Source organism: Bidens hawaiensis, unplaced genomic scaffold (assembly GCF_021521415.1).
Source record: "Bidens hawaiensis isolate Kalapana, Puna unplaced genomic scaffold, B.hawaiensis_p1.1 tig00034269_1, whole genome shotgun sequence".
Lineage (NCBI taxonomy): Eukaryota > Viridiplantae > Streptophyta > Magnoliopsida > Asterales > Asteraceae > Bidens > Bidens hawaiensis.
Genome location: NW_027495925.1, coordinates 1,515 through 145,693, shown reverse-complemented (window position 1 = coordinate 145,693; position 144,179 = coordinate 1,515). Strand labels below are relative to the sequence as shown.

At 36.0% G+C, this 144,179-nt stretch overlaps 11 protein-coding genes and 3 pseudogenes across 13 annotated transcripts; 6 read left to right on the top strand and 8 right to left on the bottom strand.

The window, feature by feature from the left end:
* Window positions 1-7,910: 7,910 nt before the first annotated feature.
* LOC143585986 (uncharacterized) lies at window positions 7,911-8,303 on the bottom strand. Its single transcript, XM_077067638.1, has one exon. It carries the CDS (start codon window positions 8,301-8,303, stop codon window positions 7,911-7,913), a length of 393 nt encoding a protein of 130 aa, XP_076923753.1.
* A 20,026-nt stretch (window positions 8,304-28,329) lies between these two features.
* LOC143585985 (uncharacterized) lies at window positions 28,330-31,171 on the bottom strand. The gene is made up of 2 exons (XM_077067637.1): window positions 30,732-31,171; window positions 28,330-28,597 (listed from the first exon to the last, which is right to left on the bottom strand). The coding sequence occupies exons 1-2, from the start codon at window positions 31,169-31,171 to the stop codon at window positions 28,330-28,332; spliced, it is 708 nt and encodes a 235-aa protein (XP_076923752.1).
* A 3,086-nt stretch (window positions 31,172-34,257) lies between these two features.
* On the top strand, window positions 34,258-38,616 carry LOC143585997 (putative glutathione peroxidase 2). Its single transcript, XM_077067649.1, has 6 exons — window positions 34,258-34,389; window positions 35,542-35,618; window positions 37,345-37,406; window positions 37,498-37,616; window positions 38,318-38,485; window positions 38,570-38,616. The coding sequence occupies exons 1-6, from the start codon at window positions 34,258-34,260 to the stop codon at window positions 38,606-38,608; spliced, it is 597 nt and encodes a 198-aa protein (XP_076923764.1). The 3' UTR covers window positions 38,609-38,616.
* Window positions 38,617-41,501: 2,885 nt separating this feature from the next.
* LOC143585996 (protein farnesyltransferase/geranylgeranyltransferase type-1 subunit alpha-like) lies at window positions 41,502-46,576 on the top strand. The gene is made up of 5 exons (XM_077067648.1): window positions 41,502-41,729; window positions 44,317-44,426; window positions 44,999-45,119; window positions 45,229-45,324; window positions 46,121-46,576. The coding sequence occupies exons 1-5, from the start codon at window positions 41,502-41,504 to the stop codon at window positions 46,574-46,576; spliced, it is 1,011 nt and encodes a 336-aa protein (XP_076923763.1).
* Window positions 46,577-48,097: 1,521 nt separating this feature from the next.
* LOC143585984 (GTP-binding nuclear protein Ran-A1-like) lies at window positions 48,098-53,836 on the bottom strand (annotated as a pseudogene).
* Window positions 53,837-53,934: 98 nt separating this feature from the next.
* LOC143585983 (uncharacterized) lies at window positions 53,935-68,348 on the bottom strand. Its single transcript, XM_077067635.1, has 4 exons — window positions 68,232-68,348; window positions 68,133-68,189; window positions 54,498-54,867; window positions 53,935-54,043 (listed from the first exon to the last, which is right to left on the bottom strand). The coding sequence occupies exons 1-4, from the start codon at window positions 68,346-68,348 to the stop codon at window positions 53,964-53,966; spliced, it is 624 nt and encodes a 207-aa protein (XP_076923750.1). The 3' UTR covers window positions 53,935-53,963.
* Window positions 68,349-73,586: 5,238 nt separating this feature from the next.
* Window positions 73,587-76,566, top strand: LOC143585995 (uncharacterized). The gene is made up of 7 exons (XM_077067647.1): window positions 73,587-73,962; window positions 74,062-74,124; window positions 74,441-74,498; window positions 74,599-74,699; window positions 74,851-74,895; window positions 74,979-75,440; window positions 76,311-76,566. The coding sequence occupies exons 1-7, from the start codon at window positions 73,831-73,833 to the stop codon at window positions 76,479-76,481; spliced, it is 1,032 nt and encodes a 343-aa protein (XP_076923762.1). The 5' UTR covers window positions 73,587-73,830; the 3' UTR covers window positions 76,482-76,566.
* Window positions 76,567-80,511: 3,945 nt separating this feature from the next.
* LOC143585994 (putative WD repeat-containing protein C2A9.03) lies at window positions 80,512-86,549 on the bottom strand. Its single transcript, XM_077067646.1, has 10 exons — window positions 86,463-86,549; window positions 84,693-84,828; window positions 84,274-84,435; window positions 84,048-84,134; window positions 83,418-83,552; window positions 83,205-83,315; window positions 83,022-83,110; window positions 82,150-82,255; window positions 81,512-81,598; window positions 80,512-81,078 (listed from the first exon to the last, which is right to left on the bottom strand). Coding segments are annotated over exons 1-10 (1,329 nt in total). The 5' UTR covers window positions 86,465-86,549; the 3' UTR covers window positions 80,512-80,664.
* An 11,635-nt stretch (window positions 86,550-98,184) lies between these two features.
* Window positions 98,185-105,311, bottom strand: LOC143585993 (aspartic proteinase 36-like). Its single transcript, XM_077067645.1, has 10 exons — window positions 105,038-105,311; window positions 104,167-104,296; window positions 103,816-104,063; window positions 102,352-102,576; window positions 101,711-101,873; window positions 101,534-101,607; window positions 100,892-100,979; window positions 100,686-100,761; window positions 99,669-99,740; window positions 98,185-98,579 (listed from the first exon to the last, which is right to left on the bottom strand). Exons 1-10 carry the CDS (start codon window positions 105,283-105,285, stop codon window positions 98,431-98,433), a joined length of 1,473 nt encoding a protein of 490 aa, XP_076923760.1. The 5' UTR covers window positions 105,286-105,311; the 3' UTR covers window positions 98,185-98,430.
* A 7,032-nt stretch (window positions 105,312-112,343) lies between these two features.
* On the top strand, window positions 112,344-112,943 carry LOC143585982 (F-box protein CPR1-like). The gene has a single exon (XM_077067634.1). It carries the CDS (start codon window positions 112,344-112,346, stop codon window positions 112,941-112,943), a length of 600 nt encoding a protein of 199 aa, XP_076923749.1.
* Window positions 112,944-114,626: 1,683 nt separating this feature from the next.
* LOC143585981 (F-box/FBD/LRR-repeat protein At1g13570-like) lies at window positions 114,627-120,412 on the bottom strand (annotated as a pseudogene).
* On the bottom strand, window positions 116,429-128,911 carry LOC143585992 (CMP-sialic acid transporter 3-like). Of its 2 annotated transcripts, none has more exons than XM_077067642.1 (15): window positions 128,564-128,911; window positions 127,945-128,061; window positions 127,708-127,764; window positions 126,965-127,042; window positions 126,282-126,326; window positions 126,071-126,130; window positions 125,815-125,937; window positions 125,633-125,710; window positions 125,103-125,172; window positions 124,541-124,648; window positions 124,302-124,435; window positions 124,131-124,213; window positions 123,983-124,022; window positions 123,852-123,912; window positions 116,429-116,582 (listed from the first exon to the last, which is right to left on the bottom strand). In XM_077067642.1, the coding sequence occupies exons 1-14, from the start codon at window positions 128,732-128,734 to the stop codon at window positions 123,862-123,864; spliced, it is 1,215 nt and encodes a 404-aa protein (XP_076923757.1). In that variant the 5' UTR covers window positions 128,735-128,911; the 3' UTR covers window positions 116,429-116,582; window positions 123,852-123,861. The 2 variants fall into 2 exon arrangements, with proteins under 2 accessions (XP_076923757.1, XP_076923759.1); XM_077067644.1 differs by lacking the exon at window positions 116,429-116,582 and adding an exon at window positions 122,988-123,068.
* Window positions 128,912-133,723: 4,812 nt separating this feature from the next.
* On the top strand, window positions 133,724-135,272 carry LOC143585991 (F-box/FBD/LRR-repeat protein At1g13570-like; annotated as a pseudogene). The gene is made up of 4 exons (XR_013144633.1): window positions 133,724-134,399; window positions 134,488-134,595; window positions 134,682-134,840; window positions 134,928-135,272. The product of XR_013144633.1 is annotated as an F-box/FBD/LRR-repeat protein At1g13570-like (transcript).
* Window positions 135,273-141,836: 6,564 nt separating this feature from the next.
* On the top strand, window positions 141,837-143,800 carry LOC143585990 (chitinase-like protein 1). The gene is made up of 3 exons (XM_077067641.1): window positions 141,837-142,246; window positions 142,698-142,857; window positions 143,287-143,800. The coding sequence occupies exons 1-3, from the start codon at window positions 141,868-141,870 to the stop codon at window positions 143,702-143,704; spliced, it is 957 nt and encodes a 318-aa protein (XP_076923756.1). The 5' UTR covers window positions 141,837-141,867; the 3' UTR covers window positions 143,705-143,800.
* Window positions 143,801-144,179: the final 379 nt, after the last annotated feature.

Sequence of the window (144,179 nt, the reverse complement as noted above, 5' to 3'; positions counted from 1 at the left end):
AAATTGTAAATATTTTTCAAATATATCACAATTTTAGAGGGAGAAAATGAGTTAACTTTAACTCATCAAAAAGATTTTAAATTTACTTTTAGTAAAACAAAAAACGAGTCATTTGACTTAACAAAAATATTTTACTCCTATTAAAGAAAAATTTCAAAAATTCAAAAAGTATTATCCCGCTTAGAGGGAGCTCCTTCGTAGAGAGAGTCGGATATTTAAAATTTTCAATTAAGAATTGATTCGACCATGTGAAAAATGATAGTACATTGGTATGCAATGATCTTAGTGCATGAAAAGTGTAGATCAAAAGTCCACAAAATCATTCACAGATGTGTAGGTAGGCTTGACAAACAAGTAAGTGTCGGGTGATATAAACCTAAATTCCTGCCGGTACTAGTGGATATACGATTGTGAAGCGGTTGCATGATTCCGTGAAGTCATATTCATGAAAGCATAAATGTAATTATACATGTCATACCCAAGCCTCTCTTTACCTGATCATAGTTGTCTTATGAAATAAGTGTCAATTTTTAATCTTTATTTGAGTCAAGAAAAGCCTCATAGAAAGGCAAGAAAAAGAAAAACAAAAGAGTCAAGTTGAGGTGATATGTCAACACAAAGTAAGCCCGAGATATGATGGAATAAGTAACATGTCTGATTAAGTGGGGACCACACACCGTGCCTAATTGTACTTTAAACGTATCACTTTGGCATCAAAACACTTTTCAAGTTAAACAAACGGACAATATCTACAGTCGGTGATGAAATTGTGACATGATAATATCAAAATGGAAATGCGATCTAGGGCTTTGCAAATCAATATGATTCCATATTGTGATCTTTCTCGCAAAAATATTAAAATCATTAGAAAATTCTGTAAATATTATTGATATAAAATATTAATTTCATCTTTACTCCTATCTTTTATTGTTTATTTTAATTTTGTTTTATTTTAGTTTCAACTTCAAAATTTTATGTATATATTTTCGTTATATTTAAAATATATGAAAATGCCAAAAAGAATTTTTATATGTTCGTACATATTTTGTTAAACTTTGTTTCATTCAAAATCATGTGTTTTGTTGTCAAGGTCGTTCATGCAAAGTTCGTTGGAAATCTGGGACTTAAACAAATCATTTACAAGTTGAGGGATTGAAATTCGGAGGGCCTATGAACGATTTCTTCTTGACCCTCGAGAGGGTCTATGAGCGAATCTTATCGTTCTAAGTTTTGTGCAGCTATACATGGACAGGTAGATCAAGATCAAGTCTGCTTGGAGTTGCAGATATTAAAGCGCTTAAAAGAAAACGAGAATGTGAAAGTTGGTGGTTGAACTTAAAAAGGAACTGATTGTATCTGAAAACAAGGAAGAAACCAGTCGGCTCAAGAAAGTCAACAAAAGAAAATTAAATGTCGAGCCTCTCGCATCTGATGTTTCTAAAATTTGCTGTTGCCGATCATTCCCATAAATAAGATGGAAATTCAAGTCTACAAGACCGGAAAATAAAGAACTGTTTAAGATCCAATCTGGTTCAAGATCCTGGATCAAGACAAGTACTAAGTTTCAAGAAATAAAAACGAAGCAAAGAACTTGACGAAGGTTCCTCGACATACTCAATCCTAGAGGGAGATTGTAGGGCCAATATTATATATTTTTTTAGGATTGTATATGTCGTTTTAGTTTGCTTTTAGTTGGTGTAGTGCGTACTCGGTATGTTTATTTTGTAAGTATTGGAGAAATGTGGACCCTATAAGAGGGTCACTTTACCCATTTCTCCAACTCGCCAACTCTTTCACAACTCTTGGAAATAAAAAGAAGTTCTCTCTCTACTTCTCCTTTTTCTCTTTTTTACATAAACAAACTAAGATCCGAGATACGAGTGTCGTTGGTGATTTCCGTTAACCAATAACACGGATTGATCCGAGTCAAGTCTTGAGATCCATCTAGAGGACCTACATGATTTGTGAAGATGCGAGACACGGTTCGATAAAGTTTTGATATCATAAGTCAAGGGGGTGATTGTAAGGCCAAAAAGTTGTGACTTGCGATATCAAATTACGAAACTCATTATATATTTACGGTCAAGTTAATAATTAAAGTGGGCGATAAATCCGAACACGAGATGAAAGCTTCGACACGCGTTTAACTTCAATGGGGAAAAGTTCTTCTAGTATGTTAAGTTGTTTGGCTATAAATAGAGCCTTATGTTGTTAGTTTTAGTGTGTGTTTTGAGTGTGTAAACAACCATCCAAGGGGAGCTCACCTTGGGTGGGATCGGTCCGTTTAATATTATAAATCTTTTGTACCGGTTACGAGATCATTCCTTTATTTTATCGTTATATTATTTATGTTCGGTCGTTTGTTTCACCGCACCCGTCTCGAGTGTTTATCAAGAACAAAGTCGTTCGTTGTCGGATCCGGTTTCGGGACCTACAGAACTATGAGACTCTTGAATTAGATAGAATACTTGATTGAAATATAACAAATAAGATAGTTGTTAACCTTTTACTTATTCATTTTTTCACAAATCTAGATCTTTGTATACATCAAGCAGATGGCATTTCAATCAAGTTTTAAAAATCTACATAAATGTTGCTGCTGCATAGTTGTTTCATGTCCTACATAATCTTCATCAAATAATGTTGTGGTTGTTCTGCTTTATAACTGCTATTCATACGTGTTGGTTGGATACTTGGATCAATAGCTGAAGAGGTATGTACCCGCCTCAACATCGAGCGGGGCGGGTCAACCCACAAGATATATACAAGACATTAGAAATCAAAGATATTATCAAGGCACAAAGCCAAAACTTATGCGCACAGCGCATATCGCATATGCTCAAGCATCACATGCTTGCACATATCACATATGCTCATGCATCACATATGCTCGCGCGTATCACATGCTCACGCATCATATATGCTTATGCATATCACATCGTGCGTGGCGCATCAGCGCGCGGCGCATATCACATACTCGCGCATCATACATGCCCACCCATATCACAGTTGCGCATGGCGCAGCTGCGCGTGGGGCATCCGCGCGTGACGTGTATTACATGCTTGTGCGTATCACATCTACGCATGAAATATCTGCGCGTGAGAATAAAGAGAAGACCTCGCGCATCCTCAGGATGGGCGCATATCACACATGCACATAATCAACCTCGTCCTTATCCAAATCAGGATTAGGGCAACCTTGATTGTGCACGTCAGACAACCTTCCAGAAGGCATCTTTTTAAGGAATAAGGATATGCTGTTTGTTGACAGCCGCTAAATGAAAGGTGGACAGCTCAGCATGACTCATGGGTTACCACGTGATTATAACCAATGAAAAAGCACCAGGTGTCTCCAAGGACACGTGGCGCAAATCGATTGAAGGAGGCCAACAAAACCCTAATTTGGTCCCAGCTCAATCAGTGGAAACCCTAGCACTATAAATACAGCATCAACTCCACAAACAAAAAGACAGTCACACAATCATACAATATTCAGCTATTAAGCAATACTCTCCAGATTCCCTTACTCTCACATTATTATCTTCTCCTACATATACTTATTCTCACGCCGGAGGGTTACCCCAAAGAGGACCCCTCTGTCCCTTTCTGAGGGGTAAGTTAACGGCGTTGTTCATTTTGTAGGTGGAAGAACACAGATCCAGAAGAACTATCGGTGAAATAGTACAATCAAAACCCGAGGAAAGTAGATCTGCTACCAGTGAGTAGATCCACGTTTCTTCATTGGCGCCATCCACAGGCAACATGCAGCCAAACACAGGGAGAAAACCCTGTGACGAGATGAGGCTGTCGAGATCGGCCTGCCTCAGTTTGCAGGGGATTTCATTCCACCTTTTCGTGGCCTTGGTCCTCCCTACTTCCTCCGATGTGGTCTCAACAACCCTCTTCCCCTTGCCCTTTTGCTTCAATGTCGACATCACCACAGATTTCACACGGCGTCTTCGAGAGGCAATAGAGGTGATTGAGGGGTTAGAGGAGTCTGAGCTATCAGACATACAATAACAACAGCAACAGATAACAGGGTATCTGGAAGCAATAACCAGAAAATCGGAAAGATAGAAGCTTTGGAGTACACAACAATGAAGATGAAGATAACAAATTTTTTTTTTCCTAAGGGCCTGCTTTTATAGGCCCAGGAGAGAGAAAATTGGCAACTGATCGGATTTCACGCGCCCCCACTCGCAGGTGTAAGCCAACGCGGGCGCGGCACGTGTCCCTAACACTGTTGAGGGGACATAAAAACGTAACGGAACTGCCACGGAGCAGAGACGCGCCCCCACTCGCAGGTGCAAACCAATGCGAGCGCGACACGTGTTCCAGACAGCTGTGCGAGGGGACATGAAAGGCAACTGTAGCACCTCGAGCACACGAAACGTCTGACACGTTTCCGGCGCACGTCACCACCAACCAACCACGTGTTTGGACCCTTCGTTTCAACCAAATGGATAGAACTTCGCGCAACGATGGAAACAACCAAGAAAACGACAAAACCCCATTAAAAAGACCAAATCAGTAAGTCTAATATCTATCTTACCGCGCTAGCGCGAGATAAGACACACATTAGACTGGGGGGGCTTGAAGAGGTATGTACCCGCCTCAACATCGAGCGGGGCGGGTCAACCCACAAGATATATACAAGACATTAGAAATCAAAGATATTATCAAGGCACAAAGCCAAAACTTATGCGCACAGCGCATATCGCATATGCTCAAGCATCACATGCTTGCACATATCACATATACTCATGCATCACATATGCTCGCGCGTATCACATGCTCACACATCATATATGCTTATGCATATCACATCGTGCGTGGCGCATCAGCGCGCGGCGCATATCACATACTCGCGCATCATACATGCCCACCCATATCACAGTTGCGCATGGCGCAGCTGCGCGTGGGGCATCCGCGCGTGACGTGTATTACATGCTTGTGCGTATCAAATCTGCGCACGAAATATCTGCGCGTGAGAATAAAGAGAAGACCTCGCGCATCCTCAGGATGGGCGCATATCACACATGCACATAATCAACCTCGTCCTTATCCAAATCAGGATTAGAGCAACCTTGATTGTGCACGTCAGACAACCTTCCAGAAGGCATCTTTTTAAGGAATAAGGATATGCTGTTTGTTGACAGCCGCTAAATGAAAGGTGGACAGCTCAGCATGACTCATGGGTTACCACATGATTATAACCAATGAAAAAGCACCAGGTGTCTCCAAGGACACGTGGCGCAAATCGATTGAAGGAGGCCAACAAAACCCTAATTTGGTCCCAGCTCAACCAGTGGAAACCCTAGCACTATAAATACAGCATCAACTCCACAAACAAAAAGACAGTCACACAATCATACAGTATTCAGCTATTAAGCAATACTCTCCAGATTCCCTTACTCTCACATTATTATCTTCTCCTACATATACTTATTCTCACGCCGGAGGGTTACCCCAAAGAGGACCCCTCTGTCCCTTTCTGAGGGGTAAGTTAACGGCGTTGTTCATTTTGTAGGTGGAAGAACACAGATCCAGAAGAACCATCGGTGAAATAGTACAATCAAAACCCGAGGAAAGTAGATCTGCTACCAGTGAGTAGATCCACGTTTCTTCAATAGCCAAATTTAATTAGACATATAAACCAAGCAGATAATAAAATGTAATAAGAAATCTTAAATTCAAGTCTGATGAAAGCTAATACTAAAAGCTATAAATGCTAGTTTCTATGGTGAAACAGAGACTTCATTGCTTTAAATATTATGTTTTTCTAAAAGACGGAAATAGAACATGACAAAAAAAATAAAAAAAAAATGCATGATGCATGATGAAATAGGGCCATCATCGTCTATGGCAAAATGGTAGAATCAAAGTACGGATGAGCTCGGTACCGGACCGAAAATACCGATCCTGAAAATCACAAATTTTTGATACCGGTATTGAAGGTAAAAATTTGGGAAATAACGGTATCATACTGTATCGATCCCGAAACTCAAAACTTTGGTACCGATTCGGTACTGACGGTACCAATTTCAATACCGGTACCGAATTTGCCCATTCCTAGACTACGCTTGACCCAGCAGTATCCTTGTCTTAATTCAGAGATGCACAACATATACTATAAAACTAACTTACCTTTTTTTTATTAAATTATTGTTATCATTAGATAATTTTGCAACAAGTTAACCACTTGAAAAAGTAATAACAAAAATTGACCCGTTGACTACGTATGGGGGAATGTGACATGCCTAGAAAATATTGTTTTGCCCGTGGAGATTTCTAAGCATCGATAGCCACTATAATTAGCCGGGTAACCGAGGAAAATGCATAATGAGGATCGAAGCTCAAGTTTGTTGGTTCGGGTTGCGAAAGTATTTGGGTTGCAAGCACAACAGAACACACGAAGGTGCTCGTATGAAGGTTGACGAAGATATAGAGCAGAAGTTGGGGTTCGATTTTGGAGAAGTGGAGTTGGAAGAATGTTATGAAGGTAAGAAGCCGTGTGTAGAGCTTCAACCCAAAATGCAGATGGGAGATAAGCATGAGTTAATAATGTAAACATAATATCGTTTAAACGTCGAATCATCCGTTCGGATTTACCGTTTTGTTGAGATGTGTGTGGACATGAGAAACGGAATTGAATGCCATTTTGGTTGGCAAAGTTTGTAAACGAGTGATTGTTAAATTCACCACCCATATCGCATTGAAAAGATTGTATTTTCATTTTAAATTTATCAAACGTTTCAGATTTAAACTTTAGGAGATAAACCCATGTATATTGTGTAAAGTCATCCACCAAAACCATATAATATTTATATCCTGCATGACTTAAAATTGGAGAAGTCCACAAATCACAATGTAAAATAGGAAAAGGCACTAAAGTGTTAGAAACCGAATCCGAAAACGGTAATCGTTTATGTTTCGACAACTGACATGAATGACAAATAAAAGGAAATGACTGTTTATTGCAAGCAATAAATTTATTTAAACGAAGAAACTCCATGACGGGTTGACCCGGGTGTCCAAGTCGGTTGTGCCATGAAGGAGACTCTTGAGCGGAAGCAAAACAAGCGGTAGCGGTGGAACCATGGTTGGTGAACGGGTACAGGTGACCTGAACTATTGTGACGAGTCAGGATCGTCCCATCCTTGAAATCCTTCACAAAAAATCCAAACGGTCAAATTCAATAGATGTCCAATTATCAATATTAAATTGTCGGACAGAAATCAGATTCTTAATAATGTTAGGATTAAAAAGAACCGATTTAAAGTATACGGTTTGGATGATGTTTGAAGGGTGGCATCACCCGATCCAAGTACTGGAATTTTGTTGCCATTTCCTACAAATATTGACAATATTGGAGAATACGAGGAAAACTAATCGAGTTTACCTGGATCATAGGTCACGTGAGAAGTGGCTCCGGAGTCCAAGCGCCATGGATCATCTGGTTGCTCCATAGTCATGGCTTGAAATGCAACAGCAATCTGTGTGGGTTCCATGGGGTCACACTCGGTCAGATTCACTTATGCCGAAGATGAACCGGCTCGGTTTTGACTGGTGTTTCGAGGCTGCTATCTGGGCTGCCATGGTTGGGCCCATCCTTGGGTTGGAAAGGGACATGGGGGTGGGACCTAATAAGGGGTTGTAGGCCAATATGGGTATGGAGGTGGCTGGACAGTGGGTTGAGCCGAAGGCTGAATTGTTTGTGGACCTAGTCCACGAGTATTGTTGGGCTTACCAGATCTGGGTTGTTCACGTTTGTTTGCGTTGTTATTGGGGTGGCGATGTGAAGAGGTAGGCCCACGGTGGTTGTCCCGTGAAGCTGGAACCTGGGAATTGTCGGTGAGTGCAGCTGCTACAACGGGTGTTGGAAGGTGCGTTTCTCGAGCATGTTGACGTTACATCTCGAGTTGCAACATGCTACATGCATTTTCCCATGACGGGAGAGACTGATTAAGAAAAGAGGCGACGGTGTCATGCTCCGGTGGGAGACCACGGACCAATTGAAGAACCCGTCGTTGTTCACTAACGAGTGAATCAACATCAGCAAGTTGATCTGCAAGTTCCTTAAGGCACTGGCAGTAGGCTTCAAGTGAGGACATGGCTTTGAGAGACAGGTTCGTGAACTCGTGTTCCAAAGCAGCAGCTCGCGCCCCCTTGTTGTTAAGGAATATTCCTTGGACACGATTCCAGGCCTCGAAAGCAGTGGATTCGCTGTCGAGGACCCGAACAAGAAGGTCATCAGAGAGGGTTCCATAAATCCATTGAAGAACCACCGCATCTATCTTCATCCAGGAGGGGTAGTCAGCATTTGTCTATCTGGGGCTAGCGAACCGTCGATGTGATTGAGCACATCGTACCCTTGGGCATGGAGTTGGAAAAGCTTTACCCAAGAGGAGTAAGAGACCTTCACTCCATCAAGAACGCGGACCTTATTTTGGATGTTAGTGACAGTGTAAACGGGGTGTAAAGCTTGAGGTTTTGGATCTCCCATGATCGGAAATTAGAGAAAACCTATTGGGAAGGAACAAGGATGGCGGCAGTAGGTTTGAAAGCTTCAAACTATGGCCAGCTCTGATACCATGTGAAAGGATAGAAAACTAGATGGTTTGTTATTCACATAATAATCTTCTAATATACACAAAGTCAATGAGATAAACTTGGAAGATCTAACAAACTATTAAATACAAAATAATACAAATAATGCAAACCAATAATATTCAAATATATTATCGGTTAACAAGATTGTCACCTATGCGATTAGCAGTAGAGGAAACGTATAGATGATTCCCAGTATAGGTAGAAGAAAGAAACCCTTTAAAAGCATACTCCACTAATAAAATGCCCGTGTTTCAAATAAAACTTTATAGAATAGTAATTAAGTTTCAAGTTTGTCCAATTAAGTCACTTATATTTTATTTTGTCTCAATTAGGTCACTCAACTTTCAATGTGTCTCAATTAGGTCATTCAACTTTCAATTTTAGCTCAATTAGGTCACTCAACTTTCAATAAATGTTCTAATACTATATTTTTTTTACCTTCATATTATGTGTTTATAAATAACTTAAATGTTATTAAAGCCAAATTTTTTTATTTTTTATCAGTAAATGCATCACTTACGATAATATAGTAGTCGTCCCTCTCGTTTTACAACACAAATTGAAATTTAAGTTACCTAATTGAGACAAACTGAAAGTTGAGTGACCTGATTGGGACAAAACAAAATATGAGTGACTTAATTGGTACAAACTTGAAACTTGGTTACTATTCTATAGTGTTTCCCTTCAAATAATTGCGGAAAAATATTAAAGGTGTATTAATAATAATAATAATAATAATAATATCTATACGTTATTTAGTAATGAAATTTCTGTCCCCTATGATAATAATAATAATAATAATATCGATACTAGAAGAGTACAAGTCTAATAAAAATACAAATATTCTTTCGATTCGTATTGTGTTATCTTTCGATTCGTGTTATAATAATAATAATAACAACAACAACATAGACCAGAACAAGAAAAAATTGAAAAATAGGATTAACAATAAAAAAGTAGACAGAATCATACAAATAGGATTGTTATGACGCGTGATGAAATACGTCGACCATCATGGCATCATCTATGACTGAATCGTAGATCGGGGTGATTAAGGAGGAATGGCGGCTCTGAGTAGGAGGTCATCTAGAAAGGCGAAACATAAGAGCGATCAACCCAAGATTATTGATGCGTTTTGAGGAGGGATCATAAACTTTCAGTGTTGATGATACACAACCATCATTGGTATATACGTTCTGTTATCGCCTCTGAATTCTTCCTAAATCCAACTATTTCAAAATATACTAAGCCATCTGATTCTTTGATACTAATTGTATAGTTCTGTAAGCGCCAATCGCCTTGCCGCCGAGTGAGGCTGATTTACCTCTCACGTGATAGACCTGGGACGGTATGGTGTGGGCCGGTTTGCAAGTCCGGAACAATACGTTTTGGAACAATAGATCACCGACGAGTCCATATATTGGATTGCCCTGTTACAGGGCCGGCCCAATAAGCTTAATGGGTCAAGCTAAGGCTTGAGGCCTCCAAACAACAAATGCCCCCATTTAGTTAAAATTGTTTTGAATGTAAGTAGATATTAGGGGTTTTTTTTTATATATTCATGCGATAGAAAGTTTCAACAAGCCAAAGGCCCATAAGTAATAAATGGAAATTGAAACTAGAGAAAATTATTGTTTGCATTCTTGTGGTTTTAAGGCGGAGACACAATGAGTCCCTGAAAATTTTTTTGAACTGGTTGAGTCCCCATGGTTTCAGAATGAACAATTTGAGTCCCTGTGGTTTCAGTAAAATGAAAGTTTACCCTGAAAGTTAAGTAGCGTCAGTGACTCAAATGATTCGTTTTTGAAACCACAAGGACTCAACCAGTTCAAAAAAATTTTCAGAGACTCATTGTGCCTCCGCTTTAAAATCACATGGACACAAACAATAATTTTCTCTTGAAACTAATCATCCATCAACTTAAATTGTAATTAATGAAAATGACAATTAATTGAAATGGGAATTTGCAACAGTCACTTTGAATGCCAATTTCCCTCAAATTAAATTTATTGTGGGTCAAACTTCCAGTTGCCAATTGTCAAGGTGTTCACAACCCTCAAATTGATTATGCCAAACTTTCATGGTTAGTGTATCTACATCTAATTATCTATTTAATTATGTGCTTGTTATTTGCTACTTGGTGATTAGAACAACCTTAATTTGCTCTTTGCTTTTTAGTTGGACACTTGAACACTACACATTAGAACTTGTTGAATAACTAATATTATTACTATTCTATAATTGGTACCAAACTCGGGGGAAAGGGCCTCAATGTTGTAGTCCGATTGAAGCCTCCGAAAATCTTGGACCGCTACTGCCCTATTATAAGATAAGACTGTTTAAAAATTGTGTAAGGTTTAAACTTTCTACTAGTCCGTTTAAGTAGAGAAAACTTTAGATAATGTGAAGTTAGAAAATTTTTTTTTAATAGACCATTAAGGCATTATATGTAGTCTATCTTTTATTTCGAACCTAGGAAATAATATTCAATCCTTTTAAAAAATGCTAGTCATGGTTAACCTGTTAACACCAATCAAGGAGCGAATCTTCCGAAAGAAAAACAAATAATATATGGATTCATCAAGAAGTTTTCCCTGCCTATGTTGCGTTCTGTTGATAATTCGCATTGGTTCATTTTGAGCCCAAAACCGACTAATGATTGGGTTAACTGATTGAGGTTTTAGTTTAAAAATTCGACTTCTAGGTATAGGGCAATTAATCAAATATGTTGTTCTCTCATTTTTAATGGGTTAACTTTTTAATGTCAAAAATGACTGGTTAACGGCGTTTTGGGTTTGAATTAGTTATCGGTATAATTTGGATCTAATGGTCAATGGGTTTAGATTAAAATGGGCTCGAATGTTTAATTTATATAAAATGATTATAGATGTTTAATAATTGCTAATTATTATATCATATAATTTATAACTTTGGTGACGCCAAGCCTCTCATTGGGCCAATTGGTGGCACCAAATTAGGCAAGGTATTTTGTTTTTCTTTTCCCGTTTTACTTCCGGCACTGTAACGAAAAGACCGATCGAATGTCAATTTGTTATATTGAATATCAATTTGTTATAGTTTTGGTATCGTAATGAACGTGATGGAAGCCGACCGAATTCACGTAGTCATCGCGTTTTGTTTTGGTACCAAAACTATAACAAATTGATATTCATTACGATATGATACCAAAACTAAAACAAAAAGTAACAAATTGGAGGTGGATCCACCTCCTCCTCAACGCTTTGGTTTTTGTTACATGCGATATGATACCAAAACTAAAACAAAAAATAACAAAATGGTTCACGTAGTTATCGCGTTTTGTTTTAGTTTTGGTACTGTAACTAATGTAACGAAACCGACCGAATGTGAATTTTATTTGTTTTTTTTTTATTTTAGTTCTGGTACAATACGAAACCGACCGAATTTGCGTAAACTCACGGCCTCAACGCTCGGGTGTAATCAACGCCTGAGTTTTACCGACAACGACAACCCATTGATCCACCTCCATTTTTATATACTTTTTGGTTTTATTTTTTGTTTTAGTTTTTGTATCATATCGCATGTAACAAAAACCAATCGAATTCACGTCAAATTAACGCCTCAACGCTCTAGATCAACAACGCTTGTGTTTTATCATCGCGCAGGTTTTACCAACCTGCCCGATGCAATGCGTCAGGTTAACACTAGTTAAATTATATAATATATTGTTCCCCCTATTCAAACTAATTTTTGGCTTCATCTTGACCATTCAAAGTCCACATGATTAAATCTCAGCCCTTCAAACCCTTTAAAAAGCTTCTAGAAGGGGTAGTTCAGGGAAGTTCCATTGTCTTTCTCTTCAGCTCCACAAATTCAGCAAAAAAAATAAATAAATAAATGGTTACATGTCCACATATTCAGCAACATATTCACAGGCATTTTAAGCCACAAACAAACAACATATTTATCATTTTTTTTATCATACCATTATACCAATTATCTTACAAAAACATTGATAAATAACATTACACACTGTAACAAAAATAAATACCTGGAACTACTGAAACAAATTAGATGTTATATAATCATTTGAACTTTGCATTGTGGAGCTAATTATCATATCAGAAAAAAACTTCACCTACAATGTAAGCTACCATACAAATAACATATTAATCAACATCTTTAATGTATCATTTAAAGAATTAATTTAAAGACACGCTAAAAATTCTAAGCAATGTAGGTCATGTTTTTATTTTTTCAAAAAATCGATTGCCAAAAATTAAAGACCTAATTATTTATAAAACCAATTATTTAAAGAGTTATTTTTATTTAAAAGTTTTAAAAATTTTCATTTGCCTCCATACAAAAATGGCGCAAATAAACAGCTACTCCTAAATATAATTCAAATTTAAAGAAAGATGTGGGTTAGTGGTTTGACACATGTCAATACTTTATTTGTTATAGATCACTATTTAAGAACAATATCACTCATCAAAAACACATACATGAAATGTCTGAATCTACAGCTAAGAAAATTATTCTGAAAATCATACAAACAAATCCCATGATAATACTCTATCCAACTTAAGTTTGCTTACTTAATTTTACATATTACACATGTAGCTAACTAAGGTTTTTTTTGTTTATGTTCTATATTTGGGGAAGCCAATTAACACTGCTACAAAGTATGAAGAACAAAAAAAAACACGGAACACATTACATAAGGAAATCAAAGCAGGCCTGTTTCACCTGCTGTAAGCATAAAACCATTAGTTTTTTTATAAGGTCTTTGTTATTATTGAATATAACATTTGTATAACCAATTTTTGTGCAGGCTAACTCATATAGCATTGAAATCAATTCTCGTGGCCTTAATTTCAGTCCCTGCAAGTCTCATTTGCAACGAGAATTTAGTTTTGAGGTATCTATATATGTTATATTATTTCTGTCTCCATTTGCTGATTTCATAAATTGCTGCAATTTTAGGATCGAGAGTTTGAGAAAAAAAGCCAAAAGAGTGAAAAGCCTTTCAAAATGGTGTTTGAGTGACGTTATTGATGTCGATGCCAATAATGATGAGGTGGCAGATACAATTAACTTGGGTTTAAATCTACAGTCTAATACCCCGTGTCTCTGTCAAAAAACGCCTTAGATCTTCTATGTTTTGATTTTATTTTTCTTTTATTGAGCCTTAAATATGGTTAGTCATGTTAGACTTTATATACTTTGTTAATTTGTTTATGTTAACTTAAAGACCAAGGTGTGTTGCCTTTATCTAATGAAGTTTCAGTTTATTATTTTACAATATTTGCTACTCTGCAAATTATAAGGTTGAGGTTATTTGTGTTACCTGAGTTATTTGTTAACTAAAAAAATATATATATATATTACATGGGGATGAACATTTCTTATGTTCGATTCTAAAGTTTAGAACTCATAAGTACCTCCTCATATGAAGTTTAAAACATATTTTTTCGTCTATTTCCAAGGAAATGGGGTAGGAGTTATCACATCATGGTTTTGCTTGGACTACCTTCAATTTACTTATCGGGTATGTTTTATTTTACATAAAAAAACATTTTTTTGCCTTTCAAGCTTCTTAAATTATATAATCTTAAAAGTAATTATCATTTTTAAAGGTTTTCATTTCGAAGGGAAAAAAATTGGAATTTCTGTCACCCCCTACTACTAGCACTTTATTTGTTTTTATGGGTATAATTTTAAAAAAGTACATTTAAACCATTTAAAGTTAAGAAATTTTAAAAATTCCCGCAAATAACTCAACTAATAATTAACCCTTTAAAACATATATTAGCATAACTTTACCTTTATTAACTGTTAGAGCGTCTTCAATCTCCTCACCACTGCATGACACAATTTTAGGGATTTGTGTTGAATAAACCCTAATAATACATTGATAGAACATACCAACAAACATACAACTAGGGTTTGAGAAGGGAAACCCTAACCGACTTACAAATCAAACACACCCGATTGTTTATTGATATTTCAAACACTATGGATTGGATAATTCAGTGAGGGTGGGCGTGTAGAAAGGGACCTGTTAATAGACTGAATCTTTATCTTTAGGGTTCGGTCAAAGCCACCCATGTAATATATGGACCCGGTTAACTCAGACTAGGCCATATTGGGCCGTTTTCTCTTTCTGCTAAAGTAATTAATCCAATGGGCCAAGGCTCAATATAAGGGGGGAATAATAGTATAGAAAGTGGTATTTATGACGGTCATTTGGTGGGCAACAACAACAAAAAAAAAATGACAAATCTTGGTTATGATGACCAACGCAAAATTTGGAAACATATGATGCAAATCAAACTTATTGTAAATTTTGGAAGCATGTGAAAGCTGAGGACAACACTAACATTTAGTGGTAATAGTTTTTTATTGATCAAAAATACAAAAACTATTACTATTGCTATCTAGTGGTATAAGTGGACCTATTACTATAACGGTTTTAATCTTTTTGTAATCCATTAAAGTAACACTTTATATTAACGCGTACCTCGTTCACCGGACGAGTATAAAACTAGTTATAATTGGTTGACATAATTATATTTGTACAGTTTTAAAGTTTAAATAAATCTTTCTTGAATAGTCGGTGTAAAATATATCATGGGGCCGGTTTTAAAACTAAACCGAACGGTGTTAAAATTTGTTGGAGATTGTCACGAATTGGGGCATAGAAATCTCCTCGTACATATTTAGCCACTACAAGAGACTCCTTAAACTTGGAGATTGTCAGATACTTAGAGCTTTGGAAACTATCTGGAAGCTGCACTTCTCCAAATTCTTCACTCGTCAAATCAAATGTAATAATCCTAAAGTCATATTGTGTAATCTTTTCATAAGCACGCCAATGAATAACCCCATCGATGACTACCTGATCAGAATAATATATATAAATTAATAGACGGGGGCAGATTCACTGGTATACTTCTCCAAGCCCCGGAGCTTAATGCCAATCCATGGAAGACGTGTAATATTGACAATCTTAGGGTCACTAGATTGAGGACAAACCCCAAAACCAACAGCACTTGATCCCAATACCAACAGATTGATGGATTCCAAAGAACAACCAGTTTATCCTCTAGATCTCCATACAAGCACACCAATCCATGAGAGGAATCAAACAATAAAAACTTGTGCTGTGGGAAACTATCATCGTCAACACAACACTTGAAAGAAAGTGGCACTCAGAATCTACTTTGCTCATTATCAGCAGATGCGGCTTAGTCTGTTTGACGCTGTGGTTGGTGATAAATTCAGAGCTATGAATCACAGACTTCCACTGTTTTGAAACAGATGTGAATTGAATCAAAGATTTGACAGGAAGAACACGTCTGATGACTTCCACTTGGATTTCGAAAGGAATGTTGTCAGACATTTTGATTTTGATTTTGATTTTGATTTTGATTTTGGGGGATTTAACTTTTAACTTTGATGGCAACTAGGGTTTACAAAGATGAAATATGGGCTTCATAATTTACAATTTGTTTAAGTTGTGCCTTGGGATTTTAATGTCCGAAAGTTTAAACTAGTCTCATAGGTTAACTTGACTAGTTGAATTTTGAGAGAGCTCAAATTATCTACTATTGTATGTTAAAACGTTATAAAAGAATAAATAATTTGTTGGGAGTTAAGTGAGTATAATCTAGACCATTTATCTTGACTACTTTAATTTTTAGATATCTCTTATTTAAGTTCTATTTGATATATTTGAACCCGATTCGTTTAAAGATAAACTGAAGGGTGGCAAGGTCGATCTCAAGAGAAGGATAAGGAGGAGATCAAATCAATCTTTTTGTTTTATGTTTATCTTTATTTAAGTTTCCTAGTTCTAGTATGTTAAGGATGTTTAGTCTATATAAGGTTCATTATTTGGTATATTGCATGGACAACACACTTTGGCATATGGTATGACAAAGTGGCCAACATTCAGTTGCATGGCTTCACTTTTAGTGATTCGGCAAGTTGTGTAGACGATCGCAAAAGTGTTTCTGCTTATGCCAATCAGTTGGTAGTGGTGATAAGTTGGAGTTCAAATAAGCAAACCAAAGTTGCATTGCCAAGCACTGAAGTTGAGTATATCTCAGCAACAACAGCTTGAAGATTTAGGTCAATCACGGGTGGATGCACATGAGCTGGTTGCTCTAGCGTATTGCGACATTAACCACCAATTAACTTTCAGAGATACTATGCAAAGCATTAAACCTGAACATCAATCAATCAATCAAACATACCCAGTATTTCCCATCACAAATAGCCTAGGCTATCATAGGTAGGGTCTGGGGAGGGTGGGATGTAGGCACACCTTACCTCTATCCCTAAAGATAGAGAGGTTCCTTCCGGCGAGACCCACAATTCAAAAGAAATATAAATTAATAATTCCTTATATATAGCATATTACAATGATTTATGAAGGTTTCTTGAAAAATGACTCAATTGTCTTTTGTTTTTTGTTGAAATCAATTTCCCCTTGAATCTCGTCTCTAATTTTCCTTAGCATGGTAAGAACTTCTGGTGTTGTTTTCTCATAGCTCAACAAGAAATTGTTCAATGTGATTGCCGCTTTAATAGCTTCATTTCGAATCTCGTCTGTCATTGTTGTTTTTTTCATACCTTTAAGATGGGAAGCCATGTTGTGTGTATGATTTGTTTGTGTTAACCTATTTTGATCTTGTATTTATATAGAAAATATTTTTAATGTCCATAAAGTGATACATTGAATACAAGAAGCATAATAAGGTGGGAGATTGAAGGTTTCTTTCAAATTGGGCCGTTCATTTGATATACATGCATTGTATACAATAATTAAGTGGAAGCTTGAAATGTGTTTGTAAACTAAGTATTCTACTATAAATTAATAAAATATTAATTAATATATAAATTAATAATTATTAATTTATCGATTAATTAATAACTCTTTTAATTAATAAATTTTGGTGGTCCCAAGTGTATTATTTTATAGAGTTTCTACTGTAGTAACTTGCAAGCAATAAGAAATTCTGTCATCACCAGTAATCGATTAATAGCAGTTAAACGCTTAGTAGTAACTCGAACTAACAACAGCGTGCCATCAAATCACCACATTATGCCCATCTCCCATGATCACAACGCGCATTTACATGTCTACACCTTTTAGGGTCTCACTTATTCCTTAGGGCCAAGAACAAAAATTTCCCTGGAAGCTCCCACTTATAAGCCCTTATAACGTTGAGTATGCATATCTCGGTTATCTTAACTCTTTTATCATCCGCTTTGGTTCGTTGTTGTAGGTCCTGAAACCGGATTCGACAATGAACGACTTTGTTCTTGATAAGCGCTCAAGACGGGTGCGGTGAAATCAAACGACCGAACATAAATAATATAAAGATAATATAAAGTATAGGAACGATCTCGTTATCGGTTGAAAGATTTAATATATTAAACACGAACCAACCCACCCATGGTGAGCTCCCCTTGGGTGGATGATTTACACCATAAAAACACACACACAAACATGACATACAAGTCCTATTTATAGACTAAAAAGATAATCTAGAAGCTTTCCCCATTGAAGCTAAACGCACGCCCGAAGCTCTCGTTTCGTGTCCGGTTTTGCTCGCCGACATTAAATATTATCTTGACCATAAATATATAACGGGTTTCGTCATTTGATATCGCAAGTCACTTAAATTGGCCTTACAATCACCCCCTTGACTTATGATATCAAAAACTTTGTTGACCCATGTCTCGCATCTTCATAATCACCCGATAAACCAAAGCCTTTTCGTTTCAATTCATCTTCTCAAGGTATGATCCACCTATATTTAATGTTGAAGCAGTTCTCGCTTCTTTGTCCGCTCTCTCGGATCTTAAGTTGTATATAGGCATGAGATGAGCTCGAATATCCACAAATCAATCTCGAATTACCGGCATCATCGATCAAATGAACAAAACTCATTATTTCTTCTTTAAATCCAAATCCATATTCAATTTGTTCAAAGTTCACCGCACGGTTCCAACTTCTCGAACGCCTTGAAAATAATATAAAAATGACAAGCTTTGAACACGGTCAACAATGGCAAAAACCCGAACAAGTTTGACTTTCTTCAATTTGGTCAACTCGAATAACAACCAATTCTCGGCCCAAAATTATCTTTCAAACACAAACATGTGGTCTAGTGGTTGTTGTGTGAGCATGCCCAATCACCCCATCTTTTCTTTTAATCAGGCCCAAGGCAACAGGCCCAAGCAGTACAAGCCCACTTCTTTTTATCAATTTTAGGGCACAAGAGAAGTAACGAAACTTACCTCATCAATAACAGCCACCACCATATTATGATCCCGCCGGAAAATAGATCGCCGGCGTCCAGCTCCGGTGACTGCTCTCCAGCCACTCACCAGTCACCACCATAACCTCCACTTCTTCTTAGAGATTTGACGGTCACCGACACCATCTTCATCCAAACCATCCATTAACATTCTACTTTCTTCTAGGATTTCACACATCATGAGATTCATGGTTCCATGTCTTTTCTTGGTGGGATTTACATACAAGGTGAAAACAAACACAGAGATTTGATCTTCACTTACAACCAACATGCTGAATCTAGTTGAAAATGTTAACCGTTGATGAATAATAAAATCAAGAAAAAGGGTTGTGAAACTTTTCTTGAAACATGATGGAGAGAGAGAGAGATGAGATGAAGAGGAAACTGGGTAACGGCTAACCATTACCGGAAAACCGAGCTCCGGGTTCCGACCAGACCGTCTTCAAATGCCATTGCCGGACAAAGAGCTCCCACCGATAGCCACCGAAAACCGCTGCCACAATCCAGCCCTGGCCACTTTCACCACAGCCACAGATCTCGCCGGGAAACCGAATGGCTGGAAAAACACAATTACCATCACTACCGCCAGCAGTTACCTGCAAACCCCTCGGTCACAGCTTTATCCAACAGTTGCCACGATCAGAGATAACCGACGCTCACGCACATCGGAGTTTGATTTTTACATCTTCAACCTCGGAATCGTCGCCGGGAAGGACCGTAGGGTCGCCGGATTTTCGGCGTATGGCGGAACGGTCCCCGAAACTCTCGGATCTAGCACTTCTAAATCCCGAACATCCAGATCTACAAGGAGAAGCTTCAAACACGCTTATTTCCCACTTTATTTCCAACTTATTTTCAAGATCGTCAAACTTTATTTTCAAACTTCAATGGGTCTTTAACGTCTCGGTTCGGGTAATCGCAGAAATAGAACCCGAATATCAAGAACAAAGTTGAATCATAAGATTCGACCCGGTCTGATACCAATTGTAGGTCCTGAAACCGGATCCGACAACGAACGGCTTTGTTCTTGATAAGCGCTCGAGACGGGTGCGGTGAAATCAAACGACCGAACATAAATACTATAAAGATAATATAAAGTATAGGAACGATCTCGTTATCGGTTGAAAGATTTAATATATTAAACACGAACCAACCCACATGATTTACACCATAAAAACACATACACAAACATGACATACAAGTCCTATTTATAGACTAAAAAGATAATCTAGAAGCTTTCCCCATTGAAGCTAAACGCTCGTCCCGAAGCTCTCGTTTCGTGTCCCGGTATTACTCGCCGACATTAAATATTATCTTGACCATAAATATATAACGGGTTTCGTCATTTGATATCGCAAGTCACTTAAATTGGCCTTACAGTTGCAAAGCTCTCATCAAGGAGAACGTGAGCCGGTTAACTAATAGTTTTACCATAATAATAACTGCTGGAAAATATGGTGAATGGATATTTAGTGGTTTTATTATATGTCACTCTTTAAGTGATGAATTGAATATGGCTCTTAATTAGAATATTTATATTACTTTATTAGAGGTTTAATATCTAATATTAAGTCTTTAATTAATAAGAGACTCTTCATCCATGCATGGCTCTATATACAAGAGTTCTTATGTGTCTCATTTAGATTAGAGAAAAAGAATTCTTAGAGAAGAGAGAACACTTGAATACTACATATGTGAAAACCTATAGAGAGGAGTACTCTCTACTCGTTTCCATCACCATATTATTCTTCCATATTTCTTTTCAACAACACCACTTTATCTAATGCAATCACGGGTGCGAGTGCCATCTCCGGCAGTACACACATTGTTCCAGTTGTTGTACCCTGGGAGACAGACTGACTCTTTAGTAGAGACCCGAAATCTGTTTTAAGGGAAACGTATAGAATACGTGCCTCAACCACACTTAATATATATATATATTGTTTTGTTCATCTTTTGTTGCAGTCAATGAAGTTAACCACACCAAGGAAAAGTAAGACCAATGTGAAGAAACCCAACCGGGTGGAAGACTCGAGTCAAGAAGTTTCTGTTAAAGTTCTCACCAAAGAAATCGACATGAATCTTTATATTAACAAAAATTGTCACTTTATATTTATTTCTTGTTGGTTTTGTACACGGTATTGTACCATGATATTTCTATTGTATAACGAGAGTATCGTTATGCTTATTTTATTTTATTATATTTTTACTATTTTGGTGACCCAATTCCTACAATAACTTTATATAATTGTTTGTGTTTAAAGTTAGTGGAAACTAATGTTTTTAAGAGTTTTTAAGTTTAAAGAATATTGAGATACAAGTATACAGAAGGTATGGTCCATTAACAATCAATCAAAAGATGGACATTAAGTAGTCATCGAAACGCCCCTGTTGCAACAGGTTATGAATACTATAATTGCAGAAAAATCTAATGAGATTGCAGTCTGCAACTCTGCATGCATTGTATTAACGTTATTTAGTAATAAAACTTTTGTCTTCCAATAACAATAAAATAGAGCAGCACCAAAAAGTATTCGAAAATAGGATTAACAAAAAACCAAACCGAAACATAAAAATAGGAATGCATGTTATGATGCATGATAAAATACGGCAACCATCATCTATGACTGGATGACAGAATCGGGGTGATTAAGCAGAAGTAGTGATTCTAAATAAGAGGTCATCTTGAACAACGAAACATAAGATCTACCAATCCCAAGATCTTCGATATTTTTTGAAAACTTTAAGTGTTGATGATACACATTTGTCATCGTAAGGGTATACATGTTCCGTTATCGGCTCCCCATTCTTCCTTAATCCAATTACTTGATAACCTATCGAACCATCCGAGTCTTCAATAGTAACGGTGAATAGTTTTGTAAACAAAGGCTTTAAATCACCATTTTTCTTCATCATCCAAACATCACAAATTGGTGCATTGGCATCTTCATATAAATATCTAACCACAACAAGAGACTCCTTAAGCTTAAAGATTGACAAATATTTAGGACTTCCTAAACAATCTTCTGGAAGGCATACTTCTCTAAATTCTTCACTTATCAAATCAAATGATATAATCATATGTCGAGATCGGGAATTCAAAGCAACCCAATGAATAACCCCGTCTATGACCACCTGACGATTTTTAAATTCAGTTAGTTTATAAGGCATTGGTACGCTTCTCCAAGCCCCAGAGCTTAACGTAAAAACCTCAGCCTGCCAATAATAATAAGTTGTGCGTGCCATCTTGACAATCTTAACGTCACTAGTTTTAGGACAAACCCCAAAACCAACGTTACATAAGTACGGCCCATCTGGCATCAGTATACCAACAGATTTCCTAATTGACGGATTCCAAAGAACAATCAGTTTCTTCTTTAGTTCTCGAGAAGTACCATACAAACACACCAACCCGTTACAGCTATCGAGCATTAAGGCTTCAGTAACTAGCTTAACGGTAGGAGGAACGGTTGGAAAACACTTGTGCTGCGGGAAACTATCGTCATCAACAATCGAGACATATTTATCCTTAGAAGCAACCGTGTACCTTATCAAGAAATGATGCGGCTGAGCCAGGTTAACGCTGTGATCGGTGATAAATTTAGAGCTATGGATCAGAGACTTCCATTGTTTTGAAACCGATCTGAATCGAATAAGAGATTTGACAGGAACCTTTTTGATGATTTGCACTTGGATAGCAAAAAGAGTGTTGGTTGACATTCTGCCATACAATTTTGGGGTTTCGGGTTTAGGGTTTGTATAATGGGTAGGAAACGTGGAGTGGAAGATAATGCTGGTCTATGGATAATGGATGAGCCTATAAGTTTTAAGTTTAAACAATTGGCTAGCGTGCATGTTTAACTAGATTTATATTGTTGTTAAATTTGATTAGAAGTGTTACATATGAATTAGAGATCTAATTGGTTTCTTTGGTTTTGACTATGTGTTTTCATAGAGACATTTCTTTTAGTATACCAAATGGAATTATATGAGATTAACTTTGTGGCCTTCCAACACCTATATATCCAACATGAACATTGTTAGCGGCGACTTTGGCGTCGCTAAAAATCTGCCGTCGGTTAACCGTATTCCGGCAAGACCTTTAGCGGCAATGCTTTAGCGACAACAATTGACAATTAGCGGCGACACATTAGCGGCGACACTTTTAGGCTCATTAGCGGCGACTTTTGTCGCCACTAAAAGTCAATTTTTTCGTAGTGTATCCAGCATGAACATTGTTAACGACTATATTGTAATTGTGTCATAGCATAGGGTGTCCACAATAGGAGATTTTTAAGGTGTTTTTGAGAAAAAAAAGGGTGATGTGGAGGAGCAGGGCCGTCTTCGAGAATCCCTTAAAATTTTGGGGCCTGGGACGAGTAAAAAAGCATGCCCCTAAAATCGCGTTCTCAATTATTTAATAGATTATTTGACAATTTTAGCAATATAGTTGTCTTTCAAAAGCCCAAAACAAACAAACAATAATAAACATGTTGTTAGAGGCATTTGTTTCCGCTGGTGACTAACAACTAACTTTGTGAATCGTCCTTGGTCATCGTCATTGGTATCCATGCCTATTAAATGTAAACAGATTTAAGTTTTTAGTTTTAGGATTTTATATACAACTAACGTGGATGACAAGATTGGTAGGTAGATAATGATTATGTGACGGTCTATGTAGAAGTTGGGTTCGTAGCCGGAGCAGCACAATAAACCTTAAGCCTATTTTTATAAGGTGTTTTTTGTGTCAACTGGCACATGCATGTCCAATGAGTCACTATTTTTCTTTCTTCCAGTCACACAGTCACACAGTCACAAGCCTTAATCAAGTTTGTTGTACATTTGTTTCTAAAGACTTATGACTTTTGTTGTGATTGCCAATAAAGAGGCTCTGTCTTTGTGTAAATTCAACTTTTCATTGCGCCCCGATTTTGGGGTGTCATAGATGCTGACCTCTTGTATTTATTTATTATTATTATTTTTTTATATAACAATTAATTTATCATTAAAATCAAAATGATTACAATAAAGTGGCAGACAAACGGGCAACAAGCTGCGCCGCAACCCCCTTTTGAATAGCAAAACCAATACTTTCTGTTTATTATTGGTTTTATCTCCATTGTTACTGATATCATCGAAATACACAAAATACCTTTTGTTTTCCATCTGTTAGATGGTATCAAAATAGGTTAAGAAATCACCCTAAAATCACCATCATCATCCGCTAATATGACAGGTAAATGATCACAAGAAAACGGGGATTGTTGTGGATTCGAGAGCCACCGAACACATGACCTATAGAAGCGATCGTCTTGAAAACCAAAAGGGAGTTGCATATGAGGCCTCAGCATGATCTCAACCCTACTACCACGGGGGTTAAAATGAAAAGGGTTTTCCACGTTCTTATGTTTATTTGTAATTTGTTATCCCGACTAACAAACAACCTCCAATGCACACGGTGACTTTTTTGCCTATGCAGGGGTTACGCAGGTTGGTGTGGGTAGATTGCAAAATGGCATATACCATATGGGGATGGTTAAAGGTGAAAGAAACCGATGATGACAACCGTAGACACATGGTACAATTGAAGCAAAACTTTATAAACTTGGTTTTCTTAGTAATGTTTCATTCAAACCTTGGAATAAAGATTTTGATTCATTGGGACATTTGGGGTCCCCATCGTATTCTCGGGTCATATTATTTTCTCACCACCGTTGACGATCATAATAAAGCCATGTGAGTCTTACTAAATATATAAACAGACGCTAGCAAAATTGATTAAGAATTAGGAGCGATAACGGTAGTGAATTTACATTAATATTTTTACACTAAGGCTGGCATTTTGATTCGATAGTTGGATTAACTGTATTTGAGTTTTACAAATATCATGTGGATGTTTTAAATATAATTATATTATAATATAGAATAAATGAGAACTTTGGCGACATAATAGTATTATTGGTCCATTTGGCAATGTGAGATTGACCAAGTAGTTTTTTGTTGTTTTATATTTGATAAAGAAATTGTTATTCACGTCAACTCACCGCCGCAACGCTTGGGTTTTATTAACAACCTGGTTTTACCGACCTTTTGTGTTGTAGTTCTAGTAGCGTAACGTACGTAAACGAAATCAACAAAATGTGTGTCAACTCACCGCCTCAGCGCCCAGGACTGAAAATGCTAAGATTCTACAGAGTCACCACCGCGACACTCGGTACCTACAACACTTTGGTTTGACCAACACTTGGGTATTACATACCCTTTGTTTTAGTTTCGGTACCGTAACAAATGTAACCGAAACTGACCAAATTCGCATCGACGAATGCCCAAGACCGACAAAGCTCCTGTTTTACCAATGCCTGGGTTTTACCGACCCATCGTCGTCGTAACGAACATAACGAAAGCTGGCCGAACTTCAATTTTTTTAATGTTTTAGTTATGGTACCGTAACGAACGTGTTAGAAACTGACCGAATTTGATTAAACTCACCTCCTCAACTCGCGGTATTGATAGCGATTGGGTTTTACCAACACTTGAGTTTTACCAACCGACATCATTCCATTAGTCCACCTCAATTTTTATAATTTTTTGTTTTACTTCCGGTATAATAATGCATGTAAATGAAACGAACCGAATTCGCATCGACTTACCATATCAACGCTTAGACTGACAGCATTTGAGTTTTGCCACTGCCTGTGTTTTATCGGCCTACCCGGCGCAATGCGTGGGTAAATTTCTAGTTGAATAACATTCAAGAACGGTCCATCAGTAAGCGTCACATTTTATGTAAGTAACTACTTACTACTTTGAACAAAACATCTAAAATTGGGTTAGTTTGGGCCTTGGACCTTTATATGGGCGGAAGATAACTCAATTTGGGCTGTAAACAGTTAAGCCAGCTATAATGGACCGAAGACAAAGATGCATATCCAAACCGGTTAACCGGCCTAGAGGTGAAAAAAAAACCCGAATCTAGAACCGGACCCCAAAAAAATACCCGGAACAAGTTTTTTTATACCTGGGTTTTTAATACCCTAATCCGTACCCAACCCTACCCGTAGGGTACGGATAGGGTATGCATTTCAGTACCAAAACCTGTACCCGGAACCGGACCCGATTTATACCCAGTAATACCCGAAAACCGGAACCGGGTTTTTCAAATACTCGATCTATACCCGAAAAAACCTAAAAAGTACCCGAAAATATCCCTAAAAATTGTAACCCCTTAAAAAAATCCAATCTATATCTGAAAGAAACCCAAAAATAGGGTTTTTTTCAATACCCGAAAATAGGGTATTCAAATACCCGGTTTTACAATACCCAGTTTGATACCCGACCCGAACCCGATGCATAGGGTCTGGTTTTTAGAGAGAATACCCAGACCCGAACCTGACCTGGGTATTGCCAATACCCGATTTTCCAATACTCGATCATACCCGAACCCGATTCCATACCCGAACCCGGGTATTTGAAAAACCCGATTTGTGCACCTCTAAACCGGCCAGTACCTTGTTTGTACCCGAAATCCTAACCGGTTACTAACCAATTCCCAAGAAACCAGTTACTGTCTGATTCAACAAGGAGGTTTTAAACCGGTTTGTAGTATTGAGCTCTGAAACTGATTACAAACCGGTTGTTAAGTTTTTTTTTTACCAGTTTGGTTATACCCAAAACCGGTTATACTGGGGAGGTTTTTCCTGACTAAAAACCGGTTAGTACCCGTCCCGTTTATTGGCCTAACCGGTTTTTTTACCGTGTTGACCATAACCGGTTTTGAAATAACTAGCATGTACACCACTAGCCAAAGATAATTAAACAGTATATAGTTAGAACTTAAACATTTAGAAGTTAGCAAGGCCCCCGGCCAGGGTACGGTTTTTTTAACAACCTTTTTTTGTTAACTATTACGGTATGTCATTTTAATATTATGATTTTATTATATCTATTACAATAACGTTAATCGTCATTTAAAAAGTATTCTGTTATATATTTCTTTTTAAGGTTTTTTTTAACTCGTATAGGATATTTGAATCCTCGTGACCGACCCTACGGGTCATAAAAAGGTAATACTTGTGGCGCTTTATTGTTTTAACACACCCTCAAAGAAGCTGAACTACTGAACTAGTATACCCATATATCGAGTTGCATGCTGACAATGTGGCAGTAGCATTATTAAAACAAATATATATATATTTTTTTTATTGAGTTGCATGCTGACAATGCTGAGTCGCTGACAATTACAAAACACTTAATTATTTTATATTAGTTTTTTTTCTAATTATGTTTTCATTAGATATGATAATTGGACGAAGTTATTTTTTTAGGTTTAGTAAATGTACCATATAGATGATAGCATTCGTGTTTTTGTTCATTTTTTGTTTTAAAATGGTTAAGTTGACGAAACTATTTTTAGAGTTTGTCTTCAGTTATGGTGCGTCACAACTTGGCCGAATTCGCGTCGGCTCAGCACCGCAACACCTTACCGATCTAGTAAACACCGTTTAAAATATTTTATTTCTTATATTATAAGTTATATAAGTGTCACTATTAAATGAGCGTTTAATAATTTATTTTATGGGTTTAGTACCGATATCGGTACGAACAAAATTCATATCGTTTTGATCCTAAGTTGTGCGTGTGCCTATATAGTTTTGGACGTTTATAGAGTTTTGACCATTCAAAATTTAAACAAAGACATGGATTTGACAACTCTTTATTTATGAAAGAGAATCCAAGGATGTAAAGGGAATGGAATGGGCTGTCTTGCAGAGTTGCAGGTGCTGAATAACATTAAACAGAATAAAATAAAAAATTAATAAAAAAAGAACTTTAAATGCAGAACACCTTTTAGATCAATATTATTCGAAATGTTATATTTATAACTTTCTAGCAAAAATCACCAAAAAAAAATACACCTGAAATGTGCAACTCTTTTTAAATCACATTATTGGGAAATATTATATTTATCATTTTACAACTATAGTTTTCTAAACATTAGTCAAATACACAAAAATCCTTATTGGCCCTATAAAAAAATTCATGGGTCCGTCTCTACCCAAACATCCTCTTAAACCCCTAATATAAGCCTGCCCGCCCGCCCACCCTCTTTAGCATTCGTAAGATGAAATGACTTAAACGACAACGTATGTTACTACTTACTAGCACCCTTTCATAAATCACGTCAAAACAAAAACTTTAACCAGTTGTGACAGCGAAATTTACCCGTTCAATTCGTTAACCAACAGAGCCAACATTCATCATGTACACATTCTGAGATTAACCAAGTCAAAAATCACCACCCAATAATATCATATAGGACTATTAAGATAGTAAACTCCACTTTAAACTTTGTACATTGCCAAGACACTGCAATAGGGACAATATTACATTATTACCCCTCGAGTTAACTCTCAAGTTCAAGCTTAGGCACAATCTTTTTCTTATTTGCCACTGAACCATTCTTCTTCCTTTTCTCCTGGATCTCGCGAACATACTCCGTCACAATCACATGAAACTTTGGGCCTGATTTATTTGCAGAAGTTATGTCTAGACCCGCCTTTCTCAGAGCCCGAACCACATGCTGTTGCGCTTTCAGAAAGTGCATGCTGCAAAGTGAAGGCACAATGGACCGAAGCACCGGCTTTCCACAGGGTACAAGTCCTGCGTGCGCACTAAACATACAAAAAATAACATTAAAAACCCTTTGTTAGAAACTTAGAACGGTTCTCTTGATCTATGTCATCAGACAACGTTTTACGTTTAAAAATCAAACCTCAGATACAATGTACTTCATACTTACGGGTCAAAATTGGTCAAACTAAAGAGGCTGATATGTAAAAGGACCAAAACGCTCAAGAGAGCCTAGCGGTTTTTAAACGAAGGTTTTACGACATAACTAAAGAAGACTTTTGTTGATTTCGGATTTAATACACGGTTTACAACACTTAACTAATTTGATGTTTATTAGACAAGAAGACACCTGAAGTCTACATGCAAACAAAAGCACTGACAAAAGCCAAACCAGCATAGATCTAAGCATCCATACAGAAATGAACTCATCTTACATATAGAGAATATCAATAGCTCTGCACATATAATACAAACTATAGAATCTATTAATTGTCATATTTTTCAGATAAAACTTGCTGTCACTTTCATGCAAACTGAGAATTATTTAATGGTTCCCCTGAGAGATTTCTAACATATATGCAAGAATTAGGGGTCGCATGAAACCGGAAAAAAACAAGCCAAAACATAAACCGACAATTTGGTTTTTGTAAAAACTGAACTTACGGTTTGGTTTTAGTTTTGAATGTAATGAAAACTGAAAAACCAAACCGAACCGAATTTATAGATTTTCATTTTTTATTTTAAGTGATTTGTTTGAATTTAATAAATATGTCACTCAAATATTTTAACCAAATGTATAATAATCAATTAGTTATTTATAAACAAAATGATTTAGGCCTATACTCATTATTTTGAGCCAAGTTCTTTTTCGGCCAAAAATTACAAACTCAAGCGCCAAAACCGAAAACGAAAACCGAAAAACCTTCAAGAATTCCAAAATCAAAGCTTTGGTCTTTGGTTCGGTTTTATCCCAAAACCAGCCCGAATTGCATTTATAGTTCATTATACCCATTGGTTATTTATAATCATTACCGCCACAATGTCACTTATCAGCAAAAAATTAATCAGTAACTTACCAACTAGTGACTAGTCGCTGATTTTTGAAAAATAAATTAATAAAAGCCCGATTTATTTACAGATTTGGCCGATTCTTGACCGACTAAGATTAAAATTTTGAACAAATATATACTTCAGACATTAACAATTAAATGTAAACATAACAAAAATCAATGAGAAAACCAACCTTCCAAAAAATAATAAAAAGGTCCGACTTTTTACCCATTTTGGCAGATTTTTTATTGAGTTTGACCAACTACCGAATAATGTCACCGATTAGCAAAATATTAATCAGTAACTCACCGATTAATAACGATTTTTGCAGCGCTGCATATCGGATGATTACAAGAAAATTCAAACATAACATGTATGCAAGAAGCAATCAACCACCACAATTGACTATCAGATTTAATATATTTTGAGTAATTGTGAAACTTATAGTTATAGACATACACACAGATTAAACAAGCTTGTATGACTAAGGGGTGTGCATGAAACAAAAAAAACAGTCCAAATAAACCACACCGAAACAATCGAACCGAAACAAAAGCCAGTGATTCGGATTTATGTTTTTGTAAAAACCACACTAAACCGAATTTATAAATTTTTATTTTTTTATTTTAGGTAATTGATAAAAATTCAATAAATATGTATAATAATCAATTAATTGTCAACAAACAAAACAATTAAGGCCCAAATAAATGATTTTGAACCATTTTTTTATTCGGCCCACAATTTTAAAACTCGAGTGGCAAATTCATAAAAACTGAACCCAAACCATATGGTTTCAAAAAGTCAAAAACCAAAGTTTCAGTTTTTGGGTCGGTTTCAGCCCAAACCGATATTAATTACACGAAAATTCACACGTAACATGTATGCAAATTCAACAAAGAAAGCAAACCTCTTGAGCAGAAACTCGCACGGCTTATACAGCTGCTAGCCCTATTAATTTCAATTATTTAAGGAAAAAAATCACATACCGCACTTTTTTAATTAACAGGTCTTCTCATGTTTAAGTCTTAAACAAAACAGGTACCCAATTGCTAGCCCTCCCTCCTAGCGACTAATAACGAGTTTTGCAACACTGTGTACGCTATGATTACACGAAAGATTACAAACCTCTTGAGCCGAAACTCGCAGGCCATATACAGCTGCTGCTTCGGGTCCGACAAAATATGCACGTGACAAAACCTCGTCAGCGTCATCGCCTTCATCTTACACCCATTAAACACACAGCAACACCACCCCTTGCTGACGTCACCCCCCTCTCCGATGACGTCATCACCCTCATCCTTATTATTATTATTATTATTATTATTATTATTAATGTCTTCAATTGGACTGATACCGAACCTCCAGACATACTCTCTGTACCGAACCCTAACGTCCTCCATTAGCCCCCAGTAATGGTCTCTGTAGCAGTTGGATAACTGGTGCATGTTGTGTGATCGCCGTTGGAGGACTTGTTGGCGCGAAAGGTGGGTGGAATTGGAGAGGTATTGGTCTTCCGGCGACGGCTTGATTCCGGCCACGGTGGTGTGGTGGTGGTTGGTGGCCATTGGTGGTGGTTTGGTTGTGGCGGCGGTTAGGGTTAGGGTTTGAGTGTGGAAGCCATGGGAGGGAGAAAGCGAGGTGTGAATGGGAAGTGTTTAAGTTTGGGGTAATTACACGAATGGTCCTTGTCGTATGTTTATATTACGGTTTTTTATTGTCGTCGTTGTCGTCTTCATACTCAGTGAATCTTATCAATAGTAAAACTATGATAGGTTCTGAGGAGGATAAGATATATAAGTCTTACATCTACCCCGTAAAAATAAAAAGACTGCTTCCGTTAAGACCACTGGCTCGATAGTCGTTTTGCATTAAGACTAAATGGGTTGTTTGGTAGCCTCTTAATGGCCATTAAAAGGCTCCCTCTTAATGATTCATAACCTCTTAATGGTTAAGAAGTAGCCCTAAGTCTGAATGATTAAAGGTAACCATTAATAGATAGCCTCTTAACAATTCAGACTTAAGGTTACCTCTTAACCATTAAGAGAGTATTAATCATTAATAGGTACTCTCTTAATGACCATTAAGATGCTATCAAAAAACCCTTAATGCACATAACAGCTAACCATTAGGACACCTGCTGATTAACCGTCCACCACTTTTAATGTTATTTTCACGAAACTAGTAAAATAACGTCAAAATTAGTGCGAATTCACTTCCGCCCACACGTATATATGTGTTATTTATGGTTTTTGTGTAATATTAAATGGGCGTTTTAACATTTTGTAAAAAAAAAAAGTAAAGAAAAGACCTTATACTCTCAGCCACTCATGCGATCGCTTTACATTGAGTGCAAATACTCATATTTGCAATGAATGCAAAGATTAGATATTATTTATTTGGTTGTGTTTTATATCTTATGTTCTCGTGTTTCAGTGTTCTTTCCTGGTAAAATCGTTAATGACTTCTCTAGGCTGACATTGGTGTTAAGGTAATGGTGTAGTTTGGCACTTGTCTAGAAGAATCTTTGTAGATCAATGGCTTTTGTACACTCACCTGCCAGAATTTATGTTCGAAAAATACCTTATGTTATTTCATTATAGCTTAATTCGATTACTGCAAGTCCATGCGTTCTAAGTTCAATATTGTTGTGTAGCTAAAATGTGTAAATGGCGAGAAGGAAGTTATTGTTGGAAAATCAAATATTTCATACATCCTTTGACAAACATGATTAATTATGTATATACCTTATCCAAAATTAAATTTTCACATATTCCCTAAGATTTCATATATCCTTCAACAAACATGATTAGTTACATATACACTCGATCCAAAATTAAATTTACACTTTTTTAAATAATTTATAGCTTAAAGCTTTGAATAATTTGTTTCTTAATATCTCAACCTTCATATATTTTTCCTTTTTTCATTGATAGATTTAGATAATATCTTCCTATCCTATAAAATACTAAAAACAAATAGGTGGATAATTAAATAATTAACATGGAATAAGATATGTATATGTACCAATCAAACCCTTTGAAAAAGATGTTTAGTTGTCCCACCATATATCATATCATTAACTTTAACAAACTTCATTATTTTATGGGCATATGCTATCATACAACAAGCAAGATGGTTATAAACGTGATTGTGAGTGCATATGAGATCATTGCCATCTATGTTAGGTAACATATATTTTCTATTTGTTGTGTGTATATTATTTTCACCATCTATGAGAAAGACTTGTATACTATATTGGTGCATTTAAACGAATTAAAAAAAATAAAAACAAATTAGCATGCATATAACTTATTTATAATTTGTGTATACTCAAATGTAAACCATGAAATTATGAATCATTTAAACATTTTTATGGCACAAAGCTACACATACACCTGTATGTCATATTAGTCGTTTCACCTTTTACAGATGTTTAGGGTTTAATGATTCTATGTAAACGGGTGTTTGACTTTGGCGATTCATTGTGATCGGGTGTTGAGCCCATGAATCATTGTAAATGAGCATATAGCCCTAGCAACCAAACAAATAACTATGTGATGATTAGTGGATTATCGGGTGTTTCTTTAGTTGCTCCCAACCTTTTATGGATTGTCGTAAATGACAATCGTACCATGCAAATCCCACTCTTATAAACTACTCGTAGTGCTTGACTTTGGGGAAGGCGTTATATGTGTGCAAACGTTACCTCCATCCCAATTGATTGAAACTTTGAAAGATTATTTTCAAATAGACCATAGTTTCACACCAAACAAAAGAAACAACACTTATAGATTTAGAAAACAGAAAGCTACTATTACGGAAGAAAAGGAAAAAAAGAATAAAGTAAAAGGTATATAACATAAACTGTAGGCAAATCTAATGGTTGTTTAGTTCAACTAGATATGAATCGGTTAGATATAACCGAATCAGACATCCTCCTCTTTCCAACACAACATTAATCGCATGCTGACTGTTTCAGACCCACTCGTATATTTTTCTTTTTTAACCACACAGTCTAAATTATAACCGAATCATATGTTCACCTCTTAATGATTACATTCATACGTAAACAAAGAGCCCATAACCCCATAAACACAATTGTGTAATTCCCCATTGTGGATTACGTCTCATTTGCAATTTTATCGTATACTGTCTAATTCAATATATGAAAACATAACTTTTTTTTAGAGTGTCGACTTTCATTTTTGTGTTCAGGCTACCGCACTCTCCAATTAGAGATCCTATTGCCCTACTCTAGCCAGACTATGTTATCTTAACCAGGCCCACGCTGGCCAGACGATTCTATCTTAACCGGGCCCACGCTGGCTTCAAAGTTTGGCTTGGACGTTCTCCCGGGAAACTATACCACCGACTATCACTTGACAGTCATTGCGTCACAATAGCATAACTCTCTGGCGTAACACACGTAGAACGAAAACCCGGATGAGTCGAAATCCGAACTAACAACCTCGCAAGGATCAATTATCGTTTAATAATGTTATATTTGTCATTTATTAATAGGCATGAAATATATATTCTACAGGCACACATGAATTGACTGACAACAGAATAACATTACAAAAATTGTAATAACACGACAATATATAATAATATGATATATATATATATAGCACACACCATTAGAGAATGGATGGCATCCACAAATTTGACGTCTTTTATCCTTGTGGGTCTTGCCTTCTTCCTGTTTTACAAACACCCATTTTCTTCTTCCTCTAACATGGCTCAACAAACCCCTAAATCTGTTCATGATTTCACCGTTAAGGTATGTATAATACTTAGTTCTAATTTTACAAATTTTGGTGTATAATTCCAACTAGCGAAAAGTTTTTTTTTATTGAATACCGGGTACTTGTACTTTTCATGTTTTGGTATTGGTACCATTTGATTTCGGTATTTTCAATGGTACCTACTGATCGGTATGGTATTCAAGTGTAAATGAGCCGAGCTACTCGAGTTAAACAGCTCGATCAAGACGAGCTTAATCGAGCCCGAGCTTGAGCCTAAAAGTAAGTTCGTTTAATAACGAGCTCACGAGCATTGTCATTTATATAATTTTTTAAAATATTTATTTAATAATTATTAATTAATATATATATAATGTTATGAAAAAATAAATAAAAATAACTAAATAATATATATTGTTTTTATAATAGAAAAAAATATATAAAAATAATTATAATTGTATAAAAATTAATTGATATATAGTAACGAGCCGAGCTTGATCTTGAGAATCATCTATTCACAAGCCGAGCTCGAGCTTTGAAAATAGATCTCGAAATGAGCCGAGCTCGAGCTCTGTACAAGTTAAACGAGCCGAGCTCGAGCCTAGTCAAGCTCGGGCTCGGCTTTGCACCCCTACTACTAGGTACCGACCAAACACGATCGGTGTCAGTACTTGTTTTTTATGTTTTCGGTATCGTACCATCTGGTCTCGGTTTTCTAATGGTATCAACTGAACGGAACCGAACAGAAAAAATTGGCACGGTATTTGGAACCGGTTTTCGTTTTTCATGTTTTCGGTATTTTCAGTGGTACCAGTACTGGACCAAAAAAATTGGTAATTGGTACTACATTATTGTACTCGTTTTTCATGTTTTCGGTATTTTCAGTGGGACCGAAAGCAATTCGATATATGGTTTTACTCATTTTCAGTGTTGGTATTTTTACTTGTATGATATCAATCTCGTCCCAAAATTTCGAGCTTGTAGCTCTAAATCAATGAATGTTCAAACTAATTACTTCTGAAATCGAAAGCGGACGATGAATTTGTTCAAATTTGAAAAATATAAACATATTTCATGTTATAATGAAACTGGAGATTGTTTTAGTGACAAAGTTTTTATAGAATTTGAATTTACTGTATATGAGTATATCCACTGTAAAAAGTCAAACGTTGACTTTATCAAATTGACAGGATATTCGCGGGAATGAGGTGTCCTTGAGCTCTTACAAGGGGAAGGTTCTTTTGATTGTTAATGTTGCATCAAAATGGTAAATCACTTCATCTTTTTTTAATACAAATATATTCCAATTTGGGTGTAAAGGAGCCGAGCTTGAGCCCAGCCTGGCTTGACTAGGCTCAAGCTCGGCTCGTTTTGACGAGAGCGAGAGTGGGAGCGTGGCTTGTGACTTGTTAGTCATTTTTTCAAGCTCGGGCTCAGCTCATTTATTATTTATTAAAAAAAATATATATGTTTTTAATTAATTTTATATATTTTGAGAATAATCTTAAACGAGCCTAAGCTCAGCTCTGCAGTGTGAAATCATAACTTAGGAGTCCAAAAGACGTAAAACTCAAAAATGCACAAGGCTCGACGAGCCTAAACAAGCTTCCTTAACAAGGCTCGGGCTCGATAACTAAACGGGCTTTATTTAAGGCTCAGGCTTGCTTCGAGCTTTTTAACGATCCGATGTCGAGTAGCTTGCGAGCGGCTCGGCTTGTTTGCAGATTTTACCATGAAATTTATTTAAAATAATTTGAAGCAGATTTTAATTTGATTTATGACTTTTGTTTCAAACTTTGAAAGGCTTGTACTGCAATTCTTTATTTTGTTCATTTGCTGATTAATATGCAGTGAAATGATTTTTTCTGCTGATAAATTCAGTTTCAGAACATGCAAAATTTATATAAAAAATGGAAATAATGTGAATATGTAGTTATTGACCAAAAAAGTCAGCTCTGAGTTTGTTGCATCATTATGATAGCATTTACTGTTGCCATATCTCTATCACGCATAATTTAAATACATAGTTGGTGGTTCATGGTTGAAAGCATGAATATCTTCTTAATTAATAATTTATTTATTATAGATGTATGTCACTTGCAAAACTAATATTATCACAACCTTTATTTCAAAAGAATTCACATTTGACTTATGAATGTCAAATATTTCATCTTTTATCTCTTAAATAATCATAAGTTTGGCCCTTATGTGTAGAGTAAATTTTTTAGCATGTTAAATTGTATTTTGGACATAACTTATCATGTCAATTTTGAATATTAATCATACTTTTTCTCCATTACATAACAAGAGTTGAGTTTTGACCTTTAATGGTCAAAATTGATTGACTTACTAATTCAAAGGTTGATAAAAAAATTGCTTTTAGAATAGAGAAAAAATTAGGCCTGAGAACCGAACATTCAGTGAACTGTTCGATGGGAATTTTGTTTATTTAATAAACAAACAAGCACAGATTACATTCTTTGCTCATTTAGTTAAACGAATGAACACGGACACATCTTGTTTGTTTATTTTTGCCTACGAACATTCATTTACGTTTGTTCTTGTATGTTCATTCATTTATTTTCAGTTAAGTTCGTTCGTTTATATATTATTCAAAAAAATTATGTCTATTACAATATAGTCTAGTTTAATGAAATTGAAATATCACGAATAGAATTTAATCAAATTTTCTTAATTTATTAGGCCCAATATATTGATGCTCCCATTTACTTCTTATCTGTGTTTGCTCAATTATCCGTTCATATGTTCTGTTATGCTCGCTCGTTTGTATTCGTTTATGTTGTGAACCGTTTGCTTATACTGTTGACGAATGTAAATGAACACGTTCATTTCTTAACGAACGAACACTAACAACAAAACTCCGTTCATTTAATTTTTCGTGTTCAATCCTTTGTTCAGTTAAAGTTAAACAATGTCTATACAACCTTTCTTTGCTTATTATTAGTATCTAATCCTTTGGTTTATTTCAACAGTGGACTAACAGAGTCAAACTACAAAGAACTGAACATATTGTACCAGAAGTACAAAGATCAAGGTATATAATCATTATCGTGCGCGAAAGTTTTGATTTTTTTTTTTTAATTATTAGTTTCATGGTTTAAATTATGTGGCTTTCATTTTGGCAGACTTTGAAATCTTGGCATTTCCTTGCAACCAGTTTCTTAGGCAAGAGCCAGGAACAAATGAAGAAATTCAAGAAACGGTATGCACAAGATTCAAAGCCGAGTTCCCGATATTTGACAAGGTAAATCTTTTGATGGTTTCACTTTCTTGCAAAGTTTGCTTTATTTGAAACTTAGTTATCAGCATGTTTGGACTGTTTCAGATTCCCATTAAAAATGCTTATCTGCTTATATGTATTTGAACTAAGCAACTCCAAACTGATTATTCAGATCTGTTCAGGTGTTTATAACATTCATTAATAATCATATCCACAGTCTGAATAAGCAAAATCCAAAAACACTCTCAAGACTGCTCGTGTTTCATGAAAATGCCATGAGCAGATAAGCAGTTTGACCGAACAGGCGAACAATCCCAAACACCCCATATGATAAAATGTAATAAATAATCTGTTTTGGAGAAAAAAGGTAAGAAATTCTAAGAAAAATGATTAAAATGAATTAAAGTTAACTGTCTATTCCTGTCTTTAATAATATAATCCTGTCCAAGACGCGTGTCCAAACACCCTTTTAGATGAAGTTCACGATCTAATCGGAGTAGTTAACCGTTCATCATGAAAAATGTCTATTATACCCTTTCGTCACAAAAAATAAGTGAACTTAACCATTTTTTTTCATATTGTTGATTTTATTTCTAAAATTTCTAAGAAAATAAATAAACTTTGCGATTAGTATGAGAAATTCAAACTGTAAATGGCTGCAAGTTTGAAGGTATAAAGAGGGGCATATTTGTAAATTTACAAGAAGCAATCTTGGATCATTGCAGATTGATGTAAATGGAAACAATGCAGCATCACTTTACAAGTTTCTAAAATCAGAGAAAGGCGGTTTCTTGGTTGATGGCATCAAATGGAACTTCACCAAGTTCTTGGTGGATAAAGAAGGAAAAGTTGTCCAAAGATACGGTCCTCGCACCCCGCCTCTAGAGTTCGAGGTTAGCTTGAAAAAAAAATGGAAAAAAAAAAATTTAAGAATTTCGGAAACTGATTTCTTGCATTGGTTCTTTGATTATGAACAGAAGGATATTCAAGATCTGTTGAGTTCGTCATCGTCTTAAGAAACAAGGCGTGTTGTTCTTGCCCAATTAATAAAGATTTTAAAGCAGTTAAATTTATCAATGGGATCTTTTGGGGTAAATGTATCAGTAGGGGTCGTGTTCGTCTGCTAAGCTTTTGTTGGACAAACAGACGATTCATGAACAATTTACCATCGTGTTCGTTCGTTAAGTAATGAGTTTGTTCGTGTTCGTCTGTGTCCGTGACTATAACTTCGTTTATTAATTTTGTAAACGAGCGCTAATGGACACTAACGGACACAAAACATAAACGAACATATATTAATATGAGAATAATAATCACTGAATCGACGTAAAATCACCCAAAAATCGGGAAGTACATCACATAATATACAAAGAAAGCTTAACATAGTAATAATAAACATAAGTATATCAAAATAGTAATAGTAAATGATTAATAAATATATTGATAAAAAGAGCAATAGTAAAGTTCTAACAAATGAACATATATATGTAAACAAATGTAACCGGACGAATGTAAACAATCGTTAATGATTGTTAAACAAATGAATCTAAATGAACACATAATTACCGAACGTTCACTAACACAACTAAACAGACGCGGCCTTTCACCCTTGTTCGTGTTCGTTCATTAAGCTTACCGAACAAAATTCTTTGTTCATGTTCGTTCATTTATTAAATGGACAAACGTGAACAAACTTCCCACCAAACGGTTCACGGACAGTTTGCTGGATGTTCGGTTCGTTTACAGCCCAATGTATGTGTAAAGTTGTGAACTTGATTGGTTTCTTGCAGAAAAGAGAGAATAAGGAATGGGGATATGTACTTGAAGACTGTTGTGTGGAATGCATGCTTATGATGTTTTTATTGTATTTGTGGTTATATGATCGGAGTTGATGAAATAAATAATACTCTTATCTTACTTGTGTACTAGGAAGCTATAATACATATAACTTGTTTATCCTTTTAGTGGCTTTTAATAAAATATTTTAATATGCGTCACTATAAGTTATGATTGCATTTTGAATACAACTCTGTTTTCAACAAATTGAAATTTCAAGAAAAAATATAAGTGCTACTCGTTACATTATTGTTATTGGAATATTACCGGTCAATAACATAGTAAATATACTGAAATCCAATTTGATTTTCTAGAGAAAAACCACACCAAACACTAACCAAATGCTCGAAGTGTTCCATTTAAGGCGTACAGAGTTTTTTATTTGTCTGAAGTCACTCAAACTTTCATTAGTGACTCTTAACATTATTTATTTTTTTCTATAGATGTTAATTATTTTTAAATGATTTTTTATTACTATTTAGTGGTTAATTCTTTTCGTTTTACCTTTTTTTTTGAAAGGCAACCTTTCATTAAACAATGAAACGAACTAGCAAGAAGCTAGACGAAAACAACATTGTGAAGACCAACCAAAACAAAATTACACAACCGAGGCTCGACCAAATACTTAAGTTTGGACGGACTCTTGATCCAAAGAAGACCAAATACCTCAATTATTTCGAGCTTTTCCTAATAGCCTAACAAGCTACCAACATTACCGATTGCACCATCTTTTTAACGGTTCTAGCACCTTTCACAAACTCGTGTGAACTTATGAAATCTCTAACCGAAAGGCAAAAATAGGAAAATATATTATACTATACATATTAAATATAAATGTCGGTGGCCGCCTTTTTTCATTTGCTGCCCATTAACTTTAATCAAGTTACATAATCAAATGCCAACTTTCAACTTTCATTAACTTAAACAATCTTAATAGTTAAACAATAATCTTGATATGTGCTTCATTAAAAAGGTTCAACATATATGGAATTTTTAGATAACAAGATTAAAATACCAAATAAAAGTTACCTAATCTAATTTAAAGTATAAAAAGTTTAATTAGTTTTTATCAGTTAGCTTTAGCACAATTGTTATGAGAGGGGAAGTGAAGATTTTGATTGGACGAGCCAAGCAGCTCGCGAGCCAATTGAGATCGGTTTGTGAAAAAGCTCAATCGAGTCAAGTCAAAACGAGTTTAAGCCGGCTCAGAAGCCTGTCATTTATATAACCTTTAATTAATATATACAATGATATGAAAAAAAACAATTAAATAATACATATTATGTTCTATATAAATTTGTGACTGAAAAAAGATATAGAAAAATAATTACAAATATATAAAAGTTAATTAATAAATATTAAATAAGCTGAGCCTGAGCCGAGCTCGAGCTTTAGAAATAGAGATCAGAGCGAGCTGACCTCGAGCTCTGTGCAAGTTAAACAAGCATAGTCGAGCTCAGGCTTTGCTCGGTCGGCTCGCTTGCATCCCTAGGTTGAAGATCGCAAGATCTCAAGTTCAATCCGTTTTATTTTACTGCATTAGGCCTTCGGCTCGCGAGCCTAAACGATCCTGTCGCTTACATAATTTTAATTAATATATATATATATATATATATAACGTTATGAAAAACAACTAAATAATATATATTATGATATACATAAATTTATAATTGAAAAAAAATATATAAAAATTAATTAATAAATAACAAATGAGTAGAGCTCGAATTTTAAAATAGAGATCGAAACGATCCGACAGTGTAAGTTAAACTGCAAGATCTGAAATCAAATCCAATTTCAACAGGTTTTAACACACCGAGCCTTTGAATAACAAGTTTTCCTCAAAACAAGAGATAACGGGCTTAGATTACCCAGCACTCTATAAATACAAAAAAAAAAAAAAAGAAAAAAAAGGAATTGTAAAAAAAGCTATTTAATTTTAAAAATAAGCTACAACCGACAAGAATAACCTAAGACGACAAATCTCCTCCACCTAGTATAAATACATACATACACCACAAGGCTTCTGTATAATTATAATAATAATATCAAGCTGAGTTTAAACTCTCTGGAGAAATGAGTTCCGATGGCCAGCGAGTACCGATAAGCGAACGGCCGGAGTGGTCGGACGTAACTCCGGTGGGCCAAAACGACGGCACAAATCCGGTGGTTCCGATTGCATATTCGCAGGAGTTTGCGGAGATCATGGGCTACTTCCGGGCTGTGTATTTGTCCGGTGAACGATCTGCTCGGGTGCTTGACTTGACGGCTGAGGCCATTGGTATTAACCCCGGGAATTACACGGTGATTATTATTATTATTATTATTATTATTATTATTATTATTATTATTATTATTTTATTGTGAATTGGGGGTTTATTTAATTTGTGGGATTAGGGGTTTTTGGTGATTGCATGGATAATTTCTATGAAATAGTAAATGGGTTGTTATTATTATTATTATTGAAGTTTAAATTATTGGTTTTATTAATTTCTAGTTAATTTGTGAAATTAAGGGGTTTTACTGCTTGCATGGGGTCAAAATTGTTTTTTGAGTAAAACTGAAGTGTTTTTTTTTTTCTTGGTATAAAATTAGGGGGGTTTTGGTGCTTGCATGGATCAAAATCTATGTTTTGAGAATGAATTTTGGTAAAAAGGAATGAACTTTGATTTAGGGGTGTGCATGGTTCGGTTTTATCGGTTTTTAAAAATTTGAAAACAGTCCAGTTTTATCAGTTTTTCGGGTTAGGTTAAGTTCGGTTCGGTTTTCTCGGTTAATATATAAAAGCAAGCAGGGGATTTTGCTGCTCGCATTGATCAAATTCATTGCATTTTGGTAAAAAGAATGAACTTTGATTTATTGAAAACTGGTTCGGTTTTGCCATTTGAGTTTGAAAGTTTTGGCCCAAAAAAAATCCTTTTTTTGTTTTTTTTTTGTTTTTGTAAAATTAGGGCCTAAACAAAATTAGTTAATTTGTGAAGTTAGTGGTTTCTGGTGATTGCATGGATAATTTAAATTATTGGTTTCATTAATTTCTAGTTAATTTGTGGGATTTTGCTGCTTGCATGGGTCAAAACTGTTTGTGCTTTTTTTTTAACTTATTTATTTTGTAAAATTAGGGGGTTTTGGTGCTTGCATGGATCAAAATCAGTTGTTTTGAGGATGAATTTTTGTAAAAGGAATGAACTTTGTATTTGAGTCGGTTTCAGGCTAAAACTGAAGCACAAACAGAAACTTGTGGTTTTAGAAAATTTGAAAACTGTTTGGTTTCAGTTATATTGCTGCTTGCATGGATGAAAATCAATTGAATTTTGGTAAAAGATTGAACTTTAATACAGGAGTGTGCATGGTTTGGTTTCGGTCAGTTTTGGACTAAAACCGAACAAAAAACAGAAACTTTGGTTTTTCAATATTTGCAATATTTGAAAACCGTTTTATCTAATATTATTATTTAGGCATAGTAAGTTGTAAACAAAACACAAATAATAATATTAGGTCTTTGATTTAGGGATTTTATTGCTTGCATGGATCAAACTAATCTTGACTTCAAATTATGTGTTGTTTTTACTTATTTTTTAAAATTAAGTGATTTTGCTGCTTGCATGGATCAAATTCAATTGTTTGAGAATGAATTTTGGTTAAAGGAATGAACTTTGATCCAGGGGTGTGCGCGGTTTAATTCGGGTCGGTTTTGGGCAAAAACCGAAACTTCGTTTTTTGAAATTTCGAAAACAGTTCAATTTTTCGGTTCAGGTTCAGTTCGGTTTTTTGTTGCTTGCATGGATAATTTAAATGTTTATTTTTACTAATTTTGTGAATTAGGGGGGTTGTGGTGCTTGCATGTATTAAAACCAGTTGTTTGCGGATCAGTTTGGTCGTTTTGGGCTTAAACTGAACAGAAAACCGAAAACTATGGTTGTTGAAGTTTTGAAAACCGTTTGGTTTCGGTTATTTAATATAGGTATGGTAAGTAACTATATCTAAATAATAATAATAATAATAATAATAATTTTCTGTTTATGCTTAATTTGTGAAATTAGAATTTTTTGTTGCTTGCATGGGTAAATTAAATGTTTTGTTTCTACTAATTTTGTGAAATTAGTGGATTTTGGTGCTTGCATGAGTCAAAATCAACTGTTTGGGAATGAACTTTGGTAAAAAGAGTGAACTTTAATTTAGGGGCATGCACGGTTCGGTTTGGGTCGATTTTGGGCTAAAAGTCTAAAACTGAACCAAAAACCGAATTTTTGGTTTTTGAAATTTTGAAAACAGTTTAGTTTCGGTGCATAGTAAGTATTAACTATACCTAAATAACAAAATCAGTTATTTGTTTCCACTTGCTTTGTAAAACTAGGGGATTCTGCTGCTTGCATGGGTCAAAATTATTTTTGAATATAAATTATGTGTTTGCTTTTACTAATTTTGTAAAATTTGGGGATTTTGCTGCTTGCATGGATCAAAATCAATTGTTTGAGAATGCATTTTGGTAAAAAAAAAAAACTTTGATCTATATAATAAACTTTGGATCTTTGTGAATTGGTTACTAATATTGGAGAAAAATCATAAGTTTATGGTTGTTGTTTGTGCATGCTATTGAATTATGTGTGAACAAAGTTTTAGGCTATTATTCGCTCAAACGGTGTTGCATGATTTATCGAGTATAGCTATGATGCTTGAGGAACAAAGAAAAGCTAGTTTCTGCATGCCAGTATCAGATTTGTTATGCAAAAAAAGAAAACTAATTCTACAGATAGTAAAATTGACCGTCTTTTTGGATTTCGTTTGGATGGTTGTACAGTACTCGAAGTATGTTTAGTTTTCACTTCATAAAGTAGTTTTGTTACTCTAAGTATGTTTTGTTTAATGATGATATTGGTTTTGTTTTTCACAGGTGTGGCAGTTCAGGCGTGTAGTACTTGAGGCTATGAATGCCGATTTGCATAAAGAATTAGACTTTGTTGAACAGCTTGCTAACAAAAACTCTAAAAACTATCAACTATGGTGAGACAGTATCCATTTGTACACTTCATGTTCCTTTGCTATAAAAATAGTGAGCTTGAGTTCATGCTCATTTTACTAAACAAGCTCATTTTCAGGCTCGAGCTCGTTTAAGATCAACTCGTTTGACTTTCGTGAGCTATAGCTCGGCTCGTTTCCAACTCTTCTTATAAAGCTCGAGCGCGGCTTGTTTCCAGCTCTAAAGCTCGAGCTTGGATCTTTTAGTAATTTTTTTAATTAATTTATGTATACTTTTTTATTATTTTTATAGATATTTTAGTTATGATTTTGAATATAATATAATATATATTACTTTTAGTTATTTTATGATAAATTTTATATATAATATCATCACTATATAAATATAATGTAATATATTAATTAGTTATATAAATAATAAGCTCGTTTTGGCTCATAAACCAGCTTGATAAGTGAAGCTTGGGCTCGGGATCATTTATTTAACAACCTTATTTTTAGGCTCGCACTCGTTTATGATCGGCTTGGTTAGCGGTTTGGCTCGTTTATAATCACTTAACTTTAGAGTTTGTAAATATTGATAAATATTCTTATTTTAGGCATCATAGGAGATGGGTAGCTGCGAAACTAGGGACTGCAGCGGTCGATGGAGAACTTGAGTTCACGAAGAGGATATTCTCAAACGACGCTAAACATTATCATGCTTGGTCTCACAGACAGGTATTCTTTCGGTTTTCATTTCCGTAATAAAGGCGTCTTGTGTTAACAAATATATAACTTACATCGATTTTTAGATTATTTATTAATTAATTTATTTTCTACTTTTCAGTGGGTTCTTTTAAATCTTGGAGGCTGGGAAGGTGAACTTGCTTACTGTAATCAACTCTTGGCAGATGATATTTTCAACAATTCTGCTTGGAACCAGGTGTGCACAAGTGTCGGTTCGGGTTCAGGTTGTATTTTATATCTAAAGGGTCAAAGGGTAAAGTGTAAAAAGTAGTAATTTTTAAATTATTTTATTTTAAAAAAGATAGTTATATATTGAAATAATATAAATTTTATAATCATTTTTGACATTTTATAGCCTCTTGACTTTTGTAAGTTCAGTTTAGTTGCACTGTCTTGTTATGAAAATCTTGAAATCTATGTAAATAGATGTATAGGTTTATGTATGTGTGGTTAATTTCTAGAGATATATCTCGAGCTTGGATTGATAAAAAGCTCGAAACGAGCCAAGCTTTTTCGAGATTTAAGCTTGCTTAGTTATCGAGTCCGAGCTCAAGCCTTGAATGGGAAGCTCGTTTTGGCTTGCTAGCTTAGTTATCTAGTCCGAGCTCAAGCCTTGAATGGGAAGCTCGTTTTGGCTTGCCGAGCATTAACTCCGTAGATTAGTTTTACCTCTTTTGGACTTCTATGTATTTCACACTAGCTCGACACGAGCTTTGGCTCGTTTAAAGTACTACATGAGCTTGAGCTCAAGCTGAGCTTAGGTTTTTTTTAAGGTTTTTCTTAAAATATGTAAAAATAATTATATATGAATATAAATTAATTGATAAATAATGAACTGAGTCGAGTTCTTGAAAACACGACTTATGAGCTGAGCTTAAGCTCCAGCACTCGTAAGTCAAAACGAGCCGAGCCCGCGTGTAGTTGTGCTCGGCTAGGCTCAACACGCATCATGATTTCATTATCACAACTTTAAACCGTCCATTTTTCCGCAGAGATACTTTGTTGTAACCAAGCACCCGGGCTGCGTCTCAACGTCACTAGATTCCGAAGTCGAGTACGCCATACAATCCATACTCCTCAAACCAGAAAACGAAAGCCCATGGAGATACCTTCGCGGCCTCTACAAAAACAACATAAAATCGTTTGTAGCAAATCCTACGGTCCCGAAACTTTGCCTAACCGTGTTGACTTTAAGAGTCAACCCGGTTTTCGCTCTTGGCTTGCTGTTGGATCTTATCTCCAATGGTCTTCAACCAAACAAGGATCTGAATACTGCCATTGAAGCTGTAGTTCCCGAGTCGATTGCAGGCCAAGATTCGGATATTTTGGTAAAGATTTGCTCAACTTTGGAGATTATTGATCCCATGAGGGCAAATTATTGGAGGTTTAGGAAGAACAATCTGTACTCACAAGCTGCAGCAGGAGTTGCAAATATTAACATCCATTGAAAGATATGAACATGATGTGTTTGTTCCCTTTGTTTTTCTTTTAGTTGTATCAGTAACTTAATTTTGGTTTGTTTTTTTCTGTTTTTTTTTTGAGTTGTATCAGTAGCTTAACGTAAACTATTTGGTTTGTTTTTTCTGTTTTGTGTAATGTTTAGGATGAAATAATGTAGCTTTATTATTGATATTTTAAAAGTTTGTAGCATTTATTTGTTATTGGAAGAAAAGTTTATTTTTACGGCCTTCCTGGTTTCACATGAAGCTAGGGGTGCAAATGAGCCGAGCTGATTTCAAGCTTGACTTGTTTAACTTACATGAACTTTGAAATGAAATCTTGACTTGTTTAACTTACATGAAGTTTGAACTTGGTTCGTTTCGAGCGCTATTTTCAAAGCTTGAGCTTGACTCGTAAGTATATATTTAGAGCTTGGCTCGTTTACTATTTATTAATTAGTTTTGTATATGTATAAATTATAATTGCTTTTATATATTTTTTTCAATCATAATTTGATATATAAAATAATATATATTATTTTATTTAGTTATTTTTAGTTAGGTTTTCACCACATTATATATTAACTAATAATTATTAAATATATATATATATACTAAAATATCGTATAAATGGCAAGCTCGCTTATTCCCGCAAACCGGCTCGGGGTCAAAACTGAAAAAAGGATCGATTTCTGCATTTTAGGGGTCAAAACTGAAATAAGTCAATATGTTTTTAGTCTAATTTTAGTCTTTGGAGACTCTAAAGTCCTAGCTTGAGTTTACTCTCTTTAAAACCGGGCATGCAAACATGGCTTGTGAGTAATTTTTCATATCTAAAGCTTCCAAAATACTATTGTATATATTTTTTTAATTAATGTGAATTCATTTTAGGTTAACCTTCATTTTAACATCAAATCATTTTATACCCCCTCATTTTGATTTTGATTTGATGACTTCATTTTAACAAGAAACCATTTTACACCTCACTCAGAAATATATACTTGCACACACTTATAGAAACCAGTCAACTTGTACCAAAAAAAAAAAAAAAAGAAAAAGAAAAAAAAGATGTCAATATTTTTTTTAACTAAATGAAAATTGATTCAACTGCATCATCATATCATTATCTTCAGGCAATGGTAGGAGTAAAGTCTCCTAACCCCAAGGTTCCGGGGAGATCAAAAAATTCACTTTTCAAAAAAAATATCATTATCTTCAGGCAATGGCTGTTCAGTAGCATCCGCGAGTCTGCGACATCTGCTACATGCCTGCAATTAACCAAAATGCATTTCATCCAACTAACAGGATACTAAACATTAGTTTAAGCTACATTTAAGGAGTTGTGTCATGTTTTAAATGTGTGTTCAAAAGATTAATTTGAACTTTGAAGAATTTGAATCAAAATAAGATAATCAGTTGCTAATGCTAGGGGCATTTAGGTAATTTTACATTTATCTAGACAATCAGTTGCTAAACCGACCCATGCACACCCCTAGTAAGAACTAAGAACTAAGAAAACACTTACTGTTGTTATACTGCGATGTCGATTCGAACCTCGGGTGACTCCACAAAGTAAAGATTGTCATCCCTGTACAAATGTGAAATATGTAACAACGGATCAATTAGGGTTGTGTTTTAATGATAATGCACAAATGAATAAAGTAGAAAAAAAAAATAGAAAACAAGCCAAACGGTTTGAAAAATAAAAGGCAAATTGGATTTTAAATTTTAATAATCCCATCATTTTGCAGTTGGCCGATAATAATCCCGCCTTCGAAAATAGCTGGCCACTGCCACCTTTCACACTATCAGTTTGAAATTCGAAAAAAACTTAAGTTTTTTTAACCAATGAAAACAACTATTGTGAAAGGTTGGACCGGTAAGAGCTATTTTCTAAGGAGGAATCATTATTGGCGAACTGCAAAAAGGTGAGTATATTAAAATCCGATTTGCCAAAACAAAATGACAACAATCTTAGTTTTATTTTAACAAAATAGGTTATAGATAAAGTAAAAAACGTAACGTTTTTAAACATATACGTAAGTTCAAAATATGATCACTCACCCGGCAAGCTTTCTTGCAAGGTACAAGAACGGGTTCACAAGTTTATAATTGTCTTTTGTAGAAACCTCATAGTACTGCAGGTTTTTCTTTGTGTGAAATGTAACATCCCATTGCTTGAACTTGTCTGTCCGCCACGTTGGCTTTGTTTCCACAAAGAACAATAGGAATATCTTTGCAAATCCTAATTTAAAAAAAATCAGTTAGTGTCGTATCTTGAGGTAACTTTAATACTAAAAACAGGGTACGAGTAAACAGACCCTCTAAAATCGTTGTATCATCTAGGCACGTTGTCGTAAGACACCTTGTTCGTCACATTAAACATTATAATAGCACACTGACCATGAATGCTGCATTCATAAATGATAATTAAAGTAGTTAAAAACTTAAAATATCAAATATACCCATTTTATTTTGGAAACAATTTAATAAAAGACCGTTTTACCCTTATCTTTTTGGCTTAAGTATTTTTTTACTCACATTTTTCCTAAAACTTCCAATTTTCATGGGCATCTAAACAAATATAATGAAAAGGGATAGAATAGTCATTAAATAAAAATTCATTAAAGACCTTGTTCGTCACATCAAACATTATAATAGCACACTGACCATGAATGCTGCGTTCATAAACGATAATAAAAGTGGTTAAACATTAAAAGATCAAATATACCCATTTCACTGAAAACAATTTAATAAAAGACCATTTTACCTTTATCTTTAACTTCAAATTTATTTGTTTACCTATTTTTAGCTTAAGTTTTTTCACTCATATTTTTCCTAAAACTTTAAATTTTGATACATGGGCATCTAAATGAATATAATGGGAAGGGGTAGAATAGTCCATTAAGTAAAAATATATTCTAGTTCAGTATATATGATACCTTTTGTTTCGGCTCAGTTTATATATGAAAATTTTCATGTTTATATATGAAATCACTTACTAGTAACCATCACGAAGACCAGTAACTTTGCCACCGGTATCCCAGCAATAGAAACGAACTTTCCCATGGTTCGTAAGGAAATCTAACGCGTAAATTTCTACTCCAAGGGTGGCTGTTTACAATGCGGTACACATCAAGAACAACATATGAGCATATTATAATATCGAGTGATGTTACATTGTTACTAACAATGTACTTACGTTCATATGTCGTCTTATAAGCACCCGTTCGATATCTGTTAACAAAAGCAGTCTTCCCAACATGATAAAAGTTAATAAAACTAGGCGCCCACAATTGGTAATATTTCGGTGAAAATCCATCATATTTGGTCAAAATCTTTGAAGTATTTGAAAAAAAAAAAAAATAATAATGAAAATAATAAAATAATAGCGAGCCCCCGGCTTCAGGACAAACGAACTAATAGTAAAACAGATAACATATAACATAAAATATTAGAATAGTGTAGTACTTAGTACTTACGAATAAAGGATTTAAAGAAAAAAATAATAATAATGAAAATAATAAAATAATAGCGAGACTCTAGGACAGTAAAACTGATAACATATAAAATAGAATATTAGAATAGTGTAGTATTTAGTGTTTAAAAAAAGGGATTTTAAATAAAAAAATAATTAATTTATAATTAAAATAATAAAATAATAAAATAAAGAATTTTCGGTGACTGCTTACTATTAGTTCGTTTATTATTATTTATTTATTTTTCTTTAAATTCTTTTTTCGTAAGCACTAACGTTGTGTTCCCGAGTTCACTTAAAGGGAGAAAAGAAAGAAAAGAGAATTAAGAGAGAAGAGATAAAAAGATATAGTTTTATTTCATGTTCCCGAGTTTAATGAAAATAAAAGGAAAAGAAAGGAAATTAAATATTTTATGTGTTTCCGAGTTTGAAAGGAAAGAAAAGAAACCTACAATTTTATTATTATACCCTATAAGTTAAATTAAAACAAAAAGTACATGTTATAACATTATGTTCATATGTTTCCAACTATGATCCATGAGCTCAAAAGTGTTTATATTACTTTTGTATCCAAACCAAATATTTCAACTCAAGATTGACCATCATGAAGTCAATACATCTCTTATGGTCACAAATGATTCGGTTCAATAGCTACCAATCTTCACATATTTTATCAATAAATATAAATTACATATTAAAATATTAAAGCTTAAGAGTACCAATCCAAATTTGATTTGTGTTAATATTACAGTAACTTGATTTAATGATGCAAATGCATTATCATCGATGTACAATTTCATCTCTAGTAGGTAAATTAATACGCTTTCTGTTTGGAAGTCTAAGTAGTGCAACGAATGCCACCAATAAGCAAATTAGATGAGCTGCTTGCAATTGTCGGACTCGCACAAGTTCAACTACCTTGCATATATGACTATCCATCTATAATAAATAGACATAAATGTGCGGACTATTAAGTATGAGTTAGCTACCATGTACAAAGTATAAGTATATGTAGCTGGTAGTATGCATATTTTAGGCTCTTTAAGCACTGTACTCGACTAGTTGGTGCTAGTATGTTGATCTAAATGGACACTCAAGAACAGATGTTTCATAAAGCGTAAACTTTCAAGTCCATCATTAAAGCTAACCCTTTGTAAATAATAAATAAAAATTCTATAATTATTAATTTTAGTCGTCTGAGTTTCAACCCGAAACTTATTTTAATAGCTACCTATTTTTATCCAAACTGAAATGGTACTTATTTAAACAAATTGTTTCAACTTAAACTCATCTTGACCCAATACCCAGCCTAACCTAACCTGTCCGTTTTTCTGGTCGAAAAATTGATCCTGGTCTGATAAATATGTACCATCCTTTTCAATTAATATTATGGATTGTTCTGTCTCAAAAACTTATCATTGACTACACATATAATCAGATATAAACAAATCCTATTAATACACAATAGCCAAAATATATCATTCTAACCTAGCTTTTATCTTCTTCTTCATTGTTTACCAATTCAAGTGTCTAATATGACAAATAACAAGAAAAATCATAACAAATTTTATTAAATGGTGAAAAGAAAATACTAACTGTGTGCCTCTGTATGTTTAACTACTGATATCCAAAAACAAAAATTACAATAACATACTTTGTGTGAAGTGAATTAGGGTTAGAAAAACCCCAATATTAACATCAAATTGCAACTATTAGGGCTAAAAATCCCTAATATTAACATCAAATTACAGCTTTATTGTACAAATTAATATCAAATTAAAACAAAACTGATGCTGGTGTTACCTCAACCACTGGTGAGAAATTAACACAAATGTCTTCAGTTCTCTCTGTTACTTCTTCTGGATGCTTGTAGAATTGTGAAAGCTATGAATGAAGATGGTTGAAGATATGGCGGTGTAAATATGGAATGTAAAAAGTGAACGTGGTTTTGATTTTTTCTTCCTCTCCAAATCATCCCAATTTAGAAGGAAATAAATTTGGTCTTTTAAATCTTTTCCTCACCTTCCACTTCTCTTCTTTCTCCACTAAAAAAACTCTGGAACGCCAAGTTTTTCCAATTCCTTCCAAAATCCCTTCTTTCTCTCCATAACTGAATCTCTGGAACACATTGTAAATACTACTCTATTCTAATATTTATTTTATATGTTACATGTTTTACTATTAGTCCGTTTGTCCTAGACACATAGCTTTCCTGCTATTTGTGGGGTAACCAGTTCTACAACGCCGGAAACAACGCATACAGGTTCCTCCATCGCCAACGAGCACGACCTTAAATTTTGGAAAATCATCAGCCTGCATTAATATGAAACAAACTTTCAAAACTCTAGGCTTCAGTATATAACAGTAAAATAATCAATTCACAGTTTGTTTAACATGCAGATACGTACCATGGTTATTATTATAGTATATTGCTATGGATTTTGATTTATATATATGTTAACATTTAAAAGATGGATGCTTTAGGATATTTAATAGGAATTTAAATTTTGAAAGTTAATCTCTTTAAAAATAATTTAAATAAAAAAAAAGGATTAATTTGGACTATCTAATAGGAATTTAAATTTTAAAAGTTAATCTCTTTAAAAAATTATATATAAAAGGAAAATATTTTATCTGCACGTCGTCTTTTGGGATAGATGTGATAGATGCAACATCCGACTCCTCATACTACCGATATTGTTTGCTTTATTGCTCCCATCTGAGAATGAGTTATCCTTTCATTTACTAGAATTAAACCAAGAATCTTTACTCTCAATCTTAAGAGTTACTTTGTAATAACTAGTAATCGACAAGAGAAAATAAATAATAATAATAAATAATAACAAAATTGGCCCTAAACGAGGACGAAGAAAGCATATTGAAACAACTAGTAATCGACAAGAGAAAAACAAACTCCAGGTAAAAAGAAATTCACTTTTGACTGTTCAACGAGTTAATTACACTCGTAATTATAAATGGTCTGTTTCAATAGAGTAACTTTTGTAATCAAAGAACGTCAAATGTAGCGACTAGCGAGGATGAAAAACATGTATTTTAGGGCGATGATAAGTTAAAGGTGGTATTAGCGTATTGTTTGATCACATCATTATAATAGCATAGTTCGTTGGCACAAGATCTGGATAACCTAGATGCACCACTATTTGTTAAACGCATCGCTGCCATTGTTTTTAGTGTATCTTTATTACTAGTTTAAACGTACCATTGTAATGGGACAACTTAGAATGGTTCTTATAACTAGTGTACACTACATCAAGGGCGAAGCTTAGTGTGGGCCAGCGGTGGCCCCGGCCCCTGTTTTATTCTTTTGCACGCAAGTGTAAAAATACTCGCTTTTCACCCGAAAATTTGTATACGTAGTGTAATTTTACCTTTTTCGACCCAAAAATTGAACCCGGCCCTCCCTCGTTTATCCATACATATTAAGCCTGGTCCCTGACAAACTCGTTCAAGCTTCGCCACTGACCATTATAATCAATAATAAATACTATACTCGGGTAATAAAGTTCTTAACTCTATAGTGTATTTAAAAAAAACTAACAAAATATATAATAAAAGTTATTAAAGAGTAAAAATGAAGTAACAAAATTAAAAGCTGACCAAGATTAGTAACTACCTGCACTACACATCAATATTATTTTAGTCAAATGACTTATATTAATAACAACATTTATTTCATCAATTTTGTACTCCACACAAAATGTCATGTTTTCATAACCAGACTGGATATCAAACCCGTTGCCTCCTTCTGTGAATCCCAACCCTGGCCTCATTGATTATCCATCTCCAGATCAAGAACTTTAAACTTATCATGTTATTTACAACCACAGTCCATATATACAGGATTGATGACAAACATTTGAACTTATGCCTCAAGTTGGTGCATAAATCAAAAACCTGTTAATTGCATAATCTAACTGTGCAAGCTACTGCTTGTGCCCAATACTTGAGCCTTGCTTTCACTTCCTCAGGATGATCACCTACACAAATTAATTTAATCCAATTAAAATCAATGTTTATTTTGATGTGCTTTAGCTAGCAAATAAACCCTAACCCATTAGGTAACCCAAAACCCGAAACATTTTAGACGAATATAAGATTAAATATGATACTAGACGATACTTGACCTGATCACCCAAAACACACATGTCAGTTTACCCGACCTATATACATAAATATTTTCTTTAATTTGTTAATTTGTCCTTGCTAACAAGGTAATTAAATATTTTCTTTAATTTGTTAATTTGTCCTTGCTAACAAGGTAATTAATTCCACCAATCCACTAACATTTAGTTTATATATTTTTTTAACTTAAAAGGTAAACAATTTTCTATAATTTAATTGCAATAAATCTATTTAAAACAATCCTAACACATAATTTTAATAATTATGTGAATATTCCCTATAGCTGACGGGTAATTAAAGAAGACTCACCAGGACTAGAGATCTTCCAATTAGCAACCGGAGCCGGAGGCAGTGACGCGGTTTCATTAACCGATTCATCCGCCAAGGACAACGGCGTATCCGGCGACTTTTGATGCTCATCAAGAAACTTTTGACTCATGGAGTAACACAACTCAAGCGCGGGCAAAGTGTTACAAAGCTCGGGAATCTCATCGTAACTAAACCCGAAACCTAAGTCGAAACACCCTTTAAGTTCATCGAGGTCTTCGTCGGTTAAACTTTTCGCTCTAATAAGATCATCTTCATCTGAGGCCTCTACATAGCCTTCAAGAAACACTTGGTTTTTTTTATTCCTAAAGGTCTTTTTAGACCGTGTGCTCAACACCCTAGGTCGAGTTTCCTGATCAGTTGGGCACGATTTTTCGGGCGCGTGGCCGTGAAATTACTGGCACACGTCCTGTCAACAGCTGTTGCCAGCCTGCTTTTTGCCACGTGTCATAGTTTCATTGCACCTTCGATTTCTCTCTCCTCCGCATTAAATTCACCGCATTAATTGCGATTAGTATATAAAGGGGGAGAGGCCTCTTTGTAATCCACACTTTCACCTCTCTTCTTCTTCTTCTTAGTGATTTCCGGCAAATACTCCCCTTTTTCAGGCAAGCATTTTCCCGAAATCACTTCTTTCTGCAAAAATGTCTTCTCATGATGCTGAAGCTGTAGCCGACGATAGGAGTACTGCTGGCGAGTGCCAGTGTGCTCTACCTGTCGATCAGTACCAGTACATCGTCAGGAAGTTCATGCTCGAGTCTCTCGAGCCTGAGTTTCCTGAATCCCACCAGACTGTGTACGATGCCCCCAGTGGCAAGATCGGGGTATATGCTGCATTCTTTGTTTATGGGAACCTTAGGTTCCCATTGACAAAGTTTGTGTACCGTGTCCTGGAGAGGCACGGGGTGCACCTGACCGAGGTGCATCCGATGGCGATTGCCAAGGTCCGGCACTTCGAGTGGGTGTGTCGGATTCTGGGTATTGAGCCCTACGTGGACCGCCTGATGACCTTTTATACTTGGAGGTGCGTCCAGGGGTGGTACACCCTGACAACCCGTATTAAGGGTTTGAAGATCTGCGTGACCGAGCCCAGTCTCCGATCGTGGAAGCGGGAGTTCTTCTACATCTCTGCCCGCGCCATCCCCATTGCTATGAAGTTCAAGAAGGGTCAAGCGCTTCCGAGCCTTCACGCTTCCAGCTACCAGGAGGCGGAATGGTTCGCGAAGATATCCCGGGTCCAATCTCCGGTTTACCGGTTTGCGGAGTCCGGGATGGTGCTGCTGGGGATGAGCCGGGTATGGAAGGATGCATCCCGGTTTCCCATCCTTCTTGAATACGGTTTGAACTCTATTCCTTATGGTATGTCTTGTCTTTCTTGCTGATATTAGTTTATTTTTCTAACTGTTTCTTTTTCTTTCAGAGGGGAATAATTTGGAGTCGCTCCTGTTCCCGCGGGAAGCTGACAGTCCCGTGCGGGTGGGCACTCGTGCTCTGGACGACAATGAGTTGCCCATCCTGGAGCAAACGGCGGATAGGTTTGTGGAGGTCTATCCGCCGGGCCAAGAGATCCTGAGCCACCGGCGGCCAGGTAAGGAGATATTCTATCCTGAACCCCTCAATGCTGTACCCGTTGCTGGAAATCCTTACATCCTGTCTTCTTCTGAGGAATCCGCAGATGGTCCTCCCCTTGTGCGGAAGAAGAAGGCTGCTGCCGGCGTGAAGGGGAAGGAGAAGGCCTCCACAGCTGATTCAGTGGTTCTCTCTGACTCGGAGTCAGATAGTGAAGAGGTGGCGGGGAAGCCCGGTGGTGAGGAGACCACTGCTCCGGAGGCTACGACCGTTACCTCCGGAGAACCAACGAAGACGACGGTGACCGGTACCAAGAGGCCGGCTCCATCGGGTTCCTCCCCGCCCGTCCGTACGTTCAGGGTCAAGAGAACCCGTAAGTACAATCATAGTTTCTTTGTAGATTTATTACTTCATAAATTTATCTTAAACACTTTCTTCTTTGTGCAGGCGTGGATGTTGACGCATTCCGGGGTGAAGCGCAGAGGAGTACCCTTCCGCCAATGACGGTAGGCTTGGTCAGCCTACCCGAGGCGTCGACCCAGGTGCCTGCGCCTGCTACCCGCTGGTTCAGTTGCTCCCTCTGAGCAGACTGTTCCAGCTGAGATGACGTCACCGCCGGCTGTGAGTGCGATTTTTACAGCATCCTTCACAGAGCCGGCGGTTACTGCTGCTGCCTACGAGGCGGCGACCGCGGCGGCGACCACAACGGCGGCCTCGGCGGCTGCCACCATGCCCGCGCCACCGGCACCGATGGCCGGACCATCAGGTACGCGCAGGGCTTCCCGCCGATCTTTGCCACCTTCCCGTCTGCCTGACCTGTTGGATGGATTTCCTTTAGGTTCAGGTGATGGGTTTGGCGGCTATCGGCCTGTCATTGACCCTACAGGTGCGTAGGGTTCCTTTCTTTTTCCCTTATGTTTTTTATCATCTTTTCCTTACTGCTTTTGTTTCTTTTGCAGTGTCGGATTCCAATGAAGTGTATGTTCCTCGATGGAACATACGCCGAGGAACAACCCTTCGCACACCTGTGGAGTGCGTGGACTGGGTTCGCCACGCTGCTCCTCCGGGTGCGTTGGGGGAAGCCATGGTTAGCTACCAGGAGGGTAGGCTAACTAATGAGCTTCGGGTTCTCCAGGCCCGGATGCAGCCGCGCGTCGAGCTGCTTTGTCGTGAAAACGACAAGTTGAAAGCAGCTCGCGCCAAGGACATATCTGAGGCGCGTGCTCTTCGGGAGGAGAACCAACAGCTGGCGGCAGCTGCCGCCGACAAGGAGAAGGCCTTCAAGGCCCTCGAGGTTGAAGTTCAGGCGCGACTCGAGGCCCGCTCCAAGGCTGCCCAAGCTGTGAATGAACAGCTTCGGCTGGCCAGGGAGACTGCGCGAAACGCAACCGAGAGGGCTGCCAAGGCTGAAGCCGTTGCTGAGCCTTTGCGTGTGGAGAATGAGGAGCTGAAAGGCAAATTAGAGGCTCTCCAACGCGCTCATGATGCCTTGGCAATGGAAGATGCCAAAAAACTCCAGGAAATCCTGGACCAGAGGGGGGTGCTTGACCAGACCCAGCGGAAGCTTAAGGGCGTCGAAGAGGCTGCCGCAAAGGAAGTTTTACTTGCCAACCTTAACAAGAGCGAAGCCGAACGCGCCCATAACGAAGCTCAAGCTGCCCTCCAATGGCTTCTTCGAGAAGCGTTGCCTCAGGTATGTTTAGTTTTATCTTCACGCTTTTCTTTTGTAAGAAAAGGTTCTAATACTTGTGTTTTCTTTGTAGGTTGTGCGTCGGGTCTTTTCAGAGACCTCTTACGATGATGCTATGACCGCAGCCCTCAACGCTTCTCATGAGGATGGGGAAAAGGCCGGCTTCTTGCTTGGTCTAGGGTTTGTTGAGAAAGGCGTCCCGCCTTCCAACTTCCCTTTGTTCAATGTGGATACCGAAGCCATTTATGACCAAGCATTGAACCAGTACGCCGCCTTCCCGCATCCAGTGGTGGAGAAGGTGGACGAAGTAGCTGCTGCTGATGATGGGTTAACTGTCCTCAAAGCGTTCCTCGAAACACCCCGTTCTTCTGACGGAGCGGGTCCAAGTGGAAGCGGCCCTGAAGCTTGATCCTGAAGATCCCTTCCCATTGCTAAGATAGACTTGTATAGTTTTTTTTTTTTTTTTTTTTTTTTAGGCGGGTAGTTACCCGGCCATTCTTGTAACATTCTTGAAATATTAATCTTTTTGCGTATAAGATTGTTATTTCCTTCTTTGGGTTCCTTGCTTTATAAACTTATGACTTGCATACTTAGTTTAAATTAGCAATTTTCCAAGTGTTTAGAATAAGAACCTTTGAACGTGGTTGATAGTGGGTTAAAGTTTCGCTTCCTCCTTCGTGATTGTGCGGGTAGAACCGTCACTTGCACTTGGTAGGATGGCTAAACTTTAACTTATATCTGTCCTGCGTGTAGGTTTTTCTTACCTTTTGAGGATAAGTTAACCTTTGAACGTGGTTGATAATAGGTGTGAAGTTTTGCTTCCTCTTTCGTGATTGTGCGGGTAGAACCGTCACTTGCACTTAGTAGGATGGCAAAACTTTACCCTTATCTGACCTGCGTGTAGGTTTTTCTTACCTTTTGAGGATAAGTTAACCTTTGAACGTGGTTGATAACAGGAAGTCTTGCTTCCTCTTTCGTGATTGTGCGGGTAGAACCATCACTTGCACTTAGCAGGATGGCAAAACTTTACCCATTTCTGACCTGCGTGTAGGTTTTCCTTATCCTTTTTAAGAATTTTGTTTTGAACCGTTCGACGCGCGGTTGTCGATAGGTTAGTGTTCAGTTTCCTTTCATGATTCATGCGGATAGACCGGCACTTTCATTTAATGGGATAATTGAACTCTTCCCCTTCAACTGATCTGCGTGAAGGTTTGTCAAGTTATTGGGTTCGTGCGGGTAGGACCGCCTTCCCACGCAACGACTTCACGTAATGTGAACGCCGTCACCAGTGTTGCATAGTTTAACCGTTCGACGCGCGGTTGTTGATAGGTTATTATTCAGTTTCCTTTCATGATTCATGCGGATAGACCGGCACTTTCATTTTTGGGTGCTGAACTTTTTCCCAAACTGACCTGCGTGAAGGTTTGTCACGTTATTGGGTTCGTGCGGGTAGGACCGCCTTCCCATGCAATGACTTCACGTAATTATGCGGTGAAAACCGGCATATTAGTGTTCAGAAAAGTAATTGTAAAATCATCAGCTTCGATGTTCTTAAAGAGAATCATTTCCATTAGAAGTGGCTCTTGGCCTTTTCTTTACAAATTGGAATTGATTTACATGCAGACTGTGTAAATGAGCTCCCTTCCTTGTTGGGATGGGAGTGCCATCGAGCCGATACGCACCTGGTTCGGGATCTCGTTCTTTACGCAGCATGTAGTCTCGATTTTGAAGCTGGAATTGATTCGTGTTTTCCCCAGCTGGGGTTCTATACGCACTCGCCTGCTCAGCCTTTATTACGCCACGAGGTGCGCGAGCGTCCCATCTCTGACAAATGCTTCGACCATATCTTTTACATCTATGCATTCTTCAGTGTTGTGGCCCTTTGTCTTGTGAAAGTCACAGTATTTGCTCCGATCAGCATCGTGACGATGTCGGATTATTGGAGGCTTTGGCCATGGGAGCTCTTCAGTGGCGAATATCTCAGTGACGCTTTTGGTGAGTGGCGTCCATCTGGAGTTCCGGTGCGACTGTACATTATCCCTTCCGTCCAACCGATGTTGCAAGCCGGATGAGGTGTCAAAGTTTACCCTTGACTGCCAAATGCCTAGCTTTCGTTTTTTATTTAGTCGGGCGGTGAGGACGTTGTCTTCTCTCGTCCTCTGGGTGTAGAGGTTTGTGCTCTGTGGGAGATCTCTACCCAGTTGCTTCTCTGTTTCCGCATAGCGTTTTGCTGCTGTCATGATGCCATCCCATGTGGATGGCATGCCATCTTTACCCGTTAGGGTGCGGATGAGCTCTGGGTCATGTGCGCCCTGGATGAAGGCAGCGCGAACGAGATCTTCGCTGATATTGCCCAAACTTAGCTTCTTTGAGTTGAAGCGAGTGATGAAGTTCGGCAGAGATTCATCTTCCTCTCGTATGCATTTGAGGATTGTCCATTGCTCCTCGGTATACTTTCGTTGCTGGCTGAAGTGTTGGCTAAACTTCTGTTGGAAGTCTGCCCAGTCGTAGATGTGGTTGACCGGTAGACGATCGAACCATGCTCTAGCAGCCCCAACCAGCGTCATTTGGAACATGTAACACCACGTGGGTTCCGTCCAATTGCTAACGGTTGCCCCTGCTATGAACCTGTTCAAATGATCGTCTGGATCAGATATACCGTCATATGTGCCTATGTTGGGCATTTGTTTGGCACTCTTTGGGGCGATTGCTTCAGCAATGTCCCTTGCAAATTTGGACGTTCCTGCATTTGCAACGTTTGGTCTGAACGTTTTAGAGAAGTCTCGTGGACTTCCACCTGTGCTTTTTGGTTTGAAGGCTTGTCCAAAATGCCTTTTCGGTTGGGATCCCGTTTCCTTACGCTTCCCTTTTGCCCTATGGCGAGGGTTCGCGTCGGAGTCGGATTCCTCCGAGTCATCCTCCCAGTAGTCGAATTCGTCGGCCTGTTGCACGGAACGCAAGCGTTCGTCCAACTTAGCCTGGAATTCCTTTTGTCGTGCCTCCGCCCATGCCTTAACTTCATCGAGAGTCTGGCGGGGGAGTCTTCGTTTCTCAAACTGGATATCGGTGGATCCCCGTAGGTGATCATTTACTGCACTTGCCCCGGCTTTGGTAAGTGGGGTAGTGTTCGTAAAATTTACTTCACTTGCCCCGGCTTCGGTAGCCGGGGTAGTGTTCGTAAAAACTGTGTTGCCGGTATTCCCCCTAGTAGCAGGGGTTGTGGTTACCGGAATTTCTCTAACCATCTTTGTAGAAGTTTGAAAAAACTGGAGAAAATTGTAGTTCTAGCTTTATGCACGGATGGCGCCAATGAAGAAACACTAACCGGACCCCGGGCAGATTACTGGTAACCTGGGGGTTGGAGAGATGTTTCCCACGAGGGGTTAGACCCTTGGAAGATGGTTCTTCTGATAACCTGCAAAACAGACACCGTGAGCTCGTCACTGAGAAGGGGGGGGGGGTTCCTCCTTGTGACCACCCTCCGGCATGAGAATCAGACTAGATTGCTCTTTAAATATAAAAGTATATTAAGAGATTGCTAGAGCAGATATCAGGTATATTATGATGATAATATGATAATGTAGTAAGATATGTTATGTTTTGATGATCATACCATTTGGGGTATTTATAGCCGAAGGTAGGTTTCCAAGGAGGTATGGCCGGCTGCAACAGTGTTCCTGTTCATCAACAGTAGTCTACGCACGTGCCCTGCTGGTAGTTGGTGGGTAGGCAGCGGCTGATAGTGACCAGGCCTGCTGTATACTATTCCCTTTCCACCAACTGCCGGCTACGCACGTGGTATGACAGTAGTTGGTGAGTAGGCAGCGGCTAATAGTGATTCAGTACAGGAGCATGCTGCTCGCCATACTGTATCAGTGAGCTGTCGTATCTCTGATCAGATCTTTCGCCCATACCTCGTCAGGTACAGTAAAAGGTCCTTCAGTATACAGACTGGCTTATTTGGGCAGGAGTATTCCCCCTCCCGCCTCTGTGCGGGATTGCTCCCGGCTTGGCTCATTCCTTCAGGTGACACTGAATGATCGAGAGCTAAGTGCCTTGTGCGTGTAGCCATGCTGCGCGGGTGGCCTTCCCTAATGGCTTGTATCCGAGGCTGCGGGGACAGGCGGAGTCCACCATTGGGAGGCATTTCCTGCGGGACCAGCTTGCGTACTGCGCGTAAGGACGTCACGTCTCTGAGCATGGTTGGTCCTGCGGATCCAGTTGGTCTCTGCGCAGACGTCCCTGTTTAAGGTGAGTCTTGCGGGTCCAACTGGGCTCTGCTGGGACCTACCTCTTCAGTCGAGTTTCCTGATCAGTTGATGTAATGCTAGGAAACTCAAGCTTAGGGTATTGCTGATCTTCATGGAAGATCCTTTGGGATATTGTTGATATGGACTCATATGAACAACTTTCCATTGTTGTTGGTTAATATTAATGTTTGTTACTTTGTTTTTTGGGTTTGAAAAGTGGTTATGTGAAATAAAAGAGTTGGTTTTTATAGACTTTGAAAGCCTATCATGTTATGTTATTGATATGTATGCATGATTGTCACGCATGTATGATGTATGCATGATAATAATGGATTTTAATGTGCATGTGGGTGATGTGTGATGGCTAATAAGTAATAAGTGCATGTGTCACATCCTATATTTTCATAAACACCCCCTACACTTTAAAAAATTTGGTTAGCGCATGTCCGGTTTTTTATTAGGATGTTTCTGATTCGGTTTAAAACTATGAAATCCTTTAACAGGATATCGGTTTGATTTCGTAGTTAAGTGAATTTTGAATTTGACAACCTGTATTTATGGGACTTTGTTTTTATTCTTGTGTGATTTTTAAACAAATATTTACTTTTTATTCGGTGTGTTTCGTACATTGGTGAAACCAAAGGTTAAATCGTAAAAATAGAGTATGATAAGTCAATTCAAACTCAAAACTCTTTATTAAATGTAGGACTAATAAATCAAGATCTTGATTATTTTAATACCAGTTTTTTTTATATATTCTGTTACTAATTAATCAAATTGGGCTTTTAAATTTATATAGTCTGATCTGGTGAACCAAAACAATGAATCACAAAATCTTTATATATTATAAAAAAAATCTTATAGATGTATATTAAATATTTAAATATAATATCTTCATATCTTGCATACAATACATGCCATCTTGAATATACACCATATCAAAATATCAAATACCATATTAGTCTCACCTACTAACTAAAAAAACTAATTGAATTAATATTTTATTTTATTTTTATACACATTACATTGATAGTAGAATCTTTTGATCCAAAATCCATAGAAAATCATATTACATCACACATCTTGATTCGAATATTTACAAAAATAGATAAATGGCGCTCTTAATGAACTGGACCGACTTGGATGTCATAGCCTGAGTTTAATCTTAGCTTGTAACTTGTTTTACCCTAAACGCTAGCATCTTGCTAGTTTTATTAATACAAATTGTAGCTCGATATTGAGTTAGAAGCACGGAGAATGACAAGATGACTAAAAGCAACGCCAACAAGTAGAATCTTCGTTCTAGCACCATTACCGAGATCCAAATAAAGCTACCGAAGTTTGATAGCAACATGATAAAATAAACACGCCCAATCGATATGTCAACAAACTTATGCAATCACTCCACATCACCTGATATCTTTACACGGGTACTCGAGTAGTAAATAATCATAATAAACTATATTAAACTATATCTAATGCAATTGTATGGTAAAATATGATATAAACGAATATAACAATTTATATTAACAACCAAATATGAAGACTTGATGTATGTGACAAGTCTAAACACATAACTATATAAGAAATTAAAGAAATATATATTATTAAGATAATATTAAAGACAAAAAGTGTTGTATGTTAAATATTAATATTATTATTAATTTAAGACAATTATAGAAAACGATGGTTTGATTATTCAGTCACAAAGTGAACAAACTAAAGCACATAACATACAACGTGGCATAGAAAAAGAATATGCCTTTTTGATTTTTCTAATAAAATATAAAAGTTATATGTCGGCATAGGTGATAGTGTGATACGTGTCATATTTGATATGCACAACCGGGTCGGGTCTTTTGAAGTGGTCCATTATGACAGCTCATCAGATAATGGATTGATGTTGACACCATATATTGATATGTATCATGTCATGTCACATGTGTATACATAATTACATATTATGATATTACCATTGCATATCATGTTGCATGATTAGAATCTTAATTAGTTAGAAATTAAGAGTTATATTCCAAATATTTTTTTAACTGTATTTTAAATTATCCTTAATATTTAGATGAGCCTTTTTAAAACAAGATGTAATCGACTATATTGATTTTGACATTTCATGGCTGACTCATCCAATATCACCGTAAGGAAAAATACCCATTATTTGTTTGAACTTGAGACCTTAAAGAATTAGAGATCTTAATACTTAACCATACCAATGCCATTGAAGTATTGGACTAGAAGGCAAGCTACATTTGTTTATATTAAATATTAAAAAAACGTATATAAGAGATTTTGTTAAAAGAAATAATTGATATTTTTATAAATCTATACTTGAATACACTTTTAAATAAATGTTACATTTGATTTATCATATATTTTAATAAGTACTTTTAAGCAATGAAAGAATTATAAAACTTTTTTACGGGTCAGAGTCAGAATTTCATAAGACTCGTTGGAATTTTAACGCACATATTAATTTATTGCTATTTTTTCTTTCATGTGGGGGCGGCTGACCCCGCCCAATACGCTTGGATCCGCCTCTGCTTTTAAGGTAAAGTACCATTTTATTATATAAAATCATGTAACTATATTACATACAATAACATTTGTGGAATTTTCTACGGATTTGAAAGCCGACTCAAGTGGGCTAAATTTCTCATGGTGGTGAGTTCCTCTTTGATATGATGAATCAGACTTGGAGCGTCAAATCAGTGTAAATGATTAATATTTTGTCTTAGAAACACTCACTCAGGTATTGAAGATAGTACTGGTCTAAACACTCTTAAAAAGCAAGTATTTGTTGAATGTTCTATTTTGTGTATCTAACATTTTATGATATTTAAGAAAATAAATGATAAATTAGTAATTGATGTTTTGTTTGATAGAGAAGTTTAGGGATGTGGTAATGTAAGTATGTAATTGACTATGGAGACCATAGAAAATGGGTGGGTACTAGAAAGAAGAAGAGACGATGAAAGATCCAACATACCATATCAAATATTCATTGATCTAACACCAATCACACCCATTCTAGTTAACAATGTTTCTTTTCCTATGTTCACACCACACCATATCAAATATTCATTGATCTCTCCATAATCGACTAAACACAAAAATAATCACGTCTGATTCAAAAACATCATAGACAAACCCTAAGTTACTTTCTTCTTCTACCCCACAAATAGTTTGTGACGGTCTATACTCTGTAGTCACATGTTTTACGTCATTTCCTCTGCTAGCTTTAAGCTATACATGGATCATAAGCATATGCAACATATGTGTTGCAGCTGATCTTTAACACTTTAATAATTACTAAGTTGATAGTTTGGTTTAACAAGTTTCTCACTTATTCATTTATTGATTTTACTAAATTCAACGCTTTTGTTGATGACCAGTATTTTAAAAGTTAAACTGGATCACGCCAATCGATTCGATTGAATAAATCAAGAATTCTTGATGCTATAGTATAGCTACTAGTTTATAAAATTATTTAATGTTATATAAAATATGCATTCTTATCAACTTTATATTATCTCTATTATTTCATAAGTTTATTATTACGATATTATTTTTTAAACTAAGTATTTACCTAGAAAACTAAAGAAAACATTTGAAAATTTCGTACTCGTATAATTTAATATCGACGTATAGTTTAGTTAAATAATAAATTTTGTTTTGTCTTTTTCTACACCTTTCAATTGAAATCACTTAGTGATGAAGGCTTTATCTAATATCCATAAAAAAAAAACTTGTAGCATATCTTATCAAGTTGATAACCGCAGTCTTAACGTCTTTGCGGCTGTGCATGTTCTTGTGTCATGTTTTAGTGTTTTATATTCTACTAGTGGCTAGCGGGCCTGTTAAGTTCAGAGTTGGAACGAGTTGAGTTTTTTCAGGCTCGGCTGATCCTCAAATAGCATTTGTTTAGTTATTGAGCCAAAACTCAGGTCTTTTATTGAAAGCTTGTTTAGGATTGTCGAATATTGTGTATTAATTTGTTATAATTTTACACATTTAGAATTTTATGTATTAAATTCCACACCGCATAATCGAGCTCAAGTTGAGCTATAGCTCGTAAAAGAGACCACACGAGCTTGAGCCAAACTTAGCCTTGTTTAATGTTTTTATCAGAATATACAAAAATAATTAAAAAGATATAATATATTGAATTAATAAATAGACAAGTAGGGCCCGAGCTTGAAAAAAATCTCACGAGCTGAACTCGAGCTTTTGAAATAAAGATTGAAATAAGTTGACCTCGAGCTCTCGTAAATTAAAACCAGCAGAGCTCGACCGCTTGAGAGTAGATGTGCACAAAACCGGTTTTAAACCCAAACCGAACCGGTTTGGTCAACGTTACCGGTTTGACTCAAACCGGTTGAGAAGCATGATAGTTCGCCCTGGTCTGGTTTAGAACCGGTTAACCGGTTTTTTTTAAAACCGGTTTGGTAGATCTTAAGGGGACCGGTCTTGGATGGGTGAAACCGGTTTTATTGTCAAGCCGGTTTAGTTGGGCTTGGAACTCTCAGAATCGAAGTTTTATATAATTTACTATAAAACGATTACAATTGAGCCCGTTTAAATGTGAATAATCTAGGCCCAAAAAAAGAAGAAGCCCGGCCCGCCCAACACATAAACTGTTTTGAGTTGGTTTTAACAACTTTTAAATTGAGCCCGAGAATTAAGTAAAGGCGGTGCCCGTACCATTATTCTCGCCCACCATTTGTATTTTGTAAACTGTAATGCAAACTCTCCACGTCATCACCGCAAGGAAGCTTAATTTCATTTGATTCATACGAGTATCGATTTACCGTTATTTTTCTTCAAAATTGATCTCAACAGTTAATCAGTTATCCGATCTGAACTGAAGTAGTTAGGTTTCCACCGTTTCAGGTATATATTATCAACTTTTCATTACTTATCGATCGATTATTTGCAGTTGTTATAGATAATTTGAGCTACGATGTATTGATTCATATGATTATTACTTGTTCATTTCGTATGATTATCGATTACAGCTTCCGGTTCTTATAGGAACTCGAAGCTAGCTACGACGTGCATGGTTAATTGATTATTATTATTATTATTATTATTATTATTATTACTTGCAGTTATTCAGTTGTTAGATTCGTATTGTTAACGATAAATTGAAGTTGTTATAGGAAGTTCGAGCTACTATGTGTACATGATTGATTCATATGATTATCAGCTTATAGTTATGAGATTCATATTATTATCGATTATTGCAGTTATACGAAATTCAAGCTAAGATGATTATCGATTTACAGTTTTTTCCTGCTCAAATTGATCTTTAGTTGTGAGACTCATATGATTATCGATTGCTTGACGTGTTATAGGAAATTCGAGCTACGACGTGCATGATTAATTGATTCATATGATTAATATTGATAATTTTGCTGCTTTTCTATCCAAAATTGATCTCAATTGTTAGATTTTTTAATGTTTTTCAACAATCAACCACACGCAAATCAAACATATTTGTTAAATTTGTAATTTATATTCAACTGCACAAGGAGACTCTATGTTCAGATTAGCTTCTGATTTCATTCAAACAAATCATTTTCTTGACTAAATTTGTTGAAATAGCATGAAACCTAGGGTTTGGAAAAAGATGTTTGCATATACTTTAGTTGAAATGGATCATAGATTCATAGATCAATTAGTATTTACTGTTTAGTTAGATATCTTTAATCATCATTCATCTACTAGAATTTGAACTTCTTCAAATAACTGTTTTTTAATGACCTTTGTTCTGGAAGTATGAACTGGTATTAGTTTGAAAGTCGTGTGAGCTTAATATATTCATTGCATATTTGACCAAATGTTGGCAATCTTCTTTGTTGACCTGTTCATTTCTGTTGAATTGGCAGTTAGTGTCCTTGGTCAATCAGACTGCCAATTCAGTTTCATTAACTTATTCATAGACAACCATTTAAAACCGCCATCAACTAATGATTTCGGCGTGTTGTTTACTTGTTTTGATCCCCAAAATTGGCTTTTTGTTCTTTGCTGTCATCTTGCAACCTGCAGCCTATTCCTACTTCAATTTTTTTGTTATTTGTTTGGAATAATAACAATGTTTTGATTCACAGTGTTCATCGAATCATCGTCATGGTGTGCATTAGAAAGAATCTAAAAGTTCATACACAAGAACTTAAACCAGTATCAAATCACATTCACGAGCCGGGCTTGGTTTTCAAATCCAGATTCAAGACTTTGTCCAAAAGTGAGGTTGAAGATGGCGAATTTGAATTTGCTATTAATTTGCGGAAAGAAGAACTGCTTAACCATGATAACTGCACATGGTTATCAATAGGTGATGCATCAACTCCATCATCATGTTTTAAAGATAAGGGTTTATTCGGTTACACAGACCTTAAGATAGATGCATGGTTCATTTCCTTATTATCAACTGATCAGTCACCAACATCTGATACACTTTTCAATACAAAAACGACTTTTTTTGATGGTTCCCGAGCGAATCCGATGGAAGAAGCATACTAAATTCTTGATCAAATGAAAGTGTTGGATGAATGCATGGTTTTTCATGAGAATTTAGAGGAGGAAGAAGTGGCTTCATCACTTTCATGGCTTGAGAATGAGTCATTTGATAGCTATCAAGAACGGAATTATGGTCAAACATTGGATACAAAGTCAAGGTCAAAGTCAAACTCAAAACGGGCTTTTTTCGATAGCAGTGATGCAAACTCACTGATTTCGTCAGCTTCTAGCTTTGACTACTCATCAGAAATCATGGATTCAGAAGAACTTAGTGCTGAAAAACCACTTTTCTGGCCGTTTAATTCGGCTTCTGATTCGGATTCAGAAAATAAATGGGATTCTTTTGATATGTTGCCTCGTAAGAAAGCTGCAGCATTTGACAGTTTGACCAAAAAGTATGACAGAAAGCATAAAATAGTATTGGAAGATCTTTTGTTAGCAGACAAGTTAAACGTAGACGGTGTGATCATTGAACAAGTATTGGGGCTTGGCGACTTTGATGGACACGAAGGTATTGAGTCTGAGTTCGACAAAGATCACTTCTCTATTGTCTAGATTAGTACATTTTACCACTTTTCTTAACAAGTCAATACATTTGTTGTTTGTATGGTTGCTATTTGCTAACGAGTAACGAGTCTAACTGAAACCGAACGAATGATCTGATTGTTTTACTTGGTAGTCCAACAATCTAAGATCAACTCTAGAAAGATTCAAGATCGGCTTGAACTTGACTTGAAATACTCAACATTTACATAATAATAGTGTTTTGAGCCCAAAACCGGACTCATGCCAGTTCAGTTAGAACAAAATAATATGTTAAGAACCGTTTTAACACTTAAACGCGTGAAGTTAGCCTAATTAATGAGTGAACTTTAAAAAGGGAGTCAAAGAAGTAAAAGTCTAAAAACATTTTTTTGTTCTAATTGAATACTTCTATAAACAAAGGCAGAAGCTAGCGACCCACCACAAGCTGGAGGAGAACCAACAAGAGAAAAAAAGAAGACCGGAACTTATAACATGTAAAATTTCATCCCGTTAGACCAAGTCAACAATTTACATTTCGACCTATTGCGGAACCAAAGAAATCCCAGAGTGTAACGTTTGTTAAAAAATGTATTTCAACCAAATGATTTGTAACTCTTATCTTTCATAAATTTAATTTTCATTAGAGCATAGTAGCATACCATTAATTAATTAATTGATTTATTTATAATTAGAAGAGGACAAAAAAATAAAGTTAATCAATCCAACCCAATCCTAACATTATTAATTTTGAAATTTTATGAGCCACACTTGTCACCGTCCTCTAAAATAATGGCATTAAATAAACAAATTATATTAAAAAGAAATCTTTACAATAATGACATTAATTAACAAATTACTATAAAAACAACATAAAATCTTACTCCTAAAAAAGTTTTGACACTTGGGTTACTACATAGCCTAGTAATAATATAGCAATCAAATATCCAAAAATGTTTATATTCTTCTTGTATAGATTAAATGAGTCGTGTTTGAATCGCATGTCGAAGTTGGCATGAACATGCATAACAACATGATTTCATAAATCATATCAGACACGTAAACCCAAGTTTACAAACGTACAACAAAAGTATATATGGATATATAATATTACATTTACATTTAAACTATAAAACCCGATGAAGAAACACTAATCAACCCCGGACAGATTACGGATAATCTGGGGGTTAAATAGATGTTTCCCACGAGGGTTAAGTCCGGCAAAGATGGTTCTTCTGATAACCTGCAAAACAGACACCGTGAGCTCGTCACTGAGAAGGGGGGGGGGTACCTCCTTGTGACCACCCTCCGACGTGAGAATCAGACTAGATTGCTCTTTAAATAAGTATATATTAAGAGAATGACTAGAGCAGATATCAGGTAATATATCAAGATATGAGATATGAGATAAGATGATACAATTCCAAGGTGTTGGAGTATTTATAGCCGAAGGCAGGTTTCCAAGCAGGTACAGCCGGCTGAATAGTGTTCCTGTTCTGCCAACTGTGGGCTACGCACATGCCATGCTTGTGGTTGGTGGATAGGCAGCGGCTGATAGTGACCAGGCCGGCTGTGTACTATTCCTGTTCCACCAACTGCAGGCTATGCACGTCCTCCGACAGGTTGGTGAGTAGGCAGCGGCTAATAGTGACATACAGTACAAGAGCGTGCTGCTCGTCATACTGTTGTCAGTGAGCTGTCGTATCTTTGGTCAGATCTTTTGTCCATACCTCGTCAGGTACAGTACAAAAGATCCTCCAGTATCGTACGGACTGGCTCATTTGGGCGGGAGTTTTCCCGACTTTGTGAGGGAGTATTCCCGGCTTTGCTCATTCCTTCTTCAGGTGACATTACTGAATTATTATGAGAGCTAAGTGCCTTGTGCGTGTAGCCTTGCTGCGTGGGTAGCCTTCCCTGATGGCTAGTATCCGCTACTGCGGGAACAGGCGGAGTACGTCGACCATTGGGAGGCGTTTCCTGCGGGAACAGCTTGCGTACTGCGCGTAAGGACGTCACGTCTCTGAGCATGGTGGGTCCTGCGGATTCAGTTGGTCTCTGCGCAGACGTCCCTTTAAGTTAAGTCTTGCGGGTTCAACCGCGCAGACGTCCGTTAAGGAGTCTTGCGGGTTCAACTGCGCAGACGTCCTTTTTCAAGGTGAGTCTTGCGGGTCCAACTGGGCTTTGCTGGGACCTACCTCTTCACCCGATAAATGATTTCGTTTTATCTTTTAAATTTTGATATAACATGCCAAGTTAGTTTATGTTACTCAACACATTTTCAAGTAGTAAACTATTTAAACGGGTCAACTCACGAGATTGTACGGTCAATCCAAACACAACTTACATATATATAGCTAAACGTCTTTTTAGACCGAACATGTTTTTGGATAAACATGAACTTGTGAGCTTGCATTAAGTTTGTATGACATATTATGTCATGCCACACATTGACAAGTTGTTTGGTGTTTACAAAACACATGAATCACGTGTCATTTTAGGTAGGTGTGAAGAGGGGGAAAATAGCGTGAAATGTAAACAAAATGACTCCGTTATTCACATTGGCTCACCATTTTGCACCAAAAACACATGCCATATTATACGCTCATGGTTCCACTTATCTACCACCCAATTCAACCACGGTCACATTGATTCAAGGACAAAACCATCATTTACCTCAAGAATTTTTCATATTCAAATTATGACGATTATGAGTGTTCGTATTTCATAGTCAAATGTGAAACTCTTGAATCTATGAAAGACAAATAACTATGAAAAAAATACGTAGTTCATTTTAGATGATTCTTCTTCTTATGCTTCTCTCTCTCTCTCTTTTTTTCTTTTGTCTTACAAAATATAAGCTCTACATTCTATAATTTAATACTTTATACATTATTGTATCGTAAATACCAAAAAGTAAAATATTATCATATATCTTTCTAATTTTGTAAAGCAATTATTTCGACTTTTAAATGTGGACCGACTGATGATAGATTTAATTACCGTTCTTGCTATGTAAATGAGTAAACATGTGTTGAATCCAGAAGGGTCGTACCCTGAACGGAAAAATGAAGAACGCAACTAATAATACCAAAACAAACCATGTCAGATCCGAACATATCACACATCCGAATAAGTCAACCACTCATTCTTTTATGAATAAGTCAACAAAAGCCTCTCACTATAAGTCCATAAGAGTAACGTTGTTAACTTTTTAATTAAACAGCTAGAGTTAACCCGTTTCATATGAATAGAATATTCTAAAGCATTTAGTTTTGTCGGTATTTAGTTAGAAACCCCAAATTTAAAACCCTACAATTCCAATTATTATTATTATTATTATTATCTTATTCATTATTCTCTAATTATTCATCAAATTCAATCACAATTCCTTCAATTCATCGTAATTGATCTCCGGTACGTCAATTTCAATTCATCCTCATGTTATTATTAACTTAATTACGGTCTGTTTTTATGTAATCTGTTACTGTAATGAAGTCAATTGTAGTGATTAACTGATTATTGTTGATTTGATGGATTGATTCAATCTAATCGATATCATAAGTGTTTATTCAGATTGTTGTTATGGAATCAGTGTGCACAGTATCCGTTATTAAACTATTTTATTAACCAATCGGTTTTCGGTTTATTCGGTTTGTTTATCGGTTCGGTTCATTTCGGTTAATAACCGAAACCAAAGCTTAAATATTTGCTTAGAAATACATGAAATGGAGGTATAAAAGTTAGAAATGAAGGTATAAATACATGAAATGAAGGTATAAATACATGAAATTGAGGTATGAATACACGAAATGAAGGTATAAATACATAAAAAATTGATAATTACGCCCAAAACCATATCTATTAGCTGGTTTGTTTTATTCGGTTAGTTTGTTGGTTCGGTTAATAATCAAAACCAAAGCTAAAGTTTTTGCTTAGAGATACATGAATTGAGGTTTAAATACATGAAAATAAAGTATAAGTACATGAAATGAAGGTATAAATGCAATACATGAAAAACTGATAATTAGGCCCAAAACCTTATCTATTAACTGGTTCATTTTTAGTTTGTTGGTTCGGTTAATAACCAAAAACAAAGCTAAAGTTTCTGCTTAGAGATACATGAAAATAAAGTATAAATGCATGAAATGGAGGTATAAATACATGAAATGGAGGTATAAAACATGAAATAAGCTTTGGTTAGTGAATTCCACACTTAAAAGTGATCTTTTATATTACAAAATACTTTTTAGAATTTTTTTAGTTAATTGTGTTTTTTTTATCGAGGCCCACGGGTTTTTTTGCACCTTGAGTGCGCCTAACGCATTTGATAACTATAATAGATACATGAAATGGTGGTATATATACATAAACTGGAGGTATAAAAGCTCAAAATATATGAGAATATGAATGGATCGGTTTGGTTAATTTCGGTTAACCGAGGTTACCAAAAAAAAAAAACCCGATAGCTGTTTTTGGTTAATTCGGTTTTCATTTAATTTCGGTTCGGTTATTAGAATGCGTTAGGTAGAAAATTACCAGGTGGATAGTGATTTCGTGTTGATTAATTTGAATTTTGTTTGAGCAAATGAGTTATTAAATATTTCACTCCGATGCCCTTGTTTTTATGCCCGAATTCAGTTTACTGGATATGTTCTCATGTGTGTGTATTTTATAAAACTGCTTGGAAGATTCTGATATTAGTTTCTGGTGATTACAGAATTTTCTTTTGAAAGTATCAGTATCGACTATAATGCATGCACCGTCATTGCTTTCACAATGCTTGCCTGGTTTGGCACCGGACCGTGCAGGCCAAAGCATTACAACTCATTCTGATAGGGAGATGCAACTGCCTTCACCAGCTGTTGAAATTGTACCTTCTAAGGTATTTTCGGTTATCTGAATTAGATAACTTGACGTTTTGGATTAAAGTTTTTATTTTTCTGACACGTGTATTTAAGAACATGCATTCCTATTTGTGCAGATGGAACACCCTTACAAATATGCTGGAGAGAGCATAGATTTGCAAGGAGTAAATATCTTTAAGGTGCGAAATACCCTACACAAAGTTATTTACCAATTGTCAATCACTTTATGTGATTTACTAATATATAAAATAAACCAGAAAATGTATTGTATATTGATTGTATGTATAATAATAGGGTTACACCGGGAATAATATTTACACTTGAATTCCTTCTAGATACGATAAATATATAACTAGTCTAATGATGTCTGTCTAGAATCAAGATATTATACTTTAGCTACTTCTTATCTTACAAGTTCACTTGTAGTTGGATATGGTGTTGTACGTCTAACGTTACAAACAATATGATTTAATGGGGTTTTTTGTTTAACTGCAGGGAAGAGTTAGCGTGTCAGATTTAATAGGATCAGAATTGATTACATCAAAAACTGATGGTAAGTTCAATCTTGCATCAATCTCCAGTCTAAAAGTTGACTTTGCAGCCACATATTGTTGAATTTTGGAACTGAACGGTTGTAATATGTCTTGGTGCAGGGTCGTTTAAATCATGGGATAGCTCATTTGATCTTGTGAATGTTCTTAAGCATGAGATTCGGGATGCACAATTAAGTTTTAGAGGCAAAAGGGTGCTCGAGGTATGCTCTATATATACATTAAACACGTGTGTTTTACTTGCAATATTCTTGTATTTCATGTTTGAGTTGCGTTAATTTTGCATATACTTGATATGAAATAGAAACCTGTAGTTTTCTTATATCATTCTCTGGTCTTTTTTTAATCATGCAGCTTGGTTGTGGTTACGGGCTTCCGGGAATCTTTGCATGCTTGAAGGTACGTTAATGGTGCTTTTATATTTTTTGTGATTTATTATTGTTTTTTAAGTAAAAGAAGGCTTCTGCTATTGCACATCACAGGGAGCTTCAGTGGTACACTTCCAAGATTCAAATGCTGAAAACATAAGAACCACAACCATCCCAAATGTTATGGCAAATTTACAACAGGCCCGTGACAGACAGGCCCGGCAGCCCGAAAGTTCAGTTACTCCGTCAAGACAGTTTATTACTCCTGTGGTTAACTTTTATGCTGGAGAATGGGAAGAACTTGCAATGGTTTTATCTGTAGTAGAAAATGATTTACCGAAAACAAGAAACCTTAGTTTCTCAGAAGAGGATTTCTTGGACGGATGTAGTAGTCAAGATGGTAGTATAATGGGACGAAAAAATTCTTCAAGACGATCGACAAAGCTTTCGGGAAGTAGGGTTTGGGAGAGGGCTAATGAAACGGATCAAGGAGAAGGTGGTTATGATATTATTTTGATGAGTGATGTTCCGTATTCTGCTTCGTCTTTAAAAAAGCTGTATGCTTTAATTAAAAAGGTATGTTTCTTCCTATTGAAATTGGAATTTGCAGTATTTAGTTCATTTATACTGTGTTTTGTTACTATGTAAATTGGATATTATAGTATTTACCTAAGCAGGGTAAGCTAAAAAATAATTAGGATTGGTTTGGCCTTAAATACTTGTCTGACATTTTATAATATATTTTGTGTTAAACATTATTAATGATGATATTTAGTTTCTCGAATAGGGGATTAGTATCACATATATGAAATACCATATTAAAAGGTTTCAGATATGGCCTTTTAATATTCAGAATATTATATTTTACCCTTTTGAGACCACTTGACATTTCATATTTACCCTTTTTATAGTAAAAAGGAAATAACCATTAGCATATAACAATATGTTTCCGTGAATAAAGGTAGAAGAAAACAGCGTTATTATGATAATCTTCTCTTCGCTTGTTCACTGGAACATTGTTACTTATTGGTAACAAATTTTGTTATATGTACTATGGAATGGGTAAATATTATACTTTTAGTGCTCTAAAAAGGTAAATATATTACTATGAAATTTAGAATATATAACGGGACACATTCATTTTAGAACCAATTTTATGTTGAGAATTGCGAGATCCACATTAAGCACTTGTATCTAATGCATTAATGGTTATGTAACCGCCTTCTTTATAACATTTTAAGCAAAAGGTAAAAGTGTATTATGCGGATCTCGCAGTTCTCAACATTCTTCTAGTTCTTATTTGGACGCCTCCCATACACGGGACACACGTGTTATTTTAAACTTTTAGAATGATTTATATAAAATTTCTCTACTAGTTTTTTAAATGATTGTCTCGTCGGAAGGTAAACTTTTATTTATGTTTCATTTTTATAATCTTTTCCTCAGTGTTTGAAGCCTCCTTATGGAGTGTTGTTTGTGTCTGCAAAAAAACATTATGTCGGTTTCAACAGCGCTGCAAGACAACTGAGGAGCCTGGTAGACGAAGAAGGCGTATTTGGAGCACATTTAATCAAAGAAATGACCGACCGAGAAATCTGGAAATTCTTCCTTAAATAAATATACAATCCAAGATTCTCAGAACTTATAAAAAAAGGAAAAGAAAAAGAAACTAATTTGTGAAGTCTTAACCGCTTGATAAAGTCACATACTCACATATACTATGTTCGTGATGCTGCTAACTCCGCTTCCATGTTGTTCAATATCCCCCTCAGATATCATTCTGTATATGTCAAGACCTGGTGATTTTATAATGCCTTTTTTATATTTCCTGCAGTTTTTTTTTGTTTTTTTGTTCAGAATTATGTATTATTTTACAATAATATGAATATTAATATCCGGTTGTTTTGGATGTTATTTTATGTATGTTTTTGATGATTTATATTTGTCTGATGATATCATTAGGTGCATTTTCTGGCACCAGAAACTAGAGGTGGACAACAAAACCGGTTCCTGGAACCGGTTCGGCGGAACCGAACCGGAACCGAACCGGTTCCTACCCGTTTTTCGTAGGAACCGGTTCGGTTCCGTTTCAACCCGACGATCCGGGACCGGTTTGACATGTTTGGAGGTGGACCGGGTAGGAACCGGAACCGAACCGGAACCGGTTCTGGAACCGGTTCGACCGGAACCGGTTCGGAACCGGTTATAGCCGTTGGAGTGGTTCTAGCCGTTGGGAAACGGTTTTATGGCCGTTTTTTGACCGTTGGGGTCAAAAATGGCCGTTTTTTGGCTCCCCAAACACCCCACTACTAGTATAAATAGGTATTTAGTGTAATGGGTTCATCACAACACTCAAAACGCAAACCCGAACGCAAAAAAATACAAAAAAAACGCTATTACAACGTTCTGAGTTCTCTAATCTCTTGTTTTCTCTTCTTCTATATTCATATTTGTTGTTATGGCTGCCTAACAATCATCGGTTGGTCAAGGTTCCACCGCCGGACCAAGTTTCGTTCGTATTGTACCTCATAATCGTAATCAAGAGATTTGGTACAATTGGGATTTGGTTGAATTGAGTGACCATTCATTGAAGGCTCGGTGCAAGTTTTGTGGGATTTATTTAAACCCACTTTCGAATTCAAATTTGAAGAAACACATCGAAAGACCGTATTGCAGGGCGTTGAAACAGAACGTCGAGTCTCAACAAACGCAAATGGATAGTGAAGGCGGAATATTTACATACCAAATTGATCGAGTTCAAGATCGTATGGCGAAGTTTGTGATTCAAGAAGCTTTGCCGTTTAGCCACTTCGACAACCCTCGCTTAACCGCCATGATTCGAGATACGCTTCAACCACAATACACTCACGTAAGTCGTCATACTCTTAAACGTTATTGTTTAAAATTGTGGAAGAAGGCCAAAGAGGTACTAATTGCATATTTTGAAAATATAAATACGGGAATAAACTTAACTACTGATGTTTGGTCGGCTCCACATAGTCTACCCGAATCTTATCTTTGTGTCACCGCTCATTGGGTAGACCCGTCATCGTGGGAAATGATGAAACGCACCATTGCTTTCGAACTCTTTGAGTATCCACATACGGGAGATAATTTGTTTGAAATTTTAGATTATGTTATAAAAACTTATAAACTAGAAAATAAAATATTTTCAATTGCATTTGATAACGCGTCGAATAATACATCGGCGGTTGATAAATTAAAATTAAAATATACGCCGATTTGCAATGGTGTATTTTTTCACTCAAGGTGTGTTGCACATATCATTAATTTAATCGTGCAAGACGGACTTGCTTCGGAAGAGGTTACATCGGTTATAAACGATTTTAGAGTAATGCTACATGAAGTTTTTAAGAAAAGTAAAAAAAGACAAATGGATTATAGAAAATTTTGTAAAGATACGGGAAGAAAAGCTTTGGGAGCTAATTGGGATGTACCTCATCGATGGAATTCCACTTGCATAATGTTTCAAAGTGCTTTGAAACAAAGAGACACTTTACAAATGTTTCATTCTAGTCTTGCCGAGAATGATTTGGCAATCCCCTTTTCAAATGAGAAATGGGAAATTATCAATGACTTATCGACTTTTCTTGAAGTTTTTAAAACATCAACTACGAAACTATCGGGAACGTATTATCCGACAAGTCCCTTGGTTCTTTCGGAGTTATTTTTAATCGTTAACAATCTTAAAGAATTTGAAAATAAAAGTCCAATGTTTTCAAACATCATATTACCAATGAAGTTTAAATTAAAAAAATACTTTCTTGAATTGCCACCGATTTTTACTTGCGCCGCCGCTTTAAACCCAATGTTAAATGTTACGGGGGTTGAATGTGTGATAGACGAAATTTTTTCAGCCTTAGATATGCATGAAGTTGACCCAAACTTTTCAACAGAGGCACAAAATGATTTTAACTTGAATTTTAAATTTATGTATGACTTTTATATAAATAAATATGGGTCAAACATACACATGCCTACGCCGGGGGGGGTCTTCATCAAGTTCAAGTGCTCCTAGAGTACGAGACCCCATGATTAGCCTTATGAACACCGTTCGCAACGTAACGGCTAAAAAACAAAGGGGTAACACCCCTTCAAGCGAACTAGGAAGGTATAGTGCATATGATTTCTCTACCGGTTTATCCGAAGAGGAATATGGCACTTTTGATGTTTTGGCTTGGTGGAAGGTAAAGGAAACCGAGTTTCCGATTCTTGCCACCATGGCCCGTGATTTACTAACCGCCCAAGCTTCTACGGTAGCTTCGGAATCTGCTTTTTCTCTTAGCGGCAGGGTAATATCGGTGAGAAGAACAAGACTGAATTCGGAGTCGGTGGAGATGTGCATTTGCTTGAAGGATCACTTGGACTCAATCGATTGGGTTCAACACGTAACCACTCTGGAAGACGAAACACCACTTGATGTTCGAGTGCACGACGAACAAGAAGGCGTTTCTATAAGTAATTCTGATGAATAAGTCGCCACTCAATAATTACGACGAACAAGAAGGCTTTTATAGAAATAATATGTCACAAAATATAAGTTTAATGTTTTGTTAGTTTGTTTTTGAATATTTTAAAACATGTAACCTTTTTTTTTGAACTTCTTAAAGTAAATAAAATGAATTTTATGTTAATTGTTTTTTTTATTTAACATGTTATACAAATACGAATCGTATAACACCGCTCTTGATTATAATTCAGCATTTGACTTGCGTAAGCCAAAAGACTATAATACATAGCAAACTCAACAAATGTAACACGATACAAAAGTAGCATGAGCCTCTTCAGAAATCAGAACACAAATCATCACCTACACAAGCAGCGGAAACGAAAAACGAAAAAAAAAATAATATTTTACACTGTAACCGGTTGGAACCGGTTACAGTGTAAGAACCGGTTTAGGAACCGGTCAGAACCGGTTCCACCGGTTCCGGGTCCGAGGGTTGGGGAACCGGTTCGGTTCCCTAACCAGTTCGACCATGGAACCGGTTTAAACAGTGATGTTGACTAATGGAACCGGTTCTGAACCGGTTCCGGTTCCTTTGACCAACCCGATTTGATCACCTATACCAGAAACTGTTATTTTTCAAAATACTGTTGTTGAAAAAGTATTTCCAAAACGGTGTCCTTGAAAATTATTTATCAAAGCGGTGTCAGCTTGAATAATATTAACTTTTTCTTAAAAAATAAAGAAAAACATAGGCAGTCGTTCTGGGATATCAAAATTTTAAGATTTCAACAGTTCGATAATATCGTTCTTTAGTCACCCAAACAAGAATGTGATTCTCATTAAATGGCTCTAGTCAGGCTGCGCATTGTGGGTTAATGTCAGCCACCACAGCAACACCATTTGGGCGCCAAACAAGGAGCGCAAAGGCTGTGAGTGAGTGGGTCAATGAGCACGTAAGGGAGAGGAGGAACGTCACGTGGCAACCAATCAGAGCACCCCAGGAAGAGAGGGGGGGGGGGGGGGCTGCAACCGAACATGAGGGGCACACTGATGGATTTAACGACCATAGTGACAAAAATCACAAATTTGAAACTAATTAGTCTAGAACCACATGAACAAAGACCGCTGCTTACTCGTTACTAATTTAAGCAATTGACCAACACAAACTTCCCAAAGATAACCCTATACACATTTCTTGACAAAAGTTTTACACAATACCCATGTCCCAATTCATCATATAAACCAAAAAAAAAAAAAACTAAATCAGAATCCCAAAAAAAAAAAATCTCAAATATCTTATTTCTCAGGTACTTGCAGCTAAACCTAGACCTACATAAAGGAATCAAGGTACCCATACTTATGTCTTTTGTTATACTGCAACAAGCTCGCATAAGTCCGGTCCCACACTCCAATATAGAGCGACTCGTCATCAGGACTAAGCGACACTCCCGAGATTTCTCCAAAGAAATCGATCTCTTGCCTTTTCTCGTAATTTAAGTTGGCGTCATAAACATGCACGAAATCTGCGGGTTCAGCCACCACTAAAAACTGCCCATTTGAAGAAAACCGGAGTGACCGGACTGCCCCCATGTTGCCCTTGAGAACTGAAACCGGGCTTGAAAGGTTCCTTAAATCCCAGACTCGGCAGGTCTTATCTTGATTCCCGGTAGCAAATAGTTGCCCACCTGGATGCCACGCGGATGCAAACGAATAGTCGAGGTGACCTTCAACAGATGCAATTGTCTGCAAACAAGAATATGCAGTTATAAACATATATTCCACAAATATAATAAAATCTAAAAAAATAGGTATAACTAAAAAAACGGGTCGGGTTATTTAGAGAACTAATAATATCTCCACAAATAATAATAATAATAATAAAATACAAATAAATCTGTTTATTTATAAACGGTTTGAATGAGTTGGTACAAGTTATGTTTATCTCTAACGGGTCAAATGAGTAAAAGAGTTTTGTTTGCTGAAACAAAAACAGGTCAAATGTAGTCCAAATTGTTTCATTAGCATGCGGACTACTAAAACTTATTTACTCGAAAGATCAGATCACTGTAATAATATAGCTTCTGTAATCATATTTAATACATTATTTACAAAAAAAAAAAAAAAAACGTTAAAAAGGTCAATTTTGACCCTTGTAATAAAATGTATAGTCTCGTACCTTTCCGTTTGATGAGTCCACAATAAGTCCATTGAGATGATCTCCAACCACAGTTATAAACTTGCGATCTGGGCTTAATGACGAATGCTGCAACCAAAATAAAGTTCAAATTTTAGCACATGAAAATAAAGCACAAAAATGGAACTTTTTCAAGATGAATTAACATACGAACACTTCAGATAGAAATAATATCACAGATAACGAATCTATTGGTCTTATTAGAGGTGAATATTTTTATTCATTTCCTTCAAATGGATAACGGGTCAAACAGGAAAGATAACTAGATAAGAACATTATGTTTCATCCAAAATGTAATTTTAATGCATAAAACTTAAGTCATTTCATTAAAAAAAATTATCAGCTTTTAAATCATATTACGTTATATGCTTCTTATAAAGATTTACACTTTTGGACCTGTTTTGAATTGTGCAAACACTACCCATTTTGACCCAACCCAATATAGAAAAAAATATTTAAATACTGTTCAAACTCGAATCACGAAAAAGGAGAAACAAGAAATCTCGAGACCCCAAAAATGAGAAAAAAAGATGTCGAATTTGTAACAAAACTTATCATCAAATATGTTTTTAACAAAAAAAAGATTCTTGAAATAAATGCTTATTTTGCAAAAAACTTACATTGACAGGCCAAGGAAAGTGAAAGTGATTGATAAGCTGAAATATCTCCATGTCGTATTCTCTCACGCCACCGTCATTGTTTGATGCCATGAAATGCTTTCCGCCACTACAAAGTATAATCAATATGTTAGCATCAGCATCACAACATTAATAGGACAATACGGATTAAGTTGAGATTTCAGAAACCCCTCAATAAAATATTCAAAAAATAAAAAAAAAATTCATAACTCGAAATAGAAATCAAAAACTAAAAAAGTAGAAAAATTAAATTAAAAAGTTTCCTCCGTTTTTCTCGTTCCATAAAAAAAAAAAAACTCAACAAATGTCAACCCGTTTTGACCTGGTTCAATAATTTTCTTATTTTAGCTTGACCCATTCTGACCCATTATATGCATTTTATTACAACCCATGGGTCACATTTGCCACCCCTACGGATTATGCATTATCTCCAACAAGATGGGAAGATTTAGAAAAGATAACTAAAATAGGACAAACGGAATGAAAGACGCCAAAAGGGTACTTTTAACGCATAAAGTTCCTATAAAACATTTTATTCAAAACTTGGATTTTATCAAGTGGCCCAAATGAACCAAGGCCGCCAAAAGCTGATTTTTAATGCATAAAGCTTCCTAAATCAATTTTGCTTAAAAAAAATAGATTTTTATCAAAACAATACAAATTTGTAACCTTCCGACATAACAGCTGTTTATAACAAGTTCAAAATATCAGAACAATAAATGTTTCAAGTCAAATAGCTAAAAAGGAAACACCAAAGACGTACTTTTAATTCATTAAGCCTCCTAAATCATTTCATTCAAAGAACTAAAATTTACTGGAAAAATAAAAAAATTATAACAATATTAACTAATTACCTCAAGCTATCATAAATCTCAACAGCATTTGTAATAGCATTGTCATCATGAGTTCTTGTACAGAAACTTACTCCATGTTTATCCAAACGCTGCATCATTTAATAAACACATCAAACATCAGACGGCATGTTACATAGCAATAAAGTTCACAAAAAAAATATATTTTGTTTTACTGCAAAATACCTTGCAAGCCAGCTCTCCTTGAAATCCACCAGCAACTAAAAAGTCATCCTTTACCGCTAGAGTACTAATCTGCGTATGAGTAAAACCTTCCAGCAAACTCCCGGCATGTTTCTACATGACCAAAAACAACCCATAAAAAATTAGAAAAATTATATCCCAATGTAATACAACAAAAACAAGAATGATCAAAATGCCCTTGTCGAAAGAAATCACCTCCGTAGGTGCTACATGGCCGGAAAAGTTAAGGATCTCAGTCATGTTGTGCGATAACGACAACCAATGCATGATTGAGTAGTTGGACATCAGATATACGTCATGCTTGGAAGTCGCCCACACAAGATTCCTTAGCTGCAAAATCATATGAATCATTTCAATATCAATATTGATAAAGCTGACAATATACAGGGGTCTGATCAAGCTTGTAAGATTGGTACGTAAAACCTTTTCTTTTTTTTTTCAAAAGGACACAACAAATGAAAATTTGGTATGCCAAATATGATAACAAGAATTATTTATTCCAAATAAGACTAAATAAAAACACTTGGAAGGTTTTAGGCATTAAAAGAAGCATCTTTTTTGGTAACGGGTCAAGCTGGCAAATTTTTATGTGTTGTTTTGACCCAGAATTTTGTCCAAAAAACCTAATAAATGAATAACTAGTTTTCCATATATGCTTACGCGAATTTCTATATTCACACAACTTCAAAGGCTTTATGCATCAATAGAACACTTTGGGTGGCCTTCAACTAATGTGATAAAATATAGCCCGAACCAACAATCCCATATGTCGAATTGGATAAGAAAAAAACATGACTTACAAATAAAAATAATATAAACATATACCTGAAAGTGAAGGATTGTAGGCTTGACCAATCTGGTATTGTGGAAAAACTCGTAGTAGTTTCCGCCCTTCTGCTTTTGTTTACATTTCTACACACGCCAACCATCATAATTGTAAAAGTGGATTACTAAATATGATTTAACAATAATCAAGAGGGTCAGAATGCTTGAAACGCACGCATCTATACACACACACACACACACACACAAGAGTAACATAAAGTTATACCTTATCAACAGCATCACCTGATAACGGGATGTTTTCATAGTTTCTGTACTGTTCCAGCCTCGTTTGTCTGTAACTTTCTCTTGTTATATTCAATCTGTCCCACGGAATCCCTTGAATGTCTCTGCCTCTCCTTGCTTGAGCACAAGATGTATCCGTCACCTTCAAATCAATAATAAAAAATTAAAAATTAAAAATTAATATATTTATTATTTTTTACAAGTTGTGTACACTTTTGTCCTATGATTACAAAATATTGTTTATATTATAGAACAAGTGATTTAAGAGATTGAAAGTATACAAATACACTTTGAGCTACATTCAACCCATTCAATCGTAAAATACACCCCAAACCGACCGTTTTATAAATAAATGGTTGGATATTGTAATCTTTAATTAGAAAGAAAAATCAATGAGATAAAACTAACCATATCATGATCATAAACAACTTGATCACCACCGCCTCCTTCTACGTCATCCATCACAAAATCCAAAACATCTATCTCGTCTACTACGTAATCGACTTCTTCAACTTCGTTATTATGCATCCTGTAATCCCTGCATTAAGCACCAATAATCCGTAAGTAAAATCTTGAACTTTCACCTTCCCCGTAATCCACTCTTCCAAAATTAATCAACAAAAATACCAAATCTACAATTCATCTAAAACACACCGTAACTCGATACACATACTCTAGAGGTCAAAACATCAAAACTCGCAACAGAAAGCTTAAAACAAAACAAGCATCAAATTAACAAAAAATGTTGGAAGATATCAAACAAGTAGCACTCATTATAATCATAAGGTACCCAAAATTAAAACAAAATAAAAGGCTACACAATTAATAACCTTAAAAATCAAATTTTATAACGTGAGAATAAAAAATTAAATAGCAAGTACATTTCTATAGCAAAAACATAAGAACAAAAACTTAAACACAATAATCCTTAAGTAAATTCTTGAACTTTCACCTCCCCAGTAATAATCTAACTACACGGTAGACTGATAAAAAGAATCACTTGCAACAGAAAGCTTAAAACAAACCACAAGCATACAAATTTCCTCACTTTACTTACCAACTAATGGATCATAGGGTAAAAAGAAACAATAGTCAAAAATACCCAAAATTAAAGCAAAATTAAAACCTAAACAATTATTAATAAGAATCTTATAAAATTCAAAACTTTTTAACATGTATAAATTCAAAAATAATCATCAACCACATTAATCCATCACAAAAAACATTAAACTAAAAAGTAAAATAAAAAAAAACCCTAATCAAGAAATTGAATAATTCCAATCCATTGTTTGAAATCAAAATCAAAGCCTACACAATTATTATTAATCATAAAAATCAAAACTTTTTAATATGGGCATTCAAAAATAATCCTCTAATCACATTAATCCACCACAAAAAACATCAAAATTCAAAAAAAAATAAAAGAAAAAAAAACCCTAATCAAGAAATTGGTGAACAATTCCAACACATTATTTGAAATCAAAATTAAAGCAAAATCAAAGTCTACACAACTATTAATAATCATAAAAATCAAAGCTTTTTGATGTGGCTATTCAAAAATCATCACAAAAACATAAAAAAAAAAAAAAAAAACCCTAATCAAGAAATTGGTGAACAATTCAAACCCATTATTTGAAATCAAAATCAAAGCAAAATCAAAGCCTACACAATTATTAATAATAATAATAAAAATCAAAGCTTTTTGATCTGGCTATTCAAAAATCATCACAAAAACTTATAAAAACAAAAAAAAAACCCTAATCAAGAAATTGGTGAACAATTCCAACACATTATTTGAAATCAAAATTAAAGCAAAATCAAAGCCTACACAATTATTAATAATCATAAAAATCAAACCTTTTTAAAGTGGCTATTCAAAAATCATCAAAAAAACATCAAAATAAAAAAAAAGTAAAAAAAAACCCTAATCAAAAAATTGCTAAATAATCCCAACACATTATTTGAAATCAAAATTAAAGAAAAATCAAAGCCAAAACAACTATTAAAAGTCATAAAAATCAAAGCTTTTTGTTGTGGCTATTCAAAAATAATTACAAAAACATAAAAAAAAAAAAAAAAAAAAGAAAGAAAAAAACCCTAATCAAGAAATTGGTGAACAATTCCAACCCATTATTAAAAATCAAAATAAGGGTTTGTGAGATGAAACCATACATGCTTAATTAACAAGATGAGGATCCAAAAAGATTGATAATTTAGAATCTTGAATCAGCAGAAAGAGGCTATGAATGATTGAATCATATCATAGCATGATCTGATAATTAAAATTGTGGGTTTAGATTTGATTGTATGATAGATGGATCTTTGGATGAATTGATGAATTGAGGGTTTGATTTGTATGTGTTTTGATGATCCAAAGATGGGCTTTTTGGGATCTGAAAGAAAGAAATAAAGAAGATGATGATTTAACGTGGCGGTGTCATTTTATGTGACACTATATTTGTTATTTTCTTGTAATCTTATTATTATTATTATTATTATTATTATTATTATTATTGTTGTTGTTGTTGTTGTTATTATTATTTAGTGGTGAATATATTTATAGGGTAAAGTGGACAAAAATGAGAAAGATTTGTAGTAATAGAAAAAACTCTTTAAAAAATTAAAAAAAAATCATAACTCAAAATTTAATAAAAAAAAATAAAAAAAGTAAAAACACAAAATGTTTTCACTTTTTTTCCTGTTCTAAAAATAATAATAATAATGTTGAGTGAAAAAATATCATTGTGTCTTTTTGTTTATCGTTGTGTTTTGCGTTTATTTCGTCATCAATTGTGACAGACATCAAAATGCTTGATTTTCTATGGTTCAGAAGTAGATCTATAAATAATTTCTTTACTTTAGAATAATTGGCGTGCATTTAATCTTATGCTGTAATTGCGGCGTTGGTTGTTTTAGGCCCGTGAAGAGGTAGGTCCCAGCAGAGCCCAGTTGGACCCGCAAGACTCACCTCGAAGAGGGACGTCTGCGCAGTTGAACCCGCAAGACTCATCTCGAAGAGGGACGTCTGCGCAGTTGAACCCGCAAGACTCACCTTAAAGAGGGACGTCTGCGCAAAGACCAACTGGATCCGCAGGACCCACCATGCTCAGAGAGATGACATCCTTACGCGCAGTAAGCAAGCTGTTCCCGCAGGAAAAGCCTCCCAATGGTGACGTACTCCGCCTGTTCCCGCAGCTGCGGATACTAGCCATCAGGGAAGGCTACCCGCACTAACAGCAAGGCTACACGCACAAGGCACTAACTCTCAAATAATTCAGTGATGTCACCTGAAGAAGGAATGAGCAAGCCGGGAATACTCCCGCCCAAATGAGCCAGTCTGTACGCTACTGGAGGATCTTTTGTACTGTACCTGGCAAGGTATGGACAAAAGATCTGACCAAAGCAGCGACAGCTCACTGACAACAGTACGACGAGGAGCACGCTCTAGTACTTAATGTCACTATCAGCCGCTGCCTACTCACCAACCCCTGTCGTGGCACGTACCTAGCCTGCAGTTGGTGGAAAAGGAATAGTATACAGCCGGCCTGGTTACTATCAGCCGCTGCCTACCCACCAACCACCAGCATGGCACGTGCGTAGCCCACAGTTGGTAGAACAGGAATATTATACAGCTGGCTGTACCTGCTTGGAAACCTACCTTCGGCTATAAATACTCCAACACCTTGGAACGGTATCATTATCTTATATCTTCATATATTATCTGATATCTGCTCTAGTAATTTCTCTTAATATACACTTATATTCAAGAGCAATCTAGTCTGATTCTCACGCCGGAGGGTGGTCACAAGGAGGTACCCCCCTTCTCAGTGATGAGCTCACGGTGTCTGTTTTGCAGGTCATCAGAATAACAACCATCTTTGCCGGACCTAACCCCTCGTGGGAAACATCTATTTAACCCCCAGATTATCCGTAGTCTGCCGGGGTCACTTAGTGTTTCTTCATTGGCGACATGCGTGCATAAAAGCTAGAACTTATTCTTTTTCAAGTTTTTTCAAAACTTCTGGAAAGATGGTTAAGGTTACTCCGGTGCCAAGGCCAGCGGGTGACCAAGAAACCCCGGTAACCACAACCCCAACTACTGGGGGGAACACCGGCGAATACACAAATTTTACGAACACTACCCCGGTTACCCAAGCCGGGGCAAGTGCAGTAAAGTTTACGAACACTACCCCGGCTACCCGAGCAGGGACAAGTGCAGTAAACAATCCTCCCCTGGGATTCATTGATACCCAGGTGGAGAGACGACAGACGAGGCTCCCCCGCCAAACACTTGATCAAGTTAAAGCGTGGGCGGAGGCACGTCAGAGGGAATTCCAAGCTGAGTTGGATGAACGCTTACGTTCACTCCAACAGGCTGACGAGTTCGGAAGCACTCGACAACAGCTCAACATGAGCAATGAGTGCGACTACTGGGACGATGATTCGGAGGAATCCGACAGCGACGCAAACCCTCGCCATAGGGCGAAAGGGAAGCGTAGGGAAACAGACTTCCAACCGAGAAGGAATTTTGGAGAAACCTTCAAACCAAAAAACGCGGATGGAAACCCACGTGACTTCTCCAAAGCCTTTAGACCAACCGTTGCAAATGCGGGAACGTCCAAGTTTGCAAGGGACATTGCGGAAGCAATCGCCCCGAAAAGTGCCAAGCAGATGCCCAACATCGGCACTTATGATGGTATATCCGACCCAGACGATCATTTGAACAGATTCATAGCGGGGGCAACCGTCAGCAACTGGACGGAACCCACGTGGTGTTATATGTTCCAGATGACGCTGGTTGGAGCGGCTAGAGCGTGGTTTGACCGTCTACCGGTCCACCACATCTACAATTGGGCGGACTTCCAACAGAAGTTCAGCCAACACTTCAGTCAACAAAGAAAGTATACCGAAGAACAATGGACGATCCTCAACTGCATCCGAGAGGAAGATGAGTCTTTACTAGACTTCATCACTCGCTTCAACTCAAAGAAGCTGAGTCTGGGTACCATAAGCGAGGATCTTGTTCGCGCAGCTTTCATCCAAGGCGCCGAATACCCAGAGCTTATCCGCACATTGACGGGTAAAGACGGCATGCCATCCACATGGGATGCCATCATGACAGCAGCTAAACGCTTCGCGGAAACGGAAAAGCAACTGGGTAGAGATCTTCCCCAGAGCACAAACCTCTACACTCAGAAGACAAGAGAAAACAACGTCCTTACCGCCCGACTAAACAAAAAGAGGAAGCTAGGCATTTGGCAGTCAAGGGTAAACTTTGACACCTCATCCAGCTCTCGCCCTCGGTTAGGCGGAAAGGATAACATGCAGTCGTCGAACCGGAACTCCAGATGGACGCCACTCACCAAAAGCGTCACCGAGATATTCGCCACCGAGAGGCTCCCATGGCCAGAGGCTCCAATTATCCGACAGCGTCCAAACGCTGATCAAAGCAAATCCTGTGACTTCCACAGGACAAGAGGCCACACCACCGAGGAATGCTTAGACTTGAAGGACGTCGTCGAAGCATTTTTCAGAGATGAGAAACTCACGCACCTCGTGGCGTAATGAATGCTGAGCAGGCCAGTGTGTGTAGAACCCCAGTTGGGGAAAACACGAATGAAACTGCAGCTTCAATATTGGAGAGTACATACTGCGTAAACAACGAGATTCCGAACCAGGTGAATATCGGCTCGAAAGGCTCGATGACACCTCCATCCCAAGAACATGGAATGGAGTTCAATTACACAGGTTGCATGTAGATCAATTCCAAACTTGTAAAGAAAAGGCCCAGAGCCACTTCTAATGGAAATGATTCTCCTTATCACATTGACGCTGATGATCTTACATTTATACTTATGAACTTTCCACACTGATATGCCGGTATTCACCGCATAAATAAGTGGGGAAGTAAGTCGTTGCGTGTGGACGGCGGCAAAACCCGCATAAACACAAAACAGCAAACCTTCACGCAGGTCAGTTATAGGTAAAGTTTGGTCATCCCACTAAATGAAAGTGACGGTCCTACCCGCACAATCATGATAGAGGAAACTGAACATTAACCTATTGACAACCGCGCGTCGAAAGGTTTAACTTATTCAAAAACACTGATATGCCGGTATTCACCGCATAAATAAGTGGGGAAGTCGTTGCGTGTGGACGGCGGTAAAACCCGCATAAACACAAAAAACGGCAGAAATTTCTAAGGGAAAGATGAGGAAAACCTTCACGCAGGTCAGTTATAGGTGAAGATTGGTCATCCCACTAAATGAAAGTGACGGTCCTACCCGCACAATCATGATAGAGGAAACTGAACACTAACCTATTGACAACCGCGCGTCGAAAGGTTTAACTTATTCAAAACACTTAGAAAATTTCTAAGGAAAAGATGAGGAAAACCTCCACGCAGGTCAGATATAGGTAAAGTTTAGCCATCCTACTAAGTGAAAGTGACGGTCTTACCCGCACAATCACGAAAGAGGAAGCAAAACTTTAACCTACTATCTGCCACGTTGAAATGTTAACTTATCCAAAACACTTGGAAAATTGCTAAGTTAAACTAAAGAATGCACGAGCGAATCATATATTGTTTATGAGGCAAAACAAGTGCCAAATTAAACTATAATATGCATGAGCAAAACATATAAGGTTTACAAGGCAAGGCATTAACAAAAGATTTATATTTCACAATAATTCAAACATTACAAGAATGGCCGGGCATCTACCCGCCTACAGAAATATAAATCTATCCTAACGGTGGGAAGGGATCTCAAGGTTCAAACTTCAGGACCACTCCCTCCAAACCCACTTGTACCCGCACCATCAGTTGGCTGTGGCGGTTCAAGGAAGGTCTTGAGAATGGTTAGCCCATCATCAGCAGCAGCAACTTCGTTCACCTTCTCCACCACCGGATGCGGGAAGGCAGCATACTGGTTCACTGCTTGGTCATAGGCAGCTTCAGTGTCCACGTCATAAAGAGGGAAGTTGGAAGGCGGGATGTCCTTCTCAACAAACCCCAGACCAAGCAAGAAACCAGCCTTTTCCCCGTCCTCATGAGAAGCGTTGAGGGCTGCGCTCATGGCATCGTCATAAGACGTGTCCGTGAAGATTCGATGCACAACCTACAAGAAAAAATATAAGTATCAAACTTTTTTAAGTACAAAGAAAAGCGTAAAGACATTATGAAGCTACGCATACCTGCGACAACGCTTCTCGTAGAAGCCATTCCTTGGTAATCAGAGCCTCCTGGAGGGCAGCTTGAGCTTGGTCACGGGCGCGTTCGGCTTCATTTTTGTTAAGGTTGGCAAGCAACACTTCCTTAGCAGCAGCCTCTTCAACGCCCTTCAGCTTACGCTCAGTGTGGTCAAGCATACCCCTCTGATCCAAGATCTCTTGGAGCTTCTTGGCATCTTCCATGGCCAAGGCATCATGAGCCTGCTGGAGCCTCTCTAGTTTGGCTTTAAGCTCCTCATTCTCGACGCGCAGAGGCTCAGCAACAGCTTCAGCCTTGGTGGCCCTCTCGGTCGCGTTCCGCGCAGTTTTCTTAGCCAACCGAAGCTGTTCGTTAACAGCTTGGGTAGCCTTGGAACGGGCCTCGAGACGGGCCTGAACTTCAACCTCGAGGGCCTTGAAGGCCTTCTTCTTTTCCGCAGCAACGGCGGCAAGCCTGTTATTCTCCTCCCGGATAGCCCGCGCCTGAGCCACTTCCAGGCTACGCGCCGTCTTTAACTTGTCGTTTTCACGACAAAGTAGCTCGACGTGCGGCTGCATCCGGGCAAGGAGGATTCGGAGCTCATTGGTTAGCCTACCCTCCTGGTAGCTAGCCATCGCCTCCCCCAACGCACCGCTTGGGGCGACGTGGCGCGCCCATTCGACGCAATCCGCAGCAGTCCGGAGGGTCGTTCCCCGGCGGATACTCCACCGAGGAACGTACACCTCGTTGGAATCGCGAACTGCAATAAAACAAAAAACAGTTAGAGAGAAAAAGAAATGATAAAAGGGATATAGGCCAAAATAACCCTATGCACCTGTAGGGTCGACAACATGCCGATAGCCACCAAACCCATCACCTGAACCTAAGGGATATCCATCCAAAAGGTCAGGGAGACGGGAAAGAGGCAAGGATTGGCTAGACACCCCAACTCCGAACATACCTGAAGGACCGGACGTAGTCGCCGGCGCCGGAGGAGGCATGGTGGAGGCTGCTGCGGTGGAAACCAACGGAGGTGAACTCACCGGAGGTGAACTCACAACCGTGGCCGTCGCTGCGGAAGAACCCGCAGAAGAAACCACCGCCGGCTCAGTGAAGGATTCCGTGAATATAGCACTGACAGCCGGCGGAGATGACGTTACAGTTGGAATAGTTGCCTCAACAGGATGAGCAACTGAACCAATGCTGCAAACAGGCGCAGCCGCCTGGGTCATCGCCTCGGGTAGGTTGACCAAACCTACCGTCATGGGTCCAGAACTGCTCCTCCCCGCATCACTTTGGAATGCAGTTGCATCCACGCCTGCATAAAGACAACATGTTTAAATATAATGGCGGAAAGGTATGCAGTTTTAAGTAAATGAAATTTACACTTACGAGTTTTCTTGAGCTTGAAGGTTCGGACAGGCGGGGACGAACCCGATGGAGCCGGCCTCTTCACGCCGGTCACCGTCGTCGTCCTAGGCTGCTCGGAGGTGACAGCTGTCTCAACCTCCGGAGCAGTGGTCTCACCATCACCAGGGTTCCCCGCTGCCTCTTCACTTTCGGTCTCCGACTCAGACCGGTTCCTCTGATCGGCAGTGGAGGCAACCTTCGCCTTGCCCTTCCCGCCAGCAGCCTTCTTCTTCCTCGCGAAGAAAGGACCATATGCGGATTCCTCATCAGAAGATGACAAAATTAGAGGAATTCCAGCAGAGGTTTGAGCATTGAGAGGGCGAGGGTTAAATAATCTTTTACCTGGCCGCGTGGCGCTCAGTATCTCGTGGCCTGGCGGGTAGGCCTTCACAAACCGATCCGCCGTTTGCTCAAGGATGGGCAACTCGTTCTCATCAAGAGCACGAGTACCCATCCGAGCGGGACCACCGCTCCCGCGGCTGCAGAAGAGACTGCAAGTTGTTTCCCTCTGAAAATAAAAAGAAAAAGATGGTTAGAACAAAAACCCTAAATGAGCCAATAATATGAAGCATACCGTAAGGGATAGAGTTCAAACCGTATTCGAGGACGATGGGAATCTGTGGCGCCTCCGCCCCAACATCTTTCCACACCCGGCTCATACCGAGCATCACCATCCCAGACTCCGCAAAATGGTAAACCGGAGTCTGGATCCGGGAGATCTTGGCAAACCATTCCGCCTCCTGGTAGTTGGAGGCGTGAAGGCTGGGGAGTGCTCTCCCGTTCTTGAATGTCATCGCAATAGGGACGACACGGGCAGAGATGTAGAAGAACTCCCGCTTCCAAGACCGAAGACTGCGCTCGGTAGCACAGATCTTCAAACCCTTGATCCGAGTGACCAAGGTGTACCAGCCTTGGATGCACCTCCAGGAGTAGAAGGTCATCAGGCGGTCGACATGGGGCTCCACACCCAGAATGAGACACACCCATTCAAAATGGCGGATCTTGGCGATCGCCATTGGGTGTACCTCCGTCAGGTGTACACCGTGTCTCTCCAAAACACGGTATACAAACTTCGTCAATGGGAACCTGAGATTCCCATAGACGAAGAATGCAGCATATACCCCTATCTTGCCTTTGGGGGCATCGTACACCGTCTGATGAGGCTCAGGAAACTCAGGCTCGTAAGGCTCGAGCATGAACTTCCTGATGATGTACTGATAAAGTTCGACGGGAAGAGCACACTGGCACTCGCCAGCAGTACTCTTATCGTCCTTATCAGAAGTGGACGTCGGGTTCTCGGAATACACGTCCGACTCTTCAGCAGTAACTTCAAGATCATGAGTAGAAGACATGTTTTGAAGGATGGAAAGAAGAACGATTTCAGGAGAATGCTCGACAAAAGTTAGAGTATTCGCCGGAAATCGCTTAGAAGAAGAGGTGAAACTGTGAGTTGAGATGCATCCTCTCCTCCCTTTATATACTCATCGCAATGAATGCGATGAATTTAATGCGGAAGATAGAGGAAAACGCAGGTGCAATGAAACTATGACACGTGTAAAAAGCAAGCTGGCAACAGCTGTTGACAGGACGCGCGCCGTAAACTTCGCACCCACGCGCCCGAAAACTCGCGCCCACGCGCCTAAAAAAGCGTCTGGAATGACCATATACTGTCACGTCGCCATAACTTCCTGCACGTCCTGAAACTGTCAGAAGAAACCGTCAGACGACACTAACGTCCCTTCAACAGTTTGGACTGTTCTCATCCTTTCACCAACTCTTCGAATTTCAAAAAGATTCGAAAAGATTCAAAAGTAAGCGGGACTATACCCCCTTACCTTGGTAACCAAGTAACCGTAAGACAGGTGCGGGTACAGTGTCAAGGCAAAACCCTTCACATACTTAGCACCCGCAGGGAATTGAAGCCAAGAATACCTTGGCAACCAAGTAACCGTAAGACAGGTGAGGGTACAGTGTCAAGGCAAAACCCTTCACATACTTAGCACCCGCAGGGAATTGAAGCCAAGAATACCTTGGAAGTAAAGTAACTATAAGACAAGTGCGGGTACAGTGTCAAGGCGAAACCCTTCATATACTTAGCACTCGCAGGGAATTGAAAGCAAGAAGGATCTTCTGGGCCGTGCTTGCGGAAAGGGAAATAACATCCCCGCATAGCGGGAACGTTGAGAACTAGATTGTTGGAAGCTCCAAGATGGAATTGGTTGTTTAACATAATTGATCACTATGTTTAAAACTACCAAAACCCCGTGGAGAATCTACACAAATGAAACTCAACGCTCCCGACTTGCGAGGAGGTTACACACCTACCCACATCATACCCAAAGATCAAGCAGAACAGTGGGAAATTCTGCATGTGACATTAGGAAACCCGCGGGAAGAATCCCCGCGGAGAACCTTAAAACTAAACCCTTTTCAAAACCCCTTGCTTAAGTCCAAAAGTTTACCTCACTTATTAACAATTCATGAGAAGAACATTGGACTGGGGGGACTTGAAGAGGTAGGTCCCAGCAGAGCCCAGTTGGACCCGCAAGACTCACCTCGAAGAGGGACGTCTGCGCAGTTGAACCCGCAAGACTCACCTTAAAGAGGGACGTCTGCGCAAAGACCAACTGGATCCGCAGGACCCACCATGCTCAGAGAGATGACGTCCTTACGCGCAGTACGCAAGCTGTTCCCGCAGGAAAAGCCTCCCAGTGGTGACGTACTCCGCCTGTTCCCGCAGCTGCGGATACTAGCCATCAGGGAAGGCTACCCGCACTAACAGCAAGGCTACACGCACAAGGCACTAACTCTCAATTAATTCAGTGATGTCACCTGAAGAAGGAATGAGCAAGCCGGGAATACTCCCGCCCAAATGAGCCAGTTCGTACGCTACTGGAGGATCTTTTGTACTGTACCTGCCAAGGTATGGACAAAAGATCTGACCAAAGCAGCGACAGCTCACTGACAACAGTACGACGAGGAGCACGCTCTAGTACTTAATGTCACTATCAGCCGCTGCCTACTCACCAACCCCTGTCGTGGCACGTACCTAGCCTGCAGTTGATGGAAAAGGAATAGTATACAGCTGGCCTGGTCACTATCAGCCGCTGCCTACCCACCAACCACCAGCATGGCACGTGCGTAGCCCACATTTGGTAGAACAGGAATATTATACAGCTGGCTGTACCTGCTTGGAAACCTACCTTCGGCTATAAATACTCCAACACCTTGGAACGGTATCATTATCTTATATCTTTATATATTATCTGATATCTGCTCTAGTAATTTCTCTTAATATACACTTATATTCAAGAGCAATCTAGTCTGATTCTCACGCCGGAGGGTGATCACAAGGAAGTACCCCCCTTCTTAGTGACGAGCTCACGGTGTCTGTTTTGCAGGTCATCATAAGAACAACCATCTTTGCCGGACCTAACCCCTCGTGGGAAATATCTATTTAACCCCCAGATTATCCGTAGTCTGCCGGGGTCACTTAGTGTTTCTTCAGCCCGTGTTCTTGTTTTTGCGTTGTGTATCAACGTATATGAATAAAATTTGCATTTTGTAAAAAAAAAAAAAGAGTTAGTCCATTTAAATAACTTCAACTTCAACAACAGTTAATTTGTAGATTTAGTGATGCATTCTAGCTCATGGTGAAGCAAAAATTTTATGTATTAAAGCATTATCCAAAAAAAAATGTTTTGACATATATTAGATTGTCCGTTAAATATGATTATTACGCTAAACCGGCTCATTATAGCACGATTCATTAGGTCATATCGAAAATCGCTGTTTGGTCCAAGTATTTCACGACACTGGTATTAACAAGTTTCGTAAAGACATTAGACATGTATAATGTATTCTTCAACCATCATTTCTAAAGTAATTCCCATAGCTAGTATTCTTCTTTTACCCATGTTTATGAAACTATTTATAGTAAAACTTTAATGGTCCTCAATTTGCCTTTTCTTTTTTAAATGATTTAAAAGAAATGCTAATGTGATAAGATAAAAGAGTCATGAAGCCATGATAAGAAAATAGGAACATAGGGTAAGGGGTTGGCCCATAAAAGGCCCAATTAGGCCAGCAAATTCTTGGTTATAAGGGCCCTGGGCCCACCTTCCCATAACTTGATATAGACTTGCAATTATTGCCATTTCCTTTTCTATCATCCAACTACAAGTACCATATTGATTATTATTATTATGTAATTATTAGATCATGGTTAGTCAAAGTTAGGTATATCCAGGCATTTTACGTTATGTGACGACTAGTCAGCTTAGTCAACGCTAGGCACATTTGAGCATTTTACGTCACGTGACGCCTAGTCAGCTTTTAGGCATTTTATAAAAAATGGGTGTAGTAAACGCCTCTCCCCTCCCCCCCTCTCTCTCTCTCTCTCTCTCAAAGCCCTCAAAATTCGAGCCAACACAACGTTACGTACATAACACTCCTCACCATAATGCCATCTATAATGCATAGGGGGCGGTGTTCCTGGTAGGGATGAGCAAATTCGGTACCGGTACCGAATTGGTACCGTCGGTACAAAATCGATACCAAAGTTTTGAGTCTCGTGATCAGTACGGAACCGGTATTTGCAGAATTTTTATCTTCAATACCGATACTGAACCGAATATTTCAGTACCGATACCAAGAATGGCTTTTTCAGAATCGGTATTTTCGGTACCGAGCTCATCCCTAGTTCCTGGGCATTATGGCTCCAAACGCCACATAATGCCGTCCACTACAAATGGTCTTAACATCAATAAATATGACCATTATCCATTATCAACCGAAATGGTAACCCATCATTAGAAAACACAAGTACCCATTAATACTTTGCTAACCAACAAGATCATATCTGTAAAAGCTAAAGGCATCTGCTAGTCAGACTCAAAACGCTTACCACCGCACTACTTATTGAATGCTAAATTTTAATGTATAAAAAGTGTGACCAAACTAAAATCAAAATAACATGAAACACAACACATGATCCATAGTTTCTTTATGCAATAATGCACCTTTATGAAGTAATAAAAAAAAGTTGCACTAGCATCATGAGTTCATGACCCAAAAACTCAAGAAAAAGATACAACAGAAACAAGAAACGCGGTTTTACGAAAAGATTTTACCACCGCACTACTTATTGAATGCTAAATTTTAATGTATAAAAAGTGTGACCAAACTAAAATCAAAATAACATGAAACACAACACATGATCCATAGTTTCTTTATGCAATAATGCACCTTTATGAAGTAATAAAAAAAAGTTGCACTAGCATCATGAGTTCATGACCCAAAAACTCAAGAAAAAGATACAACAGAAACAAGAAACGCGGTTTTACGAAAAGATTTTAAAGCAAAAAAGACGAAAAACTCCTTTACGGCTTTCACAGAAACTCATCTGCAGATTATTTACAGAAATCACCTTTTGTGTTCGAGTTCAATTCTGTGATCTTTGACGTGTTACCAAACAATGGATTCAATACCCGTGTTACATTTGCCTACTTCTATGTATTGTGGATACACTACGTTAAGAAATCAAGAAATCGTAAGGTAAAGCAAAGCAGCTATTAAAAGTGATATTAAGTATCTACGTGGAATCCGGCTGCCACCAGACGGTATTGAATGAGGACCTACTAAATGCACCGATCCAGTAATTTCGTCCCTCAATTTGATGGTTGACGAGCCTGAAAGCATAAAAACAAAATATATATTAATAAAAAAATCAAGACAAAATAAATGTGAAGATAGACGGGACCGCCATATAGGAGGCCAATCCATGTGCACGTGGACAAGTTTGGTAAACGGGAAATAGAAGTCCGCCTAAAAAATAAGTGGAGAAATCCGCGACAACCAAAGGCTTAGATTTCTCCATTTGTCAACTAAAATGCGGACGGTATTAAAATAGTTATATAATTATCATATCTAAAAGGTATTCAGGTGTAATATTATTCTCTACATACAAAGTCTTTACGTAACCCTACTAGACACGCAGTCAATATACAATACAATTACCGTATCTAGAAGGTATTCAGGCGTAATATTATTCTGTACATGTAGAGTCTTTATGTAACCTATTAGAACGTAATCAATAAGTCGACATACGTTTAGCTAAAACGGCATGGTATAGATTAAGGATACGAAACTTGTTCATGACATCATACATCACACTTTCCAAATCTCATATTTCTTCGCCTTGCAAGTTTGTCGAGTGTGTAGAGACTATGAGTGAAGGCAAGATAACTCCTTTTTTTTCCTTTTTAGTTTTACGCCATTATATATACGATGACATTTCTTTTTAGTTACCCTTGTTCCCATTGGCATCGACGTCTTGACTAGCACCCAAAACAATAACTATCATATTTTTCTATAATTACTAGTTAAAAACTTCGAGCGTTCAATCAATTTTCTCTAAAATTTGAATAAATCTATATTAGAAAAGTAACACGAGTTCCACACTTATCATAGCATTAAGCACGCATGAACTGAACACATAAAGCAATAAACGAACACAAGGGTTTAACATGGTTGCACTAGGGTTTATATTTTATTCAAAGTGCTCAAGAGAATTATAATGGCTTATCATCTATTTATAACATTCAGATTGGGGTTACAAACTCAAACTCAGATGTGCGTAATTAAGTTAAAATTAGCATATTCAGAAATCAGGATAAGAAAATAAAACCGAGATATAAAATGCAGTGTAAAATTAGTAAATTCAGATATCAGGGAAATAAAAACATAAGAAAATAAGCTAAAACTGAATCGCAACTTACAATTATACTCCGTCCATCCAATTGTTTGGTTTTCAAGATCATACAAAACCAGCTTATTTGATAGTACGAGATCTGCAACAAAAAATAGCACTCAGAAATGACTTAGGTGTTAAAAATCGGATATCCTACAGTTAATCAAATTTACTGCAATTTAATGCGTAAAATGAACATGTCTTCTCAGTAATTGTAGGTACTGTCTATTGTCTAATATAGCTTAAATTCAAATTATTTACCATGTAATTATAAAATGTTATTAAAGAGCCTGCACCGATAGTGAAAGGCAAAAGAATAAACAAAACCTAACAGTTAAAACTGTTTTACGCTTCATTCATACTAAAAACAGGTGTTGTTGACTTTGAAAAACAAACGTATTGCTTTTACATTCAGCTTCAAGATTAAATTTCCAATTAATCTCTGCACTTTAGCATTGCAAATGTCATATTACTCATGCCTCTAACATGAATTATGAACTTGAAAATAAATATTAATGATGCTCAAAATTATTTTAATTTACTTATCAAATGTATATAATTATTTTTCATACATATTTTTTGGTTTTTCCATTACGCAATAAAAATAAATCACTTAATGTTTACACCAAGTCACCATATCTAGTGTTAACTTTCAACGGGTTCATATTAAAGTAAAAAACAAAGAAATGATTACATAACTAAAACTATTACTAACTATGCTTATATTGTCTTAATAGAAAGCATTCTTATAAGAGATTTAATTTGAAAGTTCTTTGTAGCATTCATTTAAATTTGAATAGAATGAAATATGAAATAGTGTAACATGAAAATGAATGGAGTAAACGGAAAAATCATATTTGAATTGTAAGGAAAGTGACAGGATAGGTAGATTTTTAGATAGGGTGTCAAAAATATGTAATAATGGAAAACAATAAAGTTAAATGTGAATTAAAAAATAGATATGAATGTCAGCAGTTGGTGCTTACTTCTTAAAGGGTTACAGGGAACAATAATCTTGTATGACAAATTAATAATATAAGCTTACCTCCCAATAAAATTGTGTCGGTTGTACTTAATGAATCCAGACCATTGTTTTGCCAGCCAAAACACAAGGAATCTTCCTGCAAGATTTTTAAATAAAATATTGATGTTAATAACCAAGCATAAAGGGAGATACTTTCCTTTAAACTCTATTTTATTTTTTTACACAAAAAATAAAAAAAATAAAAAAATCCAAGCGGAAATACTTACAAAGGCGAACAAATAATCTTGAGGATAAACCGTCAAAGAAAGTGAGTTTTCAAAGTAAAATGTAACTGCTGGAAAGCCATCATCCACACTGCAAACGTAAAAACAAAAGTTAGCAAATCATTCTACTTTTTATTATGGTATGGGCAACACATTTGGTCGGTTGGTCCAAAACACTTCTTGCCTAAATTTTTGTATGTATATAGTATGTCAAATATGATTATATAAGTTATATATTTAAATAATAATCTAATCTTTTTAATGAAACGATTTAGGAGGTATATGTATTGAAAATACGCTTTGGATGACTTTTGACCCGTTTGATCCCTTTTTCTATAAAGCTAATTACTTTCATTATACCCACATGACTAGGAGATAAAGCAATACCCTATTCAACCATTCATAAGTGATTGGATGACTTTCAACCCGTTTGACGCATTTTCTTGTCAGGTATTTATTATTATTAATTAATATTATTTTTTACCCACATGGCCCATTAAAGATTAAAAAAGATATCAAATTGCAAATCACTGAACTTTAGTAGGAAAGATAATGCTTTTATACAAAAGTTTATGAAAATAAAATGTTCTGTTTAATAATCAAGCATGCAGGCACATTAACATAAGGGCTCCATATCTACTGTACCTTCCAGAGAATTCAAAGCATGTATACTGGTCATGAAGAGTGCGCAATCTCAAATCCGGCTGCCCTGCAACTATCTACACGAAAAGAGCCGAAAATATAAACACAGAATATGACCCAACTTCTAAATAAAAACATTTTTTTTACAAAACTTATAGTATAATGCATAATAAATTTCACCTCGTTCACCATGGACTTGTAGATTGCATCTGGAAGATAAGCCAAAGTTGTACCACTATCTATTATTGTTCTTCTCTTGTCCCCTGAACCATTTGTACTCGTTGAAAGATTCAAAAACTGGGCACCAACTTCGATTCTCATAACATTGGCAGCATAATGAGGCCTGTTAAGTGACCAATATTAACTTCAATATGTGCACGAATATAGGATGAGTATCATTAAAGAACTCTTAAATTGTTTAAGAACTTGAAGAACTCTTTATAACTAACGTTTTTTATAAAAAATTTTTGTATGTTAATGTTATTTGAGTGAATTTTTATCACTTTTTATATCTACATTTACGATTACAATTATGAAAATTAGTTTTTACACATATCCAAATTTTTATTTACATATATGTAAATTTATTATTACATAAATTTTACACATATATAAACCTGTGATTTATATATGTAATAAATTTTTTTATATAAAATATGGTAAAACTAGTCTCAAACAATGTTAATATATGAAAAAACTTAAAAAAATGTTTAGTTGTTATGAGTTCCTAGAAGTTCTTAACTTTTTTGGAGTTCTGAAATGATACTAACCCAATATATATATATATATATATTGTGCAGAAAGAGAGAACTGCCACATACTCATCTTGGATCAAAGGTGTTGAGTTAACCTTCGGCTGAACAACATGCCCAATTGCAAAAATACCGCCACCATTGTCGCCATCTAAACAATGTGCAAACATCTGTTTCACCTTCCCGGATGAAGCCAACTGTGATATTATGGATGAGTTTGATTTTCCAAAACCAAGTATTCCATCAAGTGCTTCATCAGAAGAACCGAGGTTACCAGATTGTCTTGCACCACACCTGATTATGCAACATTGTACAGAAGCACCGGTTACTTAAGTAGAAAGAAAAAGAGAAAACAAACAGAAGCATTTAAGATAACATCACTGCTTTCCGCTCTGTACTTACTAATATAACAGTAACAAAATTAGAGGATTTTGTAACTTCTCAATCAGTTATCCTATCCAAACATCCTAAAATCGACATGTCAGTTAACTGAAAGTTCTCTCTTAATTATATATTTCTTCAAATTCCAATTTCACCCTTCTACTTTGAATAGCCTTTCATAATATATTCATTTCTTGTTTACTCATCACATTTGTAAATTTATAAATACACAATTCTGACAAAGTAATGTTTTTCGTTATATTATAACCATAGTTATTAAGACCTTGCTTCTTGCGCCTAGGCCCATTTTTCAGGTGAGGCTCAATATATTCGCTTCTAGTTCCTAGGCGAGTGCTTCGTCATTGTCTATTCCAAGAGCATGAGAACATAAAAGCCGAGTAAAAGAATGCAAGGTGTGTTATTGAAACTTAGATCTAGGAGAAGTCAAAGGTATTATATTGATACAATTTGTAATTCAAGTTTTGGAATCACATTTGAATCTTGACTATTTTAGAACTTTTGGTACTAATTAGATGATACAAAATGTTATATAATAACTTCAGTTTATTTTATTTGAAGAATAGTATTATTTTTCATGTACATAATATATTTTAATGTTTTATTTAAGTGCGCTTATTTTTCCTCATGCCCTTGCTTTTTCTGCGCCTTGCGCCTAGGCCCTAGGCGAGGCCTATACGCCTTGAGGCGCCTTACGCATTTGATAACTATGATTATAAGAAAAGCAAATAAATATAGAAATGAGTAGTATAATGTATAAACTAATTTTATTTTTCATCCCTTCAGTTATCATACAATGACCAAACTAAAAATATTAATATAAATAACTAATATGTCGCAATATAAATGATAGGTAGAAAACAAAAAGTACAAGCATTAAAGTTCAGAGATTATGTATACTTTATATTTTAAAACTTTGTTAAATTTGAATAAATCATCATTTATGATTGACTACATAAATAAACATTTGAATAACTTACATGTATCTCTCATCTTTCTCTAAAAAAGTGCTTGTGTAACGCACGTGATAATAACCTAGTTTGATATAAAAACCTATAATAAGCATTTAATATCCAAATATAGCTATTCTAGTTGCAGGCATCATTAATAAACATGAAAGAGTTAAAAACATACCCAAATATAACACTTCCATTTGCCAGTTTAGTTTCCAAGTCACCCGACACACTATCATACAGAACAATATCCATTACAAAGTAGCCAAAACTATAGCTCCCATCGCCATAAGTCTCGGTATATAGACACGATGCGTTGGGCTTACAACCAGTAACCGCACCGCCATTGATCTCTGCACAAAACTCCGAAGCACATGTAACTGGTTTTGATGTGATTGAATCTTCTGGATCGTATAGTGTAAGTTCCAGCTGTTTGAAGCATTGTAAGTCAAAAATGTTGGCGTTCATATGCATATAATCATTTGGATATATACAGAAATATTTACAAACAGTTTAGGTTAAACAAGAATACCCCGTGATAGCCTCGTTTCGGGCATTCTCGGCATTGTATACAATTGATCCACATTATATCACTTCCGGTGTCTACTTGTACATAATATTCCTTTGATGGTGTTCCGATTCCTATTCTGGCATAGTACAGACTGCAGATATATGGTTTACATGTCAGAAATTGTCGGGCTGTAAATATAACATAGCATAAAATAAACTATGAAATCATCATCATTGCATTTATGTATTTCATTGATTTACACGGATAAAAGTACCAATTTAGACCTAATTCTCATAATTAATTCAATGAAACCTAATTAACTAAGTTCATACTCCAATAACATAATCACAGTCTAATTCCAGCTTACAAAAGCCCTAACTCTCAGCCGTTAAGCAAGATCATGTAAACCTAGATAATAATAATAATAATAATAATAATAATAATAATAATACACAATAATATCAAGCAATTGTATCAATTTAAACCTAGTTCACATAACTGATTCAACTAAACCTAATTAACTCAGCTCTTACTCCAATTCCACCTTACAAAAGTCCTAATTCTCATCAACAAGCAAGATCATATAAAACCAGATAAAAAAACCCAAGATAATACAAACCCAGATGAAAAAACACAAAATATCACAAAATAACACAAACCCAGATCAAAAAACAAAAAATAATACAAACCCAGATGAATAAACCCAAGATAACACAAACCCAGATCAAAAAACACAAAATAACATACACCCAGATCAAAAAACACAAAATATCACAAAATAATACAAACCCAAAATAACATAAACCCAGATCAAAAAACGCAAAATAACACAACCCCAGATCAAAAAAACCCAATAATACCAATCAATTGCATCATCCAATTGCATACTTACCCCACAGCATCAGGGCGGCCAGTTCCACCAAGAGGCAGATCAACACCTGAAGCGAGAATCTGAAGGTGCCTGAGGTTATCGTGAGCTTTAAACAGGCTCAGTGAGCGTTCCTTGCCGGAGAATTTGGAGTTCACGCCGAACACGGCGCCGCGGAAGTTGTCGTCGTTGGTTGCAGTTATGGAAGCTGAAGAAGAGATTGATATTATTGTTATTATTATGGAGAGGATTGAGATGGAGGATGACGTCATTGTGTAGATCGCCGGTGACGGAGGAGTGGAATTGGAGTCGGAAAATAATAAGACGACTCGTCGTGTGACTGCATATAATAATAAAAATAATAATATTATTATTATTGTTGTTGTTGTTAATAGAAAGTTTGTTTACCGGTTATCTCGAGCTTAACGGATCATAACTTCGTTAATTTTATGTTCGTTAGTTTCTTGTTGAGGTGACAATTTTTTATTAATAAAAAACATGTTGTGGGTCCCTCACCGTCTTCTTTCTCTAACATAAAACTCCAACAACTTATTTTACCACCACCCAGGCACACATCACCCAACTAGAATCACTAGCCACCATCTACAAAACCTTAACAATTTTGTTGTATTCCTTTCTCATTAACTTCACCACATGATCTAAAGCTTCCCTTGCTTGCTTATTTGTATGCGTAACATCCTTCGACCTCCGCTACGCTCCCGTTGCAACCGTAGCATCCGCCTTATTCATCAAATCATCATCTATGTTATCTTCATTGTAAGTAGCAACGTTTGGGTTCAGGCATGAGTTAATGGCCCTAACATGGCTCCGGTTGCTGTTTTTCACTCGATTCAGATTTAAAACAAGTAAATTATGGTTCAGGCACGACGCACAAGGAGGCGGGCTATGTGATGATGTGTTGTTTCGGCGGACAAGGAGGAGGCGCATCTATGGAGAGAGGATGAGGAGCATTTGTAGCAAAAGACAGTGTCTTCCGACGGCCAACGCTCGTAGACGCGAGACAAGTTGTGTAACACCCTAGGCAAATCTCACATTGGCCGTTGACAGGAGAGATCCTTGGTTCATAAGTAAATGCCCCGCCTTTTAAATTACCAATGCGTTTTGGGCTTAACGGTAGTGGACGAGAGGAGAGCTCCACAGTTAAGCGTGCTCAGGTAGGAGTGACCTCCTAGGAAGTCTCCACCTGGGCAACCAAAAACAAATCCGTGAGCTCTTCGTGGGCAAAGTGGACAATATTGGTGGTGTGAGGGGCCGGATGTTACAAGTTGGGTAGAAACATTGATGGTGGGGTGGAAACAGAGGAAGCAACAAGTGCAGAGTCGCTAGAAGTTGTTGAGGAGACATACTTTATGGAGGAGCTTCTGTCCTTTGATGTGCGATAAGGTGGCTTAGGTAGGGTGATTGGTACTGGTGGTGCTAGTTAGGTAGTGGTAGTAATGGAGGTTGTTGAGGTTTTATGTTTAAGAAAGAAGGTGACGTGGGAACCATAACCTAATTTTTATTAATAAAAAATTCCACGTTAGTAAAAAAACTAACAAAGTTAAGGTCCGTTAAGTTCAGGAGTGTTAGAGATAAATAGGGTGAAAGTTGAAAGTAGTGAATAACAAATCGAAAGTTGGAAGTATTAAAAACTAATCTCTCTTACCAAAGGCACTTACGACTTTGAACCATGATAATAATATTCATCTCAATTTAAAAAATAAGATAAGAGGTCACAAAACTATAATATTATCCCAACAAAAAGTAAATTTACTAAAATCTATCGTTATGGTTATGCTTATTATCTATTAATCATGCCATCACCGATGACGCCCCATAACTGCAGCCTTGGCTCAACGCCCCATAACTGCTCGGGTACCTTGCCACACCATTTTCTAGTCGCTACCATAACCTATCAAGTGCCACTATAAACAGTGTCTGTCTAATGTTTGTTGTTGCCAGCTGCACCGACCACCACCATTGACCATGGGGAGATGTTAGCGATGGTGGTGACAAGGTTGACTGTCGATAAGACAAATGTTCCACAACCATAATAGACACAAGCGTGATGTTTTGACCACGCATTTTTGTTTATACACACGATCATCAGTTAACAAATATTAACCTATACCGAAAGCCTATAAACCAAGTATGATTAATTGATAATTGAAGGTTCACAGGTAACAATTACTTATACTATACTAAAAATTTTACAATGCATTGTGAAATTTTATGTTATTTCCGATCCTATATATTCATGTTTTAGTTGTAAATGGAACATTTGAGAGGTGCGAGCAAGTCTAAGATATGATTTTCCACTAACTTTGAACACAAACATTGGTAAAACTATTAGTTAATGGGCCTGTGTTCTCCTCGACGAGAGCTTTGCAACGAACTAAAGTGGTTCATAACAAAGTTAAGATGAACGAGATATACATACTCAAAGTTGTGTGTTCTTTTGCTTGGAAGTTAGTGTTTACGAGCAACAACATGAGTCATGTTATTGCTGCTAAGTTCATATGGATGCTACCACTGTCTCACAAAATTGTCAGTTGACAACATTGAAGACGTATAAGTCCAACACTTTCAACTGATTAAATTATCATTAAAACAACTTATAATTAGATAAAATAAGCTCCCTTTTCTTCTATTATCATGAGTGATGACGATATCATTGTGAAATACCCAAATCACCTGCCAAGCGGTCCAAATAATAGCAAACACGACTTTTATTTTTTTTACAAACTTGATCGCTAGGGCCTCAACCCAAGCAATTCAGCCCCACACACTGTTAGCAATGTCGCATGCCCAAGAACATAGTCCAACGTCTCAACCGTACCATCACAAATGAGGCTTAAGATACTGGGAGCATCCATCTTGTGCTGAAACAACGTAACTTTATTGGAACGAAACCCAAAGTAATAGTATTTACCACTTCAAGCATATTATTAAGTTGAGTCATTTCACAACCATGCCGATCCATTATCACTTTTTGGGTCTTAAATCAAGCAATCTTTTTCGCGTTCTAAACAAAAAAGTATACGAAATCCGACATTTAAAGGATCATCACCCAACCAAATATCATTCCAATATGACTAGCCCCATTGCTTTCTTTTTTAAAGCACACCATGAAAGAATAGCTTTATCATTTATATTTCTAGCCAATTGTTTAATTGGATTCAAGACCTCATCTTTTAACACTATTCTAAAGGTAATGTGTCACTCATTTTATTATCGTTATCATACTTTATGCTTATTTGGTAGAGAGCTTTTATTGCGTTTGACATAAATTACTTTAAGTATTTTTGAACAACTCTCACACGCATAACTAAAATTACACCAAAAAGATACCGATGCTAGTATATGAACCATGATTTTCTTCTTGAGAAGCAAGAGCCTCTACCACACAACATAAACCAAAGTGACAGCTTATTTCATTCTATTTCCTCGTTTATTTAGTTTCGCATCATTCGATTCCATCCAAAAGCAACTGTGGCATTTTTACATTTATTTATGATCAATAGAAACTTTGAACCACATCATCAGTCGATTAAACTAGTCTATTACTTTGAGCCAATGGTATTCATGATGCCAAGGTACAAACTCATAGGTATTCAATATGGCGTTTGTAGTCCAACGGTTAGGATAATTGCCATCACTGTTCTTATTTTTTGTAGTTTATAAAGAGATGCAGACTTTGTAGCCTGTAGCAGTTTCCAAATTTCAGGCCTAATTTTTTATGGATTGTATATAACAGATGCAAACTTGTTCTGTAACCGGAAGCGATTTCGTCCTTTAGGTGAGTAATATTAAACACTTAGGTCGAAATGAGCATTCAAAATTATACACTTGCTGTTATGTTCCTTTGTTTAATGCATGTATGAGTTACTTAACAGTTAGCACTGATGCTATTCGGAGATCTAGCAGCCGGTATTTATTAACAGTGATTATTCGGATCATGGTAATTTTGAATGGTGAGACTTATAATATTACTGATGTTTTGTAAACGATTCTTGTTTAGAGCACGATGACGATGAAGAGTAAAAGATACGAAGAACATGGCGATGGCACTGCGTGGTTAGTAAGTATTTATTCTCTTTCAAGTCTAGCAGCAATTGCTGCCATTTGAACGCATATAGAGTCGGAATTCGATCTGCCTTCGTTTCCTGGAAATGGAGCCAATGATAGGAACCGGATAAATCAAAGGTACTGAAATTAAGATAACCAGCTAAATTCGAGATAGGCTGGATCTCCGATTTCAAGGGTAAGACCTAACAATTTAGATAAACAAAATATCTACAAAACAAAAACAAAGAACGTGAACATAGGTGGGAAGTTACCTACGCGCCAAATATGATTACAGAAAGTCGGCATGAACATTGCACCAAGGAGTGAAACTGCAAGGTCTAGTGACCCAAAAAACAATCAAGAATTCAAGTTTTCTAAAATGCATGACAAACACTTACTTATTTACACTGAAATTCTCTAAAGCACATTTTTATGATTGTACATGCTTCTCACAATATATTCTTTATTAATAAATACAAGAGCAAATTACAGTTTTTCGTCCCTCACGTGTATATAGTAAACTTCACTTTTCGGCATCGAACTAAGCTTTTGATGAAAATCCAACCACTTACTTTGATTTGCCCTATACCGTCGGTTGTTAATACTTTGCATAAGCTAAATATCTGTCAAACAATAATAAATCTAGCTATATCTCTTTGACACAAATGAATTTTTTTTTGTCAATTGTGCTTGATAGTTTTACATAAGCTAGCTATCTTCTAAACCAGTGGCGGATCTAGACATCAATTTCAGGGGTAACGTCCAAAAAATTTTTTTTACCATATTTCACACAATGTAAAACAGGGCCATCACCAAGAATCGTGAAAAAATTTTAGGCCGAAGGAAAAAAAAATGGCCTTTAAATTAGTTGAGTTATTGGGTTTAAATATTAAAAATACATATTTTTTATAATATATATATATAGGATTAGTATCATTTGAAAACTCTTAAATTATTTAAGAACTTGAAGAAACTCTTAATAACTAACGTTTTTTATAAAAAATTTTGTATGTTGATGTTATTTAAGTGTAGTTTTATCAGTTTTGACATCTATATTTACGATTACAATTATGAAAATTAGTTTTTTTACGCATATCTATGTTTTTTAACACATATGTAAATTTTTATCACATAAATTTTACACATGTGTAACTTGTGATTTATGTATGTAATCAATTTTTTTTTATAAATATGATAAAACAAGTCTCAAATAATGTTAATATATAAAAAAAGTTAAAAAGAATATTTGCTTTTTAAGAGTTCCTAAAAGTTCTTAACTTTTTTTGAGTTCTCAAATGAAACTAACCCTATATATATATATATATATATATATATATATATATATATATATATATATATATAACAAAAAGAATAAAAATTCAGGCCTATCGAGTGTCGGGCCGGGATCGGTCGACCACCCGGCCCTGCCTTATAGCCGCCCTTGATGTATAGAAACATAATAAATAAATTTAAATACACCGGGTGCAAATTTCTCCTATTCGGTTTTTGAAAGCGTGAACTCGAGACATCACATCCTCTTCTTTTACTTTATTAAACGTTTCTCTTTCGACTGCACAAATTAAATCATTGTTCAAATACTCATCACCCATTCAGTTACACAAATCCGTTTTGATAAGCTTCATTTTAGAAAAACATCTTTCAACTATTGCGGTTGCAACCAGTAAAACCAAGGCTAGTTTCAATATTCGATAAACCAAAGAAAAAATGGTGTGCTTTCCCGTTTCCACCATTACACGAGCAAGGTCACACATTACACCCATTTTTGCAATTTATCGTCTTCCTTTAAAGTGTGATTAAAAGTCGTAAGATCATCACTCGAATTACACCATCTTTCTTCATTACTAAAATCATTTGGACGCATCTCATAAAATGACACTATCTTATATCAAACTTAGTAAATGAACTATAAAGATTTAAACTAGACATATTTTCTAGCAAACTAGTTGAGACCTCACTGTATCTATTTTCATGTTCTTGAATTTGCATATCCAAAACCATATTAAAAACTTCACCCTCAAAATGGTGTCGAGTGGTGGTGTCTGGTGCAACGATGTTTGATGTCTGGCTAGTTTCCAATTTCCAAACAACGAGTATAACTTTTGAAAATGGTTAATGGGTTTTAATTGGTTTGGGCGTTAAACTTTGGTCGGGCTTTTCTTTGGTTGAACATTTAAATTGGTTGAGCTTTAAACAAATAGGGGTAACGTCATATTTTTTTCAGGGGTAACGAAATACGAAAACATGTCTAAAAAAATAATTTTTTACACTATCGACGAAAAGTTGAGAAGTAGCAGAGGCTACCCCTAATGAATAGCTAGGTCCGCCCCTGTTCTAAACAAGAATCCAAGTGGTTTTTCTCCTAAGCATGTCAAAATATTTCCTAATTATCTCCACATAACGGGAGTATCTGATCCCCCGTTCGTTGTAATACGCCTGATCCCCCGTTCGTTGTCTATTGTAGTGATGTCTGATTATAGTAAACATCTCGGTAATATGTCTTCTATCCTCACCTGCTATAGATACGTGTATGAGTCGGTTTTGGGCTCAAAACGAACCAATGCGAATTATCAATAGAACGCAAGCAAGCCAAACAAAAATTCTTGACGAAACAATATATTATTTTTCTCTTAGAAGTTTCGCTCCTTGACTGTCGTACTAACAGGCTAATCGCGATTAGCATTATTAAAAGGATTGAAAATAATCTCCCAGGTTTGAAATAAGAAAAATAAACTATAATGCCTTCGTAGTCTTTCAGAAAAAAATAAAATAAAATCAAAACTACATTATCTAAAGTTTTCTCTAAACAAATTATATATTTTATAATCGGGCCAGTCTCTATTTGTGTATATTTTTAGTATATTATAGTGAATATCTCTCACTATTAGGGTTTTTTCCTTAAAAGCTGAAACCTAAACATCAAAATCGAAGTCAACATGTCCGACAATACTCCTTTCGAAATCCAAGAAGAAATCCTCAAACGTGTTCTTTCTACCAAATCTTTGATTCGGGTCAGATCGGTTTCAAAACCATGGAAGTCTGTGATCGATAGCGCTGAGTTTATCACTCGTCACAACAAGGCTCAGCCGCATCATCTGTTGATAAGGTACATAGATCAATCTGTACCTTATGAGGAATAATGTGTTATTCATTTGTCCTATTGTTAAGTCGGCCACGGTTGAACCAATGCTAGATTGGGTTGGTGTGTTTGCTCGGTTATGATCGAGTTCAAAGGAAGAGTCTGATGGTTCTTTGGAATCCATCTATTAGGAAATCTGTTGGTATGCCGGTGCCGTCTGCATGTGATGTTCATGGTTTTGGTGTTTGTCCTAAAACTAATGACCCTAAGATTGTCAGGATTGCATTTGAACTAAATCAAACTAATTATTCCATGGATCAGTATGCTGAGGTTTTCACATTAAGCTCTGGGGTTTGGAGACGCGTATTAATGAATTCTCCGATCATATCATTGGACTTTCCGATTGGTCATCATGTAGTTATTGGTGGGGTTATTTATTGGGTTGCTCATGAGTATGGTCAGCTTTCGATTAATATTAAGGGTGTAATTCGTTCTCGAATTATTTCATTTGATTTGGCAAGTGAAGAATTTGGAGAAGTAGATCTTCCGGATAGTTTAGCAGGCCCTAATTATCATCTGCGCATATCTAAGCTCAAGGAGTCTCTTGTTGTGCTTAATTACCGTAAACGTTATCCAGGGGATCAACGAGTTTGTGACGCATGGATGATGGAAAATGGTGTTTCAAAATACTCCTTTACCAAACTATTTACCTTTCAGGATAATTCATCAAATGCTTCAGAAGTAGGACGAATGGCCAACCGATAATTAAACTGGAGCAGTTTCATTGTAACACTAAGGTAAAAGAACTTGAGGTGTATGATCCCCGCTATAAGCACCTCAATGGTATTGGGATCTATGGCTACTCATTCTGGATGACTTCCTACTCAGAATCACTATTGCTGCTTAATCACTCTGATTCTCTATGATTTAAGTCTAGATGATGGTGGCCGTATATCATCTTGCATCTACCTTTTGTTAATCCTAATTTTTTTCCTGTTCCTTTATATTTTTATGAAGATTGAAAATAAGCTATATTAATGCATTGAAATCAAACAATCTTGAGGCCCGCTTATATTTTTCTCGCACATAAACATGTTGCTTTCTAGTTATTGAATCATTATCTACAAATGATCCTCGTGTTGGCTTATACTGGATCTTAGTCTTAGAAATTGCCTCTAAATATCTAACAACCTCTAAGGTCTAGAAGTCTCTAGTGGTTACATATTTATATGAAAATGAGTATGCCTCACTTTGTGATTATGGGACACTGAAGCAAAATGGTGATTTAAACTCCTTGCTTACAGAACTATACAATTAGTATCAAAGAATCAGATGGCTTAGTATATTTTGAAATATACTAGGACTATATATCTGTTATGAATAATTGTTTTTTTTTTTTATTTTTGTAAGGTCTTATAAGGTGGACGACCACACAAAAGTTGTTTAACGGTTCCATATTAAAAGGTAAAATATTTATTTATGAAGGGCGGGTAGAATGTGATTTCGATATTATTGTTATCTTGCTTGATATTTAAATTCTTTTGCTATGATCTACCTATGCCTTATGAAACAATGTACACTACACTAGGCTTTGATCTTTAAGTCGTGTGCACCATAAGGCTCTTAAGAAAGATAATGGAATTAATATTAATAACGAACCATATGATGGATCCATCACACACAGATTTGGTATTTGAGTGCTTTGCATGAAAATTTTAAATTCCATCGCCAAGTGCGGTGTCCAAATTTCTAAACAACCTAACCCAGCGTAGTACGTGTGTAGGAGCAGGTCTTAGAAAACTGGTCAAAAGAGTATAAACAATTTGCCATGTGCCATTTTGGCTTTCTTTTTTACAATTACCTATGTGGGTTTGTGTAAGTTGCAAAACTAGGAATGAAGTTAATGAAACCATTTTGTACACTACTGAATGAGAGGTTTAAAGGGAAAAAGTTTGATTCAAAGGTAATGGTTTCAATTACAAGACCTTGCTTAGAGATGGTTGATTTATAGGGAACACAAAGCATGGAAACAGGTTTGTGTTGTACTGGATTAGAAAGAATGCGGCATATGTTGTATATTTTATCACATGCTGTAATGAAAAGTAAGCAAGGAGGCCAAAAAAAAAAAAAAAAAAAAAAAAGGAGGCCTCACTACTATGACAAAGTTACAACTAAGTTTTCCTCTTCGAAAGAAAGTTTGGCAAAGAAAGAAAAACAACTCAATTGCTGTTTTATTAATGCATTTTGTTTTTGTAATGGATTTAGATTCAAACTGAATGTATTTTTGCGGGCTTTATACTAATGTAAAAGCTGTTGAACCATCACACATCTTAACTGCTCCTGCCGCAGCGTGTCGGGTCTAAAAACTAGTTGTTTTTAAATGTGACTAAATGTGTAAACGTATCTGTGTCATACTACTTGACCCTTGTAAGTTGTAATATTTCCGTATTAGCTTATCTGACCGGAAACAATATGCTTACTTTGACCCGCAATCAAATTAGGCTCGCAATCTGTAGATCCCTCTTTTTCAAACTTTTTTTTATAACCCGAAACAATTTGATGCAAATCAAAAATATTATTTCCATAATTGCCCTTGATATCAAATCTTAAATTTCCGTATCTGCCCCTTGTACCTAATATAACAGCATCAATTACAACAGGATTTAGCATAAAGTACTCTCCGTATAAAAATTTGCCATTTCTGACCCGTTAACAAACCGACCCGTTTGCCATCCGATCTCATTTATGAAAACCTATATAAAATATTTTTATTGAAATAAACTTATTAACAATGTAGAACAGTAAACATTTGGTACTTTGCCCTAAAACACTAAATAATCCTTCGGCCAATTGTATTGCTCGATGATGATGTTGTCGTGTCTTCCTTTTAGGAATGCTCGATGATGTTGTTGTGTCTTTCTCTTCGGCTTGCTCGATGAGATCTTTGAAAAATTGTATACTACTATCGTTTGAAAAAATGTCGTTATCAGAATCATTCGGCGGTACGAATATCCCGAGATTATTGTTTGAGAAATTAGTCACTGAGCGTTTGAGTGAATAAAAATGGTGAAGGTTTAAGTGAATAAAAGTGACGAAAGATTTAATGAATAATAAAATATTAAAGAGTTAGTGGTATTTATTAATGTTTTCATAACCGGATCGGACACTAAACCTGTCGGGTTACCGGTTCAACCGGTCGGACCGGCCGAACTAAAAAACTATGAAAAAAAATGTTAAATCAAAAAATATAAGAAAATTCCATAATAAACCGGTTGAACCGGTCCGGTTCATTAGTCCGACCGGTTGTACTGGACCGATTTTACGGTCGGACCGGTGAACTGGTTCAGACCGGCCGGTTTTTTAAGAAGCGAGTGAACTATATCGAACCGGACCGGTCGGGTGACCGAATCCCGGTCCGACCGGTCGGAATGGCCGAACCGGTCTGGTTTTAGAAACACTGTTATTTATATGTAATAATAATTAATTACACATTTATGTTTTCAAAACACATATTCTTCATGACAAAGGTTTGTCTTGAATTGTAATTTGGCAATCTACCAACATGGCACTATATTTGCTTCGTGGTCTGGAACCCATGAAGCTTACCCTTACATTACATGTGCCCCTTCCCCTCTTATAAATTGATTTCCAACAACTTATAAACCGGTTCTTGTCTCACCGATTCCAAACCGTCGGTTACAAACCGGTTCATGCTCTAAAACTCCAAACCGCCCCCCCCCCCAACCCTACGGTTTCAAACCGTTTTATTTAAAAACAGTTTCAAACTAGTTCGATTTTAGTTAATTTTCAAGTCAGATCGGTTAACCGTTTTTTTTTTCACCCATATCTAAATTGTCAAATATAATGGATAGAGAAAAAGAGAGTTATGTTGTTAATCTGCTTAAAATTTCCCACATTAACATTCTAAACATACTTTTTGAAAAGAAATTGCCATTAAATATCAATGACTTTGCTTTCTTTTTCAATAATATGCACAACTAAAGTTTGCATGTGTATAAAATAAATATTGAAGATATAATCAAAATGAAGTTTGCATGTGCACATGAAAAAAAAATCCAAAATTCTTGTAATTAAAGCTCCATAATGACAACATACTATAATACTATATCATAATAGATAAACGATTTGAAGTAAAAAATACCAATAAATTGTTGTTTTTCTATCTAAAACCTGTATACAATGATAGTGAAGCCCGAAAGCATGGCTGGTTTTATTGACTACTTAAAATCATCTATTGATTGGTTGTTAGCGGAGTGGAGTATACTTTTTCAACGATATCCACAATGACCAAAAGACCCCCGTAACGGTTTTATTTTCTTCTTAAAATGAGAATCTTCTGTACCCTCCACGAGTAAAGCCACAAAACTTCTTCAAAGAAGAAACCTGCATTGCACGTTACACAAACAGGTCCGTTTAAGTTACGATTCATCTAAAGTGAAAAATAAACGAATGAGCAAGTATTTGCAGGTTGGTCAGACCTAGGGCGGTTCAAAACAGCCTGCAGCTTGTGGCATGCTGAGCTCGCTCTAAAAAAATCGGCTTGGTTTTTAATGAGCCAGCTTGACTCGAATCAGTTTGTAAACGAGCTGAGTTCGAGCCAACGTAAGAGCGACTCATGGCTCGCTCGTTTAGCGAATATTTCCCTAGGCCTAAATTTTTATATGTATACAAATTGCAACCCATAAATATAACATTATTGCAAACCATAGTTTTTAAATAGTAAATTATATAGTCATTTATAAATAAAAAAAATAACTCACTTGATTCACTTAAATCAGTTTTATTGAAAAACAAAAATTAAAATCTAAAAAGTTGAAGTGTTTTATAGCAAAGAAAAACATTAGTACTAACCTATTTTTATTTTCTTTGAATCTACCATATTTTCTAGTTTTAAAATGAAATTAACAAGCAGGGCTCGAGCTTTGACGAGCCGAGCTCGAGCTCAACATTTCAGATCGATAAGAAAAACAGTCGGCTCGACTCGGTTTTTAAACGAGCCTAGCCCGAACCCACCCTGGCTTGGCTCGGCTCATTTACAGCCCTGGCCGGACCTGCTTGTTTAGACTTGCACTAAAAGACAAAAACTACCCATCTCCCGTTTTAGCATGTTAGCCAACATATCCATTTACCCACTTTGGGTGACTTTTGCTCGTTTTACCTAAGAAGCAGCAGCAGCAGCAGCTAACGCGCAGAAGCATACACTTGGTCCCTCTATTTTATGACAAGTTTGTCCCTCTATTTATTTGGTAATTTATTAATTAGCCGTTCAAAAAATATATATATAATTTATTAATTAAATTTTTTAACCCGTAAATACACCTTTGAGTACTTTCGGCTAATTTTACCCTACTAGGATTCGAACCCCTAACCACCTTAGACCACTCCCATTAGCAATCTTAAATGAGTTTGGAACACTATTTGAAAATAAAAATAATTAAAAAAAACTTTAATTTGAAGCAAACTAGTTTGTGAAAGCAACCTAGTTTACAATCCTGTTCTCTACCCATTGTCTTGATATAAATGGATATACTTTTAATTTTCCTTTCTTTTTCTTTCATAACAATTAGTTTTAACTCTAATCTTAATTTTTTTTAGTAACGTCTAATAAAAGTTTTTATAAAAGTCTAAAAACATGGTGGTGTTCAGCGTTTTTCTATGAACACACCGATATAAATTTTATTAAAAACATAGGTCGTTTAAAAAATGTATTTTTCAATATAAAATAAGTATTAATTTTAATAATCTCTCTTGTCTGGCATTTGGCATCTTTCTTCGTAAGTTTTTTTTGGATAAAACTTATTTTTTTAAATTAAATATTTTATTATTTTTGAAATAGATTATTATCTTTTATATTTCTAATTACTTTTAATAAAAAAACAACAATCATAAATTATATTTATTTAATAAATAATAAAGGTTGGGTTACTAGTGAGTGTGAAACATCATGATTCTCAATATCCCATATCGAATCGAAACAAAATTGATCATTTCACTAAACAACTAACGAATCCATCAAGTGATGCGATTGACTGACTATCAAATAACGACGACTTTTACCACATGCGATGCACACGGGAAGCTCATAAGTTTTTTCGAGACCTGCAATTGTTCATCCTTGTCCAACCGACCCCATAGAGATATCCTGACCTTCGTAGTACAGGTGAGTTGGCCAAAACAAGCTTCACAAAAGCCAAACCATTCTTCGGATCACTAAAATCCATAATCTCTAATTCGCTAAGATGCTCCAACAAAATATCTGAGCAACCTTTGAGTTTAGAGGAGCCTATAAATCATCATCATCATCATCATCATCCAAGTAATGTTCAGCAACCTACACGAAGTGTCATTTGTGAGTGCACTTTGACATAAGAATAAAAAACAAGTAGATTTTTGCTGTTTACATATATCTTAAGTTTCTCGAGGTTTGGGGCACTTCTAATCAAAAGAAGGAGAAAAGGTAAAGAAGACACGTGACCAAAAGGTAGACATTCCACACACAATGTTGTCGAAACCTTTCTTGGCAATGGAGCAAAATACTTGAAGGAAACAAAGATTAGTAATTACAAATTAGCAGACCCAGGTATAATCAGCATGCGAATAGAGTTACCATATAAAAGCAAAACCAGATAGACAAATATTCAATGACCGGTAAACACTCCATGAAACCAGCAAAGGTGGAATCTTTATCAACATCGACAGTTGAATCGAAACTAATCAAAAAAGTGTCAGTGAGGATTGGCTTTGGCATTCAAATTTACTATCAACTTACAATAGTCAGTCTCTTAAGTAACGGGCAACTCGATAAAAGACGCCCAAGTGTTTTTTCACTTATATCTACATCTTTCAAAGTCAAAGTTGTAAGGCTACAAAATCCGATGGATGATGGTAGATGCTCGATAATACAGCCACCAAGATACAGATCCGTAGGGCCGTCTCCGAGAATTTCGGCCGAACTAAAATAAAAAGGCCCGCAGGCCCTAATAAGTAATGAAATATACAAGCTAGTTTTTTTCAAACAACGATTAACATTAACTATTTATGGAAAATTGGAAATAGATAATCCAAACTTTTGTGTATTGGCCAATAATCTCACCTTTAAAAATCACTACCAACGGTCATCTATTTTTGTCTCAATGGACCTTTGTTAAAAAAGACACTTAACGTCGTTAATTTTTTTCTAAGTTTCAAACCAATGTTTTAGGGCTTTTAATCGGAAGAAAGATACGAGCCGACTGATGTAAAACTTATCTTGAAACAGTGATTCATATGATTTGATTTTTGTTAATTGGAAATTTAAACACCTGAATTGAAACACTGTTTCGTCGTTCGGATCACTGTTTCGAGATAAGTTTTTACATCAGTCGACTCATATCCTTCTTCAAATTAAAAGTCCTAAAACATCGGTTTGAAACGCGGAAACAAAACTTAACGACGTTAAGTGTTTTTTAATGGTGTCCATTGAGACAAAAATAGTTGAAAGATTGGACTATTGGTAATGACTTTAAATTTGAGATTATTATCAGCCAATAGACAAAATGTGGGATTATTAGTTTCTGATTGGCCATTATTTATTTAGTTTTTAAATTTGGCTTGGGCCAAATAGATTAGATGGATTATGGATAAAAAAGGTCTAGGTCCAAAATATTTAATATGATTAAGATCCATACTTATTTTATAATTTTTTTGAAATATATACACATAGTATATATAAAAAAAAAGGTGCCCCCCAAAATTTATGTGCTCGGCCGGCCAGCCGGTTTGCCCTACCCAAGGGCCGGCCATGCACATCCGTTAACTGATGAAACGAGAAGAGAGATGAGGGTAACGGATAGTCTAATTCAAGGTCGAGTATTAATATCTGGACGGTATTTTTCTTCGACAAATGAAGTAATATATGGTCAATCTCAACATAGGTTTCGTTTGCATCCATACAAAGGGTGAACTCATGGATTGGACTAGCATAGAATAGTTTACACCTGTCGGGTCATTTCTTTCCTTTCACTTGTTTGCCCAAACCGTAGCTTGCCCCCATCAGTCGATACTTGAAATGTATCCTCGATAAACGCAAGTTTAGGGATTGTGAGCCAATAGTACCTCCATTCCTTAGAGAGGATACTCGTCCTTGCAGCCTCTTGAATCGGTACGAGACATAATATGGATTCTATTATGCCTATAGGAAGTCTGCTGATTCTATCCATCTTATGATATTCTTGTTGGCTGCTGAAAATACATGTAAGATAAAAGAGCATAGTATCATAAGATTTTGAAACTGAACATAGCAGTTGTCAATCGATAAAACACGAGGTCAGAAAATAATGTTAAACTTCACAGCACAAGAACGGAACTCCAAACGTACAGAAACAAACAATGTAAATTATCATAAGCATTCTAATTTCTAAGGAGCCTGCATAGGGGTGACCGATAACCGAACCGGAATTAACTTAACCGAATCATTCATTGTTTCATGCATTTCTAGTTTTTATATCTCCATTTCCCAAATTTGACCAATAACCGAACCGGAATTAACTTAATGACATTAATGGCCCTTGCATCCACCGAATCACAGAATTGGTGCTTAATTTGTAATTTTATGTAAATCCTCATAAATTTAGGGTTTACAGATTAGACTAAAACTAAATAAAACGGTAACGTTTTTAGACAAACAGCAAAACCGAGAGGATGTATTGTTACAAAATTGATAGGGTTTATGTTGGTTGATGATGAGCATAAGCAGAAGCATACACTTGGTCCCTCTATTTTATGGCAAGTTTGTCCATTGGTAATTTATTAATGTCAAACCGGAAATAAATAATTATAACTTTGCTGATAATCTCATCTTTCATTTTTTTTTTGTCTTTAATGGACTCTGTTAAAAAACACTTAACGTCGTTACGTTTGTTCCCGAGTTTCAAACCGATGTCTTAGGGTTTTTGATCGAAAGAACGATACGAGTCGACCGATGTAAAACTTATCTCGAAACTATGATCCAAACGATGAAACAATGTTTCAATTCGAGTGTTTGAATTTCCAATTACCAAAAATTAAGTCATTTGAATCATCGTTTCAAGATAAATTTTACATCAGTTGAATCATATCGTTCTTTCGATCAAAAGCCCTAAAACACCGGTTTGAAACTCGGGAAAAAACTTAACGGCGTTAAGTGTTTTTTAACGGGGATCCATTGAGACAAAAATAGTTGAAAGTTGGGACCGCTGGCAGTGGTTTTTAAAGTTTGGATTATTATCGGCCAATACGCAAAAGTTGGAATTGTTTATTTCCAATTTGCCTTTATTAATTAAATTGAGAAAATTTAAGGTGATTTCGTTTTTATATATTTAAGATTTTTCTATGGGTTACTTTTTTTAACCGGTAAATGCACTTTTGACTTTGAGTACTTTTGGCTAACTTTACCCTACTAGGGTTCGAACCCCTAACCACCTTAGCATTTCCAATCCATTTTTCAAGGTATGTTTTAAAGACGGCTAAAAGTGGTTATGAGTAGAGGTGTACAAATCGGGTTTTTTAATATCCGGGTTCGGGCATGACTGGGAATTGAAAAATCGGGTATTGGTAATACCCGGGTCGGGTATTCTCTCTACAAACCATACCCTATGCATCGGGTTCGGTTCAGGTATCGAACCTGGTATTATAAAATCGAGTATATGAATACCCTATTTTCGGGTATTGAAAAAACCCTGTTTTTGGGTATTTTGGGGCTTTTTTCAAGTTTTCTTCAGGTATAGCTTGGATTTTTTAAGGGGTAACAAGTTTTTAGGGGTAATTTCGGGTATTTTCAGGTATTTTTTGGGTATTTGAAAAATCCGGTTTCGGGTATTGGAAAACCCAGGTTTCAGGTATTGGAAAAACCCGGTTCCGGGTATGGAACCGGTTCGGGTTTTCAGGTATTACCGGGTATAAATCGGGCCCGGTTCCGGGTACGAGTTTTGGTACTGAAATGCATACCCTATCCGTACCCTACGGGTAGGGTCGGGTACGGGTTTGTGTATAAAAAAACCGGTTCTCGGTATTTTTTTTGGGTCCGGTTCCGGGTTTGGGTTTTTTGTGCACCACTAGTTATGAGCCTACGAGGGAAGGAGAGGGAAAATGTTACTGTTTATAGTTAAATTTGGAGAAACACACTGTTCACCTCTATAATTTATTTTTAAATGTTTTTTGAAAAGTGGTTGTGAAATGAGAGAGAAAAGATGGTTTTTTTTGTATAATTATAGATAAGGAGATGAAAGTCGTTTCTAGCCTGTTAAACATGTTAAGACACGAATTACTAGCGCTATTCAAAATTTCAGATCTTGCCCCTCATCTCTACCCTCATTCTTAAATTAAAAGGACAGTGACAAAAAAAAGCTATAAATCTCAATTATCACTATTCAACCTCGTATTTCTTTTAAATTAATTTTTTTTAGATGAGTGACAAAAAATAACAAGAGTAATTTCTATTATTTAATTGAATAAAGATAAATATAATAATGAGATGTATAAACTTTTAAAAGGTAAGAAACAAATTTAAGAATAATTAGTGTGAGAGCGAAACACACATCAAAAATTCTTGTAATTAAAGCTCCATAATGACAACATACTGTGATAATAATAGATGAATGATTTAAAGTAAGCAGCAATACCAATAAATTGTTGTTTTTCTATCTTAAACCTGTATACAATGATAGTGAAGCCCGAAAACATGGCCGGTTTCATCGACTACTCAAAATCATCTATTGATTGGTTGTTAGCGGAGTGGAGTATACTTTTTCAACGATATCCACAATGATCCGTAACGGTTTCCTTTTCTTCTTAAAATGAGAATCTTCTGTACCCTCCACAAGTAGAGCCAGAAAACTTCTTCAAAGAAGAAACCTGCATCGCAGGTTACACAAACAGATCCATTTAAGTTATGATTCATCTAAAGTGCAAAATAAACTTGCAGGTTGGTCAAACGAAGTAGGGCTGTTCAAAAAACCCGCGGTCAAAAAAAGCTGGCTCGAAATGGCTTGGTTTTTAACGAGCCAGCTCGACTCGACTCGCTTTGTAAACGAGATGAATTCGAGCCAAGGTAAGAGCGACTCATGGCTCGCTCGTTTAGCGAATATTTCCCTAAGCCTAAATTTTATATGTATACAAATTATAACCCAAAAGTATAACATTATTGTAAACCATAGTTTTTAAACAGTAAATTATATAGCCATTTATAAATAAGAAAAATAACTCACTTGATTCACATAAATCAGTTTTATTGAAAAACAAAAATAAAAAACTTAAGTGTTTTATTGCAAAGAAAAACATTAGTAATAAGTAAATAACCTACTTTTATTTTCTTTGAATCTACCATTTTTTCTAGTTTTAAAAAGAAATTGACTAGCCGGCTCGAGCTTTTGACGAGCCGAGCCCGAGCTCAACATTTCAGATCGATAAGAAAAAGAGCCAGCTTGACTCGGTTTTTAAACAACCCGAGCCCGAGCCCACCCTGGCTCGGCTCGGCTGGTTTACAGCCTTGGCCGGACCTGCTTGTTTTGACTTGCACTAAATGACAAATTCCCATCTCCCAATTTAACATGTTAGCCAACATATCCATTAAACCACTTTGGGCTATTTTTTGCCCGCTTTACCGGTTAAAAATATATATTAATTTTAGAAACTTACTCTGGTCAAGTTAAGTTGGAAGTAGAGGTCTTCTTTCATCAGATTCTACATGATGAGTAGCCTGCAGGAGTATAAAAAGTTAAAAACAGTTTCTCCAGAATAAAACTATATTATTCACTTAACATTTGTACCTCTTCATTGGCCCCTGCTGCTATATTTACGAATTGGTCCCTGTTTGCAGGTAAACAGATGTAAGTGGGCTTTAAAAAGTTCAAAAAAAAAAAAGATTTTTTATTAAATTAAGTGAAAAGGGCATAACAGTCATCAATAGTTGAGTACCTATGATTGTTCTGAACCGGGTCCAACTCCAAAGCCACCCCATTTTTTTCTTCTTCCTTAACTTTTGCAAGAGGCGAAAAAAACTAGAAAAAGAACGAAACGAGGGATAAATTAGTAAAATCACATAACAAGTTGAATGTATTATGAGGCTGTCCTCTTGAAATGTCATACCTGAAGCATTGAGATGAAAACAATAGAAATTCCAAGCATAAAGTTTATAGTCAAAGTGTGACCAAACAAAGCTGCAGATGCAAAGCCTGTGAAGATTGTGGCGACCGTTGACGAGTATTTTTTCAAAATTGTATCTGCATGCCATAAATTGTTTATAGATATATATGCTAAACGAATATTTTACCATCATATTCTAGAAACTGTTTAATAAGGGACTCTGAACATGTTTATAACCTTACCAGCATATTTGAAGAAAAAGGAAGATAAAATTCCTTGCGCTGCATTGTTTATAATTAAAAGCATTGTAGCTTTTGAATGTCCTTGCAAAATATCAAAGCTTTCGGGACCTGAAAAACATGATCGTACCATGATAAAGTTTTAACCGTAGATGGTTAAATTTTAACAGTCAAAACATATGTCCATTTAAAGTTCCTTAATGCACTAAAGATAGTGCTCTCGGTTCAACCTAGACCATTTTGACTCATTTGTTCACTTTGAAACCACGAATACAACCAACCCACCTTACCCAAAGAGTTTACCATTTCTAATTTACATAAAGATTCACACAATAAGTCAATTAGTAAAAATTATGCATAATTAAGTTATAATTTACACAATAAGTAATAATTCTTTTTCAAGTAAAAATTATGCACAATTAAGTTATAATTCACACAATCATAACAACTCACGCCAAGTAAAATTTATGCAGAATTAAGTTATAATTCACACAATAAGTAATAATGCAACTTAGAATCAGTTTTGTCTGGTTCAACAGAGATGTAAATTCAGGTCAATTAGTACCTTTGATAATGGCAGTTCCAAGGATCCCTAGGAAGTTGAAGATTGCACCATATCCATACAAAAACAAATTCTGCAAATTAAAACAAGCTGCGAGTTAGAGAAGACCAGATATTAAATTTTAGTTGAATATTGTTGCACCATACCCGTCCTTTTAATGACTCAAATATAGTCAAATTTACAATGGCTAGAAGGGGACTAAAAAGACTCTCAGGCATTAGTTTTAAATGTAAACAGATCATTGAGAAGCCTGGTACACATGGCATAAGTTGAAGAATATGTTTTGTACAAAAGGTCTGCATAATGACCCAAATTGGACAAAAAGCCATCTTTTAATGACTCGTATATATAAAGTACTGAAACAGTATAAAATTGAATGTATATTGGTATTTTATGCAAAAAGCCCGACGTTTCTCTTGTTATATTTTAATCAATGAAACAAATAAACCAAAATCAATCTGTTGCAGATGAATGTTCTATTCAACTAAAAAGAGAAGATGATAAAGTAAATAACAATGCAATATTAAGATCACCTGCATGTAAATGCTTGTATCATATTGACTCTTGAGTGCGTATTCATTGAAAACCGATGCCATAGATGGAACAGTGACCTGTATATTCCACTCATCAAGTTAATTAAAATTAAAGAAAAATTACAAAAACTAGAATGAGATGCTAACTACATAATAACAAAGCATTATGCAAACCAACTTACAAAGATAACTGTGTAGATATATGCACCCATTGCAACTGGAAGGCCCATTGCTGTAGAGCCCTCAGGTAAGGAACGCATTTGATTTATGCTAATTCCAATAAGCAACAGAGCAAGAGCCTCCCACTGAAAAACAGAAAACAAAAACATTATTTGTTTATAATATATTAGTATTGATGCTCACAGAAAAGTGAATCCTATATAAAGATTGATCTCGTGAAGAAAAAAACACATAAAAAACTAGAAACTCATAACAGACCTGAATTATTGAAAATCGGCGCTTCATTATTATCTTCAACAGAATTGCAATCACCAAGACCTAAATTTTAAACATCATGTTTGTGTGTCAAAATATGGCTTTCATGTTATGCATAAAACAAAAATGATGATAGATATGTAATGATGCAATGACAAAAGCTTTATTTGATCTTAAAAATTAAGGCATAAGAAACAATGCAATAGATAATTACCTTCAGATTGCTTAGCATCTTTACAGTTGCGGGATTAAAATAGAGCTGCAAAAAGAGTTCGGTGTTAGATCATAGGCTCCAAGTAAAATTTCAAAATATATGTTGTTTGCCAGTAATCATCAGCAAAGTGACTGATACAAAAAAATGCAACCGTCAAAAATTTATTTTGTTTTTCCTATTCATGCTCACAAATGTATTTCCATCCCATTTCAGGTTAATTCTTCTACTTATAACATCACTAAGCTTCATAACTTAATCCATAAATCTCTACACAACTGTTGTAACTGTGAAAAAACACCAGAAAAAAGTGCATCAACAGAACACTTTCCATTTATCCCCTTACTTTTATTTTAACACCATTCCTGTTCTTTGTTGGCTATGAGAATCTGAGAATAATTAAGACCAGAGGTATTAACCTTTCAAATTGACGAGTTTTTTGTTGGAATACCAAAATGTGTCTATGAGTACCAACCCTTAGTCTTTTGATGACTAAGAGTCCTAAGGTCTAATAGTTCTAAGATGTAATGTACGTAAACATGACAAAACTACTTTAGAAATAAACATGAATTAGTGATGGTTGGCATAAGTGCATAACATGTATAACTGATGGTTTATGTTAGGCATTATTATTAGACTACTATTATATTGAGATATCATTACAAGAACCACTACATTATAAGTACCTGCATGGTGAACTTTAGATAGTTATTAATAGCATAGAGGAGTGCTGGAACAGCAAGAAGCACATTGTTGCGCGCTGCCTGCAGAGAAACATGGCAAACGTCAAATCACAAGCTTGCTGCTTTATATAAAAACAAAATAATGCATATACAGATTCTAGAATTTGAAAGAACTTCAGACATAGAAAGATAAAGCAAGTAAAATAATCTTCAGAACTCAAAAGCTGCAAATACCAAAAGTGCGGTTCAAATTTTTTGTAGCATTTGCAATACAAATAAGTTTTCCTTTAACAAACACATCACTAAATCAACAATATGAGCTAATAGGTGCTCTTTGGCTTTCTAATAATAATATTTTCACTCTTTCTGTATGCTGGAGTCTGGAGTACCGCATTTTTTATCACCAACTTTATTGTAAGGTTTCATGCTAATGGCGATAACTAAGTATCTTTTTATCTATAGGTTCATTAACTTCAGCTCCATAAAATATTTCATTTAGAGAAAAACATTTAGCTAAAAAAAAGTAGAAATTGGTGGCATTATGATAGTACAATGCTTACTTAAATGAGGACCTAACTATCAGCATTTAATCTAATATTCAAAAAAAATTTATATAGAATGACAATAGGTTGTACTAGGATAGCAGTTCAGACAGGTAAAAAGATTCTAAGAAAAAAAGCATTTTCAGCCAGGTATGGCAATAATATCTAATAAATTGACCAAAAACTGAAATTTGGTAACAGTACCTGTGTAAAACTGGAGATAGAAAGAAGTGGCTTCTCTTCGATCTTTTGATTTCTAGCCTGAGATAAGAAAGAAATAAGCAATTTGTAGAACCATACAAATTTTAGAAACGAAGAACAAAATCCACACTAACAAAGTCAATAAGTTAGCAAAACATAGTCAGTAATAACTAAATGAATTTTCATTTAATTTGTTCAACTCTTCAATAACTTATATCACAGAAAAGAAGAGAACTCCACCTGGATGAGAAGCATCACAAGTGCAAAGATAACTTTTGCAACTTCTGTCAGAAAGTTAACACTTACGGGGCTAAATTTGAACTTTCCATCAACCTTTGACATGTACACCAAAATTGGCTGTAAAAGAAAATGAAAATAGTAAGCTACTGACAACATATGCAACATGAACATGGTGCACAACTTCATATACCTAGTTACCTACAAATTTCCAGTCAATAACAGTTTGGCCGATATTGCTTTTGTTATGAAAAATATACACGCTACAAGTAGCAAAGCCATTATATGATACTTATATTATCTTGCAAGCAAATCAGACGGATATTACAATACAGACCTCAACACAACTGAAAATAAAAGATGATTTATTAATTCTTTGGATAAGTACTCTTGTCGAGTTTGTTGAACTTTTTGTTACTTTGGTGAAAGTGCCTACCACGAATTGTGTGAATGACCCGATAAGAAATAAACGCAGGGCATACAAAAGGTGCAAAAAAATTCTTTTAGAGAAATCTACAGTGCACAAACAAAAATGTAACACCTTTCAAGGAAAAGCATACACAAAATGACAAATCTGCCATGTGTAGTCTTATAAAGAATTTAACTACAAAAGGCAATTTACCTGTAAGCCAACTAACATGCAATCACCAACAACCAATAAAACATTGAGCGCCCGTTGCTTTTTTGAAAACTTGCTCCGATGTCTATCATAAGCCCGGGAGACTGTTTTTACAGACGGATTCACCAACTTGGAATGACAGACACTGCATTCTATCATCCCTTGTTTCATCATCCGATCCCTCCCTACTTCACTCACGTCTCCTTCCTCTAAATGTCAAATCTACAATTGTTGTCTGCAACAACACAAATCAGCATTAATCAATAATCCAAAATCTAAATCAATGACTAGACATACTAAATCACAGCCCTTGACTAGTGGAATGCACAAAAACATTTCTAATAAACAAAAACTTCGAAATGTAGGTACAATCAGTCTCAGGAAATTGGAAAAAAAATCGCTGATTAGTCGATAGTCAGAGGTCAACTAACTAATTTTTTATCTAACTGGCCTTATTAGTTGCTAGTCGGTCCAAATCGCCCCTAGTCAGGTCTAGCAGGACCAAATTGCCTCTAGTGGATCCAAATCGCAGGCCAATTTCTGGCCAAACTCGGTAAATTACATATGAAAATGTGTGTGTGTATAAGTATATATAACTGCAAATAACATATAAAAATTCCAATGCAATTATCCCTAACGAGCTCTACAACAATAGGTAGGAAATCTTAATTCATCAAGATTAAAAAAATTCAAAACAAAGGATCAATTATGCTCCTAACAACTCAGATCTTGCAACTTCATATTAAAATCCACCTTCTTCACACAATCAATAATATACAAGTAAACCATGAGATTAACACTAACCTCAATTATATGATCCCTGGAATCAAACTCTTATGCCGTAGATCTAACAGCTCTAGCCACCAGAATTAGCCTGCAGCAGTTAAATTAAACCAAATCAATGAAATGGCGCGCGAAATTGACCCTAGAAGCGTAAAAGATCAATCGTATACAAGTAAACCACGAGATTAACACTTGCCTCAATTATATGATCCCTGGAATCAAACTCTTATGCTGTAGATCTAACAGCTCTAGCCACCAGAGTTCAACTGCAGCAGTTAAATTAAATCAAATCAATACAATAAGGCACGAAATAAACCGTAGAACATACAACATCAATCCTATACAAGTAATCTAAACTATGAGATAAACACTGACCTCAATTATATAATCTATTCCCTGCAAACAAGCTATTACTCCGTAGTGTGAATTTGCCGTAGATCTGGCAGCTCCGACCACCGCAATTCAACTGCAGCCGTTAAGTTAAATTAAATTCATAACATTAGGTGCTAAATAAACCCTAGACCAATCGTATACAAGTAAACCACGAGATTAACACTAACCTCAGTTTATATAACCGCTGCAAACAAACTATTACGCCGTAGTGTGAACGGAATTCAACAAGCTTCTGTTGAATTTGAATCAAATCAATACAATAAGGCGCGAAATAAAGCCTATACAAGTAAACTATGAGATTAACACTGACCTTTACACGGTAGTTTGAATTCGCCGTAGATCTGACAGCTCCGGCCACCGGAATTCAACTGCGGCGGTTGAATTGAACTGAGAATTTGAGTGTGTGTTGATTGATTGATGCGAAGAATATGCTTGAGAAAGTTTGTTGTAACGATGGATTAGATTTGATTTGATTTGATTTGATTTGATTTGTTAGTTGTACGTTTTGCTTTAAAATGACACCACCGTGGTTCACGCTTTGCTGTGATCTGGTGAGAAGGCTACCCACATTTGAAAATATGATGGGATCCCCCGATCTCGTTTAGGTTCGAGCTTTGCTAAGTTTTAGTTTAAGAGGGCTCGAGCTTAGCTTGGTTATAGTTGTGATTTGTAAGTCTGAGTTTGGTTGTAAGTAGTTTGTCAAGCTAGATTTGTTTATTATTTAGCTTGAGACAACCTAACCCCGTTAAGTCTGGTCGTTTATGTGAGGGGCAGTTTTGTCCCTTCACTCCCCAAATAAACACCAGCTCTGATTCGCAAGCCCCCTCACCTGAGAGGGTATTTGGGATAAAAAGGACAAAAATGCCCCTCACATGAACGACCAGACTTAATGGGGTTAGTAGGATCGAGTTTGATTGCAACTGAAATAAAACCATAGAGACGAAAATCACAAATTTGAAATTTTTTGACTAAAACCGCATATTTAAACAAACAATAGGAATGAATGAAAATGTTTTAACTGATATAAGAGAAAGCAATACTTCATTTGAGGCCTAACCCTGATTTCAGTTTAACCTTGTGCTGGTGGTACTTTGAGTTTTGCTACATGTATAAATTCTTTTTTCGTATCTCTTAATTTGTTGATTATTTGATGCTTTTGCTAATTGATACATTAACAGAACAACTGGTCAAAGCGTGTCAAGTCGCATTTGGCTAATAAGAAACTCTATTAGTTCTAATATCTCGGCTCATTTAACTTACACGGAGCTCGAGCTCGAGCTCAGCATGTTTCGAGCTCTAGTTTCAAAGCTCGAGCTCGGCTCGTTTACTATTATATCAATTATTTTTTGTATAATTGTAATTATTTTATATATTTTTTCTATTATAATTGTATGTATAAAATAATATATATTATTTAGTTATGTTTATTTATTTTTTCATAACATTATTTTAATTAATTAATAATTATTAAATATATATTTTAAATTTTTGATAATTATTAAATATATGTTAACAGATTATATAAATGGCAGGCTCGCTTAAGCTTGCGGGCCGGCTCGAGCTCGATAAGTGAAGCTCGGGCTCAGGCTCAGGCTCGTTTATTAAACGAGCTTACTTTAGGCTCAAGCTTGGGCTCGGGCTCGATCGAGCTTTTTAACGAGCCGATCTCAAGTAGCTCGGCTCGTTTGCACCCCTACCGATCACCCGATTTATCTTTGCTTTATTAGTTATTACTGTAATATGAGTTGTGTTTTTTGGTGGTGGCTGACTATAAACTAAAATTTATATTTCAAATAAATGGTCTTTGCTTAACAAATGCAATTACAAAATTGATTATTCATAATCATGGGTTAGTTGACCAGTTACATACTATGAGGAATATGATCTTACCCGATCGTTAAGAATTCTGTTTAGTTTATTTATTATATAATTTGTGGTTTGACTGAATAAGTCAAACCGCAGATTTTGGACAACTGATTATGGGACAACTTTTATTTGGGTTTTAATTTCATATTTTGTTTGTCTTAAGATATCTAAATATTCATATCATGGTTTATTTTTTAAATTCTTTATAACAGTACCATCAATTTTTAACTAGTGTGCTTAAATTCATAATTGACCGTAGTTTGGAATCGTTAAACCAAAGGTCAAAATTTATCTGAAAAGTCAACTGTCACTAAAAAGAAGGAAACAGTTTTAAGTGATTTATGAATTGGTTAACTTTTTGGGTGTTTTTATTATTTTGATAATCCCGATTTTAGTTTGACCTTGTGCTCGTGTTAACTATGAGTTTTGCTACAAGTATTCTCTTTTTGTATCTCTTAATTTGTTGATTATGTGATGCTTTTGTTAATTGATACCTTGTTTGCAATTTGTCTGCAAGGGACAATGTGTGTGAATGCTTATGATAATTTGCTTATGATAATTTACCAGAAACACTTAAAATTGTAAAGGGTAGAATGATTAGTTCTGATTTTGTTAGTTTCTTTAACTTCAACTATTATGCATTATACTTTATTTGTTTGTGTGTGTGTGTAGGGGCCGTCCCGATAGGGGTGCAAACGAGCCGAGCTCAACTAGGCTCGAGCTTGGCTCGTTTTAACTTATATGGAGCTCGAGCTCTATTTTCAAAGCTTGAGCTCGGCTCGTGAGTAGATTTTCAAGCTCGAGCTCGGCTCGTTTACTATTTATTAATTAATTTTTTTATATTTATAATTATATATATATATATAGGGAGAGGATCAAAAGAGAACTCCTTAAAGAGAGAACTAGAGAACTAATAAAGAAATATTTTTAATTTAATTAAAAACATATTTTTAAATTTCCGTTTTTGCCATTATTCTTATATTATGTTACCATTTACTCAAAAATATAAAAAAAACTCGTTGTAGTGCACATGTGCAATACAGCGACTTTTTTTTATTGCATATGTGCACTAGTGTGTATTTTGATATGTGCAATAATGTTGAATAGCATATATGCAATTTTTTGTATTGTATTAGTGCAATAGTGTTATATTATATACAAAATTACCAAAAAACAATATAGTGCATTAGTGTTGTATTACGTATATGCGGTAGTTTGTTTCGAGTACAATTATTAGTGTTTGTATTTACATATATTCAATGGTGTGTATTGTATATTGCAATTATGTTGTATAATGCAATTGTGTTGTATTATATGTAATAAAACACTATCGTATATATGCAATACACATTAGTGCACATATGCACTACATCGCCATTTTTTTTAAGAACAATATCATCTTATTAAAAGGAGGAAAGAAAAAAAAATCACAAAATATTTTTTTTAAAAAAGTTAAAAATAGTTTTTATTAGTTCTCTAGTTCTCTCTTTAAGAGGAGTTCTCTCTAGATCCCACCCCTATATATATATTTATATATTTTCAATTATAATTTTATGTATAAAATAATATATATTATCTAGTTATTTTTTTCACAACATTATATATATTAATTAATAATTATTAAATATATATTAAAAATTATATAAATGGCAGGCTCGTTTAGGCTTGCGAGCCGGCTCGAGCTCGATAAGTGAAGCTCGGGCTCGATTAAGCTCGGCTCAATTGAGTTTTTTCACGAGCCAATCTCGAGTAGTTCGGCTCGTTTGCACCCCTAGTCCCAAGAACCCCTAAAAAAAACCGGGGCAAGAGAAAAGAAATGGACCCTAAAAGTTTCTAAAAAATGCCACTCTTAAGATTTGAACCCAGGAACCTTTTTTCTCTTATAGAATTATGCCCCCAAGGCCGGGCATGAGGCAGGGCTGGGTGGTTGACAAACCCTGGCTCGACACCCGACAGGCCCAAATTAAAAATAAATTATATATATTATATTTTTTTTAACCCAATTACTCAACTAATTTAAGGCCCAAATTTTTCTTGCCTTCAGCCCAAAAATTGTTCGACGGCCCCGATTATGTATTATGCTTTTATGTGTCTGTGTGTATGCACTAAATAAAGTTGCTCTTAAATAAATTTTCAGAGTAGCTAATTATGCAGCCAACAAGAAAATCTAAGATGGATATGATCAGCAAGCTTCCTATAGGCATAATAGAAACAATATTATGTCTACTACCGACTGAAGAGGCAGCAAGGACAAGCATCCTCTCTAGGGAATGGAGGCACCGTTGGATCAAAATACCTAAACTTGCATTTACTAGATGATCCTTTTCAAGAATCGACTGATGGGCCTAAGTTGTCTGCTTTGGGGCAAGCGGTTGGCAAAGAAAGTAAAGAGAGAAGGTTCTGGAGTTGTAAACTTTTCAATGCTATATACCAAGTTTTGTTAATTCACGAGGGTCCAATCGATGAGTTCACCCTTCATATGGATTGATATTATATAAAAGGTACTTGTGTTGAAGTTGACCATATATTACTTCATTTGTCAAAGAAAAATACTGTTAAGAGATTGAGACTTGAACTTTTTTCGAGCGAATGGAAGGTGTATAAGTTACCCATTTGTTTCTCCTCGTTACATCAGTTAACAGATCTGTATCTCTATAACTGTGCTCTTTTCCATGAACGCTCGTTCAATGAATTCCTTCACCTTACAACCTTATATTTGAAAGACACAAGAGCCAATGAGAAACAACTTCTGGGTCTTTTATCTACTTGTCCATTACTTAAGAGATTAACTCTAATCGTAAGTTCGTATAAATTACAATGGAATGTCAATCCTCATGGGCCTTCATAACCTAGCTGAAAGTTGTATTTTTTTTTTCATTTTGCAGACAAGTTTCGGTTACAACATCTTATATAGTCAAGGTGGCTACACTGTTGATCTGTTCGAGTGATTACCTGGGATCGAATATCTCTCTATTTTGTGCTTGATCGTTACGGTAATTTCATCTACATTGTATATACTTGATTAGACTTTAGTCTTCGTATTAGTTATCATTAATCTTTGTTGTGTATATGTTTCAAGTCTTTTGTTCTAGAAAGACTTCCTAAAGTGCTTCCATCATCTTTGGTCCACTTGAAATACTTGTCCTTGGAAAATATGTGCACTAGTCACAAATATGGGCTACCTTTTTTTGATATTTTGATTCGAAGCTCTCCAAGTTTAGTGAAACTTAAGCTAGCGGTAAATATCAAGAATTTATGTTTTATTCTACTTGTTTTGATCCTTATCGACTCAAAGTACAGTTACGCAAGACACTTATTCATGTAGATGTATCCCACGTATTTTCTTAAAGAACACGAGAAGGGCTTTTTTACACTTGAAGATCATTCTGATATTATGTTGGAGCATCTGAAAGAGCTGGAGATTCTAAATTTTAACAACATAGAGAATGAGTTGGATTTTGTGAAGCTTATATTCGCTAAATCACCCGTACTAAAGCAAGTGAGGATATTCTTAAGTTACGACTTTTATGAGAATGAAGAATTGCTTATTTCGAAACTCCTTGAATGCTCCCCTTGCGCATCGCTGGTGGTACAGAAGTTTAATTATCTACGCCGATGGAACCTAACTAGGAATGCATTTGTTGGTTTTGATCTTTTGATGACTGTTTAGTTAAACGAACAAATTTGTTTTCATCCTGTTGGAGACTTTGAGATGGATGATCTTTTGCGTCTTGCATTTGTTGATATATTATACTTTTCTGGCCTTGATTAGTAGAACCTGGCTGGATCCGGGCTGGGAGAGGGGCGCCCATTCCTAACCACTTTCGAAAAGGTCCGCTCATGCTGGAGGGGAGGGCTGTAATTGAGCCGAGTCGAGTCGATTCAGTGTGTGCTCGAGCTCGAACTTAATCAAGCTGGCTCGAGCTTAGCTCATTTTCTTATCGAGCTCGAGCCCGGCTCGTTTAAAGCTCGAGCCGAGCTCAAGCTTGTCGAGCCGGGCTCCTTTAATTTTTAAAATTTATATTTTACAAATTTTGATATAAAAAGACAATTATAATTTTAACATACATATTATATAAAATTTATAAACTAGTGAATTTATAACTTTATATGGTTTACTTTTGTTATTTTTTATAAGGTTTTAGGAATCGAGTGGTATAATATATGTATAATATTTATATATTTATTTCTTGGTGTGCTATTATTATATATAGATATTAAAATTTAAGGGTTTAATCTAAACGAACCAACGAGCCGAGCTAACGAGTCGAGCCACGAGCTGAGCTGGCCCTGACTCTAGATTGGCTCGTTTAGAAATCGAGTTGAGTCGAGTCGAGCTCATTTAGAATCAAGCTTTTTTCGAGCGAGCCGTGAGCCATAGACTTTTAAAACAGCCCTAGTCTTGAAGTTGTGGTTGGGAATATTTTGTTAAATTCAATCATATGAGAAAGCATATGATTATTTTCAAGCCAAATTCAAGGCTAGGCTTATAAAAGCTTGACCCAGCTCAGTTAGTTTTATGAACGGGTACTCGAACTAAACTGACACTGGAAGTTTCAATATATTCAAAGAATAGTGTTGCGTCCCTGTGAGGTTGTGATGTCCTCTGATACTTGAGGATCAACTTTTTTGCCTCGTTTATAATTGTGAATTATCATTGAGACGCCCTTGAATAATATACAAGAGTAATTAGGATCCCACATGTTTAATATGTTTTTAAGTTTAAGCATCTTTAGACATTTTTCTACCTATAGCATTCTATCAATGAAGTTATGAAGCTATTTTTAACAAAATATGTAAAATTGTTAAGACTAACATAATTATTTAAAAATGGAAAAAGAGTTTTGGGGGACAAACAAGCAATGAAGAAACATCTTTAGATCTTTGTGATTTCCAATTTGATTATGAGGGCGTCCGGGTTTACCACTCGTGAGTCTTAGGGTGGCTTAATGAAAAAAGATTAGGATCTTCGGGTGACTTAACAAATCAGTTTTGATTAATCAGTTTGGTTTGTTCAGTTAGTTTGTCAGTTTTTATTCTGTTCGGTTAACTCACAAATTGGATGAGCGTCAGTATAAAAGAAAAAAAAGTGAGCAACTTTTCGTATAAATGACATCAAAGTCATTTTTCTTAAATAATGCGTGCATAATAATTTGTAAAAGTGTAAAATTGTAATTTAGTAAAATTAAAATATAAAAGATATTCAGAATATTTTAAATTAAATTGGTATAAATGGTGACGACGTGAAGTATACTTCTGACTTAAAGGTAGAAGGTTTGGGTTTTTTTAGTGGAGACTCCGTTTCATCTAGGCCTGTTCACGAGTCGAGCCTGAGTCGAGCAAAGATGGATTCGAGCTCGAAATTAAACGTGGCAATTCAGCTAGGCTATAGCTTGATTTTGAAGTTAAATGAGCCTATGATCGAGCCAACAAGCCGAGCCATGACCCTGGCTGAGCTTCGCTCGGTTACAAAAGTGAGCCAACTCAGTTCAGTTTGTTTCAAATCATGTTTTTTAGCTAATTTTATTCAAGTTTTTATCAAACGAGCTACGAGCCCGAGCTTCAAGACACGAGCTTTTTGAACAGTCTTAGTTCCGTCCACCCTCAAAGATAATCTCCACTTGTGGCTCAAGTTCCTTTTTGGGCTAGGCTCTTTTAGTTAAGTACTCTTATTAATAAAAAAAATCATGTAAATAAAACAAGCATTTTATGAATTGGTTTGTTTGAACCAGGGGTGTAAACGAGCCGAGTCAAGCCCAAACTTGACTCGGCTCAAGCTCGGCTCGTTTAACTTACACAGAGCTCAAGCTCGGCTCGTTTAACTTACACAGAGCTCAAGCTCGGCTCGTTTCAAGCTCTATTTTCAAACTTTGAGCTCGGCTCGTGAGTAGATTTTCAGGCTCGAGCTCGGCTCGTTTACTATTTATCAATTATTTTTTATATAATTTTGATAATTCTTTTTATATATTTGTATTATAATTTTATGTATAAAATAATATATATTATTTAGTTTATTTTATGTAATTTTTCATAACATTATATATATATATATATATTAATTAATAATTATTAAATATATATTTTAAAAAATTATATAAATGACAGGCTCGTTTAGAGTCGTGAGTCAGCTCGAGCTCGATAAACGATGCTCGGACTCGAGCTCGTTTATTAACCGAGAGGCTCGAGCTAGGCAATTATCTATTTGTTAACCGTTAAAATAATAATAATAATAATAATAATAATAATAATAATAATAATAATTGAATTTTAATAATCCAAACTATTAGATGTTGGCCAATATTAATTCCAACTAACAATGTAACTTGTGACAATCCCAACTTTTAACTTTGTTACTCTTAACAATCCCACACTAACTGGCCATTAACTCCGTTTGTTTTTAGTTACACAAATAGTCCCTTTGGTTTACACATAGTATAGATTTGATACAAATAAAAGACCATTATATATCTCTCTCTATATCTGTGTTTCCGGCAGCCACCACCACCACCGGCCGCCGCCGCCACCAGCCAGCTGAGCCACCATCTTCTTTTACTCTTTACTTTCCTTATCATCTAAACCACCGTGGACCACCCCAACCGATGAAATCGACCACCGGTGAAACGAATACCGGCGAAAAAGGCGATAGATCTGTGAAGTGGCGGTTCAGATCTTTTCAGATATGTAAAGACTAATTCCGATGAAAATGAAGTTGATTGTCGGAATCGTTTGTTTGTACAGGTTAGTGGTGGCGCATTGTGGTTCATGCGAGAAAGAAAGAATAAGAAGATGGCGGTGGTTTAGGTGAGAATGAAACAAAATGAAGATGGTGGTGTACGATGGCTCAGGCGACTAGTGGAAACGCCGAAAAGGTGTGAGTCCCCGTCCTGGGGACGAAAACGCCGGTGAAACGTTTCCCAGACGATTCTGGTAATTGGGTACGGATCAATTAGAGTTTCTGAGACGTTTCCTATAAAAATTAGGGGTTTGCGGCTAAACTTACATTTAATTTGGAAACTTACATTTATATATAAATGTTCATCTGCATTTTTTTCTGGTCGTCGACAAGAGTAAACGATTGAGTTTGGGTGGAAGACTATAGGAAGAAGATGATAAGTACTGGGAGTATTATAACCAATATTTTATTGTTTTGTCTTTTCTCTTTTCAATTGTTTATTTCTTTTAAACAACCCTTTCTTACTTTTGTTATCAGACATATAAAAAACAAATTTAATTGTTTACTTTATTTGTAAATTAAAAAAGAAAAAAAACTAGGGTATTTGTTGGCTGGTGTTCCAATCATTATAAATGTTGGTTTTTTAACATTTAACTATTTATCTTTCAGTTGCTTACATCTGGTCCTTAAAACTTTTAAATTTTTACATAAAAGTGTTTTTTCTCCAATCTATTTCATTTGACCATTTATCTCTAGGCTTGTGTATTTCATTTGTAACCCTAAGTTTTAAAGTAACGTATTCAATTCTAAACAATAAATATCTATTTTGGAATATGTTTAATATATTTGTATTTTTTTTGCCGTACCCGTATTTTGGATTTTTGACTTTTGTCGTTTCCCGTACCCATAATGTCCCCGTATCTTGGTCCCGTATCCGTTCCCGTGCTACTTAGGATTTCACGCAGAAGTTTATTTGATAAAAAAATAGGTTTATTTTAGTTTTTAAAGCATTTATTTCTTCCAATAAAAATAAATAAAAAGTAAAAGAAGATGGTGGCTCAGCTGGTTGTTGGTGGCGGCGGCCAGCGGTGATGGTGGCTGCCGGAAACAGAGATATAGAGAGAGATATATAATGGTCTTTTATTTGTATCAAATCTATACTATTTGTAAACCAAAGGGGCTGTTTGTGTAACTAAAAACAAACGGAGTTAATGGCCCGTTAGTGTGAGATTGTTAAGAGCAACAAAGTTAAAAGTTAGGATTGCCACAAGTTACATTGTTAGTTGGAATTAATATTGGCAACACCAGATAGTTTGGATTATTAAAATCCAATTTTCCTAATAATAATAATAATAATATCAAGCAACGTGTTTTAAACACACCGACACTCTTGGTTAAACTAAACCGCAAGCCCAACTCAAACTCAGTGAGTTGTCGGTGGCGAGTTCACTTCACTTGTAACTCTAGTTGGTAAGTCATGGTTGAAAGCTTCCCATACATATAATTTACTTGATTTAAAATCCAGCCTGTTTGTTGTTTAATAACATCAGTACATGTCAATGATTCATTCACCCCACCCTATTATTCAAATGACAAAGATGCTTTAACACACACTCACACACACATTACACCTTCATTGCTTGGAGTCAAAGGAAGCTACAAGCAACATTATTCCTACAAATCCCACTTGCATTTTGGTCTAATATCACACAATCTGTTCTTGTTTTGGGACAAGTCTCCACTCTCAGTAAGTTTCTTACCATACTTTCTTCAATTCACATAGATCTTGTTGATGGGCTTATTGTTTTAATTGTCCTTTGTTCTTTATGGTTTATGCATTTGATTTTTAGTATTTGGTATTTTGGGGTTTTCAAGATTTTTATAAAAATCCTAAAAAGATGCAAACTTTGATCAAATATAACACAAATCTGTTCTTGTTTTTGGGACAAGTCTTCACTTTCAGTAAGTTTCTTGTTATACTTTCTTGAAATCAAATAGATCTTGATTGCATCAAAAACTGCTTGTAAAATCCTAATTTGAAAACATAATTTTATTTTTAATATTTGGGATTTTCAAGATTTTTATAAAAGTTTTAAAATTATGCATTTTCAAGATTTTTAGCTTCTTTTAGCATCTGGAACATGTTATTTCAAGCAATCTTGACCAAATGCCCAAATAATCAAGAAATTGTTATTGGGTGTTTTTTTTGTTATACTTTCTTGAATTCACATAGATCTTGATTATATCAAAAAACTGCTTGTAAAATCTTAGTTGGAAACATAATTTGTTGATGGGTTTATTGTTTTAATTGTCATTTGTTCTTTATGATTTATGCATTTTCAAGAAACTTTATTGATTTGATTTTTAGTATTTGGTATTTTGGGTTTTTCAAGATTTGTATAAAAATTTAAAAAGATGCAAACTTTGTTAATGGGTATGTTGTTTTAGCTTCTTTTAGCATCTGGAACTTGTTATTTTAAGATTTTTATAAAATCTTTAAAGATTTTAGCATCTAGATCTTGTTGTTTTAAGCAATATTGACAAAAATGCCCAAAAATCAAGAAAAGGTGCTTGATTTATTATTGGATGTTTTGGTCCTCTGAAGATCTTTGTTAAAACTCTATAAACCTACAAAATTGGTTAATGGGTATATTGTTTTAGCTCATTTTAGCATATGGATCTTGTTGTTTCAAGAAAAGGAGCTTGATTTATTATGATTTAATAATTTCAAAAAAATTGCACCAAATGCCATACAAATTAAGAAAATTGATTTGATTTTAGTATTTCGTATTTTGAGTTTTTCAAGATTTTTATAAAAGTTCTAAAAAGATGCAAAATTTGTTAATGGGTTTGTTGTTTTAGCTTCTTTTAGCATCTGGAACTTGTTATTTCAAGCAATCTTGACAGAATGCCTAAATAATCAAGAAAAGGAGTTTACTTTATTATTGGGTGTTTTTTGGAACCCTAAAGGGAAACACATTTGTTGTTAAATTTATGTCTTTTTTTTGGATCTTGTTACTAAATGTCCAAATAATCAAGGAAAAAGTAACTTAATATTATTGTTATCAGATTTGTTACATGGATGCTATTTTAGGTGAGATTTGTGTTATTAATGATATTCAGATATAAGTAATTTGATTTATTGAGTAATCCCCTTTGGGTATTATATATTTTTTCTACTAATTTCAGATTTGATTCAATATAATCCTGTGTTTTTTTTTTGTTTTTTTTGTCGAACTTTCATCAAAACCATAGAAAGAAACATTCTTTCTGCATATAGTATAATGTATATAATTCATGCATATTTCCAAGAAAATTACACGAATGCGTAACGAAAATGAAACTTGATTTCTAAGATATATTCATTCAAATCCTTTTTACTAAAAACGAATAGAAAAGGAAAGATGACTCTAATTTTTCAGTCAATTAGTCTATCATAATTAACAAGAAAATGACATGAAATATACCTTTTTTATTATTCCAAGCACTCGGGTATCTATAAATTTGTATTCTTTCATATCTTTTTCAATGAAATGAGCTTGATTTGTAACAGGTTATTCTGTGTTTCTTTCTTTTATTGCAGAAAACAAGAATGAAGACTAAGCATGTGTGCCTTTTGGTGTTAAGTATACTATTTATAATAGTTTCACTTGCGGACGCTGATACTTCACCTGTAATCGTGAAAAAAGTTAAGGGGAAAAAAGTTTGTGATCAGGGTTGGGAATGTAAAGGGTGGTCAGAATATTGCTGCAACCTCACAATATCACAATATTTCGATTATTATCAGTTTGAGAATCTTTTTTCAAAAAGGAACACTCCGGTGGCACACGCTGTCGGTTTTTGGGATTTTAAATCTTTTATCACCGCTTCAGCCATTTATCAGCCCCTAGGGTTTGGTACCACGGGTAACAAGACAACACAAATGTTGGAGGTTGCTGCTTTTCTTGCTCATGTTGGAAGTCAAACTTCTTGTAAGTTATACTTTAAACGGTTTGACTTTCGTTCTTTATATATAAGGAATCGTGTTACGTGTAGAGGTGGTATTTTTGGCCCGCTTATGAATGGGTCAATTTGGGTTGTGTGTTATCACATACAGGTCAGTTTAGGGGTTACTTGTTATTGCAAACGGGCCAAATAAACACTTTTAGATAATTGTGTTGAAAAGGTGACAGTCGCTTACAGTCTTTTTATAGTGCATGCTTTTGGTAGGCATAGTTGAAGTAAGAAATTTATTATATATATATATATATATATATATATATATTATATTGCCTACTTATCTCTGATAGTCGAAATACCACTTTCACAAAGTCCTTATGTTGCGTTTATTCTCGACTAAAACTGTGAAGTCCCTATTCAAATATAGATCAGTTTTGCATGTTAAACTGCTAAATGGAAAATAACATTTTTTATATGATTTAGGTGGATATGGAGTGGCAATTGGTGGGCCCACGGCATGGGGATTATGCTACAACAAAGAAATGAGCCCGATGCAAGATTACTGTGACGATAACTACAAATACACATACCCTTGCGCACCCGGTGCTTTGTACTTTGGTCGTGGTGCTTTGCCCGTCTTTTGGTATGAAAATAAAATAAATTATTATTCTTTTAATAACAAAATAGTCAGTTCACTAAAGGTGGAAAGTATATGAGCGAGTCGGACCGTTCAGTAGCAAGTCCAAATGTGTGAATTTATATGGGTCAAAACGGGTTGGGTTGACCAAAAAAACGATTTTTGTCCAATTTTTTAATAAATAATTAGTTTGTCAGATATGACTGCAAATATTAGTTTGTTTCAGTAATAATCTAATCTTTTGAATATAATGATTTTAGATGTTTACACATCAAAATACCATTTAGTCAACGCATTTAACTCGTTTTCTTTTCACCGAACCTTTTAGACATTATATATTTGACTCGTATATAAATAAAAAAAATACCATACCTGAATAAACACGTAACTCTTAACCAAATAAACACGTAACTCTTAACCGTTGACTTGTTTCAGGAACTACAACTACGGTTACATTGGCGACTGCATAAAAGCAGATCTTTTGCACCACCCAGAATACCTTGAACAAAACGCCACTTTAGCCTTTCAAGCTGCAATCTTTCAATGGATCACCCCCTTAAAAAAGGGTCAACCATCGGCCCACGACTGCATGGTCGGCACATTCAAGCCCACCAAAAACGACACTGCAGGGAACAGGGTTCCTGGATTCGGGTGCACCATGAACATCCTATATGGCGAACGCACATGTGGCAAAGGTGATATTAACGACATGAACACCATCATCACACATTACTTGTATTATCTTGACTTGATGGGTCTTGGTCGCGAGTACGCCGGGCCCCACGAGGTGCTCACGTGTGCTGAACAGAAACCGTTTAACCCATCAACCACTAAAGACTCGGCTTCGACTTGATCTCGCGGTTAAAGTCAGACACTGTGTCAATGTGGGTTGAATCTTGAATGGAATAAAGGTGAAGCCTTTGGAATGTTTGTAGGTTCAAAAGCATTTTGTTTTTCATGATTATTATTTTATTTTGTGAGATATGCATTTGTTTTACAATTGGGAATTACAGACACAAGTCTTGTATAAGTATTTTTTTTTTCAGATTGTGTTTCTTGAGATTGCTTCTGTATGACTGTATTATATATACTGTAATAAATTTGTATAAGTGTGTTACTACTTATGTGTCCATTGTTTTTTGTCCTAAACTTTCTTCTTAGTTGCTCTTCAATTATTATTTTAATTATATTTATATTACTATAAAATTAGAATTTTTTTATGAAAATATAGGTAATTAATTATTACTCCATTTGTGCAGAAAGAAAAGAAATTATGACAGAATTATATAAAATCTTGATAAAAAAAACCTTTAAAACTACTAATCAAA

Excerpts from the sequence above, each read along its gene's own strand:
- LOC143585994 (XM_077067646.1), bottom strand. Across the intron at positions 81,599-82,149 it reads ACTTTCCTTGGCCTGTCAAT|CATTCGTCATTAAGCCCAGA; the intron begins GTAAGTTTTTTG and ends TTTTGGTTGCAG. Across the intron at positions 81,079-81,511 it reads TGGACTCATCAAACGGAAAG|ACAATTGCATCTGTTGAAGG; the intron begins GTACGAGACTAT and ends TCTTGTTTGCAG.
- LOC143585996 (XM_077067648.1), top strand. The coding sequence starts at position 41,502 with ATGAGTTCCGATGGCCAGCGAGTACCGATAAGCGAACGGCCGGAGTGG. Across the intron at positions 41,730-44,316 it reads TTAACCCCGGGAATTACACG|GTGTGGCAGTTCAGGCGTGT; the intron begins GTGATTATTATT and ends TGTTTTTCACAG. Across the intron at positions 45,325-46,120 it reads ACAATTCTGCTTGGAACCAG|AGATACTTTGTTGTAACCAA; the intron begins GTGTGCACAAGT and ends ATTTTTCCGCAG.
- LOC143585985 (XM_077067637.1), bottom strand. The coding sequence starts at position 31,171 with ATGGCCACCAACCACCACCACACCACCGTGGCCGGAATCAAGCCGTCG. Across the intron at positions 28,598-30,731 it reads TGCGAGTTTCGGCTCAAGAG|TGCGCACGCAGGACTTGTAC; the intron begins GTTTGTAATCTT and ends TTGTATGTTTAG.
- LOC143585993 (XM_077067645.1), bottom strand. The coding sequence starts at position 105,285 with ATGACGTCATCCTCCATCTCAATCCTCTCCATAATAATAACAATAATA. Across the intron at positions 104,064-104,166 it reads CGAAACGAGGCTATCACGGG|CTGGAACTTACACTATACGA; the intron begins GTATTCTTGTTT and ends TGCTTCAAACAG. Across the intron at positions 99,741-100,685 it reads CGACACAATTTTATTGGGAG|ATCTCGTACTATCAAATAAG; the intron begins GTAAGCTTATAT and ends TTTTTGTTGCAG.
- LOC143585992 (XM_077067642.1), bottom strand. The coding sequence starts at position 128,734 with ATGATGAAACAAGGGATGATAGAATGCAGTGTCTGTCATTCCAAGTTG. Across the intron at positions 124,649-125,102 it reads TGGAACTGCCATTATCAAAG|GTCCCGAAAGCTTTGATATT; the intron begins GTACTAATTGAC and ends CATGTTTTTCAG. Across the intron at positions 124,023-124,130 it reads CCGGTTCAGAACAATCATAG|GGACCAATTCGTAAATATAG; the intron begins GTACTCAACTAT and ends ACCTGCAAACAG.
- LOC143585983 (XM_077067635.1), bottom strand. The coding sequence starts at position 68,348 with ATGGTTAAGCAGTTCTTCTTTCCGCAAATTAATAGCAAATTCAAATTC. Across the intron at positions 68,190-68,231 it reads ACCAAGCCCGGCTCGTGAAT|ATTCTTTCTAATGCACACCA; the intron begins GTGATTTGATAC and ends ATGAACTTTTAG. Across the intron at positions 54,044-54,497 it reads TTGGAAGATCTCTAGTCCTG|GTGATCATCCTGAGGAAGTG; the intron begins GTGAGTCTTCTT and ends TAATTTGTGTAG.
- LOC143585997 (XM_077067649.1), top strand. The coding sequence starts at position 34,258 with ATGGCATCCACAAATTTGACGTCTTTTATCCTTGTGGGTCTTGCCTTC. Across the intron at positions 34,390-35,541 it reads TTCATGATTTCACCGTTAAG|GATATTCGCGGGAATGAGGT; the intron begins GTATGTATAATA and ends TCAAATTGACAG. Across the intron at positions 35,619-37,344 it reads GTTAATGTTGCATCAAAATG|TGGACTAACAGAGTCAAACT; the intron begins GTAAATCACTTC and ends TTATTTCAACAG.
- LOC143585995 (XM_077067647.1), top strand. The coding sequence starts at position 73,831 with ATGCATGCACCGTCATTGCTTTCACAATGCTTGCCTGGTTTGGCACCG. Across the intron at positions 73,963-74,061 it reads TTGAAATTGTACCTTCTAAG|ATGGAACACCCTTACAAATA; the intron begins GTATTTTCGGTT and ends CTATTTGTGCAG. Across the intron at positions 74,499-74,598 it reads GATTACATCAAAAACTGATG|GGTCGTTTAAATCATGGGAT; the intron begins GTAAGTTCAATC and ends GTCTTGGTGCAG.
- LOC143585982 (XM_077067634.1), top strand. The coding sequence starts at position 112,344 with ATGGTTCTTTGGAATCCATCTATTAGGAAATCTGTTGGTATGCCGGTG.
- LOC143585986 (XM_077067638.1), bottom strand. The coding sequence starts at position 8,303 with ATGAAGATAGATGCGGTGGTTCTTCAATGGATTTATGGAACCCTCTCT.
- LOC143585990 (XM_077067641.1), top strand. The coding sequence starts at position 141,868 with ATGAAGACTAAGCATGTGTGCCTTTTGGTGTTAAGTATACTATTTATA. Across the intron at positions 142,247-142,697 it reads TGTTGGAAGTCAAACTTCTT|GTGGATATGGAGTGGCAATT; the intron begins GTAAGTTATACT and ends TATATGATTTAG. Across the intron at positions 142,858-143,286 it reads GGTGCTTTGCCCGTCTTTTG|GAACTACAACTACGGTTACA; the intron begins GTATGAAAATAA and ends GACTTGTTTCAG.